Here is a 144,179-nt window from a genome sequence, read left to right as displayed (position 1 = left end):
TCATGCCTTTCATTTACTTGAGTAAAAAGGCATGTATCTTTAAGCCCAGTTCCAGGCTGTGTACCTCCCCCCATTTCTCTATATACTAATTGAATCAACATCTATACATTCTGAACTTTCAAGTTTAGTTTTTCAAATATTGTCCATTTTATTCCTTTTGATGCCTGTAGTTCCTATGTCCCCTCTATGTGGGGTGTGGTGTTGGATGTGTGTGTGTGTGTGTGTGTGTGTGTGTGTATACGCACACGTGTTTCTGCATGAGTGTGTTTAGCAATTGAAGTAACTTCCATCATAAATGCACTGGTATTGGCCTCCAAGTGTACTGTGATGCGGAGCCTCTGACTGCACCATGGCCTTCCTCCTGGGGCTGCCAAGACAGTTATGTTTATACTGATTTATGTAGAAGAACAAATTAAACTTGTCTGTCATACTTTAATGGAAATAAAATCCACCCCATCCCTAGGGAGAACCCAGTATGGAGGCAATATACCAAAAAGGGGTGATTTTATAAAAGGAAGACTAGTTTGCCCACATTGAAATGGTAAAATGATGACAGGTAGAATATTAGTTTCTAACCAATGCCATAATATCTGGATGAAAAGGAAAACATTGAGTAGTCATTTGGTTGTTTCCTTAGAAGTGAGTAGATAACCTTCAACATTTATCTTAAAAACATTGTTTAGATGTTGCCTTTATAGAAATGTTAAAACTGACAGATTCTAATTTTTAGCCATCCTTATATTTTAGTGGCAATAAGCAAAAAGAAGATACATGACTACAAAGAGAAGTTTTCATGGAAAAAAAATCAGCGATAGATGATCATATACTAAAGAGTAGATAGCCTGCCAAGCAAAGCACCATTATGCGGTTTTATCATTAGATTTTCCGTGGTTCACCCTTTCCCCAGGCACTTATTACTCTTTGAAAACAATCTTGTTTTTTGTTTGTCTTATTGTCTAACTCCTCTACTGGAATAAAACCTTCTTAAGGGCAGGAACATTTTCTGTTTATCTCATCTTTATCTATTTCCCTGCACTACATGTGCAGAATATGGCATATTCTGCGTATATGTTTGAACGATTGGATGAATGAATGATATATGAATTGTATTTAGGAATAGTCAGCCCTCACTCACAAGTTCCTACTTTGTTCTGTTCCCAAGACATAGGTATTTAAGTGGATACTCCAAACCTCTTCTTCTTTCAACACTCAAAAGAAAACAGCAAAAAATAGCTAGGCAACTTCAGGGAAGACATTTAACTCAGGACAGTTTTTTTTTTTTAATGTGTACAAGAAGGGATGGGATTGGATGATTGCTAAGGTCCCTTCCCACTCTACAGTTTCAAGGCTCTACAACTTCAGGTAAATGTGGAGTTATTTGGAGCCTTTAGACTATAAAGTGCCTCTTTATATATGTAAAATGCCTTTTTCCACTCATGGCAAGTTTCAGAGTGTTCATCACAGCACTGAGATGTGAATTACACATCCTAGCCCAGCAATGTCAGTCCCAGGTTTGGAATGTGCCAAGGCCACCACAGGAAACCTAAGACAATTGTGACCACTGCTCTTACCATGTAAGGAGCGTAGCTCTGTGACCAAAATAGAGCTGAAGATAAGCTCTGAGTCCCATCACTTGTCAGTGAGCAACTGTGGCTCTACTCGGCCCATTCATATCTACACCACATTCCTCAACTTTTGAGACACCCTTGTTCGAAACAGCAGCTCTGGGTCTGGAAGGGCCCACTCAGCTTCATTTGACATATGGTACTTCCAAATTCCCTTCATTAAACCAAACAGGGTTTCCTTCCCTTTCCCCTCAACACCCCTGTCCCCCCCAAAAAAATCAGACAGTAGGTTAATAATATTAAAGAAAGAACTATATTAAGGTAGGAAGATTCTCCTGAGGAAGCCTTCATTGGTAAAGCCCAATTCCAATTACGAGCACATGACAGAAGCCCCATGAGCGCAGACTAGGATGAGAACCCAGGTCTCTGACAGGCTGCCCTAGAAAAGGGGCAGACAAATTAGAAAAATATCATCCCTCAAGGCACACAGACTGGAGTTCAGCCCCTCCCCCGTCCACTCAGTGTCTCTGTGCAGGGCTTAGTGGAAGAACTCCATTCAATGGCCATGGGTCTCAGGACTCCCAAACTTAATGCTCTTTTCCACCATGTTGCATTACCACCCACTTCGTGTTAGAAGAATAATTCTGTTATAACTTATGGCATTTCAATTCTTATTCCTGGGTTTCTTGGTATTAGGGGTTCTCTGGACTAGTCCAGATCATTTAGAAGATCCTTGAGAAATCCTCTGAAGGCTGAGGGTCAGGTGAGCCTGCGCTGACTTGAGCCCCATGGTGCAGCGAAAGCATGAGACCAGACCAAGGCAAGCTGAGCAGCTGTTTCATTCACTCCCGTCTGCTGTCGGATAATCAGCATGTTTCCTGGAAGGGGCTCAGCCTCCCTTTGTTGCCAGTATCTCGGGTTATCACAAAGCCTCAAAGAATAGAGCTAATATCTACTTCCATTCATTTTCGATCTTTCCCACTGCAGGGAGTTGCTTCACCCTGCCATTGTAATTGACCAAGACCTTGAGGTCTTATTCCGACACCATTTAAAAGATGCTCCAGATGCTCCAGTGGTTCAAACAATTATCAGCATCATTAGATTAAGTGTACTCTTTCCAAGCTGAGAGTGACAGCAATACAAGGTGACACGTACGGAGCCCCCAGCATGTGCCTCTTAGTCATCACAGCAGCACTGTGAAGGTTTATTAACCCCCCTGTACCACTGAGGGAGTTGAGGGACGGGGAGAGGAAGTAACTTGACCAAGGTCATATCATTAAATGGCAGAGCCAAAATTCAAACTCTGAAATCTGTTCTTTAAGCATATGTCATAATTCTGGCATGCTTATTAGAACGATTCTTACTCTAGTCATACTTCATATTTGTAACCACATGGACAATGTCTCAGAGCTGTTTGGTTAAAATCATTGATTTGGAAATATAATGGATTTGTTGTCATTGCAAAATCATTGGAGGATTTTATTAAAGGTGCCGTTTTTCAGATACTGGAAATGCTCAAGATCAAATAGTTATGATTCAGCTTGTAGCTGTTTCCCCTAAACGGACGTCCACGCAGAACAACATTATTTCTAGGCCGATCTGCCTCGGGACGGCTAGTGTGAGTAGCCTTCTCTCTTGGGTTTCCATTGACCTAGGATAAGCGCCGTTTGGAAAGACTACAAGAGGGAGGTTACGTTTTCTAGGGATGAGGAATGAAAGTCAAGCACGTTTTTCTGGAAGCAGCTCCCGAGGCAGTGCAATTCTCCACCCCCGACCAGCAGTCCCCCTACTCTGTCCCAACCCATCCCAGAACAGCTCCAGGCCTGGAGAGGCAAGTGTAGCTTTAGATCTTGCTGGGCTCGTCTAGAACAGCCCAGAAGGCCCTCCAACAACCTGCAATCACAAGCTCTGAGAACGTTTCAGGCTGAGCCACCTCGGTCAGGAGGGCTAAGAAGACTGCAGGTTCCTCCATCCCCCATCGGCCCACAGCAAAGAGGGAATGCCACTCCTCCCCAGCTCAGTTCAAATTCCCTTTTGTGACTGTGGTCCGTCTCAAGGCCACTCTCATCATCAATGCAAACTCACATCAACTGCACACATTGTGTTTAAAGGATTACAAGGAGTCCCCGGCGTGATTTATCCTAAGCGCAGCAGCTCTCCAGGGCTGATCCTGGGCCGGCTGCCTGCCCAGGCCAGCCCTGCAAGACATTACATGATTAGGGACAAAATTAGACATTTGCAAGGGCAGGTGTCAGGGCCCCGAGTGGGAGGCCATGTAATTAGGAAGGATAGTGCCCACCCCAGGGGCTGCTCCATTTCCTGTCCCTATGGAGCTCTTCACCAATCAGAAAAGAGAATTCTTCAAAAACAGCTCCCCACCCCCTGGCTGGGAGCCGCTGATGGCTTCTCGGAAAATGTTTCCAGGCAGGTGATGAGCAGAGCCACAAAGGGAAACAACCACCCCAGGCAGGACAGGAGACACAGGAGCTCTGTGACCCTGACCCCTGGTACAGAATTCACCTGCTTGGCAAGGTAGACCCCAGTGCGCTTCGCTGCCCTGCCCTGGTGCTTGGCCTGCTGATAGGACCCTGGCTCTGCGGGAGGCCACATAAGCGATTCGAGGTGCACGATGGGGCCATTTATAGCTGTGTCTCTGTCCTCAGGGCCTCTTCAAATGGAGGGTATTTGCATCAAGTAGGAATCATAAAATAAAATCAGAGACCTCTGGGGGGCTCTGAGCCAATCCCTATGTTTCCAGGTGAGCCACTTAAACTGATCTGAAAGAACTGTGCTTATCTGAGCCCTATTCATTCATGTATCCTTTCTTTTATTGGTTATTTAAAAAATCTCAGGCTTCCTTTAGAAAAATGTGAAATACAGGCATATATAAGGAAGGCCTTGAAAATCACCTGTCATCCCACTATTCCCTGCTCTTACACTTTTGGTTTCTGGCATGTTTTCCCCCTATGAGTACAGGCATTCTGTCCTGTTTATATACCACGTCTTCATCTTATTTCCTTAAGTTAAAATCCCAGGGGTGAATGAAATGCGTAAAGGGGATGGACTCCTCCTGACAATTTGCTGACTCATCTTGAAGCCTCCTGGGGCAAAATTACACAGCTTCCTCTGGGGAACTGTGAAAATACTCGTAAAAGTGTGTACATTGGACCGATGTTTTTATCAGTAACAATAGGGGTTGTAATCCTGACCTTCACTCTCAGGAAGTTCTTTCTGATATCTACAGTTAATCCCTTCTGCGGGCTTAACTTCAAACCTGTTCCTTCTTGTCTTGTTCTCAATGAAAGAACAAACAGCTGCTTCCCACTGTGCCCCTGACAGGCCTCCAGGAAGAAAACCTGTTGTCAAGTCTCTCCTCGCCCTCTGTGTCCTCCTGTGCTGCCGAAGTGGAGCAGAGCCCTTGGCATTTGCTCAAGGCCCAGCGTGCCGCACAGGACTTTCGTCGTTTGTGTTCTCCAGCCTCAACGTCCCCGACAGAAAGCCTGTTCCCCTGACAGAGGCCTCTGATGAAGGTGCGAGCAGAGACCAGCATAGAGATGACCTCACTTGTCCACAAGCAACACATGCCTATTTATACACTCGAGACTCAGTGTGGTACCACACTGAGTGCTGATTCATGGCCTAATGATTAAGTTGTATTTGGCCTTTACTGTGAATACGTAAAAAGAAAAAAAGTTTATATTGTCCACTTCAGAATCTCTTTGAGCTCTTCAAGAGAAAACTGTCCTTCTATAAATGGATTCCAGATCCATCATGAATCTTTTCAGGAATGTGAGTATGGGGAAGAGAGGAGACTGACTTTAATGATGTGTGAATCTAAAATGAGATGATTTCGGCCAACATCTTGAAGTCATCATCTAGGAACTGGCCTTTGGCTTTTGATAGAATTTGCCTTTCAAGCGATAGAATGGTAAGATTAGAGCATTTATCAGGCACTCACCGTATGCCAGGCGCTAGGCTAAGCACTGTTTATGCTTACTTAACTCCTCACGGTTAACTCTATAAAACGGGTACTTTGCCCTGTTTTTCCAGGAGAAAACTGAAGGAATGAATGTACTTGTGAATGGATCTTAAAACATAACGTTTAGTTTAAAAAAAGTAAGAAGCAGAATGAGAAGAACAACAAAATACCGTTTATAAAATTAAAAGACATGCATATAAAACAACACACATTTTGTAGGAATACAGGTAAATGGAACATTAAACATGTTAGAGTAGTTATTTACAGAGAAAAGGAGTGGGCATAAATAGATAACAAGAGGGGCCGTGTCCACAGCAATAAAGACAACATGCCATTAACTGAGCAGTACAGGCTTCTGAGGTCCAACTAAAGCACAACCCCGAAGCTTAGAGCAGGGAGTAGTAATAAACTGCTCCAGGTTAAACAGCCAGAGACCTGGACTCAAACCCAGGTGGCTTGCACCTGCCCCCATGCAGCAGGGCTGAACTAACCTGTGGACCTTCAATTCTTGGAAAGACATCTGCCACGTGGCAAAACCCCTTAGGCTTCAGCATCTATACAGTTTATATTTGATCTTGAGAAAAAGTGGATTCCCAGTATTTCTGACATGCCAAACCTAAGTGTGAGCCATTTGTTCATCAAGTTTTTAATTGAGTGTTTATTATGTGCCAGGCACTGGGCCAGACAGAGGGCCAGCGGAGATGAAGGAGCCGGGACTCTGGCCTCAGTGAGCTCCCAGATACTGACCCCCTCTCTCCCTGCAGGCAGGCAGCAACTCCACTGTTAGAGCTTAGATATGCAGCTCGAATCTGCACATGACTTTCTAAAGCACCAACTAGCATTTCTTAAGACCGTTTAGATTTCCACAAAGAAACTGTGCTATGATGGTGGAAAACACTCATTGTCACTACTGGAAACTGATTTTTCTTGTAGCTAATCTTTCAAAACGGGTTGCCCAAGAAAGAGCACCTGTAACGACCACCTTGATAAATGTGGTAAGATCTGCCTTGTTGCCTCATGTGGTAACTTCTCTTTTGTGTGCCAGGAGGTAAATATTTTAGAGACACATCAGGAAGGAGGTCATCCTATATGGAAAGACTGAAATGTTGGAACGGGGATTTCTAGGGTGGTGTTGAGGAAGCCACAAAACCCCAGGGGTTCAGGCACGGTTTACACTCCCTTGAGGCCACCTGACTCACCTCGATCGTTTTGCAGGTGTCCTCCAGCTGGCTGATCACTCCCTGGACCCGATCATTGCTTCCCACAAGGACAGCAATGCCGTCGCTGAGCTCAGACTAATGGAGAGAAAAGAGGGATGCAAGATTTTAGGGGCTTTCTAGTCAGCACTGACTGTGAGTTCATCTTAGTAGTGTCCTCATGGGTTCTTAATTTAGGGTCCACGGAACCCCCAAAGGAGGAACAGTGAGGCTGGGAGGCCTGAGAACCTCCTGATCTTGTAAATAAAATTCTGAATGGATGTGTGTATAAATGCATTTGTCTGGGAAGAAGTTTCATAGTTTTCATCAAATTCTTAATAGAGACTGTGACCCTGCTGAAAACATTAAGGACACCGAATTATAGGCCATAGAGAATAGCACATTCAGGGTAAAGAATTCTAAGAATTGTTTATTGAATGAAGACCAAAATGTGACATCAGGGGCCCAAAATGAATTATTTGTCTAGTGCAGCTCAGGATCAGTTTTACTAGAGAAATATTCATTTATTCAACGTATACCTATTACGCATCCTCTACATGCTAGATGCAAACAAATACTCATATTCTAGACCAAGTCATTACAAACTTAAAACTGTAACGTTCAACTGTTTCCAGAAAAAAAATTTCAACTTGAAATTCCTCTCAGGGCTCTTTGGACCCCGAAGCGATTCCGTTGTTCTTACTTACCCCCTCGCAAGGCTGGCCTCTGGAGCACAAGAAACACTGAATGAGTGGGACTCAGGAAACCTACGTGCTTGGTCCAACTCTGCCTTCAACTTCTCTATGATATTGGGCAAAACATGTAATCAATTTGGACCTTCATTGTCTCACATATAAAGTGAGGAGACTGGACCAGAAGAGTGGTTGTAAAACATTTTAAAGCTGCAGAACCCTTTCTTCAAATGGAAGGTAATAAATAATCCCAATAGGTAAAAAGTGAGGCTGCTTTGGCCAAACCGGAGCGGGATGGAAGCTCTGCCAGCCTGCCTCTGTCCATCCCACATGGGCCTCAGGGCTCTGAGAGGAATGGTGTGACACAGGTACCATTCAGTTCTAACAGGTATGAGTGGGGGGGGGGGGGCAGGTAAAAGGGAAACGGGGGATAAGTCTTAAGTGGATTGAAAAATAAATAAATGTTATGGATATCTTGCTAAATCCTGCTTCTTTAGCAGTTAGTACTCACTGGTTGCAACTGGTGTTGCCCAAAGTTTGGTTTCCAAATTTAATTCCAACTCTATACTGTATTTGGTGTAAAACACTGACCAAATGTGGACTCTCTGATTCTTACAGAAAGAAGCCGAGATGTGGAGCTTCTCAAATTCTAGATGCCAGGACTTGGTTGCAACTCTCTGAGCACACAGCCCCACAGTTTATTTGCATCAAATGGATAAGCTTCTACTTGCCTGTGGGTGAAACCGGATTGGCAGGTGAGTGATAAGCTGGGACATCCTGTATTTGGTCAGAATGAGGGGTCTGAGGCCCTGGGGTGAGGGCATGGATGGTGCCCTCAGTGCTGGCCTAGGTTGAAAGGCTAGGAGGCCAGTTTAACCCAGGCTGGAGGGCCAGCCCAAGGGAACGTGTAACGCAGTGTCATTCACTGTAATCCTACCAACTAGGAGTGCTCGAGAAAAGGCCTTGAGGAAGGCCAAAGGAATCTTTGGTTGGTGAATGAAGAAAAATGTTCTGAGTGGAGTAAAAAGTTATCCTTTTATTACCTATAGTCTGAACCTCAAATAATGTTTGAGCAGCTTGAGCTCGGACCGAGTCCCATAACAATGCACATCTTCAACAACCTCCAACGGGCGCAAACACAGCGACCCTTCCCCTCCGGACCCCTTCCTGACTCTCTGCATCTCTTCCCTCCCGCACCTTCCCCACCAGCCTGCAGGGCATTAAGCGTGTGGAGGGTGCGCAGCATCCCTTCCGGCTCTACGCTCCTCGCCCGCCCAGCCTCAGTGCCCTGTGGCCCTGCGCATTGGGCATCTCTCCTTGGGGGGCAGCGAGTCAATGACGCAGGCACTTGGAAGGGGCTTCGGAGGAGGGGTGGAAAGGCCTCTGTTACCTTCTGCCTCTGGAACACGTGAGTGAGGGGAGCCACCTGGCAGTCCTTGTGTGCCCCGAAGACCTTGCACAGAGAGCAGGTGGGCACTTCGCAGTTCAGACAGTAGATGTTGATGCGCTCATCTTCGTGCTCCTCACACAGGGGCTGGTCGGACTTCTTTTCTGGTCTGGGAGGAGATACGTGGATAAGCGTTAGCTCCGGTTGCGGCAGAGCTGAGCCGGGTGGCCCAACGGGGTGATCAGCATTGCATCCTACCCCTCAAGACCCTGTACCCACAGCAACCCTACCCCAGCAGACTTCCAGAGCCCCTTTCATGCGCTCGGAGCCCTCCAAATTCTCTACGGGTTTATCAGCAGTGTCCTGACAAATTTCCAATCAGCCTGGGGTTGGCTGGAGACTGTGGAGACACATGGAGACTGTGACCTGTAGCATTTGCCAATTTCTCTGGTGTGAGTATTCCCCCCATTGGCCGATTTCAAGGTTTAAAAACGGGCTAGTGCAATTCCTGAAAGCCGAGCACCGGATTCTTTCCTCAGGAGCTGCTTCAGCACCATCTCTACATGCTCACAAGTCTCTCAAGAGAGACTTTACAATTACGGGTAAAGAGGATCAGGTTTCCGATAAACAAAATGTCAAGTTTGCACCAGCTTCGGGGAGGCCCATTTGCCCCACCGCTGCAGCCTCTGGCCCCGGCAAAAGGAGTGAGCGTGGAGGTGGGCTGGGGGAGCCCAAATCTCTGATTTTTCATCTCGGCGCTGGTTGGAAGTAGTTGTGTGTAAGTGCTTTTTTTGATTTGTTTGGGTCTCCTCCTGCCATTAGCCCAGAAAACTAAATGTACGTGACTTCCTGCGGACTCGGCAGTGGTTAAGAGGGGGTGGTATGTGCTCAGTGGATGTGAACAACTACACTGAATACTTTAGGCAATAAGAAAAGTGCAGAATGTTGTTCTGGGACACGGTGGTACGCCGGAAGTCCAAACCTCACAGGCAATCCGCAAGTTTCAGTTCTCCCAAACCAAACCAACCAAAACTTCTCAAAGCTGCCCAGGTCATAATGGAGCGTTGGGTTTGTATGTGCTTGTGAGATTTGCACTTCCGGGGCACCACCATGTCCAAGCAATGAAGAAGCATGAGAGAGGTAGTGACAAATTATTGCTGCTCAAGGATAACCTCTTAGCTGCGAAATCACCTGGAGAGCCCAGGTTCACATCACGTGGTAGGACCTGGTATATTTCCCTAACCATCTTCGTGGTTTAGGTGTTAGAATACGTCAAGATCAAAATTATGTCACCTCGTGATGTTATAGGCTCCCTCTGGAGATCATGGGGGGAAGGGTGGTTTTAGCCTACTTATACGAAATCTGGAATTTTGATATGTCCTATTCAAAGACTGAGGCTGTTAATAGTCTTCAGAATTGTTTGGAAAATTTAAATACAAATCCAAAATCTTTCCTCATTTTCCCAAACACAGGATTATTTAGAAGCATCTCAGATTTGGAACTGAACTTTTATTTTATTGAAGTATAGTTGATTTACAATATTGTGTTAGTTTCAGGTGTACAGCAAAGTGATTCAGTTATACATATATATATTTCCAGATTATTTTCCATTATAGGTTTTTACAAGATATTGAATACAATTCCCTGCTCTATGCAGGAAATCCTTGTAGATTATCTATTTTTTCAATATAGTTTGTTTAATCCCATACTCCTAATTTATCCCTCTCCCCCTTCCCTTTCCCCTTTAGTAACCATAAATTTTTCTATGTCTGGTGTGAGTCTTTTTACGTTTTGTATATAGATTCATTTGTATTATCTTTTAGATTCCACATATAAGTGATATCACATAATATTTGTCTTTCTCTGTCTGACTTACTTCACTAAGTATAATATTCTCTAGGTCCATCCATGCTGCTGCAAATGGCAATATTTCATTCTTTTGTATGGCTGAATAATATTCCATTATATACATTATGGTCTATTTCCTCCACTGGAATGTGAGCTCTATGAGGGCAGGGGCCATGGTCTGTCTCCTTTTTTGCTGGGTTCCCAGTGCCAAGAACAGTGCCTTGCACAGAGTAGGTGCTCAGTACATATTTGTTGAATGAATGAGAAGTAAAAGGGAATTTGCCAGATTCGTGGACAGTGTTCCCTGTGCTCTAACATAAAATCGCTCATCTGGAGAAGGTGTGTGAACTATGGGGAAAGCTTAGTCACTTGGCTCTCCTGAGTGGCAAAGGAAAAGACCAGACAACATCCTGAAGGCTCTACTTATAAATGACAAAGGCCTCCAGCGGTTATCTAGAGACTAGGAGTGGTGATTCAAAGGCTCCTCTACCTCTAAAACCTTCCCTCCCCTGTACCTCCACCTCGTAATACATGTCAAGCAAGTGTCCAGAGCACATTAACTGGGAGATGGCACAGCTGATGCTGCCGCGGCCCCTCTCCCCCAGGCATTTCCCGAGGGTAGCCTGCGTCCCACGTGCTGCTCTGATGTTAGCAGCTCTGACCAGGGACGATATTGTAGAGCTCAGATATTTGCAGGGTATGCAATACTGAAAATGTGGAAACAGCCATGGGCTCTTCATTTAGTTGTCGATTGTGATTACTTTTTCATGATGCAATACAGACCAAGGACTGCCTGCAATATTCCTTATTAGGTTGTTGTTGTTCAGGTGGCAACACAGGCCGAGAGGCATCCCCCACTTACAAATGGGTGTAGAATGAAAACCTTCAGACACCTTATGCCACATAACAGACTTGGGACAAATGTGGCATGTAGAATAAAGACGCAAAGTCAACTTCATGAGGTGAGGGAGTCCGAGCTCTCAGTTGTGGTTCGGGTCTCAGTACCAAATGCTGGCTGTGGCCCCCAGCCGTTCCGTGCAGGCTAGTCTCAGGGAGTCTGTAGCCTGTTCCCTCTGCTCTCTGGGGTTTCGGGGACCATCTTCAAGTTTCCTGAAGGATGGGCATCTGGTGCTGATGATGCATTTCAGGCAGTACTTCTGTATGACAGACTCTAGGTCCATCCACCTCACTCCAAATAACTCAATTTTGTTTCTTTTTATGGCTGAGTAATATTCCATTGTATATATGTGCCACATCTTCTTTATCCATTCATCTGTCAATGGACACTTAGGTTGCTTCCATGTTCAGGCAGTACTTTTACAGTCAAACTGATCTCAAAGTTTAATCCCAACTCAGTTTCTCCAAGTGGTGGCCGTATGGCCTTAGGCGAGTTCCTTCAACTCTTTCAGGCTCAGCTTTTACTCATATCTGAAAATTGGACTAGGAGTCTTCTAATTAAATATGACAAAATGAACGCATTTATTTATTTGTTTCCTGCTGAAATCCCACTAAAATGAGAGTAAGGGAATAAAAAGGTATAAATCAATAAGGACAAAAAATGAGCAAAATAACAGCAGAGGAGAGATGCAACCAAATGTGGGAAACTGGGAACAGCTGGACGAAGGGACGTGACCTGTTTGAAATGCATCTTGGTTCTGCTGGGAGCCTGCAGGGTAAAGGCGCACAGGACAAGCTGCTCAAGCTTTACAGGCTCCCCCTGCAAAGGCCCTGGGACTGCAGAGGCCAGGCACCCAGGAGTGCAGGGCAGGGGGTGGGACTGGAAAGAGGAGGACTTTTTGCACACTTTAGGGGATTACTTGAGGATGTGCTCCACAAAAACAGTAGAGTAAACCAACAAAGAGGATGACAAAGGATCCAGGAAACAAGGGCTTCAACCCAGGGGAGAGTAAAAGAAAAGTAGAAGGTAAAGCCAACCATGCAGGGACTCAGCCCTAATTGTCTACAGTGAAGTCAATAGATAAGGTCTAAAACTGAAAAACCAAAGAATAGGAGCCTGCTAGTAGCAGACACACATCACTGGGTGATAAGTGGCAGAAGAACAGCTGAAAGAATTAAACGTGGCTGACTCTGGGGAGTGAGACTTGGGGGCAAAGAGAGAGTAGGGCACAGAATGCAGCTCTCTTTCGAGGCCTTGTAGTGAGATTGGAATGTTTAAAATTATGCATATGCATAACTTTGAATAAAATATTTAAAATAGTCGTGAGAATTAAAGAATTACATGATTCATGTGTATAACACCCTGAACGGTGGCTGACACATATTCAACACATATTGGTTTGACTTGCTGTATTTTAAGGTTAATTATTATGTTCTTTTTTTTTTGGCCGTGGGACATGTGGAATCCTTGCTCCCCGACCAGGGATTGAACCCGTGACCCCTGCAGTGGAAGCGCGGAGCCCTAGCCACTGGACCACCAGGGAAGTCCCGTTATGTTCATTATTAATACTAGTGAAATTAGTTCCTTCTCGCGTCACCCCCCCCCCGGCCCCCGCCCCCCGCAAGCTCTGGCTAGCTCAGCACCAGGCAGAATTCTAGATAAGAAGGCCAGGTTTTATTGAGACCTACAATCTCTAGCCATTCTGCGGGAGGCCAGAGTTGACCAGCCCCTGCCCTTTCTGCTTCCACCTTAATGTGGGCCAGGGTTCATCTCACTCTGTATTTCAAAGTTATTCCAGAGTCACCTCACATACCCTGAGGCTTAGGAGTCTGGACTGGTAAATCTGCCAGCCCTCAGGGAACAACTGGGTTTATGTCCAAACATGTGCCCGAGCTCTCTGTACAATTTGTGGTTTTGCTACCAATTAAAAATGTCCCAAAGGCAAGTCTCAGGTTCAAGAAACAGCAGCATAAGAAGAATCTGATAATCACAAAAACACCACTAGGCACTCAGCTGTGAGCTTCATTGTTAGAGATTGGTTCATTGCTTTTAATTTGTTCACCTAGGCACTAGTTTTGGCAGATGCATTGCATAGACTTTAAAGCCAGGATGTGTCATGTAGTGTTACGCTACAGATTTTAACATCTCCTCTTCTCGGGATTACATAACCATTATTGTTATTATTTCACATCATTCAAGCTCTCACTGTCGCAAGTAGCAAAACAGAAAATTATGGCAATAAATAGAACGTGTAAGAAGATTTATGGTGTTGCTTAAACATCTGGTACTTACGGAGCAACTGCTCTGTGCGAGGCACTGTCGCAGGCACTGAATCAGTTGTTATATAAACAGCCTTAGTAATTAGTTGGTTATTAATTGGCTGGTTAACTTTTTTAAGAGACAGTGTATCTATTTGCATCTTAAAATAATGAAATAAAATGAGATCAGATCTTAATTACAGCAGCGGTACTTTCCTTCTTCTCAAGAGATTTTGGAAGCGAGGGAAATGGCCCACTCTGTATCTCTGCAGTATGTCATCAGCAATTCTTCTTCCCAGTGCCATCTATATCCTGGCACTATCTAATTTAGTTTTGAATCTTAAGCAGAAATGAATAGCCATAGCAATTATAATAATTATATGTTCGATTTAGAGAACAGCTTTCCTTCTAAGAGCACAAGGCTCTTCGAGCCCTGCAGATGTCCCGTGAATCCGTGTCTCCTACTAGGAAGCACAGTGAGATCATTTCTAGATGGTCTCAGTATTGCTGTCAAGCGCTATGGACTTGACTGCCTTGTGTACAGTTGAAAAAGGGCTCCTCAACACCAGCACTTCTAGGAATGAACTCCCCCTGTGTTGTCTCTAGGAAAGGAACTCTGTAGCCAGTGTGATTCGATGAATAAGAAGCCCTTTTCAAAAAAGTAAAAAATGACTGATGTATATGCTGCATGCGTGCCAACAGTATTCAGGAAGAATAACCTAGAGAATAGGGAGACATAACCTGAGCTCCAGCCTTTTTTTTTCCTCCCCTGTCTCTAAACTCTAAGTTGCTAAATCCCAGGAGTCTACCTTGCTTTGCTACTTCCCAGAGTCACTACCATGACTAACTATGTCAGAGGATTTTGTTTTTATTATTATCCTCTAGATAATTTTTACATGAGACTGTCCGAACTAAGAACAGGCCGATTTGGGGAGATGCCATTTCTGTTCATTTTCTGTCGTTTTGCACTCTAATTTTTCCGCTATGTAGAATCTGGAGCTATAAAGAAGCTATGTAGTGCAGAAGCGTCTACGAGGGATGTAATACAAGGCTGGGGGTAGGGCAGCATTATGCCTCTTTCAATATCACCATCTGGACTGGATTAGCGTTAATGAGTTACTTCATTCTGAAATTGATACAAAAGCATGGGCCCCAGCTTCCTTCTCTCCTCCCAAGAGCAACTCTCACTCCCATTGGGAAGGACTGACTTGGAAAAACATTTTCCTATAAAACAATTAGCCCCTGATTGGTAAACAAGCATTCAGTATAGCGACCCACTAAAACAAACAAACAAATAATGAAGACAAGCTTCAGATGTGTCTGACACACAGGAGAACCCTACCTGGTGGACTCCTGCTTGTAGATGTCAATGATATTTTCCACCAGCAGGTTCCTCTGAAGCCCGTAGATCCCATGTCTGTCCAAAACCACTTCGTGTCTGCAGGATGGGCAACGGAATCGGCCCCCGGAGGCCACAGTGCTACCTCCTCTTGTGGGCAAGTACGGGTTAGAGGCCTGTTCTCGCCAAGCAAGAAAAGAGGAATTGAGTAATGCCACAGGTAGCTTTTCAGAGGCTTCCCTTCACTCTCTGTTACACTAGGAACAACATCAACTCCAGCTTTCAGCTTGCTGTGAGGTCGTCCCTTAGGGCATTATCGGCAAGTGGTCCTGAAATGCAGGGCCAACACTTATCCACCGTCAAGTGCCATGTACCGTCTTCAGCATGAGGTGATTTTCCACCCAGCATTTTCATAACCAAAAGTTCCAGCCAGAAACTCCAACATTAATGTCTTGGGCAGTAATTCATTTACAATTTTGAGACAGATTCAGTTTTTTTTAAACAAGTATGATTCTTGGTATTGAAATAAAATTAGATTTGAGAGTAAGAAGGAGGCTGACAGCAAAGTACAAAGCAAATCACTTTAAAACCTTTTTTTTTTTTTTTAACAAATGCAACCTTATACAGCTTTCTAAAGAAATTACCTCAAAGTTAAGCGCTTGATTCGGAGAAGAGGGAATCTTTTCCACCCCCTCCATTCCAAACAAACCTACCTGGAAAATGTCACTGGCACATTTCCTACACAGGTTATGCTGGCAGGGGAGAATGACCACGGGTTTCGTGAACATCTCTAAACAGATGGGACAGATGAGTTGCTTCTCCAAGTTATCCATGGTCTGCTGCTCTTTGGAAAAAGACTTGTAATTCAAAGATGCGCTCATCTCCTGGCCGTCCCTGTGTGCTCTGCCAGGGAAAGGGTGCTTCGAATGGTTTCTGCAAGTGATTCCTGGAAATAATTCCAAGGATTGTGTGATCAAGTGTCCTTTACGTTTCTTTCCGTGGAGGACATTGTTTCAGGCCCAGGTTCAGAGTGGGGCTGGAGCTGTTTTTAGCAGCCGAGGGTCACATGACAGCAGACAGACTTGTCCGTATAAGCCAGTGACAGGAGGATGGATTCTGACAGGTGACAGAGAACAGGGGCCAACATTTCCACCCCAGGGAGTGAAGAGAGTGGGTGGGAAGGAGGATTACAAACACCATTTAGACGGGGTTGTGAGGAGAGGGAGGTGAAGCTGACAGTTGTCAACAACAGATGCAAATGTTGGTGCCCAGTCGCTGAGCTAGGCCCCCTGTGAGCAGTCAGCAAGGGCTTGGTGATGGGCTTCTCCAGGACCAGGGAGAACATAGTCCAAGAGTCTCACTGTATAATGAATGCCATTTCTGTCTTGAGAATTTAGGAAGCAAGTCACCAAAAGTAGCATGATAATACTATCCTAGGTGAAAACAAACGAAGCATGTCTGCTTGGAATGTCATTATCCTGGCTTCACAAGGGTAATCAACTAAAAAGACTTGCTTAGTGTTAAATATTTCATCTTTGTGAGGGTTGTGAAATGGGAAAAATTTCAACTTAAAAACTGATTTCAAATCTTTTCACCATAAAAGTATCCACAAAACTTTTAAAAAATCCAAACACCAGTTGATCCAATTTTTTTAAAACAAAGTTGTATAATAAAGCTCTAGTATGCCCTTTTCTCTTTTTCCTAACCCTCCTTCATCATATACACCACCACCCCTACACACACCTAGAAACACAAAGAAAATTTGGCAATCTTTAAAAATTTTAGTTTGCGCCAATCAGTAATGAGGTAGTAACTGGCACATGGGGTGGCAGACCCATTATTTTAATTTTGCCATATAGTGGGGGACAAATATCAGTGCCATTTTCAGTGGAAGTGAAAATGGAATCCTGCTTCCACACCTGGGTTTTATCTGGTCTGAAATATCTGTACCCCTCTGCATTTGTCTGTATTTACCAAGTTGATTTTTTAAATGATAGTTTCCCTGGTCATTTCTGAGAATTCTTGGTCTGCTCTTGAGTCATCAATTTCAATTCTGATATTGGCCAGGATTTTGTGAAACAACTGTTTCATCTATATGTTTTATTTAAAGATTTAAAATCAGATCAAAAATGAAATAAGAAACACATGTCTATTTTTTTATGTGATGAATTTGCAGCTTTATTTCTCCTTGATTTAAAACACCCCATACAATGAACACATTTTGTTAACACAGCCCCAGGGTGCACTTAATTACCGGTAAGGAGTAGATCGTTGTGACTGGTTATTTGTGCCCTTAGTGCTGTGTGCACTGAGAGTTTATTGAGAATCTAATAAGCTCTATTAACTAATAATAAGTTATACGTATTCATAAACATTTCAGGGATCTTTGGAGAATTTTGTTATTCCTTTCAATGTCTGTTTAGCAACTACAGTGAATAAGGGAATTGGTGACATTGTTTTACTGAGTTAATTCAGTTCACCTAGCCTAGACAGTTAACTGTGTTTATTGTACATGGGCTATGGAGGTCTGAGCAAAATAAGAGAGCTGTTTTCTAAGAAAGATGAAGTTTCTACTGTAAAAGATCTTGCAACCTAAGGAAGAGCACTTAAACTAATACTATACACTATAGGCAAGCCTATCCTTTTAAGAGGAATTCATTCTTTCAAAAAATATTTGTTGAGTGTTTATCATGTGTCTTGAAAGACGAACAAGATACAGGCTATTGTCCTCAAGGAGCTCAGTCTAATAAATAGTAGAGATAAGACACGCATATACAGAACCACAGTACATATGTGTACTGTGGTACATATACAGAACCACAGTACAAAACAAAATGGGATAAAGAACTTCAGGGACTTCCCTTGTGGTCCAGTGGTTAAGACTCTGCGCTTCCGGGTTTGATCCCTGGTCGGGAAAGTAAAATCCCCATCCCGGGCGGCACGGCCAAAAAAAAAAAAAAAAAGTACAGAGAATTCCAGAGTTGGAGGAATCAGGAGGGCTTCATGGGTGGGGTGGCCTTTGCACGGATCCACTGAGGAACCTAGACGCCAATGGGCATGTCGTTCTGTGGGCCGTGGGGCGTAGGTGGGGCCTCCAAGAGAAGGCACAGAAGCAGACAGGAGTGCCGGGAACGCTCAGAGCTGTGGTGCTTCAGGCTGGAGTGCAGACCATGCTTCTGGCACGTTGGCAGCCCATGAATACTGGGCTGAAGAGTTTCTACCACTTAATAAATTAGGCAACAGGAAGTCGTTGAGAGTGTCTCACAGGGACATTTCCCTGAGAGCTGTGCATTGGTGAAATTAATCTCAGTGCTGGTTGGGATAGGTCAGTGTGAAGGTGACCTGGCTAAAGACCAGATGGGAGGTTGTTGCCTAGGTGAGAGGTCATGACGCCCTGGCCCTGGGTGACGAATGGCAGTGGGGAAGGAAAGGAGGGAATGGACTCTGGTGGCTATGAGGGGAGAATCCTCAGCGGTGACTCAGGTGCCTGAGCCAGAGCAACCAAGATGATGCAGTGAGAGGCTGCACAGGGAGTCAGGAGGTCCAGCTCCCATGTCCACCTCACCTGGTGATCCAGGGAAAGTGACCTCACCTAGTTGGATTTCAGTTCTTTTATCTGTGAGTGGGCTTCATAACCTAACTTAGCAGTATTTGTAGAAAAAAACACTCTGAAACTGCATGAACATTGAGAATCCCCAGTTGAATTATTTGATGGAGAGTTGAACCCTACCCTCTCCTTTTATTCTCTGCTCCTTCTTGCTCTCTGCCTTTCATTTTGTCTTAGAACTGCCCCTGGAAGCTACAGAGGAAGCTAGCAAGAAGCCCACAGGAAAAAGAGCCAGGTTGATGGATAAGAACCACCTTCCCTTCTTCATCATCTTTCCTCCATTCCTGCTCCCCCAGCTCTCAGAGACCAGCCATCTATGGGGTGGGCATGTGAGTTGGGAGTGGGACACGGGGGTAGCACTCTGGTTCCTAGGGAGGAACCAGAAAATTTTAGTCTGCTCCCAAATCATTCAGAGTCTGAGAGATGGCAGAAATTCTGGAAATGAATCAGAATTGAAGTCAGCTTCAAGGCTCTGGAATCTGCCGTGGACCTGGGCCTCCACAGAGATGCGAAAACCAGCTTAGTCTCCTGAAGGTACCCTGGACTCTCTAGGGGTGGTGCGTGACTTCCTCCCCTCTCCTACCCACACCCTAGCACAGGGGGTTGAAACCAATCGGGGTAATTACACAGGAAGTTGCCATAGTTTGAAGCACCAATTTCCCCCCATTCTTGAGTCCTACCACACTGTGGTATGGGTATGTTTAGACACATTGAGAAGCTGAAGCAAAACCACCATGGCTCTCACCTCCTCCAGAAGTTTCCCACATCCCCCAGATAAGTCAAAGGAAGCAAGATGGGTCCCTAAGAACCTGAGTTTACGCCCACGGTGGACTTGACACGGAGGGGTGACAACAGAAAGAGAAGACTCTTGACCTCTTTCAACCTCTAGCTACCAGGCCAAATGAACCCAGACTTCAGCGTCCACGGAAATGTAGATCTCAGTGTGTTCTTAATCTCTGGGAGGGAGAAAATGAGGTTCTAAAATCCCTTACTTTAGTACTACACCACCACAACAAACATAATAAATATTTGAAGAGTACCAATCATTTCTTAGGATAGCTCTCTAGAGTAGATGATATTATCTCCATTGAGCCAACTGTGGCTCAGGGAAGTTAAGTAGTTGCGCAGAATGATACCTTTTGACTCATCCACTAAGCTACCCCACCCCATACTCTACAGCACATTGTCCATTAGAATTTTCTGCAATGATGTAAATGTTCTACATCTGTGCTGGCCAACCTCTAGCCACAGGTAGCTATTGAGTACTTGAAATGTGTATAGTGCAACTCAGGAACTGACATTTTTTTTCATTATTTATGGCAGCGTTGGGTCTTCATTGCTGCACGTGGGCTCTCTCCGGTTGCAGCGAGTGGGGGCTACTCTTCGTTGCAGTACACAGGTTCCTCATTGCGGTGGCCCCTCCTGTTGCAGAGCATGGGCTCCAGGTGCGCAGGCTTCAGTAGTTGTGGCACATGAGCTCAGCAGTTGCGGCTCACGGGCTCCAGAGCACAGGCTCAGCAGTTATGGTGCACGGGCTCAGCCGCTCTGCAGCAAGTGGGATCTTCCTGGACCAGGGCTCGAATCTGTGTCCACTGCATTGGCAGGCAGATTCCCAACCACTGTACCACCAGGGAAGTCTGTGAATTTTTAAGTTTATTCAATTTAAACATATGTTTAAATAACCATATGGGACTGGAGGTCACCACATTGGACACAAGTCCTAGAACATAAGATATTAAAAAACCTTTGGGGGGGGAAAAAAGCCCTTTGGAGAAAATTGAAATGTATATGAAGGATTCTCTGGCAGGAACTGGCTTCCTCTCTTTTGGTGGGTTTTGTACTTTCTGGTTAGGGTGATATGAAACTCCTCTAACCCCAGAATAGTTAGAAAAGCAACATCAACTCTAGATTCCAACTTGCAAAACAAGACAGAGAACTCTGGGGAATAGGAGGCATTAGAAAGTTCCCAGAGAATCAGTGTCAGAATAAGTATACTTCCCAAGGATTCCAGAATGTCCTCAGCATTTCATTTACCCATGTTCTTTTTGTCTCTTTAACATACATAATTGCAAATCCAGGTACTTGAAAATAATCTAGACTTAGCTCCAGGAGCTAGCTAGCCATTCATCAAACAAAATAGATGGAAAGTGGAGCTAAAGGGAAGTAAAAAATAGATATAGTTTGAAGCAAAGCAGTGAGGCAGAGTGCAGCCCTGGAGGAAGAGAAAACAAGAGGAACTGGAAGGCTGATCTTGATTTCAGCTCATTCTCTAAGGTAGAGGAAGGAGAATTCTTCTTTCTTTTACCCACCAGAAGTGAGAAAGTTGGCGTTTGACAAAATCGTTAAAACAAGGAGAGAAGCACCAGACTGTGTGGTTATGGAGGCAGACAGTAGGGGTTGCTGGAGAAGAAGGTTTAGTTAGACTGGAACACTAGGTCATGAGTGGACTCAGACTTTCAGGTCAACTCCAGCACCAGTTAAGTCTCCTGAAAATCACTTTAATTCCATGCCAAAACAAAAGCCAATGCTTAATAGTTCACAGACCAGGTCCTCTTAAACTAAGACAATGAGGTTGTTAGTTTTTCCCTGCAGTATTGATCCATTCATCCGTCCATCCATCCGTCCGTCTTCTTACACCAAGGACTCTTGACATCTACAAAATGCTTAACATTTTCCTTCGGTTTACATTGTCAGTTTTTTCAGTTTAGCTGTTTTTCTGGCAATAGGCAGCTTGAATATGTGATTTTAAATTTTTTAGTGAAAAGAAACATTTTACAAAAGCTAAACTAAAAATGAAATTAACTAACTTGAAAAGTACTTAACAGAAGCTAAGTGGCATTTCTTTCATTAGATAGTTTGCAAACTTCTGGCTGAAAGCTTTTTTACTTCTTGATAATTAATCCTTCTCCAAATCTGTTGTTTATAAATTTTACTTCATCATACATATCTCTAAGGAAATGTTAGAAAACTAACATATTGTACTTTCCTCTGAACATTTCTTGGCATAGTTCACATGCCAGAAATAAACAGTGACAATCCCTAAAAGTAGCAAATACTTTAGTGTAAGGCCTTCCCAATGGCCATGTCTGAACTCCTTACCTTGGCTCCAAGATCAGGGACACTTGGCTCCACCCTCAATGCACACAATCTAGTCTTACCTCCCCTCCACCCCAGCCTACTAACTGATGTCTCTGAATTTACTCTTGCCTTCTGCAATCTGCTTCTCATGTGTCACACTCTATTTAAATCCCATTAATGGTCATATTACCCCTAGGGATAAAGACATTAATCCTCACTGTGATCCCTAAGGCCTGGCATGATTTGTCCCCTACCTACCTCTCTGACCTAACTGTACAATAGAAATAAGATGTGAGTAACAAATATGAGCCATATATAAGATTTTAAATTTCTAGTAGCCACATTAAAAAACAGAAACCAATGAAATTAATTTTATTAATATATTTTATTTAACCCCAAACCATATAAACTATTATCATTTCAACATATAATCAGTATTTTAAATAATGAGATAGTTTTATTTCTTCCCTTCCAATCTGGAAGTCTTTTACTTCATTTTTCTTGCCATGTTGCACTGGCTAGAGACCCCAGAATGGTCTTCCTTGCTTCTTTCCTGATCTTAAGAGGAAAGCATTCATATTACTAAGTTTAATGTTAGCTGTGTGTTTTTCATTGATGCCCTTTATCAGGTTGGGGAAGTTCCCTTCTCCCTGCCTTCCAAGTTTGCTGACAGTTTGAAAAATCAGGACTGGATGTTGAATTTTGTCAAATGCTTTTTCTGCATCTACTGAAATGATCGTGTAGTTTTTCTTCTTTAGTACTGTACTTTAGTACTGTACTTTTTTTTCTTTAGTACTGTACTTTAGTACTGACAAATTACCTTGAATTTTGAATGTTGAACTAATCTTGTATTCTTGGAAAAGACCCATTTGGTCATGATGTATTTTCCTTTTTATATATTGTTGGATTTAACTGGCTAAAATTTTGTTGAAAAATTTTGCATCTATGTTCATGAAGGATATTGGTCTGTAGTTTTCATGTAATGTCTTTGCTTAGTTTTGGGATCAAGATAATGAGGGCTTCATGGAATAAGTTAGACAATGCTCCCTCCTCTTCAATTTTCTGGAAGTTTGTGTACAATTGGTGTGATTTCTTCCTTAAATGTTTGGTAAAATCACCACTGAAGGCATCTGGGCCTGGTGTTTTCTTTATGAGAGAAATAAATGAGTTAGCACATGTGAAGTAACTAGAACTGTGCTTGGCTTGTCAGAGGTGCTGAATAAATGTTAGCTTTTAATGTTTTAGAATTCATCTATATTTTCAATTAAAGTAATAAATGGTTATTACAGAACTTAAAAATATTTTTAAATTTTAAGGAAGAAGAAATCACAGTAATCCTACTAGCCAAAGGTCACTAGTATTAACATCTTAATGCATTCTTCAGTGTTTCCTACAGGTAATTCATGCTTGTTTATACTGTTATTGTTTATATTGCTCTGTGCCTACTTTATTCACTTAATATTCAATTATTAACATTTCCCAAGTCAGTAGAAGTTCTTAATAAATAAAATTTCAAAGGCTGTACTATTACATGGTCATACCATAATTCACTTAACCATCATTTTGTATTTTTAGAATTGTTCTACTTTCCCTGCAGAGGAGATCCAAGCACCTCTTTCCTGCACTTTCATATATATTTATATAAACACTCGTGTAAACTCTAGAATATTCCCTCCAGGCCTTCCCTCTATGGTGTGCTAATAACATACACTGATAACAGCTAATGTTCATTGTGTGTTTACTATGTGCCAGGCACTGTAAGAAGGGCTTTACATTAAAAGTAGGAACCATTATTATCATCCCTATTTTACAGATGAGGAAACTGAAGTACCAAGATGTCAAGCAACTTGCCCAAGGTCACCCAGATAGAGAATGGTAAAGACAAGAAAGTCTATCAGGTTTCGCAGCCCACATGACTAACCATTAGGCAATAGTGCCTCTCAGCTTATATCTATAGACTTCTTATATGAATTCCATTCCACACCTGAGTTGTTGATCCTGAGATATTGTTTGAGTTCTTGCCCAGCTCACTTGTCCCAAACATGTGTTCTCCACCTGGATTTGGGGTACAGTTGCTAACAATTCCTTTACTTATTACCCGTTTCTTGCTCTTGTAGTTATTATAGTTTCACTGCCAGCTCCTCCAGCCCACCAGCTAGAACACCCATCATCCCAACCAGAAATTGGGACATATCATCTGATAAAAGGATTCTTTTTCCTACTTTGTAAATTTGTTTTCACGAAAAAAATGATGTATTTTAAGTGAATCATTATACATTCAATAGAGACTTTATTGAACAGAATTTAAAATAGAAGCTGCCCTAGAAAATGAAAGACACGCCAATAAAAAACAACAGGTTGTACACATTGGTAACAAAAATATACAGGTTGTCTAGAATCCTAAAACGGAAATAAAAGTATTTTCACCTCTCAACTGTAATCCTCATAAAAGGTGTTATCTCTGCCTTTGTCTAGGTCTATATTTTGTGTTGACAACTGCAATATCGTTTCAACAGCTTTTTCATGGCTATATTCTAGAAAATTAGGATAGAGAGAGACTTCATTACCAGAAAAGACTTTGTGTGTGTTCTGCTAAATTGAACTTTTCAATGAGTGTGTGTATTTGTGTTTGTTTTTGTCATGTCTAAACATGTCTAAACAGACCACACTCAAGAGCAGCCCGAGCTAGAACTTTTCTCCAGTTGATTCCCTCTCTGTGGTGGTCTCTAATGAACTCTCCAAAGTTACTTCCCAGGAGGAAAATGGCGTTAGAATCCTCCTCCAACAAGAAGCCTCTGGGTCCAGGGTCTTTTCCACTTCCTCACCTGTCCTCAGGTACCCGCCTTGCTTTATCATATCCGTCTTGGATCTGCCAGGAGCCAGGCACCCCACAGTATGCAGATGAGATGGACCAGAATAGTCCCCGCCTCCTCAGCTCAACGTAAGTTTAAAGTAGCAGCGTCCTTTTCTAAGTTCTGTTTTTTGTTTTTCTGTCAGGTCCCTTTAATTATGCTCAGTTTAGACTCAGATGGGTCCCTGTAAGTGCAGCCATCAATCACAAATCACAAAAGACTCAGAGTGCCGACAGACGTGGTTGCAATCTGTCTCCACTTTTGGAGAGAAAACTAATTTCGTGAACTTCACAAAGTAAATGGGTCTAAAATTTTTAAATTAGAAAAATTATCCACTCAAGTACCCTCGTCTGGGAAGTTTTAATAGCGGTAACCTCAAGCTCGCCCAACTCCTTTCAACTCTTGTTCGAGTTGAATGAGAATCAAAAGAAAAAGGACCACTGGAGATCGGGAGAAAAACTGGAGGATGCGGGCATCGATCCCGCTACCTCTCGCATGCTAAGCGAGCGCTCTACCATTTGAGCTAATCCCCCACCGCTGGCCACGGCTGCTTATCTCTTCCTCTAGAGAGAGAACAGAGCGTTTAGAAGCGAAGATAAATATTCTTGACCACATTCTTGTCCCTGTTTCATGGTTAAGGCCAAAGTAACAACAACAACAACAAAAAAAAAGCCTCTCTCCTTCGAGCCGGAATCGAACCAGCGACCTAAGGATAACTATGGACACCAGTCTACAGTCCTCCGCTCTACCAGCTGAGCTATCGAAGGGAGTGAGGGCATAGGCCCTCAACCCATCTTCATAACTTTTAGTCATTTTTCTAGGCTTCGTGTGTTTTCTACCGCGTTGCCTTCGTGATTCCCAGGTTCCTTGGGCACGAGATCCTCCTTGGGGACCTCCCAGCTCCTCACGGCAGCCGCCCCGAGCGTTCGCATCGCCGACCTTGCATGGGCTCTGAGGACTCGGTCAGGGGCCTGGCCCCTGGGAGCCGGTCGTTGGCCCGGGACGCGGCTTAGCCGTGTCGGCACTCAGGGGTTCGGGAAACGCCAAAGACGCTTTAGAAACAAGCGAAGGCCGTGACCCGGCAGCCTCCCCGCTGAGCGCAGGCTCAGTGCCCCGCTCGCTCAGAACTCGGACCGCATGTCCCCGTTTCCGGGATTCGCAAAAGATTCACACCGAGGAAGCTACGGGTTTGGACCTGTTATTTGGAAAGTAATGTATTATCAGAGAAATCCTTATGCGGAAAGGACCATAAATCATAGGAAGCTCGACAAAAACGTCCTTCTTTCCTTCGAGCCGGAGTCGAACCAGCGACCTAAGGATGTCTCTTAAGGGTATTAACTACAGTCCTCCGCTCTACCAGCTGAGCTATCGAAGGAACGTGCAGGCCTTGTGCCCCCGCCCCCTGAGATTCAATAACTAGGAACCAAAGCGTGCTCAACCCTTACCCAGAGATGAAACTGAGCATGCGTAATGAAGGGAGTGGGGCGCGAAGGGAGTACGTGCCCGAATGTTGTTTTACGCGTGCGCAGAAAGACTACCCGGCTGTGGCTCGCGGAGCCTGACTGCGGTACAAGTGAGTCCCGAACTCTCGTGTCAAGACTCAAGACTCCTCCGCGTGTCTGTCGCACTTTTTCTTTACTCCCGGTGTTAGGGGAGTTACTGTCGGGTGTGGTTTCCCTATTCTGTAACCTTTATGTCTCCTCACCTTTCGTGTGAGGGGTCCGTGGTGCAGGGCGATGCGTCCGACTACGAATCAGAGGACTGTAGGTACGATTCCTTCCAGTCTTGGCGTTTTTGTCCCCTTAGTTTTCAAAATCAGAGACTTTTACTACTTTGGAGTTCTCCCAAGCACAAATGCCGAGAGTTTACCACACCTCGAGGGCGGAGAGCCACCAGGCTTGGTTTCCGATGCCGCCTGTGGAACTTTCGAGATGTTGAGATGTTGGCGAACACTAATAACGGGACGCCGGTAGCCGGGCGAGGAGGACGGCGCGGGGCAGAGCCGAGGAAAGGAGGGGCGGTTCCCGCGGGCTCCAGGTAGGATGTGGGGAGGGAGCCCCAAGGTCAAGCCCGCAGTTCCCAGGACAAAGCTGGTTAATGTCGCGGGGCTGCGTCTACCATGGCTCAGCTCTTCAGGTCTTGGAAGGATTTGAAGACGTTGCAGTCACCCAGTTACTAAATCACGCCAGCCATGCCCGACAGTGCAGAGGGAGCAGTTATTTACCAGGTTCTTTGGAGCCCGCTCCCATTTTACATTTCATTTAACAAACCCCTTCTTGGTTGTCAGCAGAGCAGAAAAACCGTCTAATGATTTGGGTTCTGCCCTCAAGGGCCTTTCAACCAAGAGGGCATAATGTTGGTTTGAGCAAACTGAGTTTTTATTTTGAAGTTATTAATCTTACTTGTGGAATGGGGTTTAGAATTAGTTCTTAAGTCTCCCCAAGTAAGGTAACAGCTCCCCAAAGTAAAAGTTTTAATACAATGTGAGGATGAGTTAAGGAAGAGAAAATGCGAGGTTAGGGAAAAGGGCTAGTCATTAAGTGGGAAAGCGGCTTCCTTAAGGCCACACAAACATGGTTAAAAGGAGTTAAAAATTTAGAGGGTGGGGCAAGCACAGGCTATTTGAACGAAATGGTGAGCTTTATTTTTGTTTCATTTTGCCATTTTTCGCACGTAACAAGCCGGTAGCTCTTTAAAGTTATATAGTTGTCTCCGAGAGTTAAAAAAATACTATCTCTGTGAGAGGCGGGGGAGATGTGTCGCACCCCTCCCCCGAAGTTTATGGAAAGAACCTTGTAAATTAGGCTAAGAGGAAAGGGCCTTCATTTTATTCGTACTGTCTTATTTTATAGGGTGGCAAGTCAGGCGTTTATTATCCGCAGAGGTCACTGTGGTGGCCATCACTGCACTGTGGTGGAATCCTGGCCCCTTGGTGTAACCCCTTCCTGATGCACCCTCTTCCAAAACAGCCAGCCAGATAAGAGTGACGCGTTCCAGGAGGGCCAAGATGTTTCTTGATTTCTGGCCCTCTTACTTGTGATAGAAATCCACACAGAGCTAATGTAAGCAAGTGGCATGTATTACGGTGATACAGGAGTGTCCCAGGGAAACCATGGAGGAGTGGTAACTAAGCCTCCTTGTGGTTTTCCTCAGCGCCTCTCAGCTTCTCTCTCTGCTTCTCTAGTGCACACAGTTGGAAACATGGTGCTGCACCCCTCCATCCCCACTACCCTAAAAATTCCTGGCCCTTATCCCTTAGTCTGTTGCCGAAGATTGAATATTTAGTCCCTCCGCCTGGCCCCAAATTGATATGTTGAAAACCTAATGCCCAACTGATGGTATTAGGAGGTGGAGCCTATGGGAAGTGATTAAGTCGTGATGTCACAGCCCTCATGAATGGGATTAGTGCCCTTATGAAAGAGGCCTCAGAGAGATGCCTCCTCTCTTCCAGTCATGTGAGCATACGGTGAGAAGGGTTGGACACATGATTGCATCCCTCTTTCCTAGGATGCCAGTGAAAGATAATAAAGATATACAAGAAGAAAAAGTCTCATGCCACATGGAAAACAAAGTAGGTACAATCAGCAAACCTGAGCTTTAAAATAATTTCTGGGATTGTGGAAAGCAAGTGAGATTGAATAGATACATGGCCCAAAATGGAGAAAGTCACAGCTCAGAATACACGTTCTAGAAGCTTGCAGAAACAACCATTTTCCCTGTGGAGCTCCGAAGAGGCTTCAGGCACAGAGGCAGCAGCTCAAAGGTCGGAGGCCCACAACAGTTTGCAGCTGCTGCAGCCTTTGCCCCAGCTGGAGCTACCTGGAGAACTGCTTAAGCTGAGTAGGTTTGCCTGGGGAGAGCCTATGGGGTGAGTGTAGGGCTGGGGAGAGAGGCAGAGTAGAGCCTGATAATAAAGAGACCTGGAGAGAAAGAAAGGCTGCCCCACCCCACTCGCAATTAAGTTGGCAGTTTGGAGCATCTTGGGCCAGCACCATAGAAATGAAAAACCCTGCTTATCCCCAGGACCCAGGCATTTTACAAACCCCAGTCAACGTAGTCCTTGATTCATGAATATGAACATATGTCTCCCAGGCATTTGAGAGGAAACAAAAACAACTTAAAGTCCAAGATGAACAAACAAAATAACTGATCCTGGAGGAAACAGATGATGCAAGGAATAATACAAAACCACTTTTTAAAATGCTAATTGATATTCTCAGGGACACCAGAACAAGGTGGTATTAAAAGGAGCAAGGAGAGAAAAGTTGACTTCTTGAAAACTAAGAGTGATTGCTAACGTGAAAAATAACACTGATTATGGCAAAAGATCAAATTTCGAGTTATAGAAGATAGAATGGAAAATATCTCCCAGGACACCAGAATAGAGAGAGCAGAAAATATACACCTAAAAGCATGGCGGATAGACCCAGAAGACACAATGGCTATCTAGTCAGAGTTCCAGAAAGGGAAAGCAGAGACAATGTAAGGAAAGGAATGTAAGAAAGACGTTAGTTATTGAAAGGGCCATCCAAGTAGGGTGAATGAAAAACAGCTGTGTCTGGACACAGGCTAGTGGAATTTTAAAGCATTGAGGATAAAGATGAAACCCCCAAAGCTTTCATAGATGGGGAAAAAACAAACAGAAAAACAGGCTAGCTACAAAGGAATGAGAATCAGATTATGATCAGATTTCTTATCAGAAATACTGGATGCTAGAATACAGTAGAGCAAGGCCTTCAAATTTCTGTGGGGAAATAATTTTGAACCTAGAATTGTATAACCAATCAAAGTAGCGATCACATATGAGGACAAATAGATAATTCACACAAAGTCTCAAAGTTTAAATCCCGTGATTCCTTTCTGAAACAACTTTTAAAAAAAAATATTACTTGAGGTTCTTATAATGATTGGTTTCTCCAGGAAGCAGAAGCTGACACAGAATTAGAGTACAAAAGTTTACTGGACGGTAACATCCGTGAACAGAAAAGGGGAAGACACAGTACTGGGTGGGGGTAGCCATCAGACAGTGACGCAGACCTGACAAAGTCTCTGCCAGCCCCCTTGGTAGCTGCAGAGCAGATTTCCCTTTAGTGGAGTCCTGAGTGGGGCAGAAATGGCTAGGCCCTTATACAACCTCCTTGTCAGAAGCTGACAACCTTGGCCAGGAAACTGAGGTGAATCCTGAAGAAGTTAACACCAGGAGGCTCTCAGTTAACCATCCTCCTTGCAGCTGGGCAGTGAGTCCTTTCTGGAAAGGCAGTCTAGGAGCAAATACTCTATGTCTGCCACAGATGTACTTCATCAAAACAAGAATCCAAGAAAGAGGAGTACCCAGGATTTAAAAAGAAGAAAGGGACCAACTCAGGAACTCAATGTAAATCCCAGATTAACAGTGATGCAGCAAGCCAAGAAAGCAATCAGGAAGAATTAGGAAAAAACAGAAGAGGTCAGAGGGCTCTAGGAAGATGATCTTTGAAGAAGAAAATGGATTCTTTCACAGTGAACGTGACGAAGGACCAGGAAGAGCTTAGGGATGTGATAAAGGCATGTTGATTTTCTCAGAAAGCAAACCAAAACTAGGAATTTCTAAAAAAGTACATAGAGCTTCATAAAAAACTCATGGTCCAAATATACGGCAAACTGAAAACTGGCATGATTTTGAGAAATTGATGACCTGTGTTGTGGGCTAACGTATGCCCCCCCGCCACTTATAATGAACCTCGAACTTTCAGAATGTGACTATACTTGGAGATAGGGCCTTTAAAGAGACAATTAAAATGGGGCTGTTAGTGTGGGTCCTCATCCACTTTGACTAGTGTCCTTATAAGATGAGGATATAGGGAGAGGGAGAGACACCAGACACACAGACAACCATGTGAACACACGGCAAGAAGGCACGCACCTGCAAGCCCGGGAGAGAGGCCTCAGAAGAAACCAAGCCTGCTGACATCTTGGTCTTGGACCTCTTGCCTCCACAACGGTGAGAAAACAAACTGTTGTTTAAGCCACCCAGTCTGTGGTATTTTGTTATGGTAACCCTAGCAAACGAATACAGGCACGGTGAGGAAAGAGAAGTTTGCTTTCTTTTCTGCATCCATTGGTATGGTTTCCATGTTTGTTTGACCACATGCAAACACTTGTGGGGCAGACAGTCCCATAGTTGTCATCTAATACAGCATTTAATAACAGTTGCATTTATTTATTTGTTTATTTGGTAGTGTTTGTAAATGCTTGGCATTCTCGTTATTAGCAATACAGTGTTTTTGCATTCTTTTTTTTGAATTTTTGAAGTTATTTTATTATTTTTTATACAGCAGGTTCTTATTGGTTATCTATTTTATACATATTAGTGAATACATGTTGATCCCACTCTCCCAGTTCATCCCACCACCACCACCCCCAACACTTGCCCCCGCTTTCCCCCCTTGGTGTCCATACGTTTGTTGTCTACATCTGTGTCTCTGTTTCTGCCGTGCAAACCGGTTCATCTGTACCATTTTCCTAGGTTCCACATACATGCATTAATATACAATATTTGTTTTTCTATTTCTGACTTACTTCACTCTGTATGACAGTCTCTAGATCCATCGACGTCTCTACAAATGACCCAGTTTCATTCCTTCTTATGGCTGAGTAATATTCCATTGTATATGTGTACCACATCTTCTTTATCCATTCATCTGTTGATGGGCATTTAGGTTGCTTGCATGACCTGGCTATTGTAACTAGTGCTGCAGTGAACACTGGGGTGCATGTGTCTTTTTGAATTATGGTTTTCTCAGGGTATATGCCCGGTAGTGGGATTGCTGGGTCATATGGTAATTCTATTTTTAGATTTTTAAGGAACCTCCATACTGTTCTCCATAGTGGCTGTATCAATTTACATTCCCATCAACAGTGCAAGAGGGGTCCCTTTTCTCCACACCCTCTCCAGCATTTGTTGTTTGTAGATTTTCTGACGATGTCCATTCTAACCGGTATGAGGTGATATCTCATTGTAGTTTAATTTGCATTTCTCTAATGATTCGTGCTGTTGAGCAGCTTTTCATGTGCCTCTTGGCCATCTGTATGTCTTCTTTGGAGAAATGTCTATTTAGGTCTTCTGCCCATTTTTGAATTGGGTTGTTTGTTTTTTTAATATTGAGCTGCATGAGCTGTTTATATATTTTGGAGATTAATCCTTTGTCTGTTGAGTCATTTGCAAAGATTTTCTCCCATTCTGAGGGTTGTCTTTTCGTCTTGTTTATAGTTTCCCTTGCTGTACAAAAGCTTTTAAGTTTCATTAGGTCCCATTTGTTTATTTTTTTTCCCATTACTCTAGGAGATGGGTCAAGAAAGATCTTGCTGTGATTTATGTCCAAGAGTGTTCTTCTTATGTTTTCCTCTAAGAGTTTTATAGTGTCTGGTCTTACATTTAGGTCTTTAATCCATTTTGAGTTCATTTTTGTGTATGGTGTTAGGGAGTGTTCTGATTTCATTCTTTTACATGTAGCTGTCCAGTTTTCCCAGCACCACTTATTGAAGAGACTGTCTTTTCTCCATTGTATATCCTTGCCTCTTTTGTCATAGATTAGTTGACCATAGGTGTGTGTGTTCTTCTTATGTTTTCCTCTAAGCGATTTATAGTGTCTGGTCTTACTTTTAGGTCTTTAATCCATTTTGAGTTCATTTTTGTGTATGGTGTTAGGGAGTGTTCTGATTTCATTCTTTTACATGTAGCTGTCCAGTTTTCCCAGCACCACTTATTGAAGAGACTGTCTTTTCTCCATTGTATATCCTTGCCTCTTTTGTCATAGATTAGTTGACCATAGGTGTGTGGGTTTATCTCTGGGCTTTCTGTCCTGTTCCATTGATCTATATTTCTGTTTTTGTGCCCGTACCATATTGTCTTGATTACTGTAGCTTTGTAGTATAGTCTGAAGTCAGGGAGTCTGATTCCTCCAGCTCTGTTTTTCTTTCTCAAGTTTGCTTTTGCTATTTGGGGTCTTTTGTGTCTCCATACAAATTATAAGATTTTTTGTTTTAGTTCTGTAAAAAATGCCGCTGGTAATTTTGTAGGGATTGCATTCAATCTGTAGTTTGCTTTGAGTAGTATAGTCATTTTCACAATATTGATGCTTCCAATCCAAGAACATGGTATATCTCTCCATCTGTTTGTGTCATCTTTGATTTCTTTCATCAGTGTCTTATAGGTTTTTTAAAAATTTTATTTATTTATTTTGGCTGCGTTGGGTCTTTGTTGCTGCGCATGGCCCCTCTCCAGTTGCGGCGAGCAGTGGCCACTCTTCGCTGTGGTGCACGGGCTTTTCATCATGGTGGCCTCTCTTGTTGCGGAGCACGGCTCTAGGCACACGGGCTTCAGTAGCTGTGATGCACAGGCCTAGTTGCTCCACGGCATCCTCCCGGACCAGGGCTCGAACCTGTGTCCCCTGCGTTGGCAGGTGGACTTAACCACTGTGTCACTAGGGAAGCCTGTCTTATAGTTTTCTGAGTACAGGTCTTTTACCTCCTGAGGTAGGTTTATTCTTAGGTATTTTATTCTTTTTTTTTGCAATGGTAATGGCTTTGTTTCCCAAATTTCTCTTTCTGATCTTTCGTTGTAAGTGTATAGGAATGCAAGAGATTTCTGTGCATTAATTTTGTATCCTGCAACTTTACCACATTCACTGATTAGCTCTAGTAGTTTTCTGGTGGCATCTTTAGGATTCTTTAGTATAGTATAATGTCATCTGGAAACAGTGACAGTTTTACTTCTTTTCCAATTTGTATTCCTTTTATTTCTTTTTCTTCTCTAATTGCCGTGGCTAGGACTTCCAAAACTATGTTGAATAATAGTGGCAAGAGTGGACATCCTTGTCTTGTTTCTGATCTTAGAGGAAATGCTTTCAGTTTTTCACCATTGTGTTTGTCCTATATGGCCTTTATTATGTTGCGGTAGGTTCCCTCTGTGCCCACTTTCTGGAGAGTTTTTATCATAAATGAGTGTTGAATTTTGTCAAAAGGTTTTTCTGCATCTATTGAGATGATCATACGGGTTTTATTCTTCAATTTGTTAAAATGGTGTATCACATTGATTGATTTGCATATATTGAAGAATCCTTGCATCCCTGGGATAAATCCCACTTGATCATGGTATATAATCCTTTTACTGTGTTGTTGAATTCTGTTTGCTATATTTTGTTGAGGATATTTGCATCTATATTCATCAGTGATATTGGTCTGTAATATTCTTTTTTTGTAGTATCTTTGGTTTTGGTGTCAGGGTGATGGTGGCCTCATAGAATGAGTTTGTGAGTGTTCCTTCTGCAATTTTTGGAAGAGTTTGAAAAGGATGAGTGTTAGCTGTTCTCTAAATGTTTGATAGAATTCACCTGTGAAGCCGTCTGGTCCTCGACATTTGTTTGTTGGAAGATTTTTAATCACAGTTTCAATTTCAGTGCTTGTGATTGGTCTGTTCATATGTCTTCCTGGTTCAGTCTTGGAAGGTTATACCTTTCTAAGAATTTGCCAATTTCTTCCAGGTTGTCCATTTTATTGGCATAGAGTTGCTTGTAGTAGTCTCTTAGGATGCTTTGTATTTCTGCAGTGTCTGTTGTAACTTCTCCTTTTTCATTGCTAATTTTATTGATTTGAGTCCTCTCCCTCTTTTTCTTGATGAGTCTGGCTAAAGGTTTATCAGTTTTGTTTATCTTCTCAAAGAACCAGCTTTTAGTTTTATTGATCTTTGCTATTGTTTTCTTTGTTTCTATTTCATTTATTTCTACTGTGATCTTTATGATTTCTTTCTTTCTACTAACTTTGGGTTTTGTTTCTTCTTCTTTCTCTAGTTCCTTTAGGTGTAAGGTAGATGGTTCATTTCAGATTTTTCTTGTTTCTTGAGGTAGGCTTGTATTGCTTTAAACTTACCTCTTAGGACTGCTTTTCCTGCATCCCATAGGTTTTGGATCGTCGTGTTTTCATTGTAATTTGTCTGTAGGTGTTTTTTGATTTCCTTTTTGATTTCTTCAGTGATCTCTTCGTTATTTAGTAATGTATTGTTTAGCCTCCATGTGTTGTTGTGTTTTACGTTTTTTTCCCCGTAATTGATTTCTAATCTCATAGAAAAGACGTGGTCAGAAAAGATGCTTGATTTGATTTCAGTTTTCTTAAATTTACCAAGGCTTGGTTTGTGACCCAAGATGTGATCTATCCTGGAGAATGTTCCTTGTGCACTTGAGAAGAAAGTGTAATATGCTGTTTTTGGGTGGAATGTCCTATAAATATCAATTAAATCTGTCTGGTCTGTTGTGTCATTTAAAGCTTGTGTTTCCTTACTAATTTTCTCTCTGGATGATCTGTCCATTGGTGTAAGTGAGGTGTTAAACTCCCTCACTGTTATTGTGTTACTGTTTATTTCCTCCTTTGCAGCTAGCTGTTAGCAGTTGCCTTATGTATTGAAGTGCTCTTATGTTTGGTGCATATATATTTATAATTGTTTTCTCTTCTTCTTGGATTGATCCCTTGATCATTATGTAGTGTCCTTCCTTGTCTCTTGTAACATTCATTATTTTAATGTCTATTTTACCTGATATGAGTCTTGCTACTCCAGCTTTCTTTTGATTTCCATTTGCATGGAATATCTTTTTCCATCCCCTCACTTTCAGTCTGTATGTGTCCCTAGGTCTGAAGTGGGTCTCTTGTAGACAGCATATATATGGGTCTTGTTTTTGTATCCATTCAGTGAGCCTGTGTCTTTTGGTTGTAGCATTTAATCCATTCACGTTTAAGGTAATTATCGATATGTAAGTTCCTATTACCATTTTCTTAATTTTTACGGGTTTGTTTTTGTAGGTCCTTTTTTCCTCTTATGTTTCCCACTTAGAGAAGTTCCTTTAGCATTTGTTGTAGAACTGGTTTGGGGGTGCTGAATTCTCTTAGCTCTTGCTTGTCTGTAAAGCTTTTGATTTCTCTGTTGAATGTGAATGAGATCCTTGCCAGGTAGAGTAATCTTGGTTGTAGGGTCTTCCCCTTCATCACTTTAAATATATTGTCCCACTCCCTTCTGGCTTGTAGAGTTTCTGCTGAGAAGTCAGCTGTTAATCTTATGGGAGTTCCCTTGTATGTTATTTGTCATTTTTCCCTTGTTGCTTTCAATAATTTTTCTTTGTCTTTAATATTTGTCAGTTTGATTACTATGTGTCTTGGCGTGTTTCTCCTTGCATTTATCCTGCCTGGGACTCTCTGAACTTCCTGGACTTGGGTGGCTATTTCCTTTCCCATGTTAGGGAAGTTTTCGACTATAATCTCTTCACATATTTTCTTGGGTCATTTCTCTCTCTCCTCTCCTTCTGGGACCCCTATAATGTGAATGTTGTTTTGTTTAATGTTGTCCCAGAGGTCTCTTAGGCTGTCTTCATTTCTTTTCATTCTTTATTCAGTTCCGTGGCAGTGAATTCCACCATTGTGTCTTCCAGGTCACTTATCTGTTCTGCCTCAGTTATTCTGCTATTGATTCCTTCTAGTGTATTTTTCATTTCAATTATTGTATTGTTCATCTCTCTTTGTTTGTTCTTTGATTCTTCTCGGTGCTTGTTCTTTAATTCTTCTAGGTCTTTGTTAAACATTTCTTGCATCTTTTCGGTCTTTGCCTCCATTCTTATTCCGAGGTCCTGGATCATCTTCACTATCATTATTCTGAATTCTTTTTCTGGAAGGTTGCCTGTCTCCACTTCATTTAGTTGCTTTTCTGGGGTTTTATATTGTTCCTTCATCTGGTACATAGCCCTCTGCCTTTTCATCTTGTCTATCTTTCTGTGAATGTGGTTTTTGTTCCGCAGGCTGCGGAATTGTAGTTCTTCATGCTTCTGCTGTCTGCCCTCTGGTGGATGAGGCTATCTACGAGACTTGTAACAGTTGCTTTTAAATGAAGGAGCTGATGCCCAAAGATGTGAAATGACTTACCTTCAGTAACAAAGTTGAACAACGGCAGATGAGAGTTCAGATCTCCTGCGTCACTAGCCAGGACTCCTTGCTTGGCACTACTTGTCGCCAGTTGGACACTTAGAGGGACTGGATGCTGGACTGCTCCCTGGGAGAAGGGAGGTTGAAAGGCAGTTTCTGATGTCAGGCAAGGTTCAGTGATGACCAGGATTCTGGGAGTAGGAAAGTGTTGGTTTATTCAAGGGAACTGTCTTTTCATCTCTTGAACCCAAAGATCAAGTTCCTGAAATTTGTTAACAGTGGAGCTCCATGAAAATGCTGCCAAGATGCCCTGAGATCTGAAGGAAAAAGCCGTTGTTCAACTTGGAAAAATACCTTACACATATCAACATGAAAGGGCTTTCACGTTCTTCCTTTCAGTTAAGGAAACCATTTGCAGATCACAAGGCTCTACCAAGAAAGGTTAAATAATTTCCTCAGACTGACCCTCCAAATTGGGGGAGGAGGGATGAATTCAGGTTTACTGATTCCTCATCCATGGCTTTCTGTAAATATTTACTGTGTCCGGGAAGGTTATTTGTGAGAAAGCACAGAGATGATGTTTCCAAAGTCAGAAAGGGAACCATGCTGGAGAACTCCACGGGAGCTACAGTTGATTCTTGTTATGCCTGCTAGTTAGGTTCTATAGAAGTCACCGCAAACAGTGATTTAGTGAATACAGAATCATTGCTCCTGGGGGAAATACAGGGTTGGGTTCCCTTAAGCCTCTGTTCACAACGTTTTCATCATTAAGTGATCAGTACACGACCTTGTTTTGTGCATGTTTCTGTAAGGACACCTTATTTAATGCATACTACTGATCCAGTAACATGGAACTCATGTCCAGCAGCACTATTACTCATATCTGAAGGAAGCTTATCTAACATACATATTTTTTCCATGAGGCACATCATAATTTCTTGCACTTAGGAACACTAGGCAGCACTGTGCTTTTAAACATTTTAAATAGTGAAATTACCAACAAAAAGCACAAAAGTGCAAAACAAAGTGGCACTTCTTTACAGTAAGAAAGCTGAAACAAAAAGAACGTCGTCTTGTCGGTCTCAGCTGGGAGCAGGTGCTCTGGGCAACCGGCATTTTTTGCTGTTCTGTGTATCTCTCTGAATGACCACGAAAGCACCCTGAGTATTGATTTTGGGATTACAAATACATATTAGCAGGTAGGCAAATTTGCAAATGTGGAATCTGTGATCGTGAGAATTGACTATATTATTAAGTCACGCTAAATCCTGAATTATATGCCGAATCACTACCTCGCAAGCTCTTAATGAGACTAACCCCCAGCTCCCCACCTCCGTTAAGCAGGTTAACAGGAGCCATTTGTACTACAGGGAGACGGCAAGACTGACCCATCCACTTCCCAGGGCTCCATAAGCCTCTGCAAACTCCCTTGCAGTCTTTCACACTCAGGGAAAGTAGAGCTCTCATCTTGTTCACACAGTGTCTTCCCCGAAGGTATGATTTGGGGGGTGGGGGAGGGAGGGGGAGGCTGTTGTAGGGAGATTTTCTTCAGAGGTTCATATTCCTTTAACAGCCTTTTATTTACTCTCTACTATGTGTTAGGCATTGTTCTAGTGCTAGAGACATAGCAGTAAACAAAACAGACAAATCCCTCCTCTGATGGAGCACACATTCTGAAGGGGCAGACAATAAATTGACCGTAAATAACGTATAGAGTAGGTTCAACAGTGGTGAGTACCAGAGGGAGAAAGAAAGCACAGGTAGATCCAGAGTGTGGAGGGTACTGTGCTTCTGACAGTGGAAAATTGACGTAGGAAAAAAGCAAAATAATTTGCTACAGTATATATACGTATACATACACACACACATTTATTTTAAATGGTTGCAGATAAAATTCCTTTAGAAAAAGTTAAAGTTTGCTAAGTTGTATTTCCTTTGTACTATGAAGAAATAATAAAGGATTGCTAATTTAATAGTCTGACATAAGTAACGGTATATTTTTACTAATAGAAATTTCACAATTTGTACCTTATTTTGTACAATGGAGAAATTGAGTATAATTTCACTTTTATTATGAATAGATAACATTTGAAGTCATGAAAAGATTGTACATCTCATTGTATGAGTGGTATTGAAATGCCTTATTTTTATATATAATAGCAAAGGTTCTCATTCCAATCTTATGGAATCAGAATAATGGAACAGGATATATTAACTTGGATTTACAGACCTATGTATTCACTTTTAGTGGGGAGGGGACAAGTTAGAATATACTGAGGGTAAACTCTGTTTTGACATTAAATAAGTATTGTTTCTGACTTTACAGAATTCACATATGTCTTAGGGCACCAGGGTGGTGTAGTAATTAAGCAGATAGATGGGAGAGCTAGACTACCTGAGTCCAAATGCTGGTTCTTCTGTTATTAATGGCACGAGTTAATGTCTCCAACTTTCCCATCTGTGAAATGGGAAATGATAGTACCTACCTCATAGGGTTGCTGTGAGGATTAAATGAGTCAATCTATATTAAGCTCTACACTAAGAACAGGGTCTGGCACATAGTAAGCACCATACATATGTTTGTTTGTTATTAAAAAACATATTAAGTTTTCTTAACACTATCTACACATCCTAGAAAATTGTGGCAGGAACTTTATCAGAATTTAAAAGTCACAGCTGTTTACCAATACCGACTACTCTAGAATCACTTTTTAAATTAAAAAAAAAATCCACCTTGAGGCGGAGGCAGGGGAGAAGTGAGAGGTGGCCTGGCGGGGTGTCGGCGCTTGGAGGGGCGGGCAGCGCGAGAGTGAGCCCGTGGCTGAGTGAGTTTATCCCTGTGGGCGGTGAGAGGCCTGGGGCCTAACCCGGAGGAGCAGGGTCGCGGCGCCGCCTGCTAGCAGCGGCCCCCCTCGCGGTCCCCGGGCCCGGCGGTGCGGTAGCGGCCCAGTTGTGAGGAGGCGGGGAAGCGAGTGTCCGGCCCCAGCCACGGACGCCGGACATGGGCCTGGACCCTGGGCTGATGCAGAAGTTCATCTGCCTGGGCACCGCCGACAAGGACGTGCTCATCTCCGACTTCCAGCGGTTGCTCGGCTTCCAGCTCAACCCGGCCGGCTGCGCCTTCCTCCTGGACATGACCAGCTGGAACCTACAAGGAGCAATTGGCGCCTAGTATGACTTTGAGAGCCCAAACATCAGTGTGCCGTCTGTGTCCTTTGTTGAAGATGTCACCATAGGAGAACGGGAGTCGATATCCCCTTATGCTCAATATATAAAAACATGGCGGATCCAAAATTCTGGGGCAGAGGCCTGGCCTCCAGGGGTTTGTCTTAAATATGTCAGGGGAGACCAGCTTGGACATGTGAACATGGTGTTGGTGAGATTGCTAAACCCCCAGGAGATTGCAGATGTCAGCGTCCAGATGTGCAGCCCCAGCAGAGCAGGAATGGATCAGGGACAGTGGCGGATGTGCACTGCTACAGGACTCTACTATGGAGATGTCATCTGGGTCATTCTCAGTGTGGAGGCGGGTGGACTTCTAGGAGTAGCACAGCAGCTGTCATCTTTTGAAACGGAGTTCCACACACAGCCACATCGCAAGGTAGAAGGAAGCTTCACCCCGTTTGCTTCTCCCCAAAAGAAACGACAGTCAGATGAAAACAAAAGACCCTAGGGGTTTCGGGTTCGACTCGATCAGCAAAAACACATGAGGTCCCACGCCTGACCAAACCGAGCAAGATGAGAGTAGACTCTCCCAGAACTCTGTAGATCTGTCCCCCAGCAGTCACGCAAACAACTTATCTGTCGTGACTTACAGTAAGGGGCTCCGCGGGCCTTACCCCTTCAGTCAGTCTTAAACGGGTGTCACCAAGAAGAAAAATTAACGAAAGACACAAGGCTTGACTCTGGAAGGGGAGGGCAAGGGGTTCCTCTGGATTGCAGACCACGTCGCAGGGACCCGTGGCTCTGACCCCCATCCTGGAAGAAGAGGAAGAATCAGAAAGACTACTTTTGAGTAAACTCAGCGTGTGTGTGTGTGTGTGTGTGTGTGTGTGTGAATGCTGAGTGGTGGGAGTGGTGTTAAGGCTACCGAGAAGAAATCCTCGCAGCCACTTTGGGTTTTGTTTATTAGGCGTTAGTCTAACAAGTCATTAGGGCGCTCGGGAAGGAAAAAAATGTTTAAAATGAGGGGAAAAAAGCCATCTTCTAAACAAAAGTTATTTTGCCTACAGACAGCTTGTAGTTTTGAGCACATGTTAATTTTTTCCACTCTTTCCCCACTTTTATTTTTTTAGATAAGGGATAACATTCTGTGTATAGAATAGCTGCTTGCTCTGGGAAACAATTCAGGTTCAAAGCTGGCACGGCCTGCTTGGGGACTCTGTGGGTAGGTGCTATAGGAGGACACCTGCCGTGCCACCTGATTCCACAAGACTCTGACCCCATTTGTTTTCAATGGCATCAGCCTATGGGTTATCACGCTTTTCCTCTTCTTTTCCCTTTAATCTTCTATCGATTTACACCTTTGACCTTTGTATTCGTCAACCCTGTGGCTTGTTAGCATCAGAACCTCTGAAGACCAAACTTCCCTGTGTGGCCAGCAGAGGAGCCTGGAGGACAGATCTCAGGTGACGTGGGAGTTTGTGAGGCCGAGAGGTGACCTCCTGCACACACTCGTGACAATTCAAATTGCTTTCCTTCCACGTTTCTCTTGGCGGAGAGAAACGCCATCACGCTTACTGCTCTTTCGGATTCTTGGTACACAGCGGCTCCCCATTCACTCTGGGAACGGGGCCTCTGTGCTATGTGCGTGCTGCGTGCACACACACACACGGGTGTTGGTGCAGCTCACCAGCGAGTGTGCAGCAGGCGAATGTGAAGGTGTCCCCTGCTTCTCTGTTGTCACACAACTCCCTTCCCTGCGTTTCCCTCCAATTGTCCTTTGTGGTGTTTTCGCAGCCTGTTAGTGGAGGCTGAGCTGTTAAGGTATGAAAATGGAGCCCCAGATGGGGGAATTTGCCGTGAGGAAGGGCCACACTTACTAACTGCGTGATCTTGGAGACCACATTTTGCTGGGAATGAAAGGACCCCCTCCCTGGGCAGGATGCTTAGCTATTGGGAGGTGGCGGGCAAGGCACAGCCCAGCCGGAGCACAGGTTGGTTGGCTGGCTGCTCCCTGGGACAGGTGGCCCCACTGGCATGCCGCGCGTTCCGAGCAGGTTGAGATGTGGATATCTCCACAGGAAGCTCAAACCAGGCCAGAACAGCTGTGTGCCAAAGATACAGGAGTATGCAAAGTCCCTCTTCTCTTCTCCCCCCGTCCTTCCCTCGAGTCTTGGTTCGTTTGGTAGCCGGGCATACGGATCTAGGGTGCCGTTGCTGGGTCACCTGCCTGTTGCCACACCGCCATCCCCCCCGGCTGTGAGACAGCAGGGAGTCCAGCTCGCTGATTGGCCGCAGGGGTCATGTGGCCTGGGTGTGGCTGAGAGTCTGTCTGGCTCTGTCTGGGTGTCTGAGTTCCCAAAACGCGTGTTGTTTGTTCCTCCTCGTCCATTTCTGAGACGGTTATGTTTTTCAAGCTTGACTGTGAGAGAAAAGCTTGTTTGAAATTCTCCCTTTGCCTCCCCACCTCACCCCAAATAAAAGGGGGCGTAAACATTGGTCCACTGGAGAAGCCCCGGGGGAGGGTGGAGCCTGCCTGCTGAAAGGGCAGTGCCGCTGGGGCTGGGGCCGGACTAGAGCTCGCACTGGAGCACCTACTTTCTATGCACACACAGAGCACCCCATTCCCAGCAGAGCAGAGGGGAGTCCCTGCCAGGTGCCCAGGCCACCACAGGTCCAAGCCAGGGGCTCACGATGGCTTTTTGTTTGAGGGCCCTATTGGGCGCAGACTGGTGCTACTGTTGCTGCCAACCTCCGGGGACACCACCACCCTGGAGCCCACACATGCCCAACCATTCTGCTCACTGGATAGCCCTCAAAGCATCACATCTCCAGCTGCCCCTGCAGGATCATGGGAGGCTTTACACCCGCTGGGCTCCGGGCTTCCTCACCTCCCCCACACTAGGTGCCCCTTCCCCTTTTCCCAGGGGGGCTGCCCGCCGTTATGCAGCAGTGGCTTCACGGGTCCCCGTCAGTGGGTCTGGGCCTTCCACAAGGATTCTGCTCCTCCCCTTGCTTTTAGGCAGCCTCACCTGGCAAGGTAATTGTCCCAAGTACGTTGGCTTCTCTCCCAAGAACAAACCCTTTCTGTGCACATCTTTGGAGCGGTGCGCTCCTTGCAGAGGCCAGAGCGAGCGCCAGCCGCGGAGTAGGGGCGGAAGGAGTCCGTGGTCCTCCCAGGGCCTGGCGGCCCTTAGTACCATTCATCCTGCCTCTTCTCGCTGGTGTGGGCTCTGAGCAAGTCCTCAGAGCCCCTCTTTTCCACCGCCTAGTGGGCCAGCAGAGGCTACCCTCTCAGCCCCAGTAGTCTGTTCCTCTTGGACTCTTTACCAAGTCGCAGGCTGCCTCTGGGCAGGACCACCAGTGTCTGGCACCCGCGAGGTGAGGCAGGCAGCATCCTTAAGGACCTGAGGCCAGCGGGGGAGGCAGAGGGGCTGAGGCTTGGGAGGAACATGTCTGTCTGCACCGAGTGAGGTGTGCGTGGATGTGTGTGCACGCGTGCCCGCTCTTCTTCTTTTTGCCATGGGGACAGTTGAATTGGGGGCATTTTTCTACAAGAAACAGCCTTCTCTTCCCCCCGCAAGGACTGGCTGTTACCTAACGTCCATCAAAGGCACTTCCAGCCAGGAGAGAACCTCACCAAGACAGCTGGTGTGGCCCAAGGGTGGCCCAGGTGGGAAGTGGGCGTAAGGATAAACCCCTCCCCAGATTCACTGTGAGCCCCAGCGGGAGAGGGTGGTGGCGTTGCCAGGGCCCAGCACTGCAAGCTGACTGCCCGCCCCACCCTGCCTCGCCTTTTGTCTGTCTCCTTGGGTGAATGCTGGAGCTGCGGCCCTCTCCTTCTGGACAGTGGTGTGGCAGCAAGCAAGCTGGCTGGCTGTTTGCGGTGGCGCCTCCTGGTGCCTGGGAGGCGACGAAGATGAGGCAGTTTCTCCCGACTGTATACATGAATATTTGTATGATTAACACAGACTAAAAACACCCTGAAGAAAAAAAAAATCCAACTTCTCACTCACTTGATTAACGTTGCAGTTATTGGTCAGGCAAGAGAAGTGGCAGGTAGCCCTACGAAAGGCACACGGGCTTCCCAAGGAAGCAGGTGCTGCAGGTAGCAGGGGAAGGAGGAGGGCACAGAGGAAGCCTTCAGGAATTTGCTCTTGAGGAATTTGAGGATTTTGAGTCTTCCAGGATTTACTTGAGGAAATCCCTGGGAATTAAGTAAGGGCCATTCCCTAGAGGAATCTTCTTGAGTGGCAAAGGGCAGTTGAAGAGAAAGGTAGATTATAAAAGGAGTGACAGGAGTGACAGTTCTTTTGAAAATAACAGAACCCTGGGAAAGATCTGGGCAGGGAGGCGTAGAAGGTTCGTTTTCAAGAAGGACAAATGTAGTTGGAAATGTAAGATCATTGTGGAGAGGCAATGTAGTGCAGCTGTTAATATCGTGGACTTGAGGACCAGCCTGCTCTACCCCTCACTAACTGGGTGGTCATGGTCAAGTTACTTCACCTTTCTGTTTTAGACTGTCTGAAAACTGGGGAATAATAATGCTGGTAGTACTGGTCCCACAGGTTGTTGTGAGCATTAAGTGAATATGTAAATATTAAATATATAAAGCTAATATAAAGCTCTTAAGACAGTGTCAGGTCCTGAGCACGGGGACTGTTGGTAATTATTGTTCGTGCAACAGATTTTTAATTTATGAAAAAAAAGAATCATGTTTTTTCAAATACAAATGCACCTGTGATCCTAAAACCCAACACTTTCCACCTCCTTTCAAATCCTTTAGCTTGGGGGATGGGATGTGCTGAGAAGAGGTAAGAGAGAGAACTAAGAAAAGCAGGAGATAAGCAGGGAAGTGAATCATTTTAAAATCTATTAAAACTTTACCCTCGTATTCAGAATAACATGTATCTTTCAGGTTTTGGTAGCTGAAAATTAAATTTCCTAGTATGCTATTTTTTGAGTTAAAAAAATAAATTCCATGCTAAATACAATAAACTTCTGAAATGAAGGCATTTTATAGAAAATTGTTATGCTAATAAGTTAATCAGTATATAGGCAATACTTTTCATTGCTTGGTGGCTTTCATTTTTTACTTTTATAAAGCTAATCTAGGTTAGCTTTAAAGTACTGCTTTTTGCAATTATAATAATTCTGAAAATATCAGTTTAGTAAATAGTGTGTATACATGCCCAAATGGATCATTCTAAAAAAATTAGAGAAAATTTTGGAATTTCATTCCCAAAGTGAATATCTGTACTAAAAAATTTCCCCCAATTATTCTTCACCAGGAAAAGCGTGTCGTAGATGAAAGGAGATGAATCTGGAGATGAATCTGGACATCTCAGGAGTGGAGATATTTGGGTACCAGAGCAGATTACTCAGAAGTAAGAAGAAAAAACCCTCCCAGGTAAGATGCTTCTTCCTGGCTCTGGGAACAGGGATGTGCCTGGGGGTTCTCAGGCGTTGGAGAAGCTGATAATCAGATTTTCAGCTATGAGAAAGCTCCGTTGGCAGCCCAGCTGTGAGCAGAATGTGTTAACCGCTGTCCTGTAGCTGCTGATATGATTCTGGGAATTTAGTTTTGCTTCTTGGGGACAGCCCTGGAATAGCATGAAAATTCCAGAAAATTGTATCACGTTTTGGCACTGAGCATGTTTAAGTCCCCTTTTGGAGCAAGACTTTTCTCAGAAATGGTATATGTTGTGAGAATTAATCAACAGGTATTTATTAGCCTCTTCATTTTTAGCACTGTGCAAAGCACAGATGTAAATGCTGACTCTTAGATGTAGTTCTGGAAATCACTGCTAACTTGAGCCACCTACAATGTGGAAGTGACTTTGTTTTACAGAAACTGGTTATGCGTGACTGAATCTAAATTTCTGGCCCTTTGTGGTCTAGAACTGCTCAGGAATAATACGAAGATGACTGTTAGGTGCTTAGGAGTGCTGCAGGCTGGAAGAAGAGGGGTTTTGGAGAGGAGGACTTGTGTTTCTTGAATAAAGGTCTTTCTCTGCTTGGAGAAGGACTGTTGCCTGGAAGTGGACATTCGCCTTCTTATCAGTGAGGAGTAAGGGATGGCTGGCTGATGAAATTAAAAAAAAAGATAACTCTGAAATAGAGCCAGAGATTTGATTGGGTGTCAAGCTAATGTATTAATTTTTCTATTAATTAAATTAATTAATTTTGCTATTAATATGCTAAGCCTCCCTAAAAACTAAGGTTTCTAGCAGGTTCTGCATTTCTAGCAGGTAGAAATTTCTTTATTCTATGACCAGGTTAAAAATTTACTCATTTAACAAATATGCCCCAACTGTCTACCATGTGTCAGGCACTCTTTTAAGCAATGGGAATTCAGGGCACAAAACAGACAAAAATCTTAGGCCTTGTGGTGTGGGAGAAAGATAAAAAGGTACTAAGGAGAAAAAGCAGGGAAGGAAAATAGGAAGCGTGAGGTGGAGGGTGTTAACAGTCCTAGGCAGGGTGGTCTAGAAAGCCTGCAAAGAATGACATTTGGGAAAAGATCTGGGGGAAGTCTCTTGATGGTGTGTTCTAAATTAAACGTTGGCTTAGAGCTGCAGTTTAACAGGATAGCAAGAAATTTCACTTCAGCCGGGTGTTGAGAGTCCTTCCCCTTCTTCAGATTATAAGGGGTCTGCAAGGGTTTATGTCTTTGTCCCCTGGTTGCTCCTGAGGTCTCAGTGTCCAACCCTGTGTGGTTACTTTGAGGGGCCAGATGTGGGCCCAAGAATCTTAATGTCTACAAAGTCCTGACTTAATTTTGTCACCGAGGCATCCAAGTGCTATCTCACCAGAGCCTCTCCTCTGTGGGGACACAAGTCTGGGCTACTCTGGGAACTGCCCCCCAAAACTCTCCAACCTGTTTTTAGTCTAGAGGCCCCTCATGATGGGGGTACTTCTCTTCCTAAAATTTCAGCACACATCTTTTTTTTCTTTCTTTTTTTTCTGGCCGTGCCTCATGGCTTGTGGGGTCTTAGTTCCTCGACCAGGGATTGAGCCTGGGCATAAGAGCGTGGAGTCCTAACCACTGGACCACCAGGGAGTTCCCAGCACGCACCTTTCCAACAGCCCAAACAAAAGCATACATAGGTGGTTGTTTTCCATGTGTCTGACTACCTTTGTTTTTAACCTGTGAGGCTAGGGCAGCAAGGGAGTGACCTTTTAAAGATAAATCAGGAGGGCTTCCCTGGTGGCGCGGTGGTTGGGAGTCCGCCTGCCAATGCAGCGGACAGGGGTTCGTGCCCCGGTCCGGGAAGATCCCACATGCCGCGGAGCGGCTGGGCCCGTGAGCCATGGCCGCTGAGCCTGCGCGTCCGGAGCCTGTGCTCCGCAGCGGGAGAGGCCACAACAGTGAGAGGCCCGCGTACCGCAAAAAAAAAAAAAAAAAATCAGGAGAGCACTCATTCCTTCGAGTGAGATTCCTACAGTACTAAGGACAAACCAAAATTAATGTCTAATAAATTACCTTGCCATTCATTCAAATAATTTGGTCTCTAAAATTATTTGTCAATATACTCAGAGAACTGAATGAAAAATACTTTTGCTCCCCCTTTGCCTATTAGCGTTATGATTATTCGTGCTTGAAGTTGGAGGAGGGAAGACGTTCCTTTACTAATATCCTGTTACCCAGGCTATTTCCTGTCTCTCCCTTCTGCACCCTACACCAGTTGGGGTAGATTGCCAAAAGTTCAGTTTATCTAAAAACTTCAGTAAATGTGAAAGCAGAGGGTTGACAATGGTGAGCAGAGAGATTAGGAGACTAAAACAGGGAAATGAAAGTCAAATGTAAGAAAGGTGGAAGTGGGAGAGGAGGACAGGGAAGGAGACGGGAGTGTTGAGAAACGGAAGGGAAGGGACAAAGCAGAAAGTAAAATTAAAGAGACAGGATGAGGGAGTGAAACAAAAGAGGAATATAGAATAAGGAGTCAAAAGGACAAGGAAGAAACAAGTGAGGAGCACTGATTCAGTGTTGAACTCGTACAGCTCTGGAGGTCAGAAGTTTGACATGGGTGTCAGTGGGCTGAAATCAATGTTTTGCTAGGCTGTGTTTCCTTCTGGAGGCTCTAGAGGAGAATCCATTTCCTTGAGTTTTCCAGCTGTCGGAAGCTGCCTGCACACCTTGGCTTATGGCCCTTTTCCTCTTCCATCTGTAAAGCATATCTCTAGTCATTCTCTGATTGTCAATTGTATCTCTCTTACCATTCTTCTGTCTTCACATCTCTCTCTCCATAGTCAGGAAAGGCTCTCCATTTGTAAGGACCAGAGTGATTAGATAGGGCCCACTTGGATAATCCAGGATAACCTCCCTATCTTATGGTCGTTAATAATCACATCCATAAAATCTGTTTTGCCATGAAAGACCTGAGAATTAGGATGTGCACATCTTGGGGGACCATTATTGTGCCTGTCACAGAGATCAGGTAGCCTTAATTGGAACCCTTTCTATAGGTCAGAAGATCAGCCAGTGCATTGCCAGTAAGTGTGTTTCCAGACCAGGCCATGTCAAATGTGTTTTAGTCTACATATCATTTGAAATGTAGAAATAGAATGTCACTTATGCTCAAAGAAATAAAATGTGTGTATTTTGGTAAATAAAAATGCATATATATTTTTACGTTCTGATGTAAGACAGCAAAACGATAAATAAATGGTTGACCTGTGAAACCTTATATGAAATCCCCTTCTCTGATAACCTGGAGACCAGGATTAGGTAGTGAGCCACTGAAGTGGCAGTTTATTTAACCCTGCATGAACCGGAGCCATGCAGCCATTGCTGAGGATCATGGTCAGCATGTCCTTTCTTTCCCCGATGCTTCTTTGCTAAGATGCTTGTGGACTCAGAATAATAGCAGGTGACCCCAGATGGCAACTCCACAAGATGCTTACGTGGCCCCTCAGATGGAGAGTTGATCCTTGTTTCTATGTAGCTAAGGGGCATTCTGTAGAATTCATTCCCTCACTCAGAGACATCCATGTGCATGCATTTGCCACAACCGTGGTAACTAGAAACTAGCCCTATGTGGGAAACATTGGCCAGAATGCCTCCAGGAATTCCAACATCTGATTCTGATTCTAATTCCTGCCCTATTCTCATCGCGACCACTCTTGTACCAGCTCTCTGGGAAAGCTGGGAGTGGAAGTAAAAAATTCCGTGTAAGAAAGAAAAAAGAGGTCTGGGAGAGAAAGAAGATGAGCTTTATGACTTGTAAGTTCCTGTTCAAAAACAGGACTGATGTTTTGGTTAGAGGCCTCAGGAAGGAAATGTAGTGGCTCAAATTATCCCCAGATGGGGCTGTTTATCTCATTGTTCCCTTCAAATGGAAAGTAGCACTCAATTGTTGAGTAGAGTTCTGAGCACTTACTGGTCACTGGCACTGTTAGTATTGGGTATTTTCATGGGTCTTGTTGGATGAGAGACTTTATATACATAAGGAGTCACATTACATTTGTCTATGTGTATCAACATATACAAACTCATGTGAAACCATCTTATACTTGTTAAATACTTGACTTTTCAGAGTTCTTTCACTTCAACTATTTCACCTGATCTTGGCAGCAATTAGAAATATGAACAGAGAAGATATGAAAACAGAGTCAGAGAGATTAGCCATATTATTCTCATCTCGCTTGGTCACAGGGCTAGTTTGTGAGCACTTAGATTAGAACCAGGTTCTTAATGTTCAAACCAGGGCTCTTTCTACTTAATTATGTCGATTTAAAAAAAAAAATCCAGTAACTCAAGAGTTAGAGCAGAGTTTTAGTTATGTCAGAACTATCAGCTATAACACCAGTTCCCACTTACAATGTATATTTAACTTTAATTAACGGTAATTTGGTGGTGAGGCAGAATAAGAAACAAAGAAAAAAAGGAAACAGCATTTCATGCAGTGTTACATAAAAACATAACAAGATCTTGAAAAATGCAATATTACATAAAGAACTAAGGAAGACCTGGAAAAAAACAAACACTTGCTGCTTACTATTTTAGAAATAGCATATGGTTTCTTCCACATGATGAATATAAGGATCAAGCAAGTAAATGCAGAGATGACCTCTGAGCATACATGTTCAACGTGCACAGAGCAGAGCCTTTTCTGGTCAGTGTTATTAATCCCACTGAAGTTGGGGTGAGTGATATGCCATTAAATTTAAATTTAGGCTGTAGAATTTAGAATTCTGTCCTTTACCTCCTGTGTTTCTTTTTCTTAGTCTGGCTAATCTAAGCCTGTTGGACAAAAATTATTTTAACTTAAAATTGTTAAACACATTGTTTGGGGCTGGTTTGGGCCCAGAATGACTTTCTGGATCATTTATAACGTTTAACCAGGCTGAAGTTTTTTTGTTTGTTTGTTTTTATGCCAATCTACAAGTACACACAAAACTTCTTCCTTCATGATTTTGTCAGTTTTCAGTAAGTGACAATTTGTAATCTTTCAAAAATATACTTTAAAATAATACGATTTGTCTTTACCTAATAATTTCTTCTTGCCTTTGAAATATTTCTGTAGCCATATTGAATATGACAGGAAAAATCTCCACACCCACAAAATGTTCCTCCTAAATTCTCATGTATGTTTTGCTCTTGATATTTAAAGGCAGATATGAATACTACATTTAGTTAAATAGATGAAAAGTGGCTTCGGTTTTGAAATACTACTTTAGTCTATAAGGAACGAGGTCTGGCTCACATAAAGGGCAGGCTCATAAGCCTGTCCAATGCCACTGTCTTACCTCATACAAGGAGCATAAAACAACTCTTCAGGCCTTTATTCATTCAGATGGAATGTGTGTTTCCATTAGGAGTTCTACTCAAAGAGTGAATCTGCATACTGAGAGAATTATGTAGCAATCATCTTTCCTTAACCTAAAAGTAAAATACAAATGTGGAAAAGTTCACAGCATTTCATGTCCCCTACCATCCCCCATCAAGACCACCTGGAGACATGACTGAACCAAGAGGAGGTACTGTGGACCCTCAATGGGCTCAATATTAAGAGTCTGTACAATAACTTCGAGGTCCTTCTCTGATCAGCTGTGTTTTCTCATTTGCGTTTGTAGGCTGGAGGACGACTGGAAAGTCCATATCTAAAAATAAACAAAGAAAACCAGTAAACACCCTCTTATGTTACATTTCATTTAATGGGGCAAGTGGTAGATATTTTTGTTGAAATGATGATTAGCAAATCATTTCAATTCCTGAGATACTAAGGATCCTACCCTTTAAAGGACTTCGAAAGGGAGGATACACTCACTGTCTTCATTCTTCATTTAAGTTCTATTAGTTACAGAATTATAAAACCAAAGCACTAAGCCCAGGTTTCACTTTGAGGCAGTTTCTAAAGCTGATAAACTTGAGCTTTAGTTTTCACCATTTTGTGGGGATGAGGACAGGGCTGCCACCCATGTCATATAGACTGCAGTGTGTATCTATATGAAAGATACCTCTAGAATCGTGCAGTGGACAATTGCATACATGGCTCTGGTTGGGAGAGAGGCCAAGACCCAGAGTTTGCTTGGGTGAAGAGTCTAATAGGAAGCTCTCCACATAAAGCTAGTATCCCAAATGGTTATGTGCTATCTAAATCACCATAGCCTTAAATCTGCAAGGAAATTTGCTAGTGTTGAGTTTTGATGAGGAAGTGAAGAGCTCCCTTAAAAATGTCTGTTAGCAAGCTAATGAGCACACAATGTGGCAGGTCAAATTTACAATACCTATGTGTTCTAAGAAACCTCAGGCTAATAATTTAGTTTAAAATGGTCCTGTGCAAAAGCACAGAGCAGAAGTGAATGGCCCCAACCTTCAACCCAGCCCTCAAAGAATCCCCCACAAATTGCAAGAAACATAAACTCATAGTAAAAAACAGAGAGATGGGAGAGATAGGGAGAAATAGAGAGAGAGGGAGAGAGGTGGGGGGAGGGGGAACATTACACATAGGAACAATGCACACTGAGTGAGAGCCAGTAGAAACAACAGAAAGCCAGTCAGACCCAGAAAGACTTCAAATCCTGCACTTACCAGACACAGAATAAGAAAGAATTAGATTTGTTTTTCAAGTGATCAAATGGATTTTGAAATTAATAATAATAAAAAATCTCTTTTAGACATTAACACATCTGAAATTTTTAAAACTTGATGAATGGGGTTTAACAGCTAAAGAGAGAATTAATGGAATAGAAGACAGATTTGAAGAGATTAATCAGAATGTGACACAGGGAAACAAAGATATAAAATAGGAAAGAGGCTAAAGGACATGAAGAATAGAGTGATATCCTGACTTATATTTAATAAGACTTTCATAAAGAAATGAAAAGAAAAGAAGAGTAGAGGTAATATTTGATGATTTAATGGCTGAGAATTTCCTGGAATTGATAAAAGACACCAATCCACAGATTGAAGAACCAACTAGGATAAATTAAAGAGAAATTCGTATTTAAACATCTTAGTGATATTGAAGAACACTAAGGATAACGGTTCTTAAAGCAATCTCACTTTCCAATAGCAGATATGGAAGCCAGAAAACTATGAAATTATGTTTACAATATACTATAAGAAGATATCAACCTAAATTTGTTGATAAACCCTCTTATTGCTACATTTATTTTTTTAAGCATGATTTACAGGTATTTTCAGACAATAAAAACAGAAGTTGTGCCACCAGCAGACCTAATTTAAAAGTTATAATTCAGACAGAAAGAAGTGTTATCACATGGAAAAATTTGTGCTATATATAGAAATGATTAGTAGATATATAAGTAAAACTAAACAATTATTTATTATATAAAGCAATAATAATTTATGAGATTTAAAATTGAGATAAAATTATGACAATGGTATGTAAATCAGAAAGGAGATGATCAGAATTAAAGAGTTATAAAGTTCTTGTATTGTTCAGGAGAGGGTAAAGATAAGAATTAACTTTCAACTTTGGTAACTTAAGTATGCTTGATAACTTTTTAAGGCAGCCCTAAAAAAATAGAACAGAGAATATAATTTCCAAACTGGAGGAGAGAAAGAAATGGAATGTGAAAAAAAAATTCTATCAGTACAGAAGAAGGAAAAAAAGGAAAGAAAATAGAAACAGAAAAAATATGCCAACTTAAAGTGATAATTATAATAATAAAATATTAACAGAAAGCACATATATAGTACTTTTTATGTGTCTAGCACTGTTCTCAGTGCTTTATGTATCTTAACTCAATAATAGCACTACAAGGTAGGGTAATTATGATAGCTATTTTACAGATAAGCTGAGGGACAGAATGTTTTAAGTAACTAGCCTGCATTACACAGGTAGTAAGGAATAGAGCTAGTATTAAAACCTGGGCAGTATTTCTCAGAATCTGTTTTCTTAAAGGCTGTGCTATACTGTCTCTCACAAAGAGTAAGTTCATAGAAAAAAACATATATCATTAGTTATAAAAAATACAAATGGACTCTATTTAAAAGAAAAAACATGGCCAGACTGAATAAATCCTCCCAGCAATATGCTGTTTACAAAGGACACATCAAAAAACATAAGGACAAAAAAACATAGAGAATAAAAGGATGGAAACATATTTACTACACAAACACTAAGGAAAAGAAAGCTAATATAACTGTATTTTAAAAACAAAGTATGAGACAAAAAGCATTGCTAGAGCTAGAGGGTAACTACATAATAATAGAATATTCAATTAACCAAGTAGCCATAAAAATTCTAAACTTATATATGCTAATAACATAGCTTCAAAATATAGGAAGCAAAAATTGACAGAACTTTATAGAGAAATAGAAAAATCCATCAGCACAGTGGAAGAATTGAATGCTTCTCTCAGTAACTGACGGATAAAGCAAACAAAAAAATCTTTAAGGTTATAAAGGATTTGAAAAGTGTAATGTTGTGAACTGAATCGTGTCCCTGCCCCCCACCCCATTCATATGTTGAAGTTCTAATCCCCAGTCTGTCAGAATGTGACCATATTTGGAGAGGGGGTCTTTAAAGAAGTAATTATGTTAAAATGAGGTCCTCAGAGTGGGCCTTAGTCCAGTATGACTTGTGTACTTAGGACACAGTCATACATAGAGGGAAGGCCTTGTGAAGACCCAAGATGAAAATGACCATCTACATGCCAAGAAGAGCGGCCTTAAGGAAACCAGTCCTGAGACACCTTGATCTTAGGTTTCTAACCTCCAGAATTGCCAGAGAATAAATTTGTTTTTCAAATCACCCAGTCTGTGGTACTTTGTTACAGCAGCCCTAGCAAACTAATACATACAACAAATTAGCTTTATTGAATAGTCATACATGGAACAGTGAACCTAACAAATGCAAAATGTACTGTTTTGAAGCAATGTGGAACATATGTAAAATCAATTAAGTTCTAGGCTATAAGCAAGCCTCAAGACATTTCAAAATATTGTTTCATGCTGTCCACATTTTCTGATAATACTGCAGTTCAGTTAGACACAAACAATGATAAAGAACAAGAAAAGACCCCACAGGTTTACAAATTAAGACACATATAGACCTAACTTATAGATTAAAGAAAAAAATCATAATGGAAATAAAATGTTTCAAACTTAGATTATAAGAACATATATGTACGTGTGTGTATGTAAAGCCAAACTGGTACTTACAGAAAAATTTATAGCCATAATAGCTTAATATCAGAAAAGAAGATGGACTGAAAATTAAGTATAAAAATTAAGTTAGAAAATTAACAACAATAAATTAAGAGAAATAATAAAAAGTAGAAATTAAGTAGAGAGAATATACAGGAGAATCAATAAAACTGACAACATTTATTTGAGAAGAATAAAAATTTCAAATATCTGGTGAGAATGGCTAAAAAAGGAAAGCAGAAATAACCAATATAAGGAATGAAAAATGGGACAAAAATGCAGATACTATAGATGTGTAAAAGGTAACAAGAGGAAAATTTGAAGAACTAATTGTTTTAATAAAGAAGAAGGGAAACCTAAATGGCCTATAAAATATATTGAATCCATAATTTAAAATTTGTATAAAAACACATTAGCCCAGAAAGGTCTACACAGTCCTGTAGAAAGAAATAAATCCAGTAATACACAAACTTTTCAAGAGTTAAAGAGGAACACTGCTAATTTATTTTATGAGGCATAATCTTGGTATAGAACCCATAAGGAAAGTTTGAGATGGGAAAATGATAGGCCAGTCTCACCCATTAACATAGATGCAAACATCTAAAACAAAATATTAGCAAACACATTTCATAAAAAAATAAAATAGTTAATGCATTATGACTGCTTTGGGTTTATCTCAGGAATTCAAGATTGTTTTAACGTTGGGCAACAATTCATATAGTTCTTCACATGAACAATTTAAAGGAGAAAAATCATTACCATCTCAATTGCTGAAGAAAAAAGTATTCTAACAAAATAGTAATAGAAGACAACTTTCTTAACCTGATCAAAAGCCTACAGCAAACTTCACAATCATTATGCAATCTTGAAAGCATCTTCTCTTCAACATTTTACTGGCAGTCTCAACAAACACAGAAAGGCAAGGAAAAGGCTAAAAAAATGATAAGGGAAGGGAAGGAAGAATCAAAACTATCACTATTCACAAATGTTATAGATAGGTATGTAGAAAACCTAAAGAATTTACAGATAAATAATTAGAAATAGAGAGTTTAGCTAGTTTCTTGGATTCGAAATCAATGTTAAAAAAAGTACATTCCTATATACTAAGAAACAAGTCAACTACTAATCTATGATAATTTATTTATAATTGTATGAAAGTGGATAAAGTATTATGAATAAATGCAACCAAAGGTATAAAAGAGATATCTTTATTGAAAGGCAACGAAGAAAACCTAAATAAATGGAGAGGTATACCATGTCACATATTAGAGGACTCACATTCTTTGAAGATGTCAATTCTTCCTAACTTATCTACAGTCACTGCAATTCTAATCAAGATCCCAAATATTTTGCTTAAAGAAATTTTGGTACAGGACTTAACAAAGCTTATTCTAAAATTTATATAAAAAAGCAAAAGGCCAAGGATATGTGAGAGTGTCCTGAAGGACAAATTAGGAAGAGTTGCCTGAATAGTGTTATGAATTATTATAAATGGGCCTGGTGTTGCATATAGATAGACAAAATGACCAACGGACCAGAACAGAAAGCCCAGAAACGGTTCCATATATCTATTAAAACTTAATGTATGTCAAAACCAAGACTAGAAATCAGTGTGCTGGGACAGTTTGTTTTCTATATGGAAAAAAATGAAGTTGGAACCCTACATCATACCACTTGCAGAAATCAATTCCTGGTTATGAAACACATAAACATGAGTAGCAAAACTATAAAACTTTGAGAAGACCATATAGGAGAACACCTTTATATCCTTGGGATAGGGAAAGATTTCTTAATCAAAACACAGAAATCACTAAGCATAACGGCAAATATTGACATTTTGACTACATTAAAATCAAGAACTTTGGCTTATCAAAAGACACCGTAAAGAGTGAAACACCAGGCCACAAATTGGGAAGATACATTTTAAACAAACATGATCAACAGAGTCAATACCCACGCCCCAAAAAAGAGTCAGTAAGAAAAAAGCAAATGATATAATAAAAACCTGCAAAAGACTTGAATAGGCATTTCAAAGAAAGAGAAACCCAAACAACCAGTAAGATTCTGAAAGGCTTCAAGGAGAAAAAAATTAAAATCACAAAGGTATACCATTTCCCATCCACCAGACTGGCACACATTTATAGTCTAGTGAGGGCAAGGATGTGAAGCAGTAGGAACTCTCAGTAGCTAATGGAAATTAGTGCAGCAACTTTGTAGAACAACTTGGTGTTATCTAATAGCTTGTAGATATGCACACCTTTTGACTAAGGTATTCCACTCCTGTGTATATATTGGGTTGATCAAAAAGTTCGTTCAGTTAATGAATACATTGTTCAATAAAGTTCTTGGTGAAAATGAAAAATGTGTCTTTTATTTTTACTTAAAGCCGAACAAACTTTTTGGCCAACCCAATACCTAGAAGACTCTAGCACTCGTGAACCAGGAGACATTCATAACAAGAATATTTGTAATAGCCCTGTTTGTAATGGCAAAAAAGTGGATTTGGATACCCAAATACCCACTAGCAGTAGAATGGATAAATAAATTTTCTGGGATATTCTCATAGAAGAATATTATACAACAGTGAAAATGAATGAAAGACAATCACAGTACGAATGAAGTTCAGAAATATGATGTTGAGTGAAAAAAAAAGAAGTTGAAGGATAATTGTTGAGTACGAGTTCATTGATTTAAAGTTCAGAAATGTAAAACCAAGCAATAAACTTGATTAGGAACATAAATATATATAGTTGTAATACTAAAAAGAATAGTAAGAAAATGATTACATTATGATAGCCAAGAAGTGGGTGGAAACAACCTAAGTGTTCATTGATGGATGAGTGGATAAAGAAAATGCGGTGTATATATACAATGAACTAGTTTTCAGCCATAAAAAAAAGAGGGAAATTCTGCTATTTGTGACAACATGGGTGGATTTTGAGTGCATTATGCTAAATGAAGTGAGTCAAATAGAGAAAGACAAATACTGTATGATCTCGCTTATACATGAATCTAAAAAAACAAAAACAACCCAAACTCATAGAAAAAGAGATCAGATTTGTGGTTACCAGAGGCAGAGAGTGAGGAGACAAGGAATTGCATAAATGTGGTTAAAAGGTACAAACTTCCAGTTCTAAGACAAATAAATACTGGGGTTGTAATATACAACATGATGGCTACAGTTAACGCTGCGCTGTGGCATATTTGAAAGTTGCTAACAGAGTAGAACCTAAAACTTCTCATCACGAGGAAAAGAACATTTTTTTCTTTTTCTGTGGTCTACATGAGATGATAGATATTAATTAAACTTACTGCGGTGATCATTTCACAATATATGTAAGGCAAGTCATTATGCTGCACTTCAGACTTATACAGTGCTGGATGTCAATTAAATATCTCAATAAAACAGAAATTTAAAAAAGGAAAATGATTACAGGTGATTTAGGGTAACAGTTACCTCTGAATAGGGAACAGCAAGCAAAGAACCTAAAGGTAATGGCACATAATGTTCATTTGTATGTTCCTGATGAGTGAAAACAATAAGGGATAAAGTAGTTAAGTGAATTACCCCCAAAATCTCTACTGGTAACTAATAGAGTCGGGGCTTGAAATGGGACTGACTTCAAAGCCCTTTTCTGTCTTAGCTACTAATAGTGTACTGCTCTCAAGGTAGCTGCATAAAAGACTGATAATCAACTTTCCCATTTCCCCACACTTTGTGAATACTGATGCTTTGTGGTATCCTCTACTCCCTGCCATGGGTGAATTTTCAGGAAACAAAGAACCTTCTCCTTCTCTGAAGAAAGGGTGTTTAGTTTCTTTCTGTAGTCAAATCCCCTCTCTCCTCTACTACAGATATTTTTTAATTGAAGTGAGATTCACATAACATAAAAGTAACCATTTAAAGTGAAAAATTTGGGACTTCCCTGGTGGCGCAGTGGTTAAGAATCCCCCTGCCAATGCAGGCGACACGGGTTCGAGCCCTGGTCCGGGAAGATCCCACATGCCACGGAGCAACTAAGCCCGCGCAGAGCAACTAAGCCCGCGTGCCACAACTACTGAGCCTGCGCACCACAACTACCGAGCCCACGTGCCACAGCTACTGAAGCTGGCGCACGTAGAGCTGGTGCTCCGCAACAAGAGAAGCCACCGCAATAAGAAGCCCACACACCACAACAAAGAGTAGCCCCCACTCGCCATACTAGAGAAAGCCTGCGTGCAGCAACAAAGACCCAACACAGCCAAAAATAAATAAAATTAAATTTAAATAAATAAATAAAGTGAACAATTTAGTACATTCACAGTGTACTAACTAAATATATGATTCACTGCCTCTATCTAGCTGCGGAACATTTCTCCAAAAGGAGACCCATTAGGCAGTTGTTCCCTGTTCCTCTTTTCCCCCCAGGCCCGGGCAACCACCAGTATGCTTTCTGCCTCTATGAATGTACCTAATCTAGATATTTCATGTAAATGGAATCATACAGTGTTTGTCCTTTTGTGTATGGCTTCTTTCACTTAGCATAATGTTTCCAGGTTCATCCACCCTGTCGTATGTATCAGTACTTCATTCCTTTTTATGGCTGAATAATATTTCACCTCTACCTTTTTGCGTTTTCTTCCTCAGAACCTCCTGGGTTTCTCTCAACTCCCTTTCCCCTCATCCTAGTTAAAATCCTACTGCTCTTGCTCTTATCTAGCCAACTGTCCAGGATTCCAGCTGCTTTCCATCTATCACATTTCACTTTGATGGTCTGAGCCCTTGACTGGGTATATCCCAGTTTGGGGTTATTTGCAAATATGCTTTCTGCATAACTTCCTCTTCATTCAGTTCCTTGATCAAACTGTTCACTAGAACAGCCTAATGTGAGTATCCCTGCCTTGCCTGGCATCTAGAGCTCCATTCACCATCATCCACAGGATGCTAGGAGGTGCTGTGCCAGATGCTGTGCTGGTGTCAAGATTCCTCCCTTCTAGGGTTCTCCTTCCCCGTAATCTCCCACCCCTAACTCCTCATTCTTTACGTTTTCAGCTTTAAATGTCACCTCCTCTGGGAAGCTGTCCTCACTTGCATCCGGGTCAGGCCCGCCTAGTCTTCACTGTCACAGCCCCTGTGCTTCTCCTTTGGCAGACTTATCATACCTGTAAGTTAGCTAGCTCATTGTGTGACTATTTGTTGAGTACTTGTCTTCCCATCTCCTCTGCGATACTGTAAGGTCCAAGACAGCAGGGACCACATCTTTCTTTTCTCTAGCCCCTAGCATAGTGTCAGGCAAATATTAAGTGCTCAATAAATGTTTTCTGTGAAAAGACTGTCTAGTAAATTTGCTCACTGAACCTTAGCAGGCAAAATCTGAAGAAACCTTGGGTCCACTTGGGTCCACTTTGAGCAGCTTCTGGGGTAGCATTCTGAGCTGACTCACTTGTCCTGCTGTCCCGGCCCAGGGCCTTGATGGTGCTTACTTGTTATTTTCATATAAAGAAGCAGCAAAGGGCTTTGGACTAGTTGCAAGAATTATTTTCCATGAATTATGTTTAGAAATCAGTTCCTTTTGACTGGGGGGAAGGGGATAGGAAGGAGATTGAGTGGGATTGGTGAAAAGAGGAAGGGTGAATTTAATCTCTTCCTTGGTGCCCTTTTCCTGGGCAATAAAGTGTGATGAATGCTGAACAGCAAATGTAATAAATGTCTCAATATCTTGGCTGGGAGCTAGTCTAATTAGGAGCCATATGGCCTCTTCAGCTCAGTGGCTGTGAATTTATTTGGGTTTCATCCAGGTGAGTAGCAAGAACAGTTAAGCAGTCAACAGATTTTCCTGTGCCCTGAATCTCACAGTTTTAGATCCAAGGTCAACCCACTAGAAAATCTTCTCCCTTAAACACTCTATTTCCTCTCCTTCAAAAAAGTGGGGAAATCATGACTCTGCAAGAAAATTTTTGAGTTTAACGGAGTTTTCAGTCCACTGCTTGCAGCTTGGAAAAAAATTGAGCTTATCTCTTGTATTTTTGGTTTGCTTTGCCAGGGTATTTAGAGATAACAGGTTTCCATTTATGCTCATTTCTATACCTTCTTCCTTCCTTTTCTTTTTTCTTCATTTTTCTCTTTCTTTTCCTTCCTTCCTTCCTTCCTTCCTTCCCTCCCTCCCTCCCTCCCTCCCTCCCATCCGTCCTTCCTTCCTTCCTTCCTTCCTCTTTCTTTCTCTCTCTCTCTCTCTCTCACACACACACACACACAGACACACAGGGTCCCAGGGAATGGTGTTCTATCTCAAGATGTTCTGTAAAGCCCTCTTGACTGGTAGAATTCTGACTGCATTGTGGCCTTTATCTAACGGAGGAGTATAAGGTCTAAATGTGCTTGTTTTAAATATAACACTCAAAATTTCACAAAGTGGAACTTCTAATTTGTGAACATTTGAAAGGAAGGGAAATAACCTGGTATCTGTCACCTTTATCTTTCAAGCTTCAAATTTTCCAAGACAAAAAAGGGGGTATGGACAACCCCCCAAGACACTGTCTCTCTTCTATTTGCTCCTAATTGATTCATAAGAATAATAAAATTCCCCTGTGTTCCTAGAATGCCACTGGGATTATATTTTTATTCTGAGAAAGAGATGGGAATCAGTTTACAAGTTCTAAAATTACCAGGGAATACTGAAGATGCCACTGTTTTGAACTTCCCTCCTTTATTTCTTAAGGGTGGAAGTTAGATTATACCCTTTCACATACTTGAAAGAGACACAATAACCCAAGCAAATCTCTCCTCTCTACTAGCAAATCCCACCCTGTACCACTACTCTTGAACAGAAACTGTGTTTCTGTGGCTTGCAGCAACTCTGTGTATAATTATTGCTAGCCATACTGGCATAACAATGGCTTTAGAGATAACTCCTATAGCTCACTATCCCAATTTAATTGCTTAGGGGACATGAAGATCCATGCCAGACATGGTGTCACACATTATGAATGTGTCCACTGGGCTCTGATCCTGGAAGTATTGGGTGATGGAGGGGCAACAAGGTTTGAAATGTGTAGTCAGAATTGGTCTGTGGAAAAATTTCTTCCAAATTTACATCTGATATATGAAATAAACTAGATAGGAGTTTTCTTAAATCTGATAACAATCCCTAAAAAGTTAGACAACATTATCAATAATGAGTTGTAAAACTGAAACTTTTCTAATCTACCAATAATAAAAAACAAATTTTGAAGAAACATGCTAGAGGAAGGACAGTAGTTTTTCTATTCTCCCTAAGGAAATGATATTAATGAAATTATTATTAAGTGAAGAGGCAATCAAAGAATACGCGCCCAGAAAGCATAGGGGGAAAGTATTATAAAGGTGTGTCAGGCAGTTAATTAAGCTGTTGCTGTTTTTCAAATTTTATGATATTTAAGACATTTATCAGTTTTTAAGCTTTGCAATTTTTTTGTAATTTCTTTTTTTCATTATAAATAAGTATTCACTTTCAGATCTAATTTTGTATTTGTAATTTGATTTTCTTTTTCCCTAAAAGGACTGTCCAAATTGTGTAAGTTTCTGGCCCTTGAAAACCTTCATTAACTCTGCATAGGAGCTTTTGAATATTTAGGAATAGGATAGAGCTTTTCCTTTTGGTTAAGACTAACAGTAACACAGTCAAATGGGTTCGTGACTTACTAAGTCTGGAATCTGACCTCTGCAATGGAATTGGTAGCTCTGGGGTGTCAGAACTGAGAACAGTGAACGGCATGTAGATTTATCACCAACAACTCTGCAGGAAGGAAATCTGGGTGGAATTTGGCACTGAGTATGAATTTCTGCTCCAGAAAAGAAATCTTCTGCAAAGAAGGTCTGCTGAAATGCCCTGGTGGAGCTTTTATCTAATTTAAAAAGGAAAGACTTTGAGGCTTTTCAGAAAAGTATGGAACACTGGATTTGAGGTATCTAGGTTCAGTTCACCTAGACTTGGTTCCCGCACTATAAAGGAAAAGTTAAGATAAGCTTGACACAGTGGGTGCCGATGACAGTACTCTCCTATCTAACTGCCCCTTCCTATCCTCTGTCAGTGACTGGACTGGGTTGATGGATGTTGTGGGAGATCCTATGAACAATGGGCCCAGCGACCCCTGACATGATCTAATAACAGTTTATCTCCCTCAGAAGAGCAGATGAGGTTAACGCACTCATCATTCTTCAGCGACTTATGCCGAAGTCACTGGCTCTTCCCTGAAGAAGAGTTTATGCGTGTGTATCTGTTTAACCCATTTACGAGTAATACAGCTTGCTTGCTGTTTTTGGTGTGTATGCCCTGTTAGAAGATTTGTCATTTTATATCCCAAATGAAGCAAAAGAAAGTTGTAATTGTATTTCACGATGGGCCTACAATTTGGCTCCAGGGGCAGTAATACAAAATGGTGAGAACAAACCCCCTGTTTGCCAGACTGGCCACCCAGTGGTCCCCATGGAAAGGAGTCACAGCTTGCAGGAAAATCCCTTCTGTTCTCTCTGATCTCCCAATCCTAAAATGGTCTGAGACTAAGTACAATTCACATGATTGAAGACTCCTTTCCTTAAGCTGGACTCAGGGTGGGTAATAACTGGATATTACTTAGCATCACATTTGATAGGGAATTTGAAAGTATCTGGAAGCCTTTAAACAGTCTCTCCTCTGTCTGATGTCCTGGAATTTCTGCTTCATTGTGATCAAAGGAATCAGAGTACAGTACACAGAAGTGCACCATGCCTAATTTCCGCAGTTGTGACAGCAGCGGGTCACAGTCTGAATTGTTTATTTGGCTGTCCAGCCTTCTTTGTGACTTAGCGATGAAGTCTATTACCCAGAATAATGATGCATTCTGCAGGAGAAAATGACAGTAGGATTATGGCTGCAAGACAGAAAGGATGATGGCAGGTTTGACTCCAGTTTGTTTAAACAAAGGCATTTCCCAGAGAATATGAAGTATTCCTGATGATGTGAATTCTGTGAGATTGTTGTCTTTCTTTTACATTTTTTCGTTATCATTGCTGGGTCTAGTGAACTTGAGGAATCAAGTAATCTATCACAGCCATGCATACACATTGACAGGCATGTGCAGGTGGTTTAACAAAGCAAACAGTCCCGTTTGTATCAGACAGTATTCTTGATGCTGGTTTGAGGCTAGCTCTGAATGTGTGGTTTTGGAAGGAAGCTGCATTTCTGGGGAAGAAAGACTACCCTCCCCCAGTTTTACCCAAAACTCATTATCAAGTAATCAAAAAGAAGGAAAGTCAAGGGTTGTTGACTTCTCCTGATGTCCATTCCCTTCTATCTGAATAGAGATCCTAAAGTAACAGGCTGAAATGCTTCTCCTGGGAGAAATTTCTACCTTGGTTCTCCTACCCCTGGGCACTCCCACCCAAACTTCCCTGAACCCACAGTTCACTCTTTTGTAATGCGACTGTGAATTGTGCTAGCTTTGCCTTGTGATCAGCACATTTCATGACTTCTTTCTGACAGTGTTAGGTTCTGCTTTTCTCTGTGGCTGGTAAAGGTAACTGTCCTTTCATCCTCTCCAAAAGAGGTACCAAAGGTAAAAGTCTACGGCATTCCCCCCATTTGGTTGTTGTATCGCTCTCACTTTAGTGATGGCCATTGCCATGGGGCCTGGTGCTTGGCCAGGCCTATGAAGAGACACCCCCTACTCTGTTCTCATCTTGCTGTACCTTTTTCTATGTCAGTCTTGATCTGCTCCTCAAGATCCTCTGGGGACACATAGAAGTCCTCTTCTGGCATCGATGACTTAGGCCGGCAGCGTCCACAGCAGCAGTTGCAACAGCAGCACAGACAACAGCAGAAATAGCAGCCGGTCAAGAGGCCAATGATGACAAACAAAGTCTAGGGGAACCAGAGGCAAAGCAAAACAGGGGTGAGGGGTCGTGGGGTGTAGGAGACCCTAGAAATCAAGTGTGGACCCATGTACCTCCAGAGACCTGAAGGCATCACAGTTCATCCCAGACACCACATATTCACCCTCATCCTTATTCCATGGAGGACTATCTTTTTAGTTTCCTTGGAAACAAATTCCTCATAAAGTTTCACCTAACAAGTTAAGCCAGGAACAAGTGACTTGCAGCCAAATAATGAAGTATGACATTTTCTTCTTTATTCTTAAGCCATGGTGATCATTATTAAGAGCAGAGCAAACAAACCAACAAACATAACCTCTACAGGTCACATGGGCTAACCAAGGGCACTGAATCATTCTCACCAAGAAGAGCTAGGGATAGCCAGTCCTGACATCACCACATTCCTCTCAGTCACCACGTCCTGCAGTCTCTCTCCTCACCATCTCTGCCCTCTCCCCATTGCCTCTCTCCTGACTGGTAGGGCTTTAGAATGGATCCCCTTATCTCTGCTCTGGATACTTCAGGAGCCTCCTAATTGACCTACCTGCTTCCCCTCTTGCCTCTAGCCCACTCTGCACATTGCTGCTGGAGCTTTCTGACATGTTCTCTTGAACCCATGCAGCGACTCTCCTGCCTCTTAGAAAGGGCTGGAGCTCCTTATTAATGGTCATCTGGCCTCTTCCAGTGCCTTCCCTGCACCAGCATGGCCCTGTTCCTGCCATCCTTGCGGAGCTTTGCTCTCCCTATGGAACCATCTGCCTAGACACCCACTGCCCCATTCCCTAGTCATCTAGAAAATACCCACTCCGTGTTTAAGATTATCTCAAAGATCCTCTGTGTGACATCTTTCCTGATCCCCATGTCCTCCAGAACAATTACTCCCTCCTTTGTGCCCCAACTGCATGCCATACAAATGTCCACCATAGTCTTGTTTTGTTGACACTTTAAGACAGTGATGAGTTTATAATTCTGTCTCAGACTGTGAACTTCTTCAAGGCTAAACTATATGTTAGTTGTTTTTCAATCCCTCCTCTACCTAAGGATTTAGTACCTGGAGTGTGGTAGACAGGAAATGCCTACTGAATTAATGAAGGTATTAATTGATTAGTAGATAAACAAATGATTTGTTCCTCCTAGTGAACAGCACCAGGATTTCCCCACGAGCATATAAAAGGTTTCCTCACTAAGTTTGCCATAGGTAAAGATTAAAAGACTAAACTGTCCCAATCCAATTTGAAGTGAAAACAAGCCCATTTTTGTTAATTGAGCAAAATAAGTTTATGATTTTATTAAAAGTATGTTATTTGAAATAGAAAGTGATTTTATACACCCTCATACCTATAATCTTTTTGCTATGGATTCTCTACATCTTCAGAGTCATACATTTCTTAAATTACTCTGAAAAGTATAAAAATACTTCCTCCTCACCAACTGCCTCTAAGACCCTCCTGTGCAGTGTTCCTGAGCCAGTGCCCCAACAAGCACCCTGGTTTTTTTACCTACTTTTGACCTTTTTGGCTTTCACTATTCCATTCCCATATTTTTTCTCCTCTCTGAAAATTTCCTTTGATGCATGTATTGTTTTGTTCTTTATTCCAACTAGATTACTTGCACTGTTGCCTAATCCTTGCAGTGCTTAGTGCAGTACAAGGCATAAGTAGGTGTCCATTGTTTTTAAAATATTTTCAAATTGGTACGCTGACTCATACATGTAATGCATACTTATTAATACATGATCACTATGTGCGGCCACTCTAAAGGGCACTGGGCAGTTAGGCTTTGGCACAAGCAGAAGGGGAAGGTAGATTTCTTTGTAGCCTTATTTTTAAAGAGCCACATCAGGAATTATTTTATGTATATCTCTTACACTACTGAACAGCTTCTGCTTGTCTATATGAATTTTGATCAATTTTGTCAACTTCCTGGGCAAGGAAATCTATTCTCCTTTTTATGCAGGTAGGCCCCAATATGCAGTCAGGTGCTAGTGTGTGAATTATCTAGAACTCCAGATGTACCTTCCCATGGAAATAGTGTCATACCTGGGGGTTAGGTTCCCACAGAAGCCTGTATTTTACATAAACATTCAAACTGTCATCATAAATGACATTGACAATATGTACACTCTCGTTCTAAGTTCCACATCCTCTGGGCAGAAACTTATCTCCCTCCCAGGTCTTGAGTGATAAAGAAAGGAGGTTTCAGTGGGAATCCCAGTTATCCCCAAGAAAAGGAATTCTGAGGACTGCAGAAGGCAAATGAGGCTTCAGGCTGCAGACTCTCTCTCCCCATGCCTATGAACAAAAACACATTCTCTCTCATCCTGCATATATAAAACTATTCAATTTAGCAAGATTTATTTTAGTGGAAGAAAGTAGCAATCAGAGTACTACTGAACATGACATCTGCCTCTGGAGATCTGCTGTTTCTTTATTAATTACAACTCGTATGAGTGTGAGTTCATCTGATTTCACAAAATGTGTGAACTGTGAACTTACTACATGTATGTGAACTGTCCAGAAAAGACGCAGATGGACTATATGTATGATTTATATGTAAATATACTTTTATCAGAAGATAAGGATAGTAATACTCATAAACAAATATAAAACTATCACCAAGCATGCATATACTAGGGATTCTTAGGAAATCCCACAAAATTTACTGTCAAAAGTCAATTCCGGTCGCACTAAGTCCTTAAAAATCTTGCCTTTTTCTTGACTAGATATCCTTTGTCTCTCTCTCTCTTCCTCTCTCTCGCCAACTCAGTGTGCTGCCCTATTTAATTCTTACCTTTTTCCCCTCATTTCCTTCTCCACTACTTCCCAGCAGGCTCCATGTGAACCTATGACCTAATTACCATGTATTCTCCGCAGTACTGTGTTTGCTGATGTAGCCTATGCTATAGATAGGAAAGTACATGGCTAAATTTGTCCCATAAGAATTTTTAGACAGTTGTCACACTAATAAATTATTTTAGGTTTTCAGCAATGAGTCAGTTCTTAATTTGTCATTATGGGGGTAGGGAGGGCAGTCAGAATTAACCTGAGGCTTCAAATTCAAATCTAATTAATGTCTAGAAGTATTTTAAGTCATGCTGTATTTTATAATTACTTGGTGAGCTAAAGCAAAAACGATCCTTAAATAACAGCTCCTTTTATCTGTAAGAGTTTAGTAATATAGCAAGGTTAGACTTTCTTTGAGATGGAGTCTAAAAGAGTGACTAATATCATGATCTTCTAAGAAATTGTTTTCAAGAGAAACAAAGAATCCAATTCACCTTTGCCCACCAGCTTGACAGCATGAAGTAGGTATTAACATTTTCATCTCCAAATTGCTCGGCCACATAGAGTCCCAGTGATCCGTACTTGTCGTATATGTTTCTTTTTGACGTGTCAGTTAGTATTGTGTGGGCGTTGTTGATTTCTTTAAACCTCTCAGCAGCACCTGGATCATCTGGATTCTTGTCTGGATGGTGTTTCAAGGCCAATTTTCTTTTAAAATTAAAAAAAAAAAAGTGAGGAAAAGTGTTACTTGACAGGTATTACAACAACATTTTAGAAGGGCATTATTCATTTGTACATCTTTTATACGTGTAAATACCATGAAATGTTACGTTTCATAATAATGTTGATTCAACTAAGCAAGTTTCCATTAAGTGTTGCCTCGTGTTTCTAATGTGCAGGCAGCATAGTATTGTTTCTCCCCTCACATCCTCAAAGGAATTCTCAGTAGCTGCATAGCTGTTGAGTCTTAGACATTTTTCTATTGGCAAATATGTGAAGTTTATTTTTACCTGGAAGCTCATCAGTAGCCCACCTCAACATGCAGAGGCCTTTAAGAGTTCCAGCAACAGGACCAGTTTATACCACAATTTCATCTAGAACTGGAAGACGTTTCCAGAATTAACAAAACTTCACACCACATATTCTAAAAGTTAAAACTCAACTGTCAAAAAAAAATCTCTGATTTATACACCCTTGAATAAATATTATGACCCTTTCACAATTTTTTTTACAAATCCTAACTCCCTTTTGTTTTCATGGACAAATACCGTGACTTACCTTGTATTCAAATGTGTATTTGACCTCTTTTCAAATAGGTCTTCCCATTTCAAATAATCTGTAGAAATTTACTTGTGAGTACAAGGCCCTCTCTCCTCTGTGGGTCATAAAGCAATTCCATAAGGCTATGAGTGTGTGTTGTGTTGCATTGTGTGCGTATTGGGGGCAGAGGGGTGATTTGTGAGTGTTCTTTATTCTTCAGTTATAATTAAGTATTAAAAATGTAAAATGGGGCTTCCCTGGTGGCGCAGTGGTTGAGAGTCCGCCTGCCGATGCAGGGGACATGGGTTCGTGCCCCGGTCCGGGAAGATCCCGCATGCCGCGGAGCGGCTGGGCCCGTGAGCCATGGCCGCTGAGCCTGCGCGTCCTGAGTCTGTGCTCCGCAACGGGAGCGGCCACACAGTGAGAGGCCTGCGTACCGCAAAAACAAACAAACAAAAACTTTTATAATGTTTACTACATGCCAGGACTATTGTAAGCCTGTTATAAATATTAATTCATTAATCTTCACTGCAGCTCTATGAGACTGGTATTATAATAATCCCATTTTACAGTTAGGAAATTTAGCCACTGAGAGGTTAAATAATTTGTCCAACATCATACAGCTAATAATTAGAACCAGGCTTTGAACACAGGCAATCTGACCCTGAGCATTATGCTGCCTCCTACATATTTTTGAATTAGAAAAGTAAGACATTGCAAGGACTTCGGCTTTTGGTCTAGGTGATGTGGGAAGCTCCTGGAGTGTTTTGAGAAGAAAAGTGGTATGATCTGATTTTAGTTTAGAAGGATCACTCAGTCTTGGAGAGGACAAAGGCAAAAGCAGGAGACTCTTTTAGGGGAAGTTCATGGTGATTTGGACCAGTGTGGTAGTGGATGATTAGTTGGAAGTGGCTGGATTCTGGTACACTTTGAGGGCTAGCTGATGGATTGGTTGTGGGATGTGAAAGAAAAAGAGGAATGAGGGGTGGCACCGAAGTTTTGGCTTGAGCAACTGGAATTTTGGAGTTACTATTTAAAGAGTTGGCAAGAGATTTTTTTTTTTGGTAGTAGGAAATGATTTGCTAGGATTCACAGTTCTATTTTGAACACCTGTGAGATGCATATGAGACTTACAAGTGTGGCAGAGGTAGAGAAATATATGAGCCTGAGTTCAAATGAGAGTTACTCTGGGAGACGTACATTTGGGAGTTCTCAGCAGGTAGATGGTATTTAGAGCCATGGAACTGGAAAAGATTCCCAAGTGAGTTAGATCCAACGTAAGTCCAAGGGCTGAGCTTTGGGAAGGAAGAACTACAGAGGAGATGAAGAAAGAAAGACCAATGATGCGGAAGGAAAAATCCGGAGAATATGGGGTGATGGGATCCAAGTGAACAAAGTATTTCAAGGAAGAGGGTGGTCACCTGTGTCAAGTACTATTGACAGGTCATGTACAATGACAACTAAGAAGTGATCACTGGGTTTAGTGTTACAGAAATCTTTGGTGACCTTGACACATACACACACATAACACGTATACACATGCATATATGCACATACACACACAGACAATTGTATATATGTCTTTAAATAGGGAAAATAAAGCATAACAATAAGTAGAAATAAAGAGAAAATTGAAAGTTTATAACCATGCTTAACTGTGATTATAGCTGGGATTATAGGTGATTCTTTGTTTATTCTTGTTATAAAAAAAATATACATACTACTTGTGCAGTTTCCTTCCCTAAGTATTTTTAAGCTCCAGTTAAAAATTTTATGCTCCTTTAATAACTGAAAGTTTAGAGTTTGTTCCCTTAAATGACCCACTACCAAATTAGAGGGGGGGAGGAAGGAAGAAAGAAGTCCTCAAACTTTAATAATACAACAATCATTATCAGAGAGTCTCAAGTGGATTCTTTAAGCACATTAATTTTAATGGCTCAATATTCCTGGAATTCTCACTCTGTGCCCTGGAATACAATTGCAGCATTTTCCCCTACCAGTTCCAGAGATCATGTCCAGGCCAACCAAATGCAAAGGCTCTTACTTCTGCCCTGAAAGAAAAAAATCCCTGGAAAATGCCTCTTTACATATATTTCTTTATTTCTAGGGTTCAGTTGTAGACCAATGCACACTACCCAAGACTTATCCGGAGAAACGTGTCATTTTAAGCTGCTTGGATCTTTGTCAGCTTTCAAGGGCAGACGCACTCAACTATTTATCACATTCCTCTAACAATGGAGCTGGCAAATTCAGAGGGCTGGAGCATCTCCATTTGTAACAAATCCAATTCCTGGTAATCAGCAGCATTCTGACTCCTCTTGGCAGATGCTCTTGGCCCTGAGGAATCCTCAGGAAATGTGGCTAGCAGAGGCAGCTGCCAAAGTTACACAATTGCTCAAGGAGGTAGTTGATCGATGACTCACCCCCTTGGTGGTGTCTGTACAGCAGGAAAACACGTACGGAATTTAGGGTGAAAGGAGAGTTGCTTGGAGTACGTTTAAATATAACATTGCCTATTCACTTTAAAGATCTTCCTTATAATTTCTCATTTTATACTTAAAAGTGATGCAATGTTCAACCAGAACATGAGCCTTTAATTCCAGATCTCTCTATACTCTTAGTCACTGTTAATCTGGTATGGCTATAACTAATATTAGAAATAGCATCAATACCTGTAATTTCCACTTCAAAATCCAATAACAGCTTTCAACTGAGTGGCAGATAGGATCAACGTGGATTTATAGTTGTAACTACCAAAGGCTCCTAAGATCTACCTGTTTTGAGGCAGTGGAATAATTCTAAGAATTGTAATGCCCAACTCTCTTTCTCACACCATCTAACACTCAGGTGAGATCTACCTACTATTCTCTACCAGTCTGTGAATCACCTAAGACCCAGTTCTGACCATGTTGCCCCAGCTCAAGACCAAATCTATCTCCCTGGGGTTGGAATGTCAGAGGAGACCTTATTGTTTGGAAAGGCTGGCCCTGAACCTCAGGGAACTAAGTTCCATCATGACATAGCTGTATCTATAGCTGCCTTTCCCCACTCAACACATTTTTAGCTGTCTTCTCCAATTACCTTTTGTTGCTTCCTATTTCAAAGATTTCCCCATTGCTGTGTGACTTTCTGCTAAACTCCCTCAGCCACAAAGTTTATTGCCCCTCCCGTGTCCCAGAAGAAAGCTACCTGCTACCTAAAATGAAAGAGTAGAAGAGGGAGGGTGAGGCACTGGTTTCTTCCTATATCCTAGAACCGTTAAAAGTGCCCTCGTGGCAGAGGCAGCATCATCAACAGCAAAGGTAGAAAAAAAAAAAAGAAAAAAATCTGAGCTCATATTAGATATAGACTATTATTTCTAGGGAAAAGAACTGACTATAACGGGAAGAAGACTGGTGGTAGATAGGAAAATGAACTGCTATAAACCAGAGTTTTCAGGTGAAAACAACCCTAGACTAGTAACCCTACGTGTTTGGCAAGTATTGCAACTATGGAACTTAATAGTATGTCTTCATAGTAGAAGTTCAGTGGAACTCTTGTGCCCTCTTGGACTCAGGCAACACCCAAGTGAAAGTATAAGAAACCAGTATATGAGTTCCAATGCACATCTCCCTGACATTTAGTATTGACAGACATTTTAATGTTTGACGGTCTGGTAGCTTGAGTGTGTGCGTGTGTGTGTGTGTGTGTGTGTGTGTGTGTGTGTGTATGTGTATATATCCCTTTGTGGTTTAATTTGCATTCTCCTAATTACTAATGAGGCTGATATATATGTCATTTGGATATCCTCTATTTAAGTGTATGTTGCTCTTTCACCAGTTTTTAGTTTCGTGTTTAAAATGAATTTGTAGGATTTAAAATATAGTATTCTATATATGAATTCTTTGTCAGTTTATGTATTGCATATGTATTCTCTGTTTCTAAGGCTTTTTTGTTATTGTTAGTTTCCTTATGGAAGCTTTTGGAGAACAGAAATTCTTTTTTTAACTTTTTTTTTTTTAATTTATTGGAATATAGTTGATTTACAAAGTTGTGTTAGTTTCAGGTGTACAGCAAAGTGATTCAGTTATACATGTATTCATTGTTTTTCAGATTATTTTCTCATATAGGTTATCACAGAATACTGAGTAGAATTCCTTGTGCTATACAGTAGATCCTTGCTGGTTATCTACCTTATATGCAGTAGTGTGTGTATGTTAATCCCAAGCTCCTGATTTATCCCTCCCCCCTATGTTTCCCCTTTGGTAACCATAAGTTTGTTTTCAATATTGGTAGGTCTGTTTCTGTTTTGTAAATAAGTTCATTTGTATCATTTTTTAAATTAGATTCCACATATGAGTGATACCTTATATTTGTCTTTTTCTGCCTGACTTCACTTAGCATGATAATCTCAAGGTCCATCCATGTTGCTGCAAATGGTATTCTTTCTTTCTTTTTTATGGCTGAGTAATATTCCATGGTATATATATGTACCACATCATCTTTATCCATTCCTCTGTCGATGGACACTTAGGTTGCTTCCATGTCCTGGCTATTGTAAATAGTGCTGCAATGAACATTGGGGTGCATGTATCTTTTCAAATTATGGTTTTCTCTGGATATATGCCCAGCAGTGGGATTGCTGGATCATAGGTGGCCCTATTTTTAGTTTTTTAAGGAACATCCATACTGTTCTCCATAATCGTTGTACCAATTTATGTTCCCACCAACAGTGTAGGGGGGTTCCCTTTTCTCCACACCTTTTCCAGCATTTCTTATTTGTAGACTTTTTGATGATGGCCATTCTGACCGGTGTGAGGTGGTACTTCATTGTAGTTTTGATTTGCATTTCTCTGATAATTAGTGATATCGAGCATCTTTTTATGTGCTTTTGGCCATCTGTAGGTCCAGAAATTCTTAATTTTAATTAGTTTAATTAATCAATCTTTTCCTGAATTAGGGAAGATATTGTCTTATAAACTCTTTAAAATCTTTATAGATTTGCCTTTCACATAGAAGTCAATGACCCATTTGTAGTTGATTTTTTAATGCAGTAGAAAGTAAGCATACAATTTCATTTTTAAAATATGGGTATCCAATTATCCTAGCATCATTTATTAAAAAGATAAAATCCTTTCCCTGTATTTTAAATAGGATCTCTATTCTGCTCCATTGGTCTATTTGGCTACTTCTGGGCTAATAAAGTCTTGAATATTATACCTTTAAAATATATCTTAGTATCTTAAAGAGCAAGTTCTTCCATATTGTTGTTCTTCAGGAGTTCTGTGGCTGTTCTGGGCCCTCTGTATTTCCACATACATTATAGAATTAGTTTGTTAGTTTACACACACACACACACACAAACACACACACACACACACACTCTTTCTCTACTGGGATTTTTATTACAATTGCATTTGACTCTATAGATTAATTTGGAGATTGACATTTGTATGGTATGTCTACTTATTTAGAACTCAAAGTTTATCATTTTACCATTTAGGTTCTGCATATATTTTATTAGCTTTATTTCTAGGAACTTATTTTTGTGTGGTTTTGATATTAAAATATTTTTCTTAATTTATTGCAGATGTAAAAGATTTTTATATATTGATTTTTATCCTACAAACTTAAGCTCATGTATTAATTTTAATAAATTATAGGTTCTTTTGCATTTTCTACATACACAATCATATAATCTGCAAATAATGAATTTTTTTCATTTCAATTCTTATATCATTTTATGTTTTTCCTTATTGTCCTGGCTAAGACCTCCAGTATGATGTCAAGTAAGAGTGACTAAAGCAGACATTCTTCTTTCCTTCTTCTTTTACCAACTCACTAAGAATGAATGAATATTGAGTTTTAATCAAATGTTTTTTCTGCATCTGTTGAGAAGATACATTTTTTCTTTTTTAATCTGTTAATGTGATTGATTTCTTAGTGTTAAATGACACTTGTGTCCCTGGGATAAACTCAACTTAATTATGTATTATTTTACTTATTGCTGGACTCAGTTTTCTAATACGTGCATTTAATTCTATAAATTTCCCTCTAAGTACTACGTTAACTACATTCCACAAGTTTTAATATGAAACATTCAGTTTTAGGTATTTTCTAATTTTAATTGTGGTTTATTTTACCCAGGAGTTACTTTAAATTGTGCCTCTGAATTTTCAAACATATGGGGATTTTCTAGCCATCTTTTTATTTTTGCTCTCACTACAGTGCAGCTTGATTGCACTGCAGTGAGAGAACATGTTCTATATGATTTAAATCCTTCAAAATTTGAGATTTGCTTTATGGCTCATTATATGTTCAGTTTTTATACATGTTCCATGTGTACTTTAAAGAATATGTATTCTGTACCTGTTGGGTGCTTTGTGCATATATAAGAACAATAAATTTTCTTTGCTAATTTTTTTTGTTCAAATCTTCTGTGTTCTTGCCACTTTATTGTTCTACAAGCAAGTTATGTTAAAATTTCCCACTATTACTGTAGGTTTGCATATTTCTCCTCATAGTTCTGTCACTTTTCGCTTTCTGTAGTTTAGGCCATGTTCTTTAGAAGTATACAAATTCACAGCTGTTATATATTCCTGGTGAATTGAACTTTTATCATTATGAAATACACCTCTTTTTGCTAGTAATACTTTTCATCTTTACTTTGATATTAATAAAACTACACCAGCTTTCTTTGGGTAGGCTTGTACATAGACTATATTTTTCTCTCCTTTTATTTTCAAATTTTCTATATCCTTATGTATTAGATGTGTCTTTTGTAAACATATAGTTTTGGGTTATTTTATTCACAGTGACAATTTTTTCTTTTAATTGAAGCATTTAGTCTATGTTTACTCTTAATCTAATTGTTGATTGATTACAGGTTAAATCTACCACTTCATTATATTCTTCTGTCCCATCTAAAGTATTTTTCTTTTCCTCTCCTTTCTTGCCTTCTGTTAGATTGATTATTTTTCATTATTATACTTTTTTCCCCTCTGTTGCTTTGGGAAATGCACAATCTTTTATTATTCCTTTTGGGGTTCCCCTAGAAATTAGAAAATCCCTGACTTATCAAATTCTAAAGTCAATGTACTTCTGTCTTTCTCCAAGACAATATAAAAATCTTAGAACACTAACACTATTACTGTCTTCCCAACTTGTGTTGTTGGTAGCATGTACTTTAATTCTGTAAATCTTTTAAGCCCTCAAAAAATGTTATTTAACACAATTAGTATATAACTGTCCCTCAGTATCCATGGGAAATTGGTTCTAGTATCCTCTGTGGATACCCAGATACGTAGATGTTCAAGTCTGATAGCTGGCCCTCCATATCTGTGGTTCCACATCTGAAGATTCAACCAATCATGGATTGTGTAGTACTGTGGTATTGGGGGAAAAAAATCCACATATAAGTGTACCCATGCAGTTCAAACTCCTGTTGTTCAAGGATCAACTGTATGATGATATTTCATACAATTAGTGTTTGTGTACATTTCCTCACATATTTTCCAATTTTGTTGCCATTAGTTGTTTCCTGCATCACTGACCATACATCTGGGATCGTTTTCCTTCTGTCTATGAACACTCTTTAGTATCTCTGTTAGTGTAGATCTGCTGATGATTAATTCTTACAGTTTTTGTTTAGCTTAAAAATGTCTTTATTTCACCTTCATTTTTGAAGAGTATTTTCCCTGGATATAGAATTGTAGGCTATCAGTTATTTTCTTCCATCCGTTTTCTTTCATCCAGATTTCAGTTCATTGTCTTCTGGATTTCATTATCTCTTGAAAAACTCTGCTCCAAGTCTAATTTTTGTTCTTTTCCATAGGGGCTTTCCACCTTTGGTTTTCAGCAGTTTTTCTGTGACGTGCTTAGATATAGACTTTTATTTCTTCTGGTTGGCTTTTATTGGGCTTCTGGTATATATGGATTGAGATCATTCATGAACCTGGAAAATTCACATACATTATGTTTTCAAATAGCTTTCCCCTTATCCTCTGTCTACTCTTCTTTTCAGACTCCAGTTGCACTTATCTAAGACCTTCTTAATAGATCCTCTATGTATTTTATCTTATTGTTTTGTTTTTTGTCCTCTGTAATTCTTTCTGGTTATTTTCTTCTGGTCTGTTGTCCAGTCAGCTCTCTGACCTGTTTAACCTTGCCTTTGAATTCTTGAATTTCATTGTTGTATTTTTTTTTAGTTGTATAATTTATGTTTATTTAAAACATCTGGAATGTCCCTTTTCATAATTTTGAGTTCTCTGTGAAAATTCTCAATCTTGTATTTTATCTTCCTGATCATAGATGTTTTAATGTCTTTCTCTGATAATTCTAATACCTGAGTTTTCTGAAGTTCTGCTTCCGTTGTCTCCTTTCGGCTGATTCTTGTTCTTATTGTCTTAACTTGTGTCCTTGATTATCTCTGGTATGACAGATATTTAAAACTTATAAAGAATGATCGGAGTACTAAGAAGATGTTATACCAGAGAGAATTTTTATGTCCTACTTTCAGATGTCTGGAGGCATTTACAAAACTGGGATCATGTTAATCCAATATTAGGAATTGAGATTTTCCCAGTCACCCAGATGGCTCAAAGTTCAGTTACAGTCCATACAAGGGTGGTGTTTCCATTATCTGTTTCTGTGTAACAAGCTACAGTAAAATTTAGTAGCTTAAACCAACAAGCAGTTTATTTATTTGCCTACCACGTTGTAATTGGGTAGGACTTTGTGGGGACAGTTTGTCTTTGCTCTGTTTGCCTTTGACTGGAACTGCTCAACTTGAACTGAAGGATCTGCTTCCAAGACGCCTTCACTGACCTGCTGGTAAGTTGGTGCTGGCTGTGGCTGGAAGCGCAGCTAGGGCTGTTGGCTGGGCACTCTGTTCTCCTCCACGTGGCTTCTCCACGTGGCTAGGTGAGATGCCTCACAATGTGATGGTCTCAGGGTAGTCATATTTCTTAAATGTTGTCAAAAGTATATTGCAAAAGTAGAAGCTGCTAGGCCTTTTTAAGATTTAGGTAAATCATCACTTCTGTCATATTCTGTTAGTTAAATCAGGTCAGAAAGCCAGCCCAAATTCTAGAAGACTACACAGGATATGAATACCAGGAGATATGGTTTATGGAGGACTACCAAAGTAATTGTTAACCACAGATGGTTTACTTCCATTTTTGCCCTTTCTCCTGGGGTGCAGCACTTTGGAGTCTAAATAGAATTGCAGGATTTCCATTCTTATGGGGCCAGGGTCCTGGTTTTTTCCCCCTTCTCTGAAGGCTGAGTCCTGCTCAGCCTCTCAGCTTCTCTTCTCCCATATCACGACCTAGTAAGCAGCAATTCTTTACTCTCAAATGCTTTTAAGATGTACATATATAAATATAATTTTCCTTTCAGTTTTTCTAGTTTTTAGCAGAAGGGAGAACTGGTACTTTACCTAGCCAGTGGTAACCAGAAACTCCTGATTCAGAAATTCCTGGTTATCTTTCATGTTTATATTCGCTTCTTTCAACTCTATGTTAATTTCACAAAGAGCTTTTTACCACTGTTATATGAATGAGCCAAAGAGTGCCTCTGTGTATTGACCCCTACATTGTTTATTTCTTTACTGCAGACTGAGACCCATTAGCTCAAAAGCCCGCCAGTGTCAAACTCAAATTTTCATACATTCAGTTATTTTTATTTTTTGACCACACCATGCGGCTTGTGGGATCTTAGTTCCCTGACCAGGAATTGAAACCAGGCCATCGGCAGTGAAAGAGCAGAGTCCTAAGCACTGGACTGCCAGGGAATTCCCTCAGTTATTTTTCAAATAACCCAAATAAGCAGATTGCTAGCCATTCAGAGCCTGTCTACTTTACATATCTGCAAGACTCACCCCACATCTGCTGGCCATTGGTAAGACAGAGCGTTATGGCTATAAGACTCCAAGCTGCTATGGCCCTTTGGAACTCTCCGACTCAGAGACTCCGCACTGTGCTCCCCAGTGACACCACCTAGGTACATAAGCCCCCTTTCCAACCTTCCTCTCACCTGGGTGTTCCCTCGACCTCCTGCCTTTTTGATGATAACCCCCATGCCATAAGCCTGTGGATGGTCTCATGCTGTGAGGAACTTCCCCTCTCATGCAACCCTGTTCAAGCACCATCCAGTAAAGCCTGTTGTGTTGCTGGCTCTTATGGTCATGTCTTTTCTGTTGACCAGCCGCCAAATCTCTCAACCGCCCACAGCCATTTCGTACGTTTGTACTGAGTACAGTTTCCGTCCTCATAAGACATTTTAATACAGTAAGGTGCTGAGAAAAAGCTGGAATGAGAATGTAAGTGGGACTCAAGGAAGCAGGAGCCACTGGGCCAGGATTAGTGTAGAGTCAAGGGACAGAATAGCAATGTCAGGGCACCATTTGACTTCACATTGCAAGTAATGATGCCAATACTACCCCTACTGTGTAATTATTTCTGAAACACCTGCTGCCATAATGCATGATTCAAGTACCTTGACTACCAAGGCTTTATCCAGGGTCCTCTGAAGGCCACATTACACAGTCCTGTGATTTCCTCACACGTACAGATGGAATATCTGAGCAGCTCACCCCAGAAATTGTTAGTTTTCTCTGGTTTTCTGGGATCCACAGTCACATTCAAGATTCAAGACAGATTGCATGAGGTAACGATGGGAACCATACTTGATGGTCTATTTCAGAGAACAGTCCTTTCTCTCATATAGAATGACATCGAGAGTCCAGTGCTGACCTCTAGTGGCAGTTGAGACAGTGATCCCATCGTGCTTCAATGATCCCTTGCCAGATTTTTTTTTTTTTTTTTGAGGTACGCGGGCCTCTCACTGTTGTGGCCTCTCCCATTGCGGAGCACAGGCTCCGAGCGCGCAGGCTCATCGGCCATGGCTCACGGGCCCAGCCGCTCCGCGGCATGTGGGATCTTCCCGGACCGAGGCACGAACCGGTGTCTCCTGCATCGGCAGGCGGACTCTCAACCACTGCGCCACCAGGGAAGCCCCCTTGCCAGATATTTACTAGAATTTTTACTTCATGAGGCGTTATGCTTGTTTTTTATTTTTTTAATATGACTTAAAAATACTTAAACTTCTGAAAAGTTCAAATGCCAATTGATAGAGCTTTGTTTTAGGTCATTTTCTGATCACTACAATTCTTTTCTGTGGCTAATTTTAAGAGCAGCTCTTTACCCTCCCTAATAAAATAGGATAGACTATAATATTTGTGCAAACACAGTAGATAAAATGTGGCCAATATTAGAAGTATTTGTCTACACCAGTCATAAGAGTACTACTTTAGGGGATGGAGACCTGAAGTTCGGACACCAGTAGGCCTCTGACAGCCTTCAGCAGGCCACTAAGATTGTGTGCTATATTTAATCCTTTTCCCCACAGCCTACGGCTCACCCAGAATCTGAGAGCTGCATATAATACAAAATCTCAGTATCTGGCCCAGGTTCCCATCAAAAGTTTCTGTGCCTCTAACCTTATTACATTTCCTGGGGAAATTTTTACGTTCTTGTTTTTTCAAAGCCGGCAATCTCTGTTGAACTCTGAACATCAAGGGACCGTAAGACCAGGATGTAGGAGAAATGGCTTCACAAACCTTGTCTCCTTCTTCCAACAGCAGCTCCAGCCACTGGTTCTTGTCAAAGCCCTCAGAAGGCACTTGCTCTCTGTAAGCCTTCCTCCTGCTGGCTCCCTAGCTCAAGCTCAGTAATAGTGTATCATGTCAACGCCACAAGCAGGTCCTGGTAATTACCTGTAGCAGGCCCAGCCACTGGCCCTTGTAGGGCTTCCAATGCTCACTTTCTTGTCCTCCCTAAACCCATTTCCCCCCTAAACCAATATTTTAAAACTAGCAGGATCTATTCTTCTAGACTGTCAATTTCACTGACTCAATTTCCTTGACTATCTGGACTCAACCTCATGGTCATACTGTAGGAGTGCTACTCAAACCAATTTATTCACTTCCTTAAAAGTTCTGATTTCCTGTCATACCTCCAAGGAGATGACTCTAGCTATCCACTACTTCCACTCCCATTTCTGGGAGAGCAGTATTGCTGGAGAAGATTGCAAAACTATGCAAATCAAGGGCAATAAAGACAAACAGCTTCCCCCCTCTCCACAAGAAACCTCATTTCCTACTTCAAACGGGGTTAAAAGTTCATTAGAAAGAAACTCCTTCACACCCTTTTACTTCTATACTTCTGCATAATTGCACCCATCTTTCCCTCCTCCTGTTATTTAAGGGAAGAAGAACCTCTCCTTTTTAAAATTAAATTTGCCAGCGTGTTCTAGACTCTATTTATCTGGGCACTTTCCTAAATCCTGGTCCATCAGTCATCAATCTCTACCCCCAACTCCAGTATCTTCAATAATGTCTTCATTAGCTCCTTCTCCTCAGCAAGCAAACATGCTCATTGTTTGTTTGTTTGTTTTTATAAATTTATTTACTTTTGGCTGTGTTGGGTCTTCGTTGCTGCACACGGGCTTTCTCTAGTTGCAGCGAGCGGGGGCTACTCTTCATTGCGGTGCACAGGCTTCTCATTGCGGTGGCTTCTCTTGTTGCGGAGCACGGGCTCTAGGCATGTGGGCTTCAGTAGTTGTGGCTCGCGGGCTCTAGAGTGCAGGCTCAGTAGTTGTGGTGCACGGGCTTAGTTGCTCCGTGGCATGTGGGATCTTCCCGGACCAGGGCTCGAACCCATGTCCCCTGCATTGGCAGGCAGATTCTTAACCACTGTGCCACCAGGGAAGCCCATGCTAATTGTTTTTTAAAAAGGGAAACTATTTTTTTTTTGTCCTCCCCTCCCCTTCAAATTATTGAAATGTTAATTATCTCCTCCTTCCCTTCCCCATACACTTCTTCAAAGTGTAGTTTACACAGGAAGGTTGCATTCTCAATATCCATTCACTCTTCAGCTCACTGTAATCTGACTTCTACTTCTAGTCTCCGCTGAACTTGCTCTCCGTTCCACAACATCCTAACTGAAAAATCCAGTGGCCCATTTGCACCTTCATTCTACTTGGCCTTTCTGCAAGGTTTATTGGCCACTCCTTCTTTTCTCTTGGCTTCTAGGATGTTTTCCTGATTCTTCCCCTGCCCTGGCTGGGAGGCTAGGCAAGGTAGTACAAACATGTGGGTCCCTTAGGGCCAAGGTTGGCAGGAGTGTGTCTTATCCAAAGTGACCAGTGCACCAAAAGCAAGCGGTTATTCAAACACCGAGTAAAGATAGAGCAGACAAAGAACTGGGAAAGCAAGAGCAGGAACTGGAGTGTAGAGTGAACACATCAGAGACAGGATTTGATTCACTCCCTACAAGCCAGAGGGTGGCCACTTCTCATAAAAGGACCAAGAACAGAGTGGCTAATCCGACTGTGTTACTACAGTCATCTATGCTTATCATTTCTCCTCTGCCCACCAGTTAAATCAGTGGTTTTCAACATCTGGTATTAAAAATCGTCTGTGAAGGGGTGTTCTTTTTAAAAACTCACATGTCGTGTCATATATATGTCTTTCCTTTCTTTCTTTTTCTTTCTCTAGAACTTTTCTACATTGCAAACTGAAGCTTTGTATCTGTTAAAACAACTAACCATTTCCTCCTTCCCTCAGTCCCTGGAAACCACGATTCTATGTTGTTTCTTTAAGCGTGACTACTTTAGATAGAAATTTGTTGTTTTGTTTAATGTGTACGTGAATTGCTAGCTTCAAAGCTGTTTAACACTTTATTAACAGCTTTGTTGGAATGCTATTATACTATTAATTATTTGATGCTTTTTTTCCTATGGTAAATAGTTAAGCACACTGTACAATATTAATGGCAAAGCATTATGCACATACAACATCAAGTTATGACAATTTGATCTCTATTAAAAACATTTATAGCCTATTCTTTTTGCTTTTTTTATTTTGTATTTTCCTCCAGGACTTATTTATTTTATAACTGGAAGTTTGACCAGCTTCACCCATTTCACTCAGCCCCAGCCTCCACCTCTGGCAACCACCAGTCTGTTCTCTGTATCTATGAGTTTGGGGTTTTTTTAGATTCTACGTACGAGTGAGATTACACATTATTTGTCTTTTTCTGAGTTTTTCACTTAGCATAATGCCCTCAAGGTCTATTCATGTTGTCAAAAATGGCAGGATTTCCTTCTTTTTATGGCTGAATAGTATTCCATTGAATACATATCACATTTTCTTTATCCATTTATCCATTGATGGACACTTAGGTTGTTTCCATGTCTTGACCATTATAAATAGCGCTGCAGTTAACATGGGTACAGATATCTTTTCAAGTTAGTGTTTTTGTTTTCTTTAGATAAATACCAAGGAGTGGAATTGCATGGTAGTTCTATTTTTAATTTTAAGAATTTCCATACTGTTTTCCATAGTGGTGCACCAACTTATATTCCTACCAGCAGTGCGCACAGGTTCCCTTTTCTCCACATCCTCACCAACAGTTGTTATTCCTTGTCTTTTTTTGTGTGTGTGCTGTAGGCGGGCCTCTCACTGCTGTGGCCTCTCCCGTTGCGGAGCACAGGCTCTGGACGCGCAGGCTCAGCGGCCGTGCCTCACGGGCCCAGCCACTCCGCAGCATGTGGGATCCTCCCGGACCTGGGCACGAACCTGTGTCCCCTGCGTCGGCAGGCGGACTCTCAACCACTGCGCCACCAGGGAAGCCCTTTCTTGTCTTTTTGATAATAGTCCTTCTAACAGGTGTGAGGTGGTATCTCATGGTGGTTTTGATTTGCATTTCCCTGATTATTAATGATGCTGAGCATCTTTTCATGTGCCTGTTGGCCATCTGCATTTCCTCTTTGGAAAAATGTCTATTCAGTTCTTCCACCCATTTTTCAGTCGGGTTGTTTGTTTTTTTGATGTTGAGTTGTATATGTATGCAGTTGTTTTTTAAATAAGATAGGAAAAAAGAGGAATTACAAACAAACAGATTAATTCTGTCTTTTATATTTACCTATGAAGTTACTTTTACTGGTGTCCACTAATTCTTCATGTGGGTTCAAGTTAGTGCCTAATGTATTTGCATTTCAGCCTGAGGACTCCTTTTAGAATTTCTTATAGGGAAAGTTTACTAATGACTCATTTATTTATTTCTCTAGAAATGTGTTGATTTCTCTTTCATTTTTGAGGGATAATTTTGGTAAATATGAAATTATTGGTTGACATATATTTTCTTTCACACTTTGAATATATCATCCTGCTGCCTGCCTTCGGGCCTCATAGTTTCTAATGAGAAATCAGTTGTTGATCTTACTGAGGACCCTTTATACATGATGAGTCACTTTTCCCTTGCTGCTTTCAACATACTTTTTGGCTTTGAACAGTTGTTTATGATGTGTCTCAGTGAAGATTTTCTTGAGTTTATCTTACTTAGAGATCATGGAGCTTCTTGGATGTGTAGATTAATATTTTTCATCAAACTTGGAAAGTTTTCAGCCATTATTTCTTCAAATATTCTTTTCTCCCCTTTCTCTCTCTTTCTCCTCTCCTCTGGGACTCTTATTATGTATGTGTTGGTATGCATGATGGTGTAGGCAATGAAATTGACCTATTTTCAATTTCACGGTTTCTTTCTTCTGCCCACTCAAATCTACTATTGAGCCCTCTAATGAAATTTTCATTTTAGTTATTGTACTTTTCAACTCCAGAATTTCTATTTTGTTTCCTTTATATAATTTTTATTATTTTGTTAATATTCTGTATGTGATGAGATATCATTTTTATCCTTTAGTTCTTCAGGCATGATTTTCTTTAGCCTTTGACATATTTAGCTTATTTAAAGTCTTTGTCTAGTATGTCCATATTTGGAGCTTTCTCGGGGACAGTTTCTGTTGATTTTTTTTTCTCCCTGCATGTGGGCCTTTCTTGTTTCTTTGCATGGCTCGTAATATTTTTTTTGAAAACTGGACATTTGAATAGTATAATCTGGCAACTCTACATTTCAGAATCTCCTCTTTCCCTGTGGTTTTCAGCTGTTGCTTGTTGTAGTTGTTTGTTTAGTGACTTTTCTGACCTAATTTTATAAAGTCTATATTCTTTTTTTTTTTAATATTTATTTATTTGTCTGCACCAGGTCTTAGTTGCGGTACATGGGATCATCATTGCTGTGTGCTAAGAGCCTGCATGCCGCAGTTAAAGTCTGTATTCTTAGTCATGTGTGGCCACTGAAGTCTCTGTTCCATTAGCTTAATGGCTAGCTAAAGATTAGACAGATTTTCTCACATTTGGAGCCCAAAATCACCCAGTCTTTGCAGATGGGCTCTGTGTGTATGGTAGGGCACACCTTCAGCACTCAGCTAGGCAGTTTACAACTCTGCCTTAGCCTTTACTTCCTGCCTGCACAGCTCTTCAAGGTCAGCCAGAAGTGAGAGCTTAGGGCTTTCTCAGGTCTTTCCTGAGCGTGTGCAGACCCCTGGGCATGGTAGTAGCTTCTAGATTCCCAGGAATAGGTCAGAGCTTTTCAAAGCCCTTCTTCCCCAAAGTATCTCATTCCCCAGCCTTTTCTTCCAAGTTTCTTTAGTGAGTCTACCGTTGCCCCAACTGTTATTTGTTACCTCAGGCAGCAATGACTAAAAATTTGCCTATAAATGTTTTAAACACATGCCCCCCCTCCTTTCATAGCAACTTTATAGTACTGGATAACTTTTGATGTAGGTGGGATAAAACAAGCCTTTTAAGCAGGTCTTCCAGGGAGCTACCGGACAGATCATCTGATGACAATTATTTGCAAATAAAGTCTTTTCTGCTTCTTCTGGTACCACTGGTACCAGGAATGCAGACAGCTATTTTCAAGGTTACAACTGAGCTAAGGAGCAGGGTATGGGACTAGGACAGTTTAAAATGCCATGAAGTTCGATGTTCTTACCATGATTCAACTTTAAAAAAAAGTGCACCCAGTAGCCACAAGCTTCTGTATAGTTTTCCAGGTTCTGAAAAGGTTGATTCTGATGGTTCTGATAGTTCTAAAAATCTTTTAGATTTTTAGTTGCTTTTATAGTGGAGGAGACTTTTAGAGTTCCTTATCCTACCATTTTCATTGATATCATCACCTATCAATAGTTTAATATCTATATCAATTCCAGTAAAATGTATAAAGTTTATAGAAAACATTTCTTTGAAAGTATTCTTTTATTATTTATGCTTTTCTTTGAAGAATACTGATGGACATAAAGCAGATTTAAGGAATGTTTTGATACCTAATAGATGTAACAATATTCAATGAGATAAACAGTGTTAGTGTTGTTTAAATTTATGTCCACATAATTTCTTTCAACCACTGTATTAGGTTATTTGGCTTGATGGCCATTGCTAAAGCACCCAGAAAAAAAAAAGATTGCTTTTTCTTACTGATTTATTCATTTATAATTTTCATGCATGCATTTATTTACCAGTTATTTATTAAGTACCTAGTCCATCAGGTATAGCTATAGGTTCAGGGTATCTGGCACATAAAATGCGCCAAATGATGCCATGATTTTATCAATAGATGACTTAAGAAGCAGTTGGGCTTAACAGTATTGCCAGAGAGAGGTGCCTTACATTACCTTAGGACCTATATGGACTCCCTTGCAACTCTGACTCATTTAACCATCTAGAACTTTGCTAGTAAATACCAAAAGCTACTCCTATCCAGTATAAGAGTAAACATCACATTAGCTGGGATGTGCAGTCATCTCCTGGGTGTGCCGACAGTGGACCCACTTCCCCACACTGTCTGGAACTTACAGCTCTGTGCTAATTCTGGATTCCTCTCACTACTGCTGTCTTTAAATCTCAACCTGGGCCTAAGAACCCTAAATTTCATCCCCAACCTTCCTTCTCAGACCCTGATCTTTGCTCCATCCTTCAGTGTGGCCTGTCACTCAGATTCAGGCCTTTATATCCTTTGGATTCATGGTAGCTATTCTAAAACCAGAGATGTAATGGTTAAGAGTGGTAGGCTCTGGAGTAAGGCAACCCAAATGCTGGTATTAACTCCACTACTTACTGCTGGGTGACTTCGGACAGCTACTTATTCTACCTTCCTAAGCCTCAGTTTTCTCGAGTGTAAAATGAAGATAATAATAGTATCTACAATACAGAGATGTGAGAATTGAATTGAATAATGAATATAAATCACTGAGCATAGTGCCTGGCACATAGTAAGCATTCCATATATGCCGGTTATTTTTATTATTCTTGTTATTAATGACTCATTGTGGCTCTTGTGATTGTCCTTCTGGCTTTTCTTTGATTGGTATAATTTGTACTATATAAATTGGTATAAATTGTCCTAAAATTAAGACTGCATTAACTTTCTTGGGGAAGACTTCTCTAATCCCTAGTCCGGATCAGCTTTGTTATATACTCTCATGAAGCCATCTTTTTTCCTTCAGAACACTTTATCGCATCAGTAATTATACACTCATTTTTTTCATCATTTGATTGTTTTTTGTCTCCTCCGTTGGACCTCAAGTTACATGAGATCAGTGACAATGGTTTGCTTAGAATTGTATCCCCAGAACCTAGCATAATGCCTGGGATAGGAATGAATAATGGCAGGAAGCATTCACCTTCATTTAAATGATTAATATGAATTCTATGCTCAAGTTAATCTATTCCCCTCACTACAATTTCCCTTGTTTTGCTTGTCTTCTTCTAGTATGAATCTTTTAAACCTTACTAAATCTAACTTTTTATAAGGTAAGCTCTTTAAATAGTACAAAGTTTGTGGTTACAGATGGGTATAGATAGACGTAGATATATAGATAGATATGTATATTCATCTTTCATAGTATAATGTATTGATAATAGGTATCTAGTAGTAAATAGGTATTGAGTAAATGAGCGAGTGGAAAAAAAAAAGTCATTGATCCTAGTGATTCCAGTGCCCAGGAATAACTGAAGGAGAAGCTGCATGAAGAACTAAGAGAATCAAGTGGAAGCTTTGCCATAGGAGACGGGAGGTTATGCACTGACCTGGAAGATAACACTGACATAGCCTCATATACTCTTCTTTTTAGTGGAAGGTTTTAGAACTCAGGAAACAAATTAGTGCTTGATAGAGATTAATTTCAATTTATTTTGTGAGCTTGAATCATCACTTTGCCTTGTAAATATTTACAATTCTTATTAGCTATGCATTCCCCTGACATTTAAACTTTATTCATAAGCAGCCTCTGTTATGACCTGTAATTGCTAATAAAGATGGGTAAAAGCACCACAGATTGGGGTTGCCACAGATCACTATGGAAATGACACTCTTTCCTGCTCCTTGTGAAAACAGCATTGCCACACTTTGGTCTACTCTGAGGCAACTCACCTCTTCAGAGGTGGAAGATAATTTCCAGAAAGTTCCATGTGAAACTGAATGAAGTAGAAAAATCAGTTGAGTCCCTGCTACCCTGTGAACCAAGATATTTGGTACCTTGTCAACAAGGAGAAATTAAGCTCATCCATGGGCGCAGAGACCCAGGTGCTAACATACAGAGCAGTTCACTTTGATTTTGTGGTTCTCTGAGGACCTAAGGAAGAGCTCGATCTGTATCTGATTTCTCATCCAGCTGGCCAGTGTTATGTTAGGCTCCTGTACCACATACACCAGGGGAACCAGTCAGCCTTCCTTTCAGCCATCTTAAATTTGTTTTTATCTAACTTCAAAAATGGACACATCAGTGTAAATAAAAACTATCATTTAGGTTGCATATGAGATTTTGAATACTCAAGAGTTAGATTCTCTAAATCGCATAACCGGCTCTATTTCCTACAGTTTTCCCTTCCTTATCCCCTAACTACTTCTCATCTGAAGGCTCCACAGCCATGTAAAATGTACTGTGTCCCTACTGAAACTATGGTCTTTCCTTGCTGATCTGCTCCTCTCTATGTACTGGGTCAGTATATGACTCTCTCTTCAGCTAGGTGACCAAATATTTGAGAAATGGTCCTAAAGAAGCTGAGAATATAATCAAGGAGAAAACCCACAGGCAAAAATCTATTTGCTGACCAGTTCATTCTTGCATTTGGTAAATATTGGCTTGGTGCTAGGACTGGAAGTGCAATGGAAGACAAAGCATACTGCCTGCCCTCAAGGAGTTGATGGAGTGGGAAAGGCAAGAAAGAGGGAATTACAACCTATGAGGATTTCATGCTCTGATGGGACAGCACAGTGGGCCATGGAGCGTGTAGAGAGCTTCCAGGAAGGTCCCAACACGCCCCTCTCCTCAAACCCACCTCAGTGTTTCCTTGGTTCCTTGTAATCACTTTGGGTATGATGTTTGGGTTTCTTCTTTTTTTGTTCTCTTCTCTCTTGCCTCTCTCCTTCCCTCCCCTTCTCTCTCTCTCTCTCTCAATTAGATTCTAACTTTCTGCTTATATGCTCCTGAAAACAATTTTGAGAAATTGTTCCTTCCACAATCTTAACTTGGTATCTAAAAGTTTTTTGATAAAAGTGAATAGATGTGGGAATTCCCTGGCAGCCCACTGGTTAGGACTTTTCACTTCCACTGCAGGGGGCATGGGTTCGTTCGATCCCTGGTTGGGGAACTAAGTTCCTGCATGCTGCGGGGAGCAGCAAAAAAAAAATGAATAGATGCAAAGGGTGCAATTGTCAGCATATTACAAACATTGACATGTTAAAATATAAGTTGTTACACTCTTTTAAACGTGTTCAGTGGAATTTAAATGTCACAGAATCTAAATACCCCCCATACACACACTCTCTTACACACAAACATACACACACTCTCTTACACACACATATACACACGGACACGCCCTCTCACATACATGCGCACACACACAGACATTCCTTAGAGAGTCTCTTTGCACCCATGCCCCAACCGGGTTTGAAGAATACCATTCTTTAAGGTTGTATTTCTCACTCCTTATGTATCCTTTGTGGCAGCCAGTACCCATGTGCCAGACCTTGGCTAAACACTTCACATGTATCATCTCATTTAATCCTCAGCAACTGTCTGAGGTCAGTACCATTATCTGCATTTTACTGTGAGAAAAATGAGGCTAAGAGAAGGGGTTTGAATCCAGGTCTTTCTGACTCCATATCCTGCACTCTTGACTGTTACTATATACTTAGAGTTCACTGCAGTAAAGGGATTTTAGTGTTAAAATCTGTGTGGAACACCTCAAAGAGAATATGTAACGTCCAGCACCATTCCTAGCACTGCTTTGCTTTTCTCCACATCATTTACCAGCATCTGGTATACTGTATGTTTTACTTCTCTGTTTATTATTAAGCCTCCCTCATTTCCGCAGCCTAGAATATAGGCTACAGGAGTGCTGGGATTTTGTCTGTTTTGTTCACTGCTATTTTCTCAGTGCCTAAAACCCTGCCCAACATATAGTAGGTGCTCAATAAATATCTGTTGGGTAATAAACAAGAGTTGCTGCTATAAAGCCATTACGATTGTAGGAGACTCTAAACATACCAGTGGTTGCTAAGTGATCTGACCAGCCTTCCTGGCTTCTGCAATAATTAGATAGCAGTATGAGGCATAGACCAACAATCTACTGATTTTGGAGTGAAGGATTTTTATGTGACAGTCAATATCAAGAAAAGAAGGCTCTAATCACACACCTAAAGTGCTTGCTGAGCACAGATTAATGACAAACTGCATTTACGTAATTCGGGTTTTTAAGGAGAACGTAGTCAGGTAGCCTTGTTGTAGGGCTATGGTAGGGATGCATCTTGTAGCCGTCACAGCCTGCCCTGCACGGCCAGGAGTTTGAACAAATCAGGGCATGCTTGAGAGCATGGTGATGGCAGCCTCCCAGAAATCCCCCAGGGCTAGAGAGCCTTCCAGAAGGAGTCTAAGCCATATACCCTGCTGGAGCAGTCACAGTTGGGTGAGTCTGACAAACTGGTAGGGCAGCCTGACAGAAGCCTCTCTGGGGGTGGGCTGGGAAATGCAGAGTGTTCTGGGAAAGGATGCTGTCTTAGGGAAGAAAGAGCCAGACATGATAAACGTGACCCTTTATCAAGGGAACAAATGTTTATCTGTCAGAGGGGGTGGAGATTCTAGGTATAGCATCATTACTGCTACTCTCTGACTCACCCTTGAGCACGTATCTGGGTCCTATAGAAAAAGAGATCTGCGAGAAAATCTGGAAGCTTTTCTACCAACCTTTGACATTCACTGGGGGCTGTAAGAGAGTATCACAAAAACGAGGGAGCCATTCCCGACATCCATCCCCCCACCTCCCAAGGGCACAGCCCAGCAGGCATTTATGACTCCTTTGAGCCTCAAGAGAAATAGCAGAGGCAGCTTCTTGGCCTGGAGGAATAGTCAGAAGACTTGAGCACTGAGGAGTTAGCAAGGAGCACCTGCTATGCCTGCCAGGCCTGGGAGAGTGGCACAGAACAGCAGCAGAGCAGCTGTACCCAGCTGAGAACCAGGGACCTGCAGCAGCAGAGCCTAGCATGCCCCAAGTTGTACCTAGCAGTGGCCGTGGACATGCTCACTGAGTGAATGGCAAAGCAGATATCATCAACAGGGTGGAAACTTGGTTTGGTGGAGCAATCCTGCTACATGGGAATGAACTGATTCCTGGGTCCTGGGAGACTCTCCCAGGGGAGCCTCCTAGAAGGACTTGGGTGGTGGAGACTTTACAGGGAACCTAAGCTCTTGAGTCACTTGAAAGGGGCCAAAGACTGGTATTGGGGGCTATGTAGAAAATAATCTTTGAGGGTCTTATTTCAGCAACCTACCATGTCCCCAGTTGTCCCACCGTTCACTAGTATTTCTGTCTTCCTCTCCTCCTCTGCCAGCTTCCTAACTCAAAATTTCTGTTGGCTCAGAGAGACTGCTTTAATTAGGTGAGAGGGGAAAGCTTGCCTGTTTAAAGCTACAGCAAATATGTGAAAGATGGGTAACCTCTTAGCCATTCCAGGTGTATCTGAACTTTAAAAGCTTAACTCAAGTGAGTCTCCTTCAGACAGCATGAAAAGGGGGAGTAAAGACTCTTAGGCAAGAATAGGGGAAAAATATTTGTTCATCTTGTGAAGAAACATTGGTAGGATTAAGCGACATGACCCAGCTATGAGAGAATTGAATTAAATAAGGCTTACACTTCAAACTCCCTGGAATTATTATGCTCTGTAATATGAGAGGCAGATTTATTCCATAATGAAGGCCCTGGCTAAGACTCATACCACGAGTCTCATTCTGTGCTATGGCACTTTTGACATGGAGGAAAAACTCGCTTTATGCTAGATAAATGGTTTTTAAACAGTAGCACCAAATGGCAGGATAATTTTAGACTTTTAAGGATGAGAGTATCTGTCCATTCATAACAGTACCTGGTATTTTCACTGCGATTTTCCACAAAGGGCCCCAAGAGCTTTGAAAAAGTGATCTCCTTTCTCTTTACAAAATCTCAGTGAGGCAAGTGCTTCAGTACATTATGAATTGACACAGTAGAAACCTTCCTGCAGTCGTCCTCCCTGCTGTCCTTTGAAATAGCTGGGGACTCCAATTTATCAGCTGACTAATGAAGTGTGGTTGTACTTGTAATGTAGGAAAAACAATGATATAGGAAGACACGATGGTTTATTGACAGAAAGGTTCTGTGATAAGGGTTTATAAATAGACATAGGAAGGCACTGAGATAGGTCTGTGAGGCTGTTTATGGTATTTTCTCTTAAAAAATAAAGGACTAGAGATATTGACAATTTCCTTCCCAACTCTGTACCCCTCTTAGAGAACATAGCCACTTTTCCCTCCCATAGGGTTGGATCCTACAGTCCTTGCTGAGTGGTAGTGGGGATTTGCGATTTCAGATCTCTAGTTAGAGCCAGGTAGACGCGGGCGAGCATCTGACCCAGCTGGGCCCACTAGATACTTGCTCATGAATTTAGAATTGGTACATAGCAAAACTGGAAAGTGGACAGGAACACCAAGATAGTTCCCCTCTTCCCACCTCTAGCTACCTTTCTGGGACCATGGGAAACTTTCTGTTTGCCTCTCGGAGAAGCTCTAAGTTGGTTTAAAAAGGAAGCCTTGATGGAAAACAACCTAACTATCTATCAATAGAGAAATGATTAAATCATGAGATGGCTCTGCCATGGAAAGCTATACAGCAATGTGAAAAAATGGAAACTTTTAATGAACTGATCATTTCCTAGAATGATCTCCAAGATATATTAAGAGAAGAATGCAACTCACAACGTAGGAGTGATAGTACACCACCATTTGTATAACAAGAAAGGAAAAATATAACTCATACTTAGACCATTTACATTTAATATAATAATATGTTAGGGCTTAAGTCTGTCATTTATTTGTTTTCTGCTTGTTTCCTGTGTTTCTCATTTCTCCATTTCCCTTTTCTTGTCTTCCTGGGGGTTATTTGAGCATTTTCAAGGATTCCATCTTGATTTACTTCTAGTTTTTTGCAGTGTATTACTTTGTGTATTCTTTTTAGTGGTTATCACAGTCTACAGATAACAGTGTTTGACCAATTTGAGTCAAGTACAGAAAGCTCACTCCCATTTAGGTCCCATTATTCTCTCCACTTTTAAACATCATTGTCTTGAGTATCAGATGATATTATAATTTTTATACCAGTCATCATATATTATTTAGAAAACTCATGAGGAGAAGGATAGTCAATTGTATTTACCCATATTTCTGTGTTCTTCATTGTTCTTTCTTCCTTTCTGATGATCCACAATTGCTTTCTTCATCATTTTCTTTTTTTTGAAGAACATCTTTTAGCTATTCTTTGAGTAGCTCTGCTAGTGATTAATTCTTTGTTTTCCTTAATCTGAGAATATCTTTCTTTCCCCATAATTCCTGAAGTATAGTTTCACCAGATATAGAATTCACAGTTCTTTTAGCACTTGAAAAATGTTGTATCACTTCTTTCTGGCCATTATTATTTCAGATGAGAAATCTGCTGTCATTTGAATTACTGTCCCCATATAAGCATTGTCTTGTTTCTCCGTCTGCTTTTATTTTCTTTGTCTTTAGTTTTCAGAGGTTTAATTATGATGTGTCTTAGTATGGACTTGTTTAGATTTATACTATTTGAGATTCACTCGGCTTTTTAAAAAATTAATTTATTAATTTATTAATTTTTGGCTGTGTTGGGTCTTCGTTGCTGCACGCAGGCTTTCTCTAGTTGCAACGAGTGGGAGCTACTCTTTGTTGCGGTGAACGGGCTTCTCATTGTGATGGCTTCTCTTGTTGTGGAGCACGGGCTCTAGGCATGCGGGATTCAGTAGTTGTGGCTCGTGGGCTCCAGAGTGCAGGCTCAGTAGTTGTGGCGCACGGGCTTTGTTGCTCCGCAGCATGTGGGATCTTCCTGAACCGGTGCTCAAACCCATGTCCCCTGCATTGGCAAGTGGATTCTTAACCACTGCATCACCAGGGAAGCCCTCACTCAGCTTCTTGATTTGTAGGTTTACATGTTTTGCCAAATTGGGAGAATTTTCGGTGGTTATTTCTTTGAACACTCTTCAGTCTCATTCTCTTTCTTCTCCCCTTCTAGGACACGAATGCTGTAAGCGTTAGATCTTTCGTTATGGCCTCGCAGTTTCCTGTGACTGTTTTCAGTTTATGTTCTCTTGTTGTTCAGATTGCATACGTTGTATTGCTCTGTCCTGAGGAGGACACTGGACACTGACTCTTTCCTCTGTCATCTCTACTCTACTAGTGAGCTCATCCAGTTAGTTATATTATTTCTCTTATTTTTCAGTTCTTTCATTTCCATTTGGTTCTTCTTTACAATTTCTATTTCTTTGCTGAAATTTCCATTTTTTTCACTTGGTTCAAGAGAATTTGTAATTGCTTGTTGAATCTTTTTTATGATGGTTACTTTAAAATACTCAGATAATTCCAATAACTGGTTCATCTCTGTGTGGGAGTCAGATGATAATCTCTTCTCATGCAAGTTGGGATTTCCTTCGTTCTTTGTATAAAATGCGTGATTTTGATGTGGACATTTTGGCTATTATGTTAGGAGACTCTGGGTCCTATTTCAATTTTTCCTTTTAATAGACAGTCCGTTTGCTTGGGTTTAGCATGCAGGTCCTAGCCTACTTTTGTGGTCAGTGGTTCCAGTGACAATCTAGTTTTCAGAAACTCCATGGTGCTATTTTGGTCTGCTTGGTTTGTCTCCTGCCTCTGGGGCCGCTACTGGTGCTTGTTGGTACTAGTTGAGGAAGTGAAAGGAGCCTTCCCAGGCTGGATGTCTGGTGCCTTTAGGTGGCGGAAGGGAATCTCCAGGCTGCAGGGACAAAAACATTTCCTGGGCTGAGTGTTTGTTGTGGCAGAATCCCCCTTGTTAATTTCCCCTGTAAAGTGGGATCTCTGGGTGGGAGAGGGGAGTCTCAGGCTGGTGGGAAAGTCCTCTGGCTGGCTCTTGTTAGGCGGACATTCAGTTGGTCCTCTTTGCTGTTTCTGCTGGGATTACCTAGAGTTGTTGACAGGACTTCAGTTCAATTTAGAGGAAGAATAGGACTACCTGGCTGCCTTCCATTGCTAGAGCGAGTGTTGGGAAAGGCCAGGCCTGGATTACCTTTTCTTGGGTGTGGAGTTGTAAGATGCCTTGTCACTGTGTTGCTCCTTTGGTCCTGTGATCCCTAACCAATTCATCTCTTCTTCTTCCATCTACCTTTTGAAGGTTCTCTTTTTTTGTCTCTTGTGTTATTTCCAAGGGTTTTCGTCATGCTTATTAGCAGGGAGAATCTGTGAGAGACAAGCCTGTACCATCTTGCCTAGACCAGAAGGTCTCTTTATATGTTTATATAGCATAAGATCTCTCTAGAAGGGTACACAGGAATTTCTTTCCCTGGGGAGGGAACCTGGGGGATATGAGGTAGGAGGGAGAATTTTTTTGTATACCTGTTTATGTGTTCTCATTTTAATCAGGTGAATATATTATCTATTCAAAAATAAAATAAAATATTTAAAAAAAGAGGTCTTCTAGCTCAGCCTTGTTTTCAAGAGCACAACCAAGGGTTACAACAGAGGTCAAGCACCGTATGGATTCAACAGTTGGTAATTTTATTAAACTTCACTGACTTTTGATTTCACTATATTGTCACTGCTTTGATCCAGATCCCTGAATATAAGAATAATATTCTCAGTGGATTTTCAGCCTGCTCATACATTTTGAATAACTTGCAGAATACAAATGTGTCATTTAGTTAGAAGTAGATGCCTTGGGCAGCATACTAGTACCCTAATCAGCTGAAAAAATAATATTTGTATGACATTAAAACAAAATTAATAGGAAGACACTGATTACATGAAAAGACTTTAGGTTGTAATTATTAAACTTGCAAACTACTCAGCATAATTAGCGTCTTAATTAGGATATGACTTGAAATTTTAGCTTACAAAATAAATAAAGGCAATGAAGAGTCACATTTGTAAAGTAAAGCGGGCTTTAGAACTTATAGTTAGACATCACTTTTCTTCTCATTTTGGGGTCGTCTTTGTGTAGGGTATTATGCCTACAGTGCATATACTTTGATTCCCAGTCCCACCCCAGCACAGCGTCTCAGCCCAAAGCCTTAAAGGTCAAGTTTAGTGACCCTTCACCAAGGACATCTACCCACAGGGGGCTGAACAGCTCCCAGCCACGCTCCTGGGTAGCTCTAGGGCACAACGAAACAGCAAAGACTTTTTCTTCTCCAGCACCTTAAGTGAAATATAAACTAGAAGATTGATATTGACTTTGATCAAAATCTACCATTTTCACAGAACTATTTGGATTCAAATGGAAATTTTCCCCACTGTCATTTATTCTTCAGCACATGCTTCTTGAAGACATTTCAGGTCCCATGGTTTACCACATGGTGAAGGTTCCAATTCAAAGCCAAAGAATTGTCCATCAGTAGATGAAAATGGAGAATTCAATAAATTTTGGTGGGCTAGTGATTTGGGAAAAAAATTAATCTGGAATCCTACCTTCATTCCTCATGTCAAAATAAACTCCAAATGGATCAAAGATTTAATATAAAAGCAAAATCATAAATGTACTAGAAGAAGATAATGGTTAATATTTTTATAATATTATAGTTGGGAGAGGCTTTCTAACCACAACAGGTAAAACAAAAGCCATAAAGGAAATGACTAACAAATTTGCCTACCTAAAAATATTAAACTTCCATACAACAAAAAACAAACAAAAATAAGTTTAAAAACCAAATTCAAGGCCAAATCAAGAAGTAACTGATTAAAATCTGAAACTTTCATTTGTGGTTTGATTCATTTTTCTTCTAAAGGCACAGCTTTATTCCTCAATAAGTTAGGAAGTAATTGGAAATATGCATCATCATTTATGTACAAGGATATTAAGTATAGTGAAAATTAAAAGAATTTACGTGTTAAAAAGTAGCTCATAAAGTAATTAAGTTACAGAATAGCCATAGGCTGCAGGCATTAAAAATCACAATATTAAACAGCACCAAAATATTTTCATGATAGGATCTTGTTAAAAAGAAAGCTAGTTAGTTGGTGGGAATGTAAATTGGTGCAGCCACTATGGAAAACAGTGTGGAGGTTTCTCAAAAAACTAAAAATAGAACTACCATATGATCCAGCAGTTCCACTCCTGGGTATATATCCGAAAATGCAAAACTCCTAATTTGAACACATACATGCGCCCAATGTAGGGATGGGGGAGTGGGAGGTACAAACTACTGGGTGTAAGATAGGCTCAAGGACGTATTGTACAACAAGGGGAATGCAGCCAATATTTAGTAATAACTGTAAATGGAAATTAACCTTTAAAAATTGTATAAAAATTAAAAAAGAGAGAAAAATTATATTTTCCTAAAATATGAAATGCAAGAGGTTGGAAAAAAATTTTAATGAAAAAATACAACAAACTAGTGAATGTAACGTAAAAGAAGCAGACTCACAGGTATAGAGAGCAAACTAGTGGTTACCAGTGGCAGGGGAGGGACAAACTACTGGGGGTAAGATAGGCTCAAGGACGTATTGTACAACAAGGGGAATGCAGCCAATATTTAGTAATAACTGTAAATGGAAATTAACCTTTAAAAATTGTATAAAAATTAAAAAAGAGAGAAAAATTATATTTTCCTAAAATATGCAATGCAAGAGGTTGGAAAAAAATTTTAATGAAAAAATACAACAAACTAGTGAATGTAACGTAAAAGAAGCAGACTCACAGGTATAGAGAGCAAACTAGTGGTTACCAGTGGCAGGGGAGGGACAAACTACTGGGTGTAAGACAGGCTCAAGGGCATACTGTACAACACAGGGAAGAGAGCCAGTATTTTGTAGTAACTGTACATGGAAAGTAACCTTTAAAAATTGTATAAAAATAAATAAAATTGGGACAAGACCAAAAAAAAGACAGCTAGTTAGAGAATATAGATAAATCCAATTCGAGTGTAAAATGTCTCCTCTAGATTTTTTTTAAAAGACTGGAAGAAAAAATATCAATGATAATTATCACTAGAGGTAGAATTATGGATAAATGTTATTATCTTCATTTTTAGTGATTTCCAAATTTTGCACGATAAGTAAATTATTTTTCTACTTAATCCTTTTTAAAATTCCTTGGTGCTTTGAAGAAAAAGATATTTCAATTCTTCCCAAAAGTAGCTAACTTGGAATTAGATCAGATATGAAAGATCAAAACTGAAGACTTGAAAAGCATAGCACAATACAGCAATTACAGAGAAGCTCCCCTTTATTTAGTTTTTTAAATCCCTCTACCAGATTTGGTGATGCTATCTTATGTGGGTTAAATCACAACTCCTGGTCATTTGCGGTGTTTGTCTGTATGTCTGTCTCTCTCTAACAATGCAGGCCTAGAACACAGGCTACCCTTTCCTAAGGCCCAGCATCACAAGAGAGTTCTTTCATAAAATCAGTGTGATGCCTGTCCATTCCCAACTGCTTATGCTGTAGAATAGGGAATGGAACATTCCAGGTCTGAGACCTGATTACCAGGTCTCAGCAGGAAGCTTATGTCTTTAATTGGAGGCACTCGCCAATCACAAAATAACTATCACTAGCAGTACAGGAAATATCATCATTGAACCTCCTCTGTACCTGTATGTTTTCTTAATTTCTTCATTTGATGCTCCCTTATGCAGACCAAGAATTTCATATAGAGCTTCTCCAGATGTTGACATAGTCCGCTGTCTTTGGTTAGGTGTGTTACATGCCATTTTCTCAAGCTGCAAAACCAGAGGGGAAATAGCCGTGAGGGTTATGCATACTGGATCCCACTGTCTCAAGGGAAGATAGTTCATTTCTGACCTTTTGTAAACTGACAATCTGAAGTACATCTTTGTGTTAGCTGCAAAAGGAGGGGAGGAAAAGGTTAGGAAAGCCAACACTAGAGCTTCAAGTCAGTCAGGGTTTTAAAGGCTACAGGCAGCCATGCAAATGGAATATGGCTTTGTCCACATGGGTAAATAGAAGCAAAATGTTATCTAAATAGCCAGCTAGCTCGTAATTGTTAAAAGTCCTCCCAAGTCAGGCATATATAGATTTTTTTGGTCAGAATTTGCATAACTCCTTTTTTGTATCTTTTCCAAATTTAGCCAGCAATGGAAATAATCATCTATTTTACTTTGACTCTATTGGCCTAGCCATTGTTAGAGTATGAGTTTAAAAAAAAAAAAAAAACGCAAAAAACCAACTTTCTTTAAGTATCAAAAAAAAAAAAAAAATCCTGGTCTCATCTAGGAGCCTGGTTAGAACTTCTCTGCAGCTGTGGGATACCAAGTCCCCCAACAGTGCTCATGGGTTTGGCACACGAGATAGCACAGCACAGAAAGGGCTGTGCTGTCCCAAGTCCCAAGGAGCCATCTTCCTGCTGTGTTCTGGCTCTAGGGGGGAAGCACAGAGAAGCAAGCACACTGGGGACATTCCTGCGTCCACACTCACCTCTCCAAGCCTTAATGTCTTCACTTGTAATATGAGGATAATAAAGCCCACATCATAAGGATACCTTAAGGATTTAGAAATAACGCGTGTAATGTACCCAGGACATAGTAACTTCAAAGAACTATTTTTATTAAAGAAGGCACAGTGTGTAAGTCAGAGAGTGCACTGTAGTCAGACCCTCTGGGTTGGAATATTGGCCTTGCCGTGACCAGCTGCACGACCATCCCTATCTATAAATCGGAGACAAAAAAGTGTCGAAACTCATAGAGCTGTTGAAGAATTAAATGAGTTAGTATATTAAAAAACGGAAACAAATACCAATGTTCGTAGCAGCATTATTCGTAAAAGCCATATAAATGAAAATGTGGTATGTACATTCAATGAAATATTACTCAGCTATAAAAAGAAATGGAATTCTGATACATGCTACAATAAGATGAACCTTGAAAACGTTATCTAAGTGGAGTAAGCCAGTCACAAAAGGACAAATATTGTATCTGATCCCTGTTATACGAGTACCTTGACTAGGCATATTCATAGAGACAGAAAGTAGAACACGGACTACCAGAGGTGGGGGTGTGAGGGGGAAGTGGGGAATGGGGAGTTATTGCTTAATGGGTACAAATTTCTCTTTGGGATGATGAAAAAGTTCTGGAAGTAGATAGTGGTGATGGTTAAATATCACTGTGATTTTACTTCATGTCATTGAATTGTACAGTTAAAAAAGTAAACTTTATGTTGTATTTTATCACAAAAACAAAACAAGAAAAAATAAATAAATAAAGTTACTTAGATTGCAAGCTCCTCTGACCAGAAGTTCCTTGAAAATTACTGTCTATCTCTGGGCTTTGGGCTTTGGGCAGCAAGTGCTGTATGAACGTATATACCAGGGCTCAGGAGATGGCATCAGGGTTGTGGCGATACTCATGTTCAACACAAGGAATCCCTGGTGACAACAGTGGCAGCGGCAGACCCAAATGGGCACATCCCAGTGGTAGATGGGCTGGGTTGAAGCCAACCTTTGAGCTCTGCTTCCACCAGACTAATGACTGAACCACCACAGGCAAGAGCAGAGCCTTCTGGATGTCATTTGGTGGGTCAGGGTGGTCTTAGAGGCCCCTGAGACCGCAACATGGCACAGTGAGTGCTTGTGGTCCTAAGTAATTCGATTAAGAAGGACAATGTGCCGGGCTTCCCTGGTGGCGCAGTGGTTGAGAGTCCACCTCCTGATGCAGGGGACGCGGGTTCGTGCCCTGGTCTGGGAAGATCCCACATGCCGCGGAGCGGCTGGGCCCGTGAGCCATGGCCGCTGAGCCTGCGCGTCCGGAGCCTGTGCTCCGCAACGGGAGAGGCCAAAACAGTGAGAGATCTGCATATCGCAAAAAAAAAAAAAAAAAAGGACAATGTGAAGAACTTCAAAATGTTTTTGTGAGCATTTAGCTTCTTGAGGGGAGAAAAGGAAGCCAGTGCTGGAGAAAGTCAGACCCCAAGCAAAAGTCCTGCAGCCCTGAAGACACTGGGGAAGAAAACTGACTTAACAGAGGACAACACCACAAGAACAAAGGCTCCTCTTTCGGCATGACTGTGTTGTCCCCTCCTCAGTTAGCCTTCCATGAAGGTGGAGCTTCTGGAGGCCAGAGGGGCCCTACTCCCAAATGTCTGGTTCACACAAGGACAAGAGGAGGAGGAATCCTAATTTTGCTTGCCACAAAACAAAATCCAGCAGATGTACATACTGACTGGCAGCCACTCAGTAAATCGTAGCACTTATTTTCACTACTGCTCTACCTTACCTTTCTTACCTACCATCACAATTTCCCTAGCAAGTAGGTAATTCAAGACTTGGGGCTGGGTCATTCATCCCTGGGTTCCAGTTCTGCAGCTCAGCCCTGTCTTGGAACCACAGCCCAACTGAATATTCACAACTGAAGGAAAAGTTGCCCAAGTCACTGACAGCCTCCCTACTTCTTTTCGGTCCCCTCTCTCCTGCTGCCACCACACACGTATGCTCATGGTACTGATGCTCTGCCCTACACTTCCACCTAACTGCTCCCAGGAATGGAGGCGACTGGTAGGTAGGTTTCTCACTAGTCACACTAAATGCCACGAATGAATGGGATTTGGAAAGTAGGGATTTCTGTGTGGCTTGGTAGACAAGGAATAGGACCACAGTCATCCTACTTGTCTCGGAGATTTTAAGATCTCGCTGGGTAGCAAGATCCCCAAAGTCACTAACTAAGAATATGTCAACATTGGGGCTTCCCTAGTGGCGCAGTGGTTGAGAGTCCGCCTGCCGATGCAGGGGACACGGGTTCGTGCCCCGGTCCGGGAAGATCCCACATGCCGCGGAGCGGCTGGGCCCGTGAGCCATGGCCACTGAGCCTGCGCGTCCGGAGCCTGTGCTCTGCAACAGGAGAGGCCACAGCAGTGAGAGGCCCGCGTACCGCAAAAAAATAAAAAAAAAGAATATATCAACATAATGATTCAAATCCTAGGACCGTAGAATATGGAGTTAGAAGTCATCTAAGCCAACTTAACAAATGCCTTTTGGGGCATTCTGACCAGAGATCGCTGTAGCAGACAACTTTACTGTTAGCCTATTAGCTCTCCTTTCTCCTCCTACTGCACTGCAGCATAGACGTCTCGCGAGACCTGCCTCTGTCTTACGTGATCTCAGTTGAATAGACCAGGAGTGTGTACCTTACGCAAGCCAAGTCAACCAGGTCAACCAGACTCCTCCCCTAAGATTTTTTTGTTTTGTTTTGGATGTAGAACAATCTCTCAGATGGTAAAACTTGTAAAATGTAAAATTTGGGTATTGTTGGCTGGGCTGAAATGAGAGAGATTGAAACAGACCTGCAGAAGAGGAGCAGTGGCAGGAGATGGAGAGAGAGCCTCGGTGGGGTTCAGTCCCCTGGTTCCAGGTGGTTTCGGGTACACTTGCAACACATCCCCTCCCACAGTTTGTCCATCAACCCTTCCTTGGGTTGAGCCAGTAAAATTACTCCCTGTACACAAATGCATATACATTGTTTTCTTTTGAGCATGTCTTAGCTATAAATAGATTCTGGTCACTGTCAACCAATACTCTTTAGTGTCATGTACCTCAGTTAAACATCAGTAGCAGTTCCCTGAGCACCTTTAAGCCAGGCTTATCCACTGTGGATTTTTCTTAAATCACTGCAACCTACTCTACCTTTAAATTGAAAGTGGCTTGCAGGTACTTGAGAATGAATACTTCAGGGACATAACAATGGTATATATATGTGTGTGTGTGTGTGTGTGCGCACGCACGTCCTCCCACAGTTTGTCCATCAACCCTTCCTTGGGTTGAGCCAGTAAAATTACTCCCTGTACACAAATGCATATACATTGTTTTCTTTTGAGCATGTCTTAGCTATAAATAGATTCTGGTCACTGTCAACCAATACTCTTTAGTGTCATGTACCTCAGTTAAACATCAGTAGCAGTTCCCTGAGCACCTTTAAGCCAGGCTTATCCACTGTGGATTTTTCTTAAATCACTGCAACCTACTCTACCTTTAAATTGAAAGTGGCTTGCAGGTACTTGAGAATGAATACTTCAGGGACATAACAATGGTATATATATGTGTGTGTGTGTGTGTGCACGCACGTGTGTGTGTGTGTATACACACACACACACACATATATATATATATACATACATACACTAAGGTATTCAAACCAAACAGATTCAGATATAGTGTATAGACATTACTAGTATGGATAAAAGAAGCAGTGATAAATCTGGATCGACATTTTCAGAAGGAAAGTTTGTAGAGAGCTAGTCAAGAGAACTAAGAAGAAATAAAAATATGAAAAATAGTTACCTTTATTTTTCTCTATATTCAAAAGAAACAGTTTCAGTTTGAGGGAATAAAATGTATTCACTCTTCATCATCTATCTCATGAAATAAGAGAGAGGCCATGGCTTGCATAAATCAACAGATTGTCCTAAAATCAATTTCAACAAGGCAAAAACATGCGCAGTTTCCCAATTTTGACTGGGACTTTATTTTTCCAAGACTGCCCCCTAAAGTTATTCCAGGTGAGGAACAAGAGAGGGAGGTCACTTGGGGGCTGGAGGAGTCCTGGAAAAAATCTGGGGTTCCCCCTTCCCTGCCCCACAGCCATCCCTTTATATACGCCTCTCCCCAATGGAAAAAGAAGGCAGAGTCCATCTCTCAAATAGTTCTGGACATAGAAACTCACGCCCAAGAAGACATGGTAACTGGCTATTCCTTTGGTTTATGTATTTTTTCATATCATCCTTTATTTAGAAATCTAATCACACTGTAATCTATTCCTGCTAAGTGAAATCCAGTAGCTGACTTTCCTTATGTTGTGGACTGAATAATATTCACAATGGGTTGTTACAGAGTTCGGAATTTGTTTATTTTCTGTTTCATCTTCTTTGCCCTATTCCCAAGAGATCAAAATATTTCTTTTTAGACGACAACATCAACGTCTCTTAATTGAGGTACTTAAAAAAAGTTATATCAATATTGGAACACAAGGAAAAGATAGTTGGTCAATAGCTGGTCAGTGTCGTTAGTAGTTGGCTGTCTATAAAGTGAAACATAAAGGAACCCAAAGACTGCAGGGTTGCTTTCTGTGTGTCAAGCAACAACCTGCTATTTTTCTGTGCCCTTGCTGAGCTGGAAACCAGACTCTTCATATATTATTAATGCAGATGGCATTTAGTGTCAAATTCAATAGAGTAATACACTGAGACCCTTAGTTGTTTATTGTGTGAAAATAAAGACATTATGCCAAGAACATACTAACTACAGAGCAATAGTCAAAACATCTCCTAAAAACTCTCCTTAAACTTAAATAATGGAGTCATACCCTTGTTTAATTCCTTATATAAAAGATAATCTTTATGAGTTCTTCCTCTGTAGCCTTTTGGATGCTAATATTCCTATTCAAAACTCAAGTCTTTATTATTTATTCATAGTCTCTCATCTGTACTATCCTATCGAGAAAAGGCTGTTATGCAAAGTTATTAAGTAATGTAATTTTGATCATGATAAGTGCATGACACTTAATCATCTGAACTTAAATTACTTTCTAGCTGCATTACAATCCATTAATATCATAATATCTTAAACCACTGACCACTAAAGTCACTACCAAACCACATACAGCTTACCTGTCTCTTGATAAAGATATAATTGAAAGAACGTTCAGACATCCAATTCAAAATAAACACATATTTTAAAGGTTCTAATTCCAGGAGCCCTACAAATGCTGTTCTAAATTTTTCATGTTGACATGAAATGTTTCCTTCAGAGTAAAAGAAGCTTCACCTCTGTCTATTATGTGAATTCTGAAAATGGAAAAAAAATCAAACTATGCCTTTCTTGGCAGGGTCCCTTCACGGCTGAGAAAATGAATGTGAGCAGGGGAGATGAGATCGTTAAACAGCAAAAGCCCTTCTGATGGCCGTGATTGGAGGAGCCAACATGTTTCACCATTTTTAAATTACTTCTGTAATTCCTCTATAGAAATCTGTTTATTGGAGCCAGATCTCCTTATTCAAGGGGCGTTGTATCTTAAAGCTAAACACACATCCAAAATGCTAACCTATGTTTTAAAGTAAGAATTCTCCCTAGTGTGATTACAGTTTGCTATTGAAAACGAATTACCTCTTGACTGCACTGGTACTTCCATAAACAGCAACCTGAAGATGAGACAACTTGGGAATCTTACAAATAACCCATAGTACCTGTTCCTTTAACTCCGATTCTGTGTTTTCAAACAGGAATAACTTGCTGTTTTCAACTGGTCTGGAAATAGATGTGCAAAGAGATAAAGAAAGGCAACAACAAGGAATTGTTTCATACCTGTTCCGCTCTTTCAGAGTAAACGGCTGCTCCTTTCCGTCGTTCCCATGCAAGCTTAAGCGGGTCAATGGCGTCGAGTTACTTTTGATTTGTTACTCTATCAGCCAATTGGTTATCCCTCTGGAAAACATAACAAAGAGAGAATAAAACATGCATGACCACGAAGGTTGCCATTACAAGGCATCCAGTGATACCAAAATACACGCTACCTCTAATCCGATCATTAGTCAACTGTTGCTTGGCTCAGCCAGATGCTGCTATGGAATTGCTTCCAGGTTTCCACCAGTACTTTCAGTCAAGAAAATGTGCTATCTCCTGACATGCAAAGTGGGTTCTTTTTTTTTTTAATTGAGATATAGTTGACATATTTAATTCGTTTCAGGTGTACAATGTAATGATTCAATATTTGTATATATTGCTAAAAGATCACCACAGTAAGTCTAGGTAACATCCATCACCATACATAGTTACAAATTTTTTTTCTCGTGATGAAAACGTTTAAGATCTACTCTCTTAGCAGCTTTCAAATATGCCATACGGTATTATTAACTATAGTCACCATGCTGTACATGACATCTCCATGACTTATTTTATAGCTAGAAGTTTGTACCTTTTGACCCCCTTCACCCACTTCACCCACCTGTTACCATGACCACGCCCCCCACCCCCCTCTGCTTATGGCGCCCACCAATCTGTTCTCTGTATCTGTGAGCTCAGGTTTGTTTGTTTTCTTTTAATTTCACATGTAAGTGAGATTATGTAGTGTTTGTCTGAATTATTTCACTTAGCATGATACCCTCAAGGTCCATCCATGTTGTCATAAATGGCAAGATTTCCTTCTTTTTTATGGCTAAGTGATATATACCGCATTTTCTTTATCCGTTCATCCATTGATATACACTTAGGTTGTTTCCATATCTTAGCTATTGCAAATAATGCTGCAATGAACATGGGGGTGCAGGTATCTATTCGAGTTAATGTTTTCTTTGGATAAATACCCAGAAGAGAAATTGCTGAAATATATGGTAGTTCTGTTTTCAATTTTTTGAGGAACCTCGGTACTGTTTGCCATAGTCGATGCACCAATTTACATTCTTACAAACAGTGTGCAAGAGGCTCCATTTTCTCCACATTTTCGTCAGCATGTGTTATTTGTAGACTTTTTGATGATAGCCATTTGGACAGGTATGAAGTGATATCTTACTGTGGTTGTGACTTGCATTTCCCTGATGATTAGTGTTGAGCACCTTTTCATGGACCTGTTGGCCATCTGCATGTCTTCTTTGGAAAAATACCTATTCAGATCCTCTATCCATTTTTTATTTGGGTTGCTTGCTTTTTTGCTATTGATTTGTATGCATTCTATATATTTTTTAGTTATTAACCCGTTATCGAATATATGATTTGCAAATACTTTCTCCCATTTGGTAGGTTGCCTTTTCAGTTTGTTGATGGTGTCCTTTGCTGTGCAGAAGGTTTTTAGTTTGACATATTCCCACTTGTCTATTTGTGCTTTAGTTGCCTTTGCTTTTAATGTCTAATCCAAAATGTCACCAACACCGATGTCAAGGTGCTTACCACCTACATTTTCTTCTAGGACTTCTATGGTTTCAGGTCTTACCTTCAAGTTTTTAATCCATTTTGAGTTGATTTTTGTATACGGTGTAAGATAACGGTCCAGTTTCATTCTTTTGCATGTGGTTGTCCAGTTTTCCCAACACATTTATTGAAGAGACTGTCCTTTCCCCAGTGTATATTCTTGGCTCCTTTGTCATAGATTAATTGACCATACGAACATGTCTTTATTTCTGGGCTCCGTGTTCTGTTCCATTGATCTGTGTGTCTGTTTTTATGCCAATACCATACTGTTTTGATTACTATAGCATTTATATTAATAATATAGTTTGAAATCAGGGAGTGTGATATCTCCAGCTTTGTTGTTCTTTCTCAAGGTTGCTTTAGCTATTCAGAGTCAAAGTGGGTTCTTTTTAATTTTATTTTCCTTTGGTCTAAGGCTAATACTAATCAGTTGCTTTAAAATTACTGGAAGGACCATGTAACATTAATAAGGGTGAAACTGTAATTTCTTACTACATTAATTCACTTGTTTTCATATCTGAACATTTTACCCTAATCTTAGTTAAGAGGCACTGAGTCACAGTGGTGACTGAGGTGGTTTTAAGAATTAGGGATAAAAAAAAAAAAAAAAAGAATTAGAGATTTCTTGGGACTTCCTTGGAGGTCCAGTGGTTAAGACTCCATGCTTCCATTGCAGGGGGCATGGGTTCAATCCCTGGTCAGGGAACTAAGATCCTGCATGCCAAATGGCACAGACAAAAAAAAATTAGGGATTTCTTGTTAAAACAATGGTCAAAGCCTCATATAAAGTAGAAGGTCACAAGAGAGAATAGTTCCCTATGATTTTGAGTAAGATCGTACAGACTGAAAAAGTCTTAAGTCAAGTGAGACAGGTATTACTCCTGAATTTTGCAAAATGTGGTCTGGTTCCTGAAGTTAAAGGTAGTGTTTAAGTTTGATGCTTAGTATGACAGGTAGCAAATCCTAGTGCTATTTTGTATAAACATTTCAGAGCATTCTCACCTCTAGATATCGTTGTTTTCCTTCAGATACAAAGGCTATTTCTCATAGATCCTGATTTCCAGCCAGAGTTTAGAAAGCAGCCCATCATCATGCAGATAAATGGGGCAGGGATGGGGGGAACTAAAGACATATAAAGCTAAATACCCAAGTTCCATCAACCCTTCAGCTTAAGGACAAATGTCCTTTTTTAAAAAAAATTGAAGTATAGTTAATTTACAGTGTTGTGTTAGTTTCAAGTGTACAGAATAGTGATTCAGTTATATATTTATGTGTATACATATATACATACATATATGCATGTATGTATTCTTTTTCAGATTCTTTTCCATTATAGGTTATTATAAGATATTGAGTATAGTTTCCTATGCTATACAGTAGGTCCTTGTTGTCTATCTGTTTTATATATAATAGTGTGTATATGTTAATCCCAGACTCCTAATTTATCTCTCCCCCACCCACCCCGCTATCCCCTTTGGTAACCATAAGTTTGTTTTCTGTGTGAGTCTATTTCCAGTTCATAAATAAGTTTGTTTGTATCAGTTTTTTAGATTCCACATATAAGTGATATCATATAATATTTGTCTTTTGTTGTCTGACTCACTTCACTTAATATGATCATCACTAGGTCCATCCATGTTGCTGCAAATGACATTATTTTATTCATTTTTATGGCTGAGTAATATTCCATTATATATATCTATATATCTATATAAGTATGTATATAGATATATGCTACATCTTCTTTATCCATTCATATGTCAATGGACATTTAGGTTGTTTCCATGTCTTGGCTATTGTAAATAGCGCTGCTGTGAACATTGGGGTGCATGTATCTTTTCAAATTAGAGTTTTCTTTGGATATATGCCCAGGAGTGGGATTGCAGGCTTGTATGGTAACTTTATTTTTAGTTTTTTAAGGAACCTCCATAGTGTTCTCCATAGTGGCTGCACCAATTTACATTCCCACCTACAGTGTAGGAGGGTTTCCTTTTCTCCACACCCTCTCCAGCATTTATTGTTTGTAGATTTTTAATGATGGCCATTTTGACAGGTGTGAGGTGATACCTCATTATAGTTTTGATTTGCATATCTCTAGTAATTGGCAATATTGAGCATCTTTTCATTTGCCTGTTGGCCATCTGAATGTCTTCTTTGGAGAAATGTGTATTTAGGTCTTCTGCCCATTTTGTGATTGGGTTGTTTGATATTAAGCTGTATGAACTTTTTGTATATTTTGGAAATTAAGCCCTTGTTGGTAGCATTGTTTGCAAATATTTTCTCCCAACCCGTAGGTTGTCTTTTTGTTTTGCTTAGGTTTCCTTTCCTGTGCAAAAGCTCTTAAGTTTCATTAGAAGGGCAGTGTCCTTTGATGAAATGAAAATAGTTGCTATATTAATATGGTGAGATTATGGGTGATGTTTTTTAAAATTGAGGTTTAAAGCCTCAAATTCAGTTTAATAAATAGTTTTAGTAAAGTCCATTATTTTTACACAATTAACCACTCTCTTCTTAAATCATTACTTTTTAATTTTTTAATATTGGCTAAACCATGACTTTATAATTTTTTTAAGTATTGCAAAACTCTTAGGTGAAGTAAAACTACAGCTGTTTCTTAGAGAGAAAACATAGTTTCTTATTCATCTAGTCATTCAACAGTTGGTTACCTACCAGGTCTAGGCATTGGGCTAAATGCTAGAAATATCCTGGTAAACAAAACCAAACACAGACTCTGGGTTTGTGGTTTACAGAGTTATACAACCTACCAGTAGAGACAGATATTAATCAAATGATCGCTCAAATAAGTATAAAAGTAAGACTTTGGAGAGATGTAAGACTATGTAAATCGGTGGAGCAGGGGAAGATCAGAAAAAGCCTCCCTGAACAAAAATAACCAAGCAGATAACTGAAAAGAACTAGATGAAGGGATTGTTTGTAGAAGCAAATATATTCTAGGCAGGTGGAAGAGTACATTCAATGGCCCTGGGCACTTAAATTGAAGAAATAAAAGATTCATGCTGATGTGTGCTCTAATACATAGGATGTCAACACATGCCTATACACATATGGCTTCTGATATATAATCTAACGATACAGCCAGAGATTAATGGAATCATATTCCACTAAAACAGGTGAGGCTTTCTAGAAATGGTGTGCCTCAAATGATATTTGTAAAAGGACATAACTCATGGTAAGCACATAAATGATTCCTTGATGCAAAATGCACCAAATGTACTATAAAAGCACTGCCAATGTAATCAGTGAAGTTTGAAGAGGGGAACCTAGAAAATATTCCAAGATTGAACCAATGTGGCCTTTCTAGAAAATTGCAGAGAGAAGTCTGTGTGTGTGTGTGCGTGTGCGTGCGTGTGTGTGTGTGTGTGTGTGTGTGTGTGTGTGTGTCTGGGGGTGGGGGCATTGCATGCAAATTTTCCCTGTGTTTTCTATTTATGGGGTCTTCACTATTCCCTTAGGTGCTCCTAGAGACCTTTTATATACCTCCCTGAATTACCACATGGGGTTAGGGTTATTATAATAAATGACTAGTTCCAATACATCAGCATAGAATCTGCAGCAGGTACTAGATGAATTTGAATATTTGACCAAAATAATCTAAGAATCATAAACATTAGGGTACATAGTGTTTAATGTAAACTTCATATATCAGCAGGTGCAAGCACCACTCATTTTGAACATGTGATGTCCAAGGGCACATAGTTCCAACAAATAAATCCTAATCTAAACAACCCAATGCAGTGAACAAAGGCATTATTATCGCTATCACTGTTACTATTATTACCCTTCTACATTATTATTATTATTATTATTATTGCTATATATGGAATTCAGGCCACCCACTTTATAAATTTCATGGGATGAGTCATCTGGGTAAGCTTCATTCTGTTAAATGAATTTAGAAAGGAAGAAGATAAGTTATTGCCTTGACTGTGTAAAATTAAGAGGCTGTTGGCGACCACTCCAGCAGCACCTCAAACAAAATTACGGAACAATTCTGGCAGTTTTTCTATAAAATCAAGTGTTTATGTTTCAGAATGCAATTGGTTAATTCCTATTATGTCGCGTAATTTTCCAAAGTTAAAAAATGTCCCTTTTAAAAAGAGGTTACAAAGGTGATGGAATTTTAATGTGCCTAAATCTGTAAATATGAAGAAAGCATAGAATCATAGAAGGCTAAGGGAGATGGTAACCACAAATCAAAAACCTACATAGATATACAAAAACTAGAGAGAAAGGAAAACAAGCATACCACTAAAGAAAATTATTAAACAACCAAAGAAGAAACCAAAAGAAGAAAAGAACAGAGAAGAACTATCAAAACAACCAGAAAGAAACAGCAAACTGGAAATAAGTACATACCTATCCATAATCATTTTGAATGTCAATGGACTAAGTGTTTCAATCAAAAGACATAGGGTGGCCAATTGAAAAAAAAAACAAAAAAACAAGATCCATCTTACAAGAGACTCACTTCAGAAATAGACACACACAGACTGAAAGTGAGAGGATGGAAAACGATATTGCATGCAAATGGAAATGACAAGAAAGCAGAGGTAGCAATACTTATATCAGAAAAATAAACAGACTTTAAAAGAAAGTCTAGGGGCTTCCCTGGTGGCACAGTGGTTGAGAGTCCGCCTGCCAATACAAGGGACACAGTTTGTGCCCCGGTCCGGGAGGATCCCACATGCCGCAGAGTGGCTGGGCCCATGAGCTGTGGCCACTGGGCCTGCGCGTCCAGAGCCTGTGCTCCGCAACGGGAGAGGCCATAACAGTAAGAGGTCTGCATACCGCAAAAAAAAAAAAAAGAAAGTGTATAACAAAAGATAAAGAGCATTATGTAATGATAGAGGGATCAATACGATAAGAATATAACATTCATCAATATATATGTACCTAATACAGAAGCACCTAAATATATAAAGAAAGTATTAACAGACATAAAAGGAGAAACTGACAAAAATACAGTAATAGTAGGGGACTTTAACACCCCACTTGCATCAATGCACAGATCATCCAGGCAGAAAATCAGTAAGGAAACAGTGGTCTTAAATGATATTAGACCAGTTGGATTTAATAGCTATCTATAAAACATTCCATCTAAAAGCAGCAGAATACACATTCTTTTCAAGTGCATGTGGAACACTCTCCATGATGGATCACATGCTAGGCCATCAAATAAGTCTCAACAGATTTTAGAGGATAGAAATTATATCAAGCAGTTTTTCTGACCACAACAGTATGAAACTAGCAATCAATTGCAAGACAAAAAATGGGAAAAGCATGGAGACTAACCAACATGCTACTAAAAAAAGAGTGAGTCAGTGAAGACAGCAAAGAGGAAATAAATCAGAAAATACCTTGAGACAAATGAAAATGGAAACACAACTTTCCAAAATCTATGGGATGCAGCAAAAGCAGTTCTAAGCAGGAAGTTTATAGTGATACAGGCCTACCTCAAGAAACAAGAAAAGTCTCAAACAACCTAACTTACCATCTAAAGGAATTAGAAAAAGAAAAACAAAGCCCAATGTCAGCAGAAGGAAGGAAATACTAAAGATCAGAGAGGAAATAAAATAGAGACCAAAAAAAAACAATAGAAAAGACCAGTGAAACCAAGTTGTTTTGTGTTTTTTTTTGAAAAGATAAACAAAATTGATAAACCTTTAGCCAGGCTCATCAAGAAAAGAGAGAGGACCCAAATAAACAAAATAAGAGATGAAAGAGGAAAAATAGCAACAGATATCATAGGGATACAAAATATCATAGGAGAATACTGTGAACAGTTATATTTCAACAAATTGGAAAACCTAGAAGAAATAGACAAATTCTAGAAACATACAACTCTCTAAGACTGAATCAGAAAGAAATAGACAATCTGAACAGACTGATCACTAGTAGCAAAATTGAATTTGTAATTTGAAAACTCCTAGGAAACGAAAGTCCAGGACCAGAGAGCTTCACAGGGGAATTTTTAAAAAGATATAAAGAAGAGCTAATACCTGTCCTGCTCACACTATTCCAAAAACATGAAGAGGATGAAGAGCATTCCCAAATTCATTCTACTAGGCCACCATTACCCTGATACCAAAACCAGACAAAGACACTACAAAAAAAGAAAATTACAAGCCAATATCTCTGATGAATGTAGATGCAAAAATTCTCAACAAAATATTAGTAAGCTGAAGTCAACAATAAATAAAAAGAATCATGCACCATGATCAAGTGGGATTTATTCCAGGGATGCAACGGTGGTCCAATATTCACAAACCAGTCAGTGTGATACACCACATTAAGAAAAGGAAGGGTAAAAAAATCATGCGATCATCTCAATAGATGCAGAAAAAGCATTTGACAAAATTCAACATCCATTCATGATAAAAACTCTCATCAAAGTGGGTATAGAGGGAACATATCTCAACATAATAAAGACCATTTATGACAAACCCATGGCTGACATCATACTCAACAGTGAAAAGCTGAAAGTCTTTCTTCTAAAGTCAGGAACAAGACAAGGATGCCCACTCTCACCACTTCTGTTTATCATATTATTGGAAATGCTAGCCACAGCCATCAGACAAGAAAAAGAAATAAAAGGCATCCAAATTGTAAGGGAAGAACTAAAATTGTGACTATTTGCAGATGACATGATACTATTTCTAGAAAACCCTAAAGTCTCCACCAAAAAACTCTTAAAACTAATAAATGAATTAGTATAGTTGCAGGATACAAGATTGATATACGTAAATCTGTTGCTTTTCTAAACATTAATATGAACTATCAGAAAGAGAAAGCAAGAAAACAATCCTGTTTAAAATCACATCAAAAAGAATAAAATACCTAGGGATAAACTTAGCCAAGTAGATGGAAGATCTATACTCTGAAAACTGTAAAACACTGCTGAAGGAAATTGAAGATGATACATAGAAAATGGAAAGATATCCTCCCATGTTCTTGAGTTGGAAGAATTAATATTTTTAAAATGGCCATACTACCTAAAGCAATCTACAGATACAATGCACTCTCTATCAAAATACCAATAACATTTTTCACAGAAGTAGAACAAATAATCCTAAGAGTTATATGAAACTAAAAATGACCCTGAATTGCCAAAGCAATCTTGAGAAAAAAAGAACAAAGCTGGAGGTATCAAGCTCCCTGACTTCAGACTGTACGATAAAGCTACAGTAAGCAAAACAGCATGGTACTGGCACAAAAACAAATATATTGATCAATGGGACAGAATAGAGAGCCAAGAAATAAACTCACGAACTTATGGTCTATGACAAAGGAGGCAAGAATATACAATGGAGAAAAGACAGTCTCTTCAATAAGTGGTGTTGGGAAAACTGGACAGCTACATATAAAAGAATGAAATTAGAACATTCTCTGACATCATACACAAAAATAAACTCAAAATGGATCAAACACCTAAATGTAAGACCAAATACTATAAAACTCCTAGAGGAAAATATAGGCAGAACACTCATTGACATAAATTGCAGCAATATCTTTTTGGATTTGTCTCTTAAGGCAAAAGAAACAGAAGCAAAAATAAACAAATGGGACCTAATTAAACTTAAAATCTTTTGCACAGCAAGGGAAATCATTGACAAAACAAAAAGACAACCTAGAGAATGGGAGAAAATATTTGCAAATGGTGTGACTGACAAGGAGTTAATATCCAAACAGACAAACAACCCAGTGAAAAATATGGGTAGAAGAACTGAATAGACATTTTTCCAAAGAAGATATACAGATGGCCAACAGACACTTGAAAAAATGCTCAACATTTCTAATCATCAGAGAAATGCAATTAAAACCACAGTGAGATATCACCTCACACCTGTGCAACTGGCTATCATCAAAAAGTCTACAAATAAGAAATTTTGGCAAGGATGTGGAGAAATGGGAACCCTCCTACATTGTTGGTGGGAATGTAAATTGGTGCAGCCACTATGGAAAACAGTACAGAGGTTCCTCAAAAAACTAAGAACTGCTATATGATCCAGCAATTCCACTGCTAGGTATATATCCAAAGAAAACAAAAACACTAATTCTAAAAAAATACATGCACCCCAATGTCAGAGCAGCATTATTCATAATAGCCAAGATACACACACACACACAAACACACAATGGAATATTACTCAGCTGTAAAAAAAGAATGAAATTCTGCCATTTGCAGCAACATGGATGGACCTAGAGGGTATTATGCTTAGTGAAGTCAGACAGAGAAAGACAAGTGTTATCACTTGTATGTGGAATCTAAAGAAATAAAACAAATGAATGAATATAACAAAACAGGAACAGACTCACAGATATAGAGAACAAACTAGTGGTTACCGGTAGGGAGAGGAAAGGGAGGATGGGACAAGATAGGGGTATGGAATTAAGAGATACAAACTACTATGTGTAAAATAAATAAGCAACAAGGACATTGTACAGTACAAAGAAATATGGCCATTAATTGTAATAACTTTAAATGGAGTATAATCTATAAAACACTGAATTACTATGCTATATACCTGAAATTAATATAATATTGTAAATCAACTATACTTCAGTTTTAAAAAGAATCATAGAAGACTAAGGGGGAAGAACTAGATAGGAGCCCTTTCTAGAATCATTTGGAAAGATTTTAAGATTTCTGATGTCTAGACCCCACCCATGTTGTCCAAAAGCAACATCTCTCAGATTTATCCCAAAGCAAAATCTTGCAGAGTGGGCCTGGCTCAGGCACTTTTAGGGCTCCAGGTGTTTCTATAGAGCTGCCCACATTAAGAGCCAGTGCTGACTAGTTTCCTTATTCACTGGACCTGACAGCTTTAGTTAAGTAACACGGAAAGCACTTGTCGACCAAGCAGCTCTCTAGAGGAATTTTCCATTGCCTGGATTTCCTAAGAAAACACTTAGCAAAGATAATGGCATCTGTGTGATTCAACAGAAAATAAAATTTGGCTTTGCATAGTTTAAATCAAGAAGGAGTATCCCAAAACAACATTCCTGTAGACTCTGGGAAAGTCACTTTAAACCTGTGTCTTCTCTGTAAAAGAGTAATAAAATATGAACCGTTTTTATCTCAGACCTTTTATCAAATACCTCGTATAGGTGTGCTAAGAATGATACTAGGTACTTTTCTAAACACAGATCTAATGATTATTTTCTAGGGTTGGGGTTTGAGCAATTGTTAAGATGGTCCTCTCTCTCTCTGCCCCCTAAAATTGAAACAGTATGCTGGAAGAATGGGCAATCCTGGTAGATTTCATCCCAAATCTGTAATTCACCAGTAGGTAGAATGAGCTATGTGATAAATATAGTGCAAGACCTTATACTGGGGGTTGTGAGGGTTTCAGAGGTGGTGATGGTGTTGCTGGTGATGATAGTAACCAGATGTTAACTAGATTCTATCATTGGAACCCTACAAAATTCTAAGGTGGATACTTTCATATCCTTATTTTACAGAGGAGGAATATAAGATTGGAGAGGCTGAATGAATTGCCCAAGGTCACCAGCTAGTAAGCCGTGGACCCAGGCTTTGAAACCAGGCTGACTGATTTCACAGCCCAAGCTGTAACTCGCCAGAGAGCTTTGCTTCAGGAGTTCACAGTCTAGTTCTAGGGGGTTGTTGCCTGCTATATTCCCTTGCTTATCAATCTGTGAATGAGCCAGATGGAGCATATTTTAAAGCTCAAGAAAAATATTGTAGTAGTGGCTTTAAACAAGGAACTACCAATAAGCGCGTTCATTAATGAGGTCCAGTAAGTAGTTCAGTGTCAAGGACAGTATTTATTTGGTTAAGTAACACTCTGAATCTGAGACCTGTATTACTGAAAAAATATTGACTGCGTCTTGTCCGCTGCTAGGAAACATAACATGTACTTCACAGATGTGAAATTTAAACACCTTGCTGCTTACTTACAGTAAGCAATTGCTGTGATAAACCAGGGAGACTTCAAGTCCAACAGAAGTGTTTATTTGACAACGTGTCTGTAAGCAGAACGTGGATCCTTGATTTTGCGGATGGCTGTTCCCCATTCACCTTAGCTCAGGATGTCTCTTATGTTAATTAGCTTAAAAAGATAGAAGATAAAAACAAAGACATAAACTTCTGCTCAAGGCAAAATTTCTTTTCAATAAGGTTTCCAATACAGTGGTTGTTCTACAAATTGTCATCTAAATGTGGCTAAACGGACTACAAAACCAGCAGAGTACATAGAAACCAAAATAGTTTTCATTCCCGTTTGGGGGGGCATTTAAGTGCTAGTTTAATAGGACGGGCCTAAAGGCATATCTTTAACTCTAATAAAGCCCACCTTCAAATGAAGCCTCACCCAGCCCAGGTAACAGACATGTGTTTGAAAGTGAAGGAAATACTGAAGGATTCCCTCTAGAGATGAATAACTGCACTTAAACCACCCTTGGTAATTTCCTAATAAGTTTTTTTTCACAAGTGAAATACATTACCTGACACTCAGTGTCCATTTTAAGAAAGAGATAACTGACTACCTGCGGTCATATCACTTCCCCCAAGCATGAACATCAATAATGAGGGGCAGAAAGCTGGAACTGGGGTCCAGTCTAAGTGCTCTGCTTCCAAATCTGTGCCTTTAAATCCTTGTTAATTTAAAAGGCTGAATTGAGAAATAGAACCACAAATGGCGGGGAATCCTCTCTTGTTAGTACACGTGGCCAGGCCCCTGCAACAATCACAGGACTGGGGAGCAGCGCAGTCCCCTGTTGTGCGCCAAACAGATCACGGCCTTGCACCAATTTCTAGTGTCCACGCTGGATTTTCCAGTGGTACATTTCAACTTACTCACTGGGATAATGGCAATGACTTTGTGCCCTCTATTGTAGATACACATTTTCCCCTCGTTTTGCTGAAGTTTTCTCTTTCAGATGAACAACTAGAGCCCACTAAATTGTAATCAACCCATTAGCACAGCTTTTTGGTCTGCAAAGCCTTCTTCTATCTTGTGTAGTAAGTGGTGTTTTATTATTGACAACATATTGCTAAGAACAGTCTCTGTCTCTGCTGAATGCCTCTGGAAGGTGCCCAGAACAGCTAAAGCTGAACCGCCTCTCCCAGTGGGTGAAGGTAGACAGACCCCTTTCTGAATGAGTTACGTAGTCAGGTGCAGAGTTTTCCACAACTGCACACACACCCATGGTTTCTGGGCCTGCAGAATTAGATGGGCCCTGATTCTGGTCTCCCTGCTGCCCACCTAGATGGGCACTTGTGCAGCTTAAGCTCTCCTCACAGGCCTCAGACTCCAAAGCTGAGCTCAGTTGCCCCTTCCCAGGGCCCTCACCACCACTGTCAGGCCTCCCATGGGCATCCCCAACTGCTCTACTGCAGCTGCTCCCAGACTCTTCCGTGAGGCATACACAGCTTTCCATAATGCTCCAAAAACCACGAACATTCTGCCAAATCGTCCTCACAATCAGAGGCCACTGGCGGGAGCTGGTCCAAGACCACAGACATGCAGACTGGTCAGCGGGCCACCGTCACCAAAGCCCCACGAGCTGCCCAGGTGATAACCTTAGGACCTGTGCAATCCCTCATCCCTCCTCACGGGGTCTCCTCTCTCAGGCTTCTCAATTCTCTCAGGGCCAGATACTAAGTAGAACTCATGAAACCGGTTTTAAATGAATGGCCCTGGAAGTAACAAGCTGGGTCCCTGCACAAGTTAGCTCTTACCTGGGACACAGTCCAAACCCTCCCAAAGAGCTGACCGGAACTAGACAGTCTCAGGATGGGGTGGGAGGGTAAGTGACAAGTGCTTCCCCACAAAGGAAGCTGTAACCCTACCCAGCACCCTTCGGTGGGTGTACCAGCCCCAGGGCTTGGACATCGGAAAATGGTCTCAAGAGCCTTCTGTGTAACTTTCTTAGAGACCCGAGCAAAAGAGTCAAATGAGCGATATTCAGCATTTGGTCTCACATTAAAAAAGCAAGGCAGAGCAGCTCTATCTGTATGCCTGTATCGCCCTCTGGTGTTCAAAAAGTAATGAACTATAAACAGTTTCAACTTCAAAAGATTTCCTCACCCCAAATCACCCTTTCTTTTCAGTATCCCTGACGCCTCTCCCTCAGCCACCCGAGATTGTGAGAGTCACCAAGAAAAATACTCATGGAAACATCAGGGTGGGGCAAGCCATGTCTAGAGGGGACGCCGCCCTTCTGCCATATTCTTCTGAAGCTGAAGTTTTGCAAGAGTGTGGAGTAGCTAGTCAGCTAGGGGATTTAAATCATAATCCTATAAAAACCTGTTTTGAAGTTTCTGTCTGAAGGGGGACACTTTAGGGCAATTGTTGAAATTCTGAGGTCTCAGACCCACTTGCTGGGCCAGGACAGAAGACCCACGAGATCCAGGCGGCAAATTCACAGTGAATCAATGCCTGCTGGTTGCTGCCGGGGAAGGCAAAGGCCAAGAGACGTTCGCTCTCTCTCTGGCACATTGCATAGGTTCCCAGATGGCAGGTCTTAGTCAGGTTTTCTTTGGCCAACAGGGTGGGGTAAGTGTTTTATTTAAAGGCAGACGCACATTCCAGTCTGCAGTGGCTGCCCCAGTGTCACACTCAGCAACCTTGACCCACGCGCAAGGTGTCTGAGTTTACAACTTCTGGTTACCACCTAGAAGAGGAGGCAACACGTCTACACTTAAAAACATAATCCACAATACAAGACAGCTAACAAGGAGTAGCAGATGACTGCACGGAACATACGTCCGGAGGATGTAGGAGAGAAGGTTCCCTGGGAGCCAGAGCACAGGGAATAGGGACCTTCCCTCACAGCTCACACTGGGGAGCTTCCACTTGCCTTGTGCCCAGACTTGGCGGCGTGGCAGGTGTATAGTTTTCTAGCAATGCTGAACAAGGTAGCACAAACTGGGTGACTTACAATAACGTAAGCCTATTATCTCACAATTCTGGAGGTCGGAAGTCTGAAGTCAAGGTGTTGTTGGCTAGGTGGGCTCCTTCTGGTAGCTCTGAGGGAACATACTTCACGACATCCTCTTAGCTTCCAGTGTTGCTGGCAATCCTTGGCATGCCTCAGTCTCTGCCTCTGTCACCATGGCGGTCCCCCCGTGTCTGCCTTCACATGGTGTTTTCCTGTGTGTGTGTCTGTCTCTGCAGCTCCTCTTATAGACTACAGTCATATTGGATTGAGGACCCACCCTACTCCAGGATGCACTCGTCTTAACTTACATCTTAATTACACATGCAGAAGCCCTACTTTCAATAAGGTCACATTCACAGGTACTAGGGATTAGGGCATGTCTCTTTTAGTGTCACAGTTAAACTCACAACAGGACCGTAAAGTTGGGCAGATTTGGAGGTTATATTTAGACCTATTCAGTGGTATGCTGGAAAAGGTTTAGCAACCAGATTTCCAGGGGAGAAAAAGCCCTAGTATGTAGTGTTTGCAGATTTCCGTGGTGTAACTATTCCCTCCCGGGCCTACTTCAATCTACCAACATAATACCTGGCTTGCAAAAATTCCAGAAAATTTAACAATGCGTGGCCCTCATCCACTGGTACTAACCGGCTTCCGCGTGCTGTCGAGCCTATTATAGTTTCAAGTGTCAATGGCTGAAAGGAGTTTTCCATTATCATTTGTTTTATATGTTTACATATTGAGGCCAAGGCGCCCCTACAACTTTTTATTATCTGTACACAAAATGACTGACTTGTGTATACTGCATATCAAATTTTAAATCTGAGTACGCCTTTAGCCATTCTGTTTTCTGGGCCTCCCTTACCCCAAAGCAGCAGCAGCATTCTCCCAGCCCTCCCAGACACTCTGCCCCCGACCTTTGGTGTCCCTACCATCCACAGGTCCTGTTCTCCCCATGGCCATCCCCGCGTCTGTCAACTCACCCATATTCTCTCAGGACCCTGGCACTCAACTCTCTCCACCCCAAGTCCTGTCACTGACTTGGGGCCCTTCAGCTCCCATGTGGTCCTCCCAGACAGCACCCTCTCCCTTATGGCTCCTCGCCCTATTCAGATACCTGGATGTCCTGAGCTTGCAAACCTTTAACTCCAGCCTCACCCACCACTGCCTACCTCGCCAGCTAACGCCCCTGTGTTCGTGGTACTTACATCTCACTAATATTTCCCAGCTCCCCAAATCTATCAGCCTCGTTCCTTTCTTCAACCCTTTCCCTGTTCAGCTTAGACTCCGCCATCACCACTATAATTATAGTATTCCCATGTCCATACTCCTAATTCCTTCCACCACCGCAGCCAACATTCAATTGTACAGCCACTGGTAAGGCAGATGTTGCCACCACAGACCCATGGTCTCCAGTCCCAGCTGCAACCCTGCCCCATACCCCCTGCATGTCCCAGGGGAACCCTAGTCCTTTCACCATTCTCCACCAGTCTCCTCCTAAACTCCTACCTCACTTCCATCAAAAGACATTATGTCCTACACAGGAAAAAATATATAGAGTACTCTGTTGTTAACAAAGTATTTTCACATAGGTTCATTTGACCTACACAGCAACTGGGACAGGTAGGCAGGGAAAGTGTTCTTACTCCCATTTTACAAACCAAGAAACTCCTCTGAGCCTCAGACAGTTATGAACAGAGCCTGGGTAGGAGCACAGGTCTCCCAGTTACAAGAATCCCAAGTCAAGCAGTGAAGTGGATATTTGTCCAAGGGCACCAAGGAATCCTTGGCAGCCAGGACGAGCACCCATGTCTCTGAGTACCTTCCACATTCTGTCTCCACCTCTAGAGTGTGCTGCCTTCTCAACAATGGCTCTGTTGCTCCCAAAGCACCTGAAGTTCATTTACCCTTTATATTTAAATTTTTTTTAAGTAAAGTGATCTTGAAAACAATAAGCAGTTTTATTTTACTTTATTTTGAGAGTTGTTCCCACCAATGATTGTTTCTCTGTTAAGTATTTATCTGATGGTGTTCTCCGAGCCTCGGCTGACACAAGCCCAGTTGCCCTCGGCTCCTGTCATCAGGTTCACAGGCTCTGGAAACAACACCAGCAGTGAGATGTAGGGAGCCAGACCAGAGATCTAATCTAGAAACGTCATCCCATGGAGCCCAAATGCATGCCTGTTGACCTGCCGTGGAGAATCCTCTGGGTAGATCCACACAAACTTACAGTCGAGCTGAGTTTCTGTGGACACATGATATAATCCAAAGCCACTTCTGTTGGGAATGGGGGCCAGAGTGAGTCATTCACAGCAATTCCAGGCAGGTAGGAGTCTCAGCTCTTTCCAGGGCCTTCCGGTGAAGCGTGAGACCAAAGGGAATCTGCTTCTGTTAATAAGGGTCCACCCTATCCCAGTTTTCTAGCAACACCTTGCTTTGTTTGTGCTGCACCTACGTCATTGTACATTATTGTATACGGAGGCAGACGTGCAAAAGGGGTGCCGGCGCCCCTTGTCATCTGGTGCAGCCTGCGTATCTGCCCCTCGGACACCGCCTTGGCGATACACTGTTCTTCAGCCTGCCTCCGCTGGTTGGGACTGGCAGGCTGCCCTGTCCCCAGCCCATCAGAACTGGTTTCTGTGGGCAACCCCAGAAGCACTGGACTGGGAGGCGGATGGCTTGGCTCCTAAGTGTGAACTTGGGTAAGATGCACACCCCCGGGTCTCCAATCCCTCCTCTCTAGGACAAGAGGTTTGCCGTGGCCCAGCTAATTCGGCAGTACTGGCAGGACTGCTTATGTTGTCACGACAAAGGGGATTCCCAAGAAGCAACCCAGACAGTGCTCCAGGGAGAGGGGACAGAGGAGTCTCCTCTATACAAGATTGATTTAGGGGCTCCCAGTAAGTTTACCACTGGACAGCATTTCCTGGAAGTGCTGGTGAAGGTAGAAAGTGAGGGGCAGCAACCAGTCAGGCCGTGAGGGGCAAAGCAAATGAAGGGAAAGCCCAGGCCTATTCCGTAGGTGAGTCAGCAGATGGCACACACCTGTAGAATTATTGATTCATGCGTATTTTATGCTGGCTTTATGGGCAGATTGTGGGGAGGAGTAGAACAGGATTGGATTGGCCCATGGGGACATTTAAGGCAATGGAGGGTACTCTTGGTGGTTCTGAGGACAGTAGTTTAAGAGAGATGTCTCACAGTCCTGGCCCTTGGCAGCCCATGGTGACCTGTCAGCCGTCTCCCTACCACAGCAGAGGGGTGGGGTGGGGAGAACACAGGGTCATTGTGAACGTTAAATAATATTATCTGTACAAAGCACAAGCATGAAACTTCCAGTGAAGAGTAGCATCTGTTAATGTTCTGTGGAGGACCTCAAAGGTAAAGGAAAGCAGAGCCCTCCTAGCAGCTCCACGTTGCACTCAAGTCTGACGTGTACAGACCTGTGAAGACAAAAATGGGACCCCTCCCCACTGCTGCCCAGAGCTTCGACCAATAGCAAATACCTTCAGACCTGTCGCACCCCAAGCCTCAGGACCAGGGGGAATGCAGCACCAGCACTGAGGGGCAGGGGCCACACAGCTTAAGAATTCAGATGGAGTCATTTAGACCTAGGTTAGAATGCTGGTTCTGCCATTTACTAGCTGTGCCACCTTAGACAAGTTACTTCAGCTCTCTGAACCTCAGGTTCCTCATCTCTAAAATGTACAAACATTTATTGAATAAACATCTATTGAGCAAATGGGAATAAACCTACTTTCCATATGGGTCTTTGTGGCAATTAAATGAGAAAATTCCTGAGCCTATTGGTGACGTGATAGGTATGATGGTTAATTTTATGTGTCAACTTGACTGGGCCATGGATTGTCTAGATATTTGGTCAAACATTATTCTGAATGTGTCTGTGAGGGTGTTTTTGGATGAGATTAACATTTGGATCAATAGACTGAGGAAAACAGATTGCTCTCCCCATGTGGGTGGGCCAATTCAATCACTTGAAGACATGAATAAAACAAAAGGGCTGACCCTCCCGCAAGTAAGAGGAAATTTCCTCCTGCCAGACTGCCTTGGGCTGGGACATCAGTTTTTTTCCTGCCTTCAGACTTTAACTGAAACTTTGGCATTTCCTGGGTCCCTAGACTGCTGGTATTTGGACTCCTGGGTCTCCAAAATGCTGAATGTGGGTCTTGGGACTTGTCAGCCTCTGTAATTGCATGAGCCAAGTCCTTATAATAAATAATATACAGATAGATAGATAGATATCTTTCCTATTGGTTCTGTTTAACTGGATAACCCTAATACAGCAGGTGCCCCCCCCCAAAAAAGGTTGTTTTTATGATTTCTATTATTTCAGAATTTGGCAAGAAATGTTGCCTATACATAAAGCTGAGTAAATTTATGTTGTTTAAGGGACAGGGGAAATGCCAGGAGGGTTTAAACAGCACTTGTTATTCATGTGCTGTTCAGAAGATGTAATTTGATCATCTAAAACAAGCACATATAACAACACGTGTGTATGTGTATGTCAAGATACTACACACACATTATGTATTATAGTATATATTATATACGTGTATATTATGTTCATTATTTATTAAATTATATATGTAATTTTGACAATATTATTACCTTAAACTCTGGGAAAAACATTTTAGATTTGAACTGATAATTATTTTCTGTTTGTATGGCTTTCTAAAATTAAAAAATTATATAATTTAGGGCTTCCCTGGTGGCGCAGTGGTTGAGAGTCCGCCTGCCGATGCAGGGGACATGGGTTCGTGCCCGGGTCCGGGAAGATCCCACATGCCACAGAGCAGCTGGACCCGTGAGCCATGGCCGCTGCGCCTGCGCGTCCGGAGCCTGTGCTCCGCAGGGGGAGAGGCCACAACAGTGAGAGGCCCGCGTACCGCAAAAAAAAAAAAAAAAAAAAAATTATATAATTTATACTAATATAATATTGGTACTGAGGAATCTTAACTAAGATGAAATCATTGAACTGCAAACTTGACTTTCATCTAAAGAAGGTAAAGAAAGCCCTCAATGGCTTCCTCTCTCTGCAGCTTGCAGAGGTAGTGAAGGACCCCAGAAAAAGACAAGCAGGGACCTAGAGAAAACTGTCACAGCGAGATTCGAGGCACGGGGGAGAGGACACTGGTGGCCAAGAAAGATGGACCGAGTCCACTTTGGCTGGTCAGGCTGCAGATGTGCTGCTTCCTGATGACATGAGGGACCTTAAAATGATTCATAAGGAGAGGAAAAATGCAGAGGAAACTCAGTGTTCAGTGACTTTGTTCCAGGTGGGAATAAAGGTCACAGGGCTCCAGGGGGTATTTTAATCTCCTCTTGTACAGGCTATAGCTGAGACAGGAAGATGTAGGAAGCAGACAGCTAGTTCGGGATGGTGTCAAAGGACATTTTTTGGTTTTCTGATGATGACCAGACAATAGGACACCCTGTAAGGAATGCCAGGAAGCCTTTGAGGGCCATCAATGACCTGGCAGGCAGGAGACCTGTCTCCTAATTAAGGCTTTCCACTGAAATCCAAGTTGGGGAGGAAGAAAGGGTCTGATTACAGTTTACACTATGAAGGGCAATAGAGGATAAAATGCCCAACAATTCTTTGAAAAAAAAATGGGAAGGAAGACTATCAAGAATAATACTTATAGGCACAGATGTCTGTTCATCAGGATTTATTAAATACCTGTGTGCCCTGGGGACTCTAGCAAATGAATGAGATCCAAGGCCTGTATCCACTGCAGTGTCCTCTAAAAGCAAAGTGTCTGAAGAGCCCTTGACCAGCCTTGTTGAAAATGTCAGCTCTGAGAAGAAAAATCCCTGTTACTCTGAGCTTAACTCTGATTGGCAATGGGGCTCTGACATTTTAGAGTTTATGATACCCTTGGTGCGGCTGTATAAACACAGGATTTTCAAAGTACATTTCACAAATTTAGAGAGGATCGTCTGATCTTTTGCTCAAGGAATATGAATCTGATAAGCCAAGCTGATGCTGCCATCACAGATGACTCCACGATGAAAGAAAATTAAGGGTGTGCTAAATTCGTGTGGCTGCAGAGGGAGTTCTCTTACTTCAGATTTGAAAAGAGCTGTGTGAAAAGGTGGAAGGGGAGAGTGGCCCAGTGTGGGACCATGAGTGGTTTAAAGCAGCCAGCACATCACAAGCTGAGGGTGGTAGACAAGGAAAAGGACAGGCAAGAGCACTTTAAGACCAAGTTTGACTTCAGTGTTAATCAACAGGGGGTTTGTGAGATCACTGCAGGAGCACAGCCATCATAGACATTGAAGAGAATGAAGCAGAGCTCCCCAAGCTGGTATAAAAATGGTCTAACCATATACAGTTTCCCAGTTTAAAAAAAGTAGGGCATATGTATAGTAATCTCATTTTAAAAAGTGGATCTATGTGTGTGGATATATACATACATACACAGAAAGCATGTGCATAATACATACTCAGACACATTTGTGTATGCAGAGAACATTTCTGGAGAGATGTAAAACTTGCAGAAGCTCCATGGAGGAAAAGTACTGGGGACTGAGGTGGGAGGGAGAATCGTTTTTCATAGCATAACATTTTACACTGTTTAATATAACTTTTTGATTAAAACACTCCTTTTTTTTTTTTTTTAATTAAACTATGTTTGGGGCAGAATCACCAGTGCTGAGAGGAGCCCACTGCTTTGAGCAGCTGTGCGCTGTCAGCCTTCAACACCCCACGTCAGTGGTGTTGCCTTCTAGTCTGTCTGCGATCAGTGTTCCCTTTCTGGCCATCCTGCACACCATTTTCAGTTTTCCCTTTCAGAAATGTAGGTTTACGTAAGCCAAGAAATCCTTGTTGTCTCCTGTTCCCTACAGGATCAAGTCGTATGGCCGACTTCCTTCACTTCCCCTCCTCCATTTGATCCATGTGTGGTCAACCAGCCAGGCCTCATCAGTTCTCCTTTCTAAAGCTCCCTGAACTCTACTGCCTTCCTCTCTTCCCACTGTCACTAATCTAGAACAAGTTCAACACATCCTTGTTTTACCTGGCCAGCCTCCTAACTGATAGCCTTTTCTCCAGTCTCTCTCCACTCCCATCTGTTCTCTGGACACTACATTCTTTTAAAATGCAAGTAGTGTCCTATCACTGCCCTGCTTATAACCCTTTAAAGTGGTCCACTGATCATAAGCTGAAATCCCCACTCCTTATCGGGGCCAGCCTCTGCATCTTTCTCCAGGGCCATGTCCTCCCAACCCCTTCCTCTCAACTCAGACTCTATTTCCACCAACTTCTGTGCACTGGTCAGTTCCTTGAGCACCATGTCCTGTTTCCTCTGAGTCTTTGACATGCTAGTCCCTGTCTTAAAACAGTCTTCTATTCCCTTCTCACTGGTCTTTCAACCACACCTGGTTCGCTCCTTCAGCATAAAGGGTCATAAATAATAAGAGTGTCATGAGAAGATCATAAATGACGGAGGAAGAAAGTGGTCAGCCCTTTGAGAAGGAATCCTGCAGGAGTTCAACTGTCAGAAGAGGCCTGCATGAGAAAGACCACAGCAGCAGGAAAGTGCTGGGCAGCCTGGAGAATCGGAAATAGAGGGATGCGTCTGGTGCATCTGGTGGAGAGGACTGGGTGAACGGGTGGCAGAGGAGAGGAGTGGCCACACGAGGCTAGAGACTGTGAGGGACCTTGAAAGTCAAGATAAGGAGTTCAGCCCTCATTTTTTTTTTTTTTGTGGTACGCGGGCCTCTCACCGCTGTGGCCTCTCCCGTTGCGGAGCACAGGCTCCGGATGCGCAGGCTCAGCGGCCATGGCTCACGGGCCCAGCCGCTCTGCGGCATGTGGGATCTTCCCAGACCGGGGCACGAACACGCATCCCCTGCATCAGCAGGCGGACTCCCAACCACTGCGCCACCAGGGAAGCCCCAGTCCTCATTTTTTTTAACAATGGGGAAACTTGAACTGTTTTAAAACTGGCAAGTGACAAACTCTAGTATTTATTTTAGAAAGATGTGACCAACAGAGTGCAGAGGAATGAAGTTGGGGAGATGAGTGATCCTAGGGAAACATGATGAGAGCCTGGCCCAGGGCAGCAGTGGGCAGAATTGGCAGGAAGTGATGGATTCGAAAGAGATGTGGAGCTATAACCTCCTGGGCCTGCTGACCAAACGCCAGGGAGGAGAGAACTGGGAATCATGGAGGACTCGAGATTCTAGCCAGAATAGCTGGGAATATGGTGAGGTCATTGGCGGAGACCGGCATCACAGAAGGAGATCAGATTTGGAGGAAGATAATGAATTAGATTTAGAACATGTTGACTTAGGGTGTAAGGTCAGGAAGCCCACACATCCATAATTAAAATCAGACACAACCCTGGTTGTAGCATGTAGGGCCTCTTACAGAAACCACCTGTTAGGGTGGGCTTCATCCTTCCTGGCAGCATGTTTCTATGACTCCAGTTTTCCCAATCCCAAAGAAGCCATGTGAATTGTTTGCATTGTATGCAAAGGAGTTGTAAAAGCACAGGGAGAAAGGAGATAAGGTCTGTGAGTGGGACAAGACCCATTGTGTTGGGGCCAAAATTTGCACCAGAAAATTGTTTTCCTCCTCAAGCTTGTGTCAGTCACTCTTCTGTTTCTCCTCAAGATTCCTCCCAAGTCCTAATTCTGCCGTGATGAGCAACCAAAACACTGGAGACAGCTTTGCTTCTGCCCTGCACTGAGCCCCTGGGACGCTTTGAAGTCCACGAGAACATTTTTCACATAGTTACGCAGTTCCTTCTTTGCATCTGAACTCTTCACACGTGTATATCTTGTCTCCTCACCTAAATCCTTAATTCTTAAAGAGCCCAATTTATGCCAAACATTTTATTTTGTTATTGCCACAGTGCCTGGTACATCTTAAGTTTTCAAAAACTACAAATTCGATTGAAACTGACACTGAATTCATTTGGGGTCGGAAGGAGAAAGATAACCACTGTCTTGAAAGGACAGGATACAAGAGGCAGTATGTTGGTTATATGAGTCAGTTCCTAACATACAAAGAACATTCTAACATGAAAGGAGTGCTTTCCCTTCTACTAATAAAAATGACTTTGCCTTCTAAATATGCTTGAAAGGAGCAGAAGAATACTGGCGTTCTAACTGCCAAGGGGTCTTTTCAACTGGCTAAAAAGTCTATTTTTCTTGGACCACCATTTGTTTATAAGCAGTATTGGTAAGATAAGTATAGAACTTGTCTTTTACAGTTAGTTATACTAAGTTGTACTAGACAGTGCTCAAATGGCAAGACTGAGAATTAAGTCTTTCACTTCCTTTCAGTTCTTTTTAGTTAGAGGTCTACTTGTGTGGCCATCATGATGGTGGGCGAATTAAAAGAAGGGTATTCATGGCTCAGCCCGTGACATAATTCCCTGGGCAGAAGAGGTGAGGCAACCTCCAGTATTGCCAGTGGCCAGCTTGTGCACTTGTCATGATGCAGGATGATGTTTGTTGGGGAGGTGGAGAGAAGACGTAGGAAGCTGGTTTTGTGTTATTACTTGACCAGTACCAATAGGCCTCTGATCACAGCACCCTCTCCAGCTGTCCTGCCACCAGCGCCTGGCACTCTACTATCAGCACCACTATTTAGTGGAACCTCCCATTACGATCACCCTTCACCCTACACAGGGGCACTGGAACAATGGGACCTAACACTCACAGCTTTCAGTAGGGGCACAGTTATGAGTAGGAAAGGAAATGGCTCAAAAGTGGATCCAAGTCTTGGGAGCAGCACAGAGCATGCCTCTGGAGGTCTGCAGAGACAAGGGCGAAAGGCCCTGGGGTGCTTCTTCACACTCCTGCCAAGGGCTAGATTCCCTCTCCTTTTAGAGCATACCCTTCCCCTTCTGAGGTTCCCCCAAGTGTGAGGTAAACAGCAGGAGAGCTCCTCCTTGGCCTTGGTGGCAGCAACGCCTGTTGGCTCTGGGCCACATTCCTTTCCAGACTTCACAGACCTCCGGTCACAAAGGGCTCATTGCACAATTCTTAGGAAAGTGGGCATGGGGGCTGGGCCGAGATGAAGGGGCGTGTCTGGCATGTGTCAGAGATCCAGGTGTAGCTGTTTGCCAAGGCACCCCGGGTGGTGGCAGCAAGACAGAAGATCAGATGTCTCGGGATCTCTGGTGAGGTGGCTTTTACCTTTTTTTCTCCCTCCCACGGCTGTTAATAAGGCTTGTGAGGATGCATCTTCTCAGGTGGAAAACATTTCAGAAGTACACTTGGCCTACCTGTGTTTCAGCTTACTGGAGAGAGTTGAGAATTCAAAACCCACAATGAAGAATCTGAAACTAAAGCTCCTTTTATCCCTCCATTTTTCATAGTCAGCCTTCTGCGGTTTTATGTGGTAGTACGTGCAAGATTACTCAATATATTACACAACTTTTGAAATTACTATGGAAGCTGAAAGATATTGCCACAGCTTTGTTTAAGCCCTATGCCATGATGGAATGTTCTTTCCTGTTGGTAATCATTTCATAATTCTCTTTTATTAAAGACAATCTATTTGGAAAACCAGAAACATATGGAAGATCCTTGTAGGATATACACATTTCAGTGGATTAAAAAACAATCTAATGTCCTAGAAAATATTAATCAGACCTTTGGAGCTGATGACTATGCAAATGAGGTCTATGCTTATATCCAACAATTCTTCATTTTCTTTCAGATTTGGGGACTTCAGGCTGATGTTAATACATTTGCAATGAATTCAATTGGAAAAAGCTCTGAGTATCTCTATCCAGGGGGTGCCTGGGCTCAAACTTACAGATGAATTAGAGATGCAAGACATAGACAGCTCTACATAAAACAAACCCTGGACAAACTTAAGACTGCTCCTAAATTATTGATAACTCTAAATAAAATGTTAATTCGTGGTCTAAGTCAGGAAAGGCTCACGTAGGGGACAAATTATGTAATAAAGATAGGTCAGTTACCACAGATGGCGTAAAGCCTCACAACTGCCAGATGAAGTGTTTACTCATATGGGCATTTACAGAGTATACACACGCAAACACATAAACAAAGTGATCTACCTAAACTAGAAGAGGCCACAGGAAGTCTGTATATTTATTATAAAGCCAAAAGCTCATTAATTGTATAAATGCCTCTTTTTATTTTTTTTTAATGGACTGCTACTAATCAGGCGTCAAGGCAGAGTCGCCTGTCAGTTTCCCTGGATTCATTTTCATTGTATTCTCAGCCTTTTGGATGGGGTCTTGGGTGCTTTCTCCTGACCTTGATCAAAGCTTGTTTTGTTTGGAGCTGTGAAGGCCGGGAAAGCTTTGGTGAATAGTGTCACCTACCTAGAGTACCTGAATTTACCAATAACCACACCAAGGTGATCAAATGAGATTTCCTTATCTTAGAATATTCTGACTTGGAAATTAAAATAGTTCAAGTCTGAACCAATAAATTCCTTCAGAGTGAATTAGAGGCAGGGAGGACTGAAGAGGTCACCACGCTAAGAGTGAGAGGACTTAAGCTTTAGTCTCAAGCTAGCACTAACTAGCACAGTGGCCTAAGTCAAGACACTTAACCTCTCTGTGCTGGGTTCCTCCTCTGGAAATGAGGACGTTGGAATGGTCGATCTCTTAGTTCTCCTCCAACTCTGAACGCCTGTGGTATGTGACTAACACAATGGTCAGAGAACATGCTAGTCAATAAATCTAAATGTAGACAAGTTAGGACATTCTGCGTTTTGTGGATATTATTTTAGGTTAAACCTAAACGTAGTTTTCAATGACTATAAAATGAATAAAGTCTAAAAACTGGACCAATGAGCTTTTAATTTCCAAGGACTTCAGAGGTTGGGTCATAATCTAATTGTGAAAATCCTAGTGGCTTCTCTAGGCGGAAGCTGAATATGTGCTAGAGTCAATGTGCAGGTACTTTTTGTCTTTATCTGAACCTCTGAATTTATTTACATGCTTTGGATTATCACTACTTTTATAGAGTGAGTTTTGGCCTCGCGGCTGAGATATACTTATTCCCAATGGGTTGGAGGCTAAAGAGTGTTAAAATTGTGTCTTGTGGATAGACACTGGGTCTTCCCCACCTTGTCTATTGCTCTTGGGGTCCTCTGTGGGCAGCTGATCTACCTGTGAGAACACTGGACTGCTGTTTCCACTGGGGAGCATGGCAGTAAACTTGGGTCTTGCAGGCGAATCTCAGCGTGCCTGCCTGAGCAGTCCTGTACTTGGCTCTGGGGTCGCAGTGTGCTCAGGGAGGCCAGTGCCGATGAGTCAGGGCCTGGCACCCACCCCCGCGCTCCGCCCTACTGGTAAACAGAGCAGCTATTTGCCGTCATTCAGAGCCTCTCAGGGCCTTGAGACTCCAGCAAGAAACAAATATTTTAGAAGCCAAAACCCTAAGGCAAGGTAAAGAAAACAGAACTGTCCGCATCCCCAGCGATGACTTCACTGGTGCGAGTTCTTTAGGGGGAGGAGCTGGAGGTGGTTTCAGCTGAACTGTTTTACTTACTTCTCAGCCAGAAGGCCCTTCTCTTTCACTGTGTATAGGGGGTGGCCTTTTGCCTTTCAAGCCTTGAAATTTCAAAACCAGACTTTAGAATCAGTATCGGTTGCTAACCCATTAATAAGTTTTTTCTCTTCATTTTATTATATTACTTTTGTTTGCATTTTATACTATCTTCTATTAAAATACTTCTTTCGGTTAACTTATTTTAAAATATATATATTTTTAATTTAGTTATTTATTTATTTTTGGCTGTGTTGGGTCTTCGTTTCTGTGTGAGGGCTTTCTCTAGTTGTGGCGAGCGGGGGCCACTCTTCATCGTGGTGCGCGGGCCTCTCACTATCGCGGCGTCTCTTGTTGCAGAGCACAGGCTCCAGACGCGCAGGCTCAGTAGTTGTGGCTCATGGGCCTAGTTGCTCCGTGGCATGTGGGATCCTTCCAGACCAGGGCTCGAACCCGTGTCCCCTGCATTAGCAGGCAGATTCTCAACCACTGCACCACCAGGGAAGCCCCAGTTAACTTATTGTTTATTTAGCTTACTCTTCCCTATCATTCTGGGGAGAAGCTATTACAAGGAAAACACCTTATATAAAAGAATAAACATCATTAGGCAACAATTGTAGACTATTTTAGAAAGTAATTTTACACTGACCTCTTGCGGCTCCCTCCTGAGCCTCTTTTGCGCCCCCCAGTGGTAGGGGGAGGACAGTGAGGGGCTGACCGTCTTGGAAATGCCCTGTGGTTCGGCTTCATGGCAGTAAGTCTGGCTGTTGGGAGCACGTGCCCCAGCTCTGCTTCTGGTGGGACCACCTGTGGCCTTTCGTCTGCTCATTTGGATTCTTTACATTACCCTAAAGTAACTGGTGCATGGTCTCCGTGCTTATGCTGTCATCCCTAAGCCCGGAGACACGCCTCGTGTTCCTTTAGACACAGTAATTTCTCTTCTGAGCTCAGCAGATGTCACGTACCTGAACCGGAGTCATGGCTGGCTGATTCCTTCTAGCTCCATCAGGTAGCGTCCACCTCTAATACATCAGTAGCCAAACCTCCTGTTACCTTCTGCTTCTCAGCCAGGGTTGAGCCTGGGCTGGATATTGTGATGTCACAGAGTAGAATCCTTGCTCCTCCCAAAGGCCCAGCTAAGACCCTCCAGCTGCAACACTTCCTCTCCTGCCCATGGCAGGAGGTTAGGAAGGTCCACCCCCAATTTCTAAACTGGCCCATGGAATTATAGAATCTTACTGCGGGTAGAGACACGGGAGACCTCGTGACTAAATTCCGGTCTGACTCCCTTATTTTGCAGCTGGGAAACTGAGGCTGGGGGGGTTGAGTGGCAGAGTTAAATCTCAAGCCCAGGTGCCTTCAGTGTCGCCCCTCTCACCCTTCTGCACACACTGTATTCACCCCGGGCTCCGCTCTCTGGATTTTGTCAGCATCTGATAAGCAGCTCATGGGATGATTCTTACCTGAATCCACCCACAAAAAGACACCATTCGAATAACTTGCATTATGGAAAGAGAACAGTGTCTCATGAAAATCATTAGCTTTTCCAACAATCTATAGGTGCCAGAAATAGCAACTTCTCGTCCTAGCCTGAACTCAGAAGTCCTGAGCTACCAGACCAGTCCTAGATTAACAAGTGAGTTCTGGGTAACCGATGTTTTCAGTGAGATTTGATGGTCAGGAGCAAAGCTCAGCCCAAAAGCCCAAGGGTAGTGTTGCTGCAGTGCCAAATCGGGTTCTAGTGTTTGCTGAGGAGGGACCGGGAAGGGACAAGCGGTAAAGAAATAGATTCTCACTGGAATTTAGTTCTTTCCTCTTTCATACCCTTCACTTTTTCTAGATACTGTCCCCATGTGGTATTTTAAAATTATCTGCATTGCATGAGACAACTTGTATCTGTGAAGCCAGAGAATTGTGCTTTTGGAATCTCTCAAGAGGGGACTATATATTGCACTTATATAATACCAACAACTAACATATTATGTCGTGCTTTAGCATTTACAAGCCACTTTCACATATATCATTTCACTTAATCTTCACAGCTCAGTGAGGTAAATAGTGTATTATTTTTAGGACAATTTTATGGGTAAGAAAATTATAGCTTAGAGAGGTTGTGACTTGCACAAGATCACAAAGCTAATTAAATGGAAAGGGTAACATTAACTACAAACCAGATCTTCCAACCAAGCGTTTTGCCCACCACCCGCGTCCCCAAAGGGTGGGAAGAATCGTGCGTTGGTCCCTGAACACACCTGAAGGCAATTGCATTAAGCAGTCCTTTGAGTAACAAGGAAGAAAGTATTCCCATGGATCATAAATACCACTTTGCTAACCTCCTAAATGTCTTCATAAAAACTTAGAGAAATTGTTAATTTCAAACTTTAAAATAATATAATCATTGCCCTTCCACCAGACAGTTTCACATCTGTGAATTCTCGTAAGGGAATCATCACGGATATGAACAATATTTAGCTCAAGAGGTTCTTTGAGGGAGTTCCCTGGCGGTCCAGCGGTTAGGACTCTGCGCTTTCACTGCCGAGGGTGCAGGCTCAGTCCCTGGTCAGGGAACTAAGAATCCCACAGGCCGCACAACCTGGCCAAAAAAAAGGAGGTTCTTTGAAGCATTGTTTATAACAGAAAACAAATGAAAAGCTCAACACTAGAAAAGTGGTAAAAAGGATTATGTTTAACTCATGAAAATAGTGTTGTACGTGAGGTTTTCCCAATCTTTAATCATTCATATGCTATCTTTGGAATATTGCCATCTGTGCTAATATCTACTTAACATCTTCCTTTAAATTAACTCACATGTTTTACTGAGATAAGGATATTTAAAGGTAACTTTTTATCACTACATAAGTGGAAGTACAGTATAATTACCTTCAGTATCAGATAGTTATAGAAACAAATATAAAGAAAAATAGTAAGGCTATTAATGCATTGACTTGGTCCTAAAACCTAGCAAAAAAACCCAAAAAAACACCAACTGATTTAACCAAATCACAATTAATACCCTTTATTTCTGTCACACACCTAACCTTTCTGCACTAAAAATCTCTTTTCTCACTGATGTACAAAAGGCCCAGTAAGAAAAATGAAGTACAGGTCTGATTCCAAAGCACAGTTATGCATATTTATACATACCTTGCATACTAAATAACCGCTAACTTCCAAAAGTGACCTTTGCTGTACCTCAGAAAAGAGCACAGCTGTCACGTTGACAGTCAGCTGGCACAGTGGTCAGAGGGCCAGTGCTCGTAATTGCACTAGCTCTCTGTGCAGTTTTCACTCGCAGTTCTCAGAAACTGTGCCTGGGGAGCATTTTAGAAATCTAAAATTTTTTGTTTGTTGCTGTTAATTGGGGGTTGGAAGTACTACTGCCTTTGTTGGGGAGGAGCCGGAAGTGTTAGACAGCTGCAATGCCAGGCATGTTCTCACCAGGAATTGTGACCAGGAATTGACCGGTAATTAATTCCAAGTGACTTCAAATGTCTTTCAGAAAATCCAAGCTGGTGAAAAGTCAACTGAGCCAGACCTAAAGAGTACTATATTCATAATTACCTAATCCAGACCTAAATCCATTTCACACGTAAATGCAAACTTTTTGCCCAGCTTTAATATATGCTAAATATATATATATATATATATATATATATATATATATATATATGCTGATTTTTCCAGAAATGCAGCTACTTTGTACATCAGGGAAGACCGTTGTTTATTGTGTTCAGAATTCTACCACAAGTTGTTCACAATTTTGGAAAATCAGTGTCGCCAATCGCCATGCAGCTCACAGTGTTTGAGTCGCCATGAAACTCACCTGTGTCTATCTACACTCCCAGCTTCACATTCTCAGTGAATCTCCCATTATGTCCATCATGGTAGTACATCCATCATTAAGACCAACCACTTAATTCACTGAAATGTATATTCTTTTATACAAATTATTCTCTCTTGTTTCCCCTTTTTATCTAGGGTAGGGCATTATATTGACTTTTATTAAATTACGTGGATAGGTAGGCTATCTCTGACTGTCATTTTGGGATTGGACAAGGTGAGTTAAAACTTTGTCATTGAAAGGGACCGCTGGCACTGACAGGGTGAGCTCATCACTCCCACACTCATCAAGTCCAAGAAGTTATCTGAAACATTCATGGGCATGACTAAGGGTCACACATTACTGAGGTAATCCACACATTCTTCATAAAGTCGATTATCGAGTTCTCCCTTCTTTAGCCTTATTATAAACAACAGTATCTGCAAAGTTCCAGGCTCAGTGCACTCGTTACGTTTTTCAGTTACAAACAAAAAATGTGACCATTAAAAATGTCTAAAATGTGTTCATGTAGCACCAAAAAGTCATTTCGTGCATCAACTGTGGCACACATTACATATCATCTTTAGGTAAGGCAAGATTCTCCATTTTAATGATATAGAAGAATGCCCACAAGATAGCAGGGAGCAAAAAAGATCAGTTGCAAAAAAGTGGGGACCATTTTTAATAAATACACGTATTGGGAGGATTGAAAGAGCTACACCAAAATATTCACAGTGGTTATATGAGAATGGGAGACTGTGTGTGATTCACTTCTTTTGCTTGGCTACCTTTTCTAAATGTTTTAGAATGGACATGTATTGTTCTTAAATTAAAAAAAAATAAAAGGCTATTTGAAATACAAATACTTAGGAGATAACTTTGGAGGGAGATATGGGACATTTATATTCATATATACATCTCTGTAGTGTTTGACTTTAACAAGCAATATTACTTTTGCTACTAAAAAATCTAATACAGTAGAAAATAAAACATAAAAATGTTGAAAGGAATACACTTGTAAATATAATGAATATCAATTTTTTCTCAGTTGAACCAGAAATGTTATAATAGATTTTTATATCACAACTAGCTAAATAAGCTAGTGAGGCCAGTATACAACATGCATCTTTCTTTTTCTTTTTCTTTTCTGGTAGCAAAAATATTCATTACCATATTCTTCCTACCACACAAAGTGGAAAGACCTATAGAGCAAGCAGGGATACATTAGAAGAAACATAAAATGAACCAACAATTTTCCTAATTTCATTAATATTTTTAGTAGTGTCCGTGGATTAAATAAAAATTCCCCAAATTTCTTTTAAAGGTCACCTTGCTTAGAACAGACTGTTCTCATGGCAGGATATGCAAAGGTGGAGCTCCCTTTTCCCAAAGTGATCTTTCTTCAGCTATCATCTCAGAAAAAAAAATAATAATTTAAAAAATTAGGTCCTTACTTGTGTTTTATCTTGGCTGAGCATATACTTAATACTTTACGTTCTGCAGATGTATGGGTTATATCCCTTCTCCTGTAGCATAGGCTTCTGTGATGAAACATCACACCTGTGGAAGAGGTGGGCAAAGCCTCACAGCGGGGCCCACAGAGGTTTCTGTCCCTCTAACAGTGGGATGAGGGAAGCCTGCAGTGAGGGGATACCTTCATGAGCAGGCATTTTCAGGCTAAATGAATGTTATAGACGCTTGGAAGTCAGAGCTCAAAGGTTTTTGTTCAGTTGTGGAGGGGAATTTTGTGGAAAAAAATATTAATTTTGTCAACACTTAAATCCACTTCAAGCCAGAATTTCTCAGATTGTGCTTTATAGATCACCTATACCAGAATCTTAAAAAAATTAATGCAGGTTCCCATACAACTCCGAGAATTTAGTGCCACTGCATCTCAGGGGCTGGGTTAGGGACCTCTGTTTAGGCAAACCCTCCAAGGTCTTCTGCTGCACAGAAATATTTAAGAAGAATTGCTGTAGGTCAAAGGCTCCCACATTTTAGAGCAGAACATCAGAGGGTCTTGAGGGCTTACAAAAACACAGATCATTGGCCCTACCCTAAAGATTCTGGTTCTGGGGCCTGAGGGAGGCCCAAGACTTTATATTTTTAACAAGTTCCCAGATGATGAAGGGGCTGACGGTCAGGACTACACTTTGAGAATCCCTGTGCTCTGCCCAAGAAAGTAGGAAATTCTAAAAGCACTTTCAAAGACCTAGGAATTGCGGTTTGGGACCTTGAGTCTTTACCTCTTAAAGACTCAGAAAAGGATTTGTATACCAAAATTTGTTTATTTTATTTCGTTTAATTAGAATTTTTTTCCACAAATAATTTTAATTTTCCCACTAAAATGCTTGCAGTTTTCGTGCATCCATTCAGGATTCTCCAAGGTTAAACAAAATCACTTTTCCTTTATTTTGTACCTGTTATATGTGAAAATGTTGTAGGTGAATACAACTGATCTCTGACTTCAAAGATGCCTGCATTAATTTGATTTCGATGACTTGTTGAACACCAGTGTTAGCATACAACAGTTACCAGGAGCTAAAGCTACAAAATAGGTAAGGGATGTGACCAGACTGTGTGCTAGAGATTTTAATTAAGCCTTAGTGACTCCGAAGCTAGACTTTTCTTTAAAGGATGTTATGAGAATTCAACATAATCTTGAAAAAGTAAATCTAAATCCAGGCCTTTTTCCAAGCCAAAGTACTTATACTTATTAGCAATGTAAAAGCATGGCTGGAGGATGAGAAAGATATATGTTGTTAGTGTTTACCCCCAGGAGACCCACCTCATGTGCTCATAAACATCATCATATTTTCTCTAAACAAAGATAGTACTTTACACCTCAACATAATTCATTTTTACGTAGTGCTAATGACATTAGTAAAAGAAAATGTCAGCCAAGCTGCAGTAGAACATTTCCACACTAATAAAGTACTGTAGTTGAGTCAAACGCTTTAAAATTACTGGCTTTGAAAGGTTAAAATAATAAGTGATCACAGATCCAAGAAATACAATGCTCATGTCATTAGCAGAGACATTTTCTACCAGATCATAATTAAAGTCTCAGGGACTTTAGATCCTGTAAGATCCCGTAAGGTGATCCTTATAGGACCACCTTTGCTAGGTGGCTCCTCTCTGAAGAACAGAAAGTTTTATACAGGACCAATAATGCAACCATCTTAGGAAATTTTTTAAATTTTATATTTTGCTTTGTAATGTATTTGTTACATTACATGTACACATGTATGTCCAAATTATTCCATTTGGACATAACGACCTGGTCTTTTTTTTTTTTTTCTTAAGTATTTATTTATTTGGCTGCACTGGGTCTTAGCTGTGGCTCCGGGTTCCTTAGTTGTGGCATGCGAACTCTTAGTTGCAGCATGCATGTGGGATCTGGTTCCCTGACCAGGGATCGAACCCAGGCCCCCTGCATTGGGAGGTGGAGTCATCCACCGCACCACCAGGGAAGTCCCATGACCCGGTCTTTTGGAAATGCTTTAAACCAAACATAAGACACACTGTGAAGATCTATATTCCCAAAGACTGGAGCTGATATTGGTCTAATTTTCCCAGCAAGCCACCTTTTCAGAAAATTTTTTACTTCTTACACCCATGACAGAAGCAGACACAATCATGTCTCAGGAGTTAAGGGAACATATATATCATTTATTGATCTTTGTGAGTAGGTACTTGACATACATTATATTTTGTCCTCACCACTCTCTTGTGAGGTAGGTATATTATTATCGCCATTTAATCTGTAAGGACATAGTTCAGAGAAGTAAAATTCTCCTTGAGCTTCGTAGTAGTGAGTGGAGACAAGATTGAACCTGAGGAACATCTGACCCCAGAGGTTGTGTGCTCTCTCCCCCCTGGATCATCCTAACATGAGTTATATTACTTACCCCTTCTTCTACATTGGAGAAGGTAGTATGTTTGGGCTTAAAAGCTGAGCTAGAGTTCCCAGGAGAAGCACAAATAAACAAGAGGCAGTAAAAGGTCTGAACAAAGACCTTTGGTATCAACTCTTTCTGTTAACAAAAACATGAGAGCAAGATTTGCTTCAAATAATCCAAAGTTAGTGGTTAGACAGGTGTACTTTGTGCCAAGAAATTGTTCCTAGGTCGGTTAAAATTTTGGAACTGAACTGTTTCTAGTTCACTTGAAATTTTGTAAATTATATATTAAATGCATTAAGGGAACGAATTATTTAGCAAAAACATGAAGTCAATCCCTTTGTTGAAAGAAAGAATATTTACATCCTAGTTTACCTCCTTTGTAAAGTTGGGATTTCCACTTCATAATTCATCCACTTCCACAAATGTTAATTTCAAACCTGTGGTACACAAGGCACCGTGCCAGGTGCTACAGGGGATGAGTTGAACAAAGACATTGTCCTCAGAGCTTAGAGCCTAATGGTGCGTAAGTTAAATAGCAAAAAAAAAAATTCTACCAGAAAGCAATGTATAAGTATCATAAGAGAATTATTATCAAAGTGCTATGAGATATTAAAGGAGAGAGAACCAACATCTAGGTCTGGCAGTCAGGGAAAGCTTCATGAAGTGGAAGGCATATGAAATGACTGAAAGGATGGGTACTTTTTTGATAAGTAAGATGAGAGAGGTGAGAAGGAATTTCTGAGTACAGCTGGGTTAGAGCTTATCAATTATCAATAATTCTAATCAAGTCAAATTCTTAGTGCTATAAAATGCAAGCAGGATATGCATTTATTTGTAATCCACTCCAAAGGCTTTGAGAGAACACATGATTAAACCACACATATAGCAGGATAGTTAAAGATTATATGGGAATGCCTATACTTTCTGCTTAATTTTTCTATAAACCTAACACTGATCAAAAAAATTAAAGTCTATTATTTTTAAAAATAAAGGTAGATTCTGTTATACTACAGTTAAATTTTTGTTTTGTTTTGTTTTGTTTTAAGGAAAAATCCTCAACACTTGCACGCCTGACATTGTCACAGGTGGCTTCCATTATCTTATGGATGATCCAATCCAACACTCCATCCTCCTCAACTTCAGGGTTCTTCAGCTCAACTTTGCTGGCTCCACTCACATCCGTGGAGTCCCCCAGATCTTGTTATCACCCAGTTCTAAATTTTTTAATTCCAGTCTCTCTCTGATCATCTCCTCCTGTCGTTCCAAACCGACCGCTTCCTATTAAACTGCTCTTTGAAACTCACAGAAGCCTACATTCCACTGACCATACCAATTTTCCCAGTTTACCCTCTTGAGCTTAGGATGCCACCATCCCACCAACCAGCCTCTTGTGCACACCTCAGATGCTTTGCTCCAGTGTCCTGTTGAGCTCTTCCAGTAACAGCTCAACCCTTGGTAAATCTGCCTCTTCTCCCCTTTCTTTACCCCCAATAGTTATCCCAGCTGAAGAAACTCATAACCCCATGCAGACTGCTCCCACTAAAAATGGTCTGCAATCTCAGTCATGCCCTCAGCACAAGGCAGCTCTTCCACTGTCCACTGAACAGTCATTGTCAACCTTCTTCAGTCTCCTGAAGCCCTCTGTGTGACCTATTTCCCTCTCACTCTTAACAGTGAGACTTATCTCCTCTGCAAAGAACTGAGAAGTCATCGTGTTATTTCTCCCAACTCGAGCCCCACACCACTCTGAACGCATCCACATCTGTCCCCTCTCTTAACCCTTCCTTCAGCTCAGTTGAAAACGCATCCCTCCTCCAGACCAACGCTAATACCTCTCTTTGTGCCCTGAGCCCTATTCAGGCTCTCAGGGGCTACTTTAAGGAACTTGCTCCTTTAATTATCCCCTTTACCTAATTTTTACCTCTCTCTCTCTCTCTCTCTCTCTCTCTTTGCTGACTCTCTCTTCTCAGCATAAGAACATTCTCAAGTCTCTTCTATTTATAAAAACACAAACCCTCCCTTAAATCCAGACCCTTTCCCCGACACAGCTACTTTCAGTTCTCTTTCCTCCTTTTCCAAACCAAGCTAATGGAAAGAATAATCTATGTTACCTTTCAAGCCACAGTACCAATGTCCAAAGCAAGACAGGGAGGATACAAAAGTACCCAGGCTTGATATTGTGTTATACATAATGACTCCCTTCATGACGTCACTCCCAAATTCTCCTAGGACTTCCTTTAAGCTAGTGGACAAGCTACTCATGTCCCTGCCTGAAAGACTGTTTACAGTATTTTCACATGATTTTTCTCATTCTAATGCCATTGCCAGGACATCTGGTAGGAGAGTATGTGCAGTCAGAGTCAGATGGACATGGACTCCTGTTTACCCCCGATCTGTGTTTCTGTCTTACCTCAGTTTGGGCATCACAGAGATATAAACGTTCAGCAGTTTCCCCCCCCTCATGAGATCTTAGCATAATCTGCATGTTCCCTTGAAACCCACTGAACTCACAACGTTTTATATCTAATGCGCTACCTCTGATTACCTTCCCTTTCCCTTTCAAACGGATTCCCCTCTGGATTTCTGCTCTGCTTAATACCCAGGTGGCATTCAGAAATCTAAAGGAACTTACCTCCACAGTGACCTAATCTTTCCTCTGGTGGTTAAACTTCTATCCAAGTTTAACTACTACTTGATCCTAAGATTATATTGATAGGAAACACCTAAGGGCTAATAACAGCTTTTCAGGAGAAGAAAGAACGAAAAGACTACCATGTAAATCAAGACACCAATTGAACGTGTTCCAATTTAAGAGACATTTAAATGTGGAAAGAGTAGCTGCTTTTTGGAATATAGAAAATCCAGTATTTGTTTTCACTTCTTACTGTGCAAGACACTATGAAGGGATATAAAGTGATACAGAGCCGGTCACATATGGTACCTGCCCAAAGAACTCCCCGACTGAATAGGGAGACGGAAATCACATACAATTCAAATGCAAGCCAAGTATTCCAGCTGAGTTGTTAAGATCACCGTTTTTGGAGTTAAATCCTGTCCTTGAAGCTACTATGTTCCAGAAAGGGGAGGTGCATAACAAACCATCAGGATTCTGGGGAATGATAAAGAGTGTTACCACTTCAGTACCAGGAAGTGAAAATCTTACTCTTATTCAACAGGAAGTGGATGCTTTGGAAGAACTAAGCAGGCAGCTTTTTCTGGAAACAGCTGATCTCTATGCTACCAAGGAGAGAATAGAATACTCCCAAAACTTTCAAGGGGAAATATTTTAATTTTCTGGGTTACTTGTTCTCTATTTACTATGTTTGGAAAATTTTCATGGCAACCATTAATATCGTTTTTGACTGAGTTGGGAAAACTGATCCAGTCACAAGAGGCATTGAGATCACTGTGAATTATCTGGGGATCCCATTTGATGTGAAGTTCTGGTCCCAGCACATTTCCTTCATTCTGATTGGAATAATCATTGTCACGCCTATTAGAGGGGTGCTGATCGCTCTTACCAGGTTCCTCTATGCCATATCCAGCGGTAAGTCCTCCAATGTCATTGTCCTGCTATTAGCACAGGTAATGGGCACGTACTTCGTCTCCTCTGTGCTGCTGATCCGAATGAGCGTGCCTCTGGAGTACCGCACCATAGTCACCGAAGTTCTTGGAGAGCTGCAGTTCAACTTCTATCACTGTTGGTTCGATGTCATCTTCCTGGTCAGTGCTCTCTCCAGCACACTCTTCCTCTATTTGGCTCATAGACAGGCACCAGAGAAGCATATGGCACCTTGAACTCATGCCTCTTACAGACTGCTACAGGCCAGTGGTGTCAGAATTTGGATATAAAAGGGAAAAAATGGGGGGGACCGGGGCCTAACATTTTTTTAAACAAACAAAATGCTGTGGTAGCATATTCTACCTCCAGCTTACACCTTCCTCCTCAGATGATGCTGTGATTGTGAGTGGCATCAGCTAGAAATGAGAGAGAGAAATAACTCAAGCTAGGACTCAGCCAAGAGCACCCTGTTTGGGTTTGAGGCTGGAACAGTTTGCTGGGTGGTGGGGCTGAAAAGAGCCAAGAAACTAAGGGGAGAAAATACACTGGAATTCTGGGGTAAGAGAGATCTAAGGGCCACCTTAGATCATGGGCCAAACACATGAGCTTCCGTTTAAGTCAAGGATCACGTGGAGAAGGTTATGACGTTCCCTTGAGATTGACTCTCATTAAAATCAGAGATTGTTAACAACAACAAGAAAAAAAGAACTCAGTTAAATCCTGAGTTCAAATCTTTGCCCAGTTTCCTCATCTATAAAGTGGGAATAATG

At 41.3% G+C, this 144,179-nt stretch overlaps 2 protein-coding genes, 3 non-coding genes and 2 pseudogenes across 7 annotated transcripts in view; 2 read left to right on the top strand and 5 right to left on the bottom strand.

The window, feature by feature from the left end:
- Positions 1–16,043, bottom strand: part of TRIM55 (tripartite motif containing 55) — a 41,158-nt gene extending 25,115 nt beyond the window's left edge. For both annotated transcript variants that reach the window (XM_024742612.1, XM_024742613.1), the window contains exons 1-4: positions 15,876–16,043; positions 15,166–15,338; positions 8,823–8,988; positions 6,744–6,839 (exon numbers count right to left, since the gene is read on the bottom strand). In XM_024742612.1, the coding sequence (XP_024598380.1) occupies positions 6,744–6,839; positions 8,823–8,988; positions 15,166–15,338; positions 15,876–16,043 (603 nt within the window). The remainder of the gene's footprint in view (positions 1–6,743; positions 6,840–8,822; positions 8,989–15,165; positions 15,339–15,875) is intronic.
- Positions 16,044–25,159: 9,116 nt separating this feature from the next.
- Positions 25,160–25,232, bottom strand: TRNAA-AGC (transfer RNA alanine (anticodon AGC)). Its single transcript has one exon. It is a non-coding gene; the product is annotated as a tRNA-Ala (tRNA).
- Positions 25,233–25,377: 145 nt separating this feature from the next.
- On the bottom strand, positions 25,378–25,466 carry TRNAY-GUA (transfer RNA tyrosine (anticodon GUA)). Its single transcript is given in 2 exon segments — positions 25,378–25,413; positions 25,430–25,466. It is a non-coding gene; the product is annotated as a tRNA-Tyr (tRNA).
- A 517-nt stretch (positions 25,467–25,983) lies between these two features.
- TRNAY-GUA (transfer RNA tyrosine (anticodon GUA)) lies at positions 25,984–26,074 on the bottom strand. Its single transcript is given in 2 exon segments — positions 25,984–26,019; positions 26,038–26,074. It is a non-coding gene; the product is annotated as a tRNA-Tyr (tRNA).
- A 13,566-nt stretch (positions 26,075–39,640) lies between these two features.
- Positions 39,641–40,496, top strand: LOC112398215 (uncharacterized protein C6orf106 homolog; annotated as a pseudogene).
- Positions 40,497–50,573: 10,077 nt separating this feature from the next.
- On the bottom strand, positions 50,574–133,189 carry DNAJC5B (DnaJ heat shock protein family (Hsp40) member C5 beta). Of its 2 annotated transcripts, XM_024742645.1 has the most exons (7): positions 133,088–133,139; positions 116,632–116,782; positions 105,093–105,212; positions 98,381–98,508; positions 67,570–67,783; positions 64,110–64,281; positions 50,575–50,907 (listed from the first exon to the last, which is right to left on the bottom strand). In XM_024742645.1, the coding sequence occupies exons 4-7, from the start codon at positions 98,497–98,499 to the stop codon at positions 50,813–50,815; spliced, it is 600 nt and encodes a 199-aa protein (XP_024598413.1). In that variant the 5' UTR covers positions 98,500–98,508; positions 105,093–105,212; positions 116,632–116,782; positions 133,088–133,139; the 3' UTR covers positions 50,575–50,812. The 2 variants fall into 2 exon arrangements, with proteins under 2 accessions (XP_024598414.1, XP_024598413.1); XM_024742646.1 differs by lacking the exon at positions 116,632–116,782 and having other exon boundaries at positions 50,574–50,907; positions 133,088–133,189.
- A 9,726-nt stretch (positions 133,190–142,915) lies between these two features.
- On the top strand, positions 142,916–143,645 carry LOC112398213 (Golgi pH regulator pseudogene; annotated as a pseudogene).
- Positions 143,646–144,179: the final 534 nt, after the last annotated feature.

Source organism: Neophocaena asiaeorientalis, unplaced genomic scaffold, assembly GCF_003031525.2.
Source record: "Neophocaena asiaeorientalis asiaeorientalis breed wild unplaced genomic scaffold, Neophocaena_asiaeorientalis_V1.1 scaffold226, whole genome shotgun sequence".
Classification (NCBI taxonomy): domain Eukaryota; kingdom Metazoa; phylum Chordata; class Mammalia; order Artiodactyla; family Phocoenidae; genus Neophocaena; species Neophocaena asiaeorientalis.
This window is presented reverse-complemented; position numbering and strand designations above follow the sequence as displayed.

Bases quoted from the DNA above. Each gene is read 5' to 3' on its own strand.
- DNAJC5B (XM_024742646.1), bottom strand. From the start codon at position 98,499: ATGGCATGTAACACACCTAACCAAAGACAGCGGACTATGTCAACATCT. The intron at 67,784-98,380 runs GTACAGAGGAGG...TAATTTTAAAAG, and splicing joins GAAATTAAGAAAACATACAG to AAAATTGGCCTTGAAACACC. The intron at 50,908-64,109 runs GTACAGCAAGAT...GTTTATTTTTAG, and splicing joins CAAGACTGACATAGAAAAAG to ATATGGACTTTCCAGTCGTC.